The sequence below is a fragment of the Salarias fasciatus genome, chromosome 12 (genome assembly GCF_902148845.1).
Source record: "Salarias fasciatus chromosome 12, fSalaFa1.1, whole genome shotgun sequence".
NCBI classification, from domain to species: domain Eukaryota; kingdom Metazoa; phylum Chordata; class Actinopteri; order Blenniiformes; family Blenniidae; genus Salarias; species Salarias fasciatus.
In genome coordinates, this window is record NC_043756.1 from 6,948,663 (window position 1) to 7,092,841 (window position 144,179).

General features: G+C 42.8%; 2 protein-coding genes across 4 annotated transcripts; both read right to left on the minus strand.

The window, feature by feature from the left end:
- Positions 1 to 6,960: 6,960 nt before the first annotated feature.
- lmx1bb (LIM homeobox transcription factor 1, beta b) lies at positions 6,961 to 51,835 on the minus strand. Of its 3 annotated transcripts, none has more exons than XM_030105375.1 (9): positions 51,775 to 51,835; positions 51,333 to 51,455; positions 50,761 to 50,947; positions 14,153 to 14,385; positions 11,119 to 11,294; positions 10,583 to 10,660; positions 10,156 to 10,222; positions 9,374 to 9,535; positions 6,961 to 8,255 (listed from the first exon to the last, which is right to left on the minus strand). In XM_030105375.1, exons 2-9 carry the CDS (start codon positions 51,400 to 51,402, stop codon positions 8,098 to 8,100), a joined length of 1,131 nt encoding a protein of 376 aa, XP_029961235.1. In that variant the 5' UTR covers positions 51,403 to 51,455; positions 51,775 to 51,835; the 3' UTR covers positions 6,961 to 8,097. The 3 variants fall into 3 exon arrangements, with proteins under 3 accessions (XP_029961235.1, XP_029961234.1, XP_029961233.1); XM_030105374.1 differs by having other exon boundaries at positions 51,561 to 51,802; XM_030105373.1 differs by lacking the exon at positions 51,775 to 51,835 and having other exon boundaries at positions 51,333 to 51,471.
- Positions 51,836 to 68,796: 16,961 nt separating this feature from the next.
- On the minus strand, positions 68,797 to 96,369 carry mvb12bb (multivesicular body subunit 12Bb). Its single transcript, XM_030105137.1, has 8 exons — positions 96,277 to 96,369; positions 89,530 to 89,625; positions 87,535 to 87,625; positions 86,314 to 86,443; positions 86,092 to 86,202; positions 80,082 to 80,143; positions 69,514 to 69,569; positions 68,797 to 69,035 (listed from the first exon to the last, which is right to left on the minus strand). The coding sequence occupies exons 1-8, from the start codon at positions 96,367 to 96,369 to the stop codon at positions 68,898 to 68,900; spliced, it is 777 nt and encodes a 258-aa protein (XP_029960997.1). The 3' UTR covers positions 68,797 to 68,897.
- Between the last annotated feature and the right edge of the window lie 47,810 nt (positions 96,370 to 144,179).

Genomic DNA, 144,179 nt, shown 5'->3' on the forward strand with positions numbered 1-144,179 from the left:
TGGGAATTTCTCCAAATTGGATCTAATTTATATAAACAAACAAAAGACGTGCGATACAACAGACTTCATTTATAATTTGGAGGGCAGAGGACGGAGGTCGAGCTTTATTTTGAGAGCAAATGTGTGTGTTTTAAGTCACCGATGGCCTCCAGACAGCCTTTCATTGGAGTCATTAAAGGTTGCATAATAAATAGGGCATACCTAACAGGAAGCGTGCCAAATACTGGATTCCTAGCAGCGTGGCTTTGCCCTCTTTCGACCGGCTGTTGACTTTCAGATTTACTGTCCACGCTCGGCTCTGCGTGTACACTGCGAGTGATTTATCAGCCTCACAGGTGAGTTCTGTCGAAACATCCCAGGCTTGAATATACAGCTCAGGACTCACCTTGTCCTGCACTGCATCCCACATCCGGAGGAACTCTGCCCGAGACGGGAGAGACGGCCTGCTCTCTTTTTTTAAATTCATCCATGTCAGGCTTTAACAAGCCTTCACTCCTCACAGCAGTAGAATTTAACAGATTGAGTGTTCAGCAATAGAAAATGCTAAAACTAGACATGTGTGGGAGTAAGAACGATCCTCTGGCAAAGCTAAAAGACACTGCATGGACTGCAGTTGGCATTATTAATTCATTTGATTCCCCAAAGCTCATACACAAAGCAGAACTGACTTTTTGGACAACTAAGATTGTTTCCCTCAAAGTTTGGTTAATTTAAATCTTCTTCGCGCCTGAAAGTTCTTCACAGTGCATATATTTACCCTAAAACTAAATTTACTCCAAAAATCAGTGAATTATTCAGAATTGTAAAGATCAAATCATGTTGAATTCAGGTTTATCTTCAATAATATTCATTCAGTTAAAGAACCCAGTTCTGTCAGGTTAAAAGAAAATCTATGTGCATTTTAAAAGTTTAATGACAGTAAAAAGAGCTGAATCTCTTCTGTAGAACCATATCTGGTTTAAAAAAGTCCTGGAGTGGAATAAAGGTGCCAAATATTCTGTGAGAATCTCCATCTGTCTGTAAAGAGCCAGCTATGTTTGTGTGATTTAAATAGCTGGTGTCTTTTGTTAACAGTCTACTTTAAAGAGTCTCTTTCTATGCTAGAGCATTTCTATAAAGAAAATAACTTTTCCTAATTACTTTTTTTTTTTCAGAATAAATGTAAAGAGCTTAAATTGATTTTTCATCCATTTCAGATTCTCATGCAAGAAACTGCACCCTTGAAAAAGATCAAAAGTTGCACTGCAGTTGTATTTAGTGTATCTGGCTTGTTAGTGCAAATATTTGACTTGTTTATCAGATTCTTTTTTTAGTTGGAGGCTAACAGTCGTCTTCGGAGAACAAAGCGATCCCGGGCAGGAGAAGCGGTCGTACCAGTCAGGCGGCTGGATGAAAAGCAGTAGCTCACGAGGACCGGCTGCAGCCATCTTGAATTGCCCTGTGATGTGAGAGAGCTTCCAGTCATAAACATCAGACCTCTTCTCACATCCATCCCATATGACTCAAAGGTGGCAAGACTACAACCTCGCGGAGCCGCCGGCGTCGCTATAGACGCTTTGTGTTGGTATTTTATTGCTCTCACTGCTGTAAAATTGTACAATATCACATAATAGTGGCAGTGGGAGGCCCCATATAACGTCTGCTGCAACATCTCAAATAAAAGTAACTAAGCCGTAGCTTAAAGAAGAAAAGATATATAGATATTTTGTAGGAGCTTTAATACAGTAGAGGAGTTTATTTGAGGAGCGCGTTGGCACAGAAGGACAGAAGTAATTTGCATAAAATGTTGAGAGGTGTGGCAGAAAATTAACAAGCGGAACAACATTGTGTTCTTTTTTTGATCTCATTGTTAGTTGAGGTGTGTTTTGGAATCAGGAATCTACAATTTATTTAGTGACCTTTTGGATTTTGAGAGATCGGCGCTTGAAGAAATGAGCTTGATTTTTCTTTTTGGCACGCCGTGCATCGTCATGAATCCAAAACCAAATGACAAATCTGTAAAGTCGCTGGCGTCTGAGGGTGACCGGAGTGCAGGACTTCGGATTCCAAGATGAAGGGAGAGGCTCCTGGAGGTTAGCGGCGCTGGCTTGTGTTAGACCTTAAGGTCATCATTCCTTCAGCTAATGCCCCTGGCATCACCTTCCTCCCGGACTTCAAACACCCCGGCTGCATTCCTAGACCATGTACCAATAAGCACTAATAATGCAGAAAAATGAAAACCAAAACAGATGGGCCGGAGTAGTGGTGGGGATTTACGGAGCCCTATCCAGGGCTCTATCTGCACCCCTGGGCGTGGAGCAGTGAATCCCTCACCGTCTTTTTCTCAGCATAGAAACAAAGGTAGGAAACAAAAAAAAACTGTTGCAGCAATAAGTTTACATGTCCCAGAACAGAGAGGTTCAAATGGTCATTTCTTCCTCGAGAAGAGAAGAGAGACTGTAAATCTGACTGTACTTTATATGAAGAGCAGGAAACCTCAAGCGCGAGGGCCGCAGTTGGCACAACGCAGCGTAATGATTGGCACGGTGGCGAAACATCTTTCCTGCCTCGGCCTGCTTTAGATTCTGGTCTGAATCTGTCTTTAAATCGCTATTGTGGATGTTTCATGTGTAAAACCTGTTTTAGATGTAATGATCATCCTGTCTGTGTAAAAAGTTTTGAAGGAGCTCATGAAAGTGATGCTTTTTTTCATGAGATTGACATAACTTCTGCCTGAACCTGGTCGTCTCGACACATTTGATGCTTCTTGGCTCTTATTTTTTTCTCCTCTCAGCACAATACGCCTCAAAAGAGTGACGATTCGAAGTGGGATCTAAGCTTACTTTTTTTAAAATAACTGAAAAATTCCTTTAAAATGTTCTCAGATGAGGCCTTGAGAGGGCTGCTGAAAAGTTTTTTTTTTTTAGGATTAAAAATAGAAACTCATGCTCATGTTTGTAACCTGTGATGTTTGAGTGAGCTGCAGTTTCCAGGAGCCAGCGTGTTGGACCTGGAACATGAAAACGCTGCGTCCTCGCCGTCCCGCTGACTGACACTCTGAAGCCGCAGGTCTGGCTCTGACCTCTCACTCTGGTCAGGACTGCGGCGCAGTCTGTTATTTGACTATGCCCGTGCCCTCAAGGCTCAAAGAATATGTGTCAGACGCTGGTTAAAAGTCCCTCTTAACAATTAACCGCACGCTATGGAAAATGCCCAATGAAAACACCCAGACGCCCCCCCCTTATTCCCACTGGGGCTCCACAGTGAACTGCTGTGAACTCGGTGAAACCATGAGACCAAACGTAGACTGCACCGAACCCACGGGTGTCTGAGCGTCTCTCGCCTGGCAGAGGAGCAATTAATTGGGCTGGGTTTTTATAAAAATATCATATTGGTCAGCTTTAAAGGCGGCGCTGAGAAATAACAATGTTGGATGGCGATTATAATTCCGCTGAATTCAAAACAGAGGCTGTTTGAAAGGGAAAGAGTTGCATGCTGCGATCGGGTCCCTCCCTGGCTGAGTGAGCGTGATGAAGCGCGGACGGGATTCTCGTCGGGGCTTCTGTCTCGGGCCGCGCCGTCGCAGACGCTCAGACTTTTGCTTTAAATTACGGCCAAAAACAAATGGAGCTCCATATGTTTTTCATGGGAGAGGCGAACAGTGACCAGAGTAAGTGAATCACAAACCTCCAATTGTGTCTCAGGTGGAAAATTTCAGGATTTTGATTATCTAATGAAAATATTGTCACTAGGCTCATTTCCTATGTGGTGCCAGAACGGCAGAAGAGTAAATGTGTGAACAGTGTACCGAGGGCGACTCTTAACTCTCGGAGTTTGTGTGTCTCCGGCTCGGGTTTCAGGGCGACTGTTTTCATATCGAGGCCACACTTACCTCAACCTCTGACAGTCCCCTTCTCTGACCCGCTCACGTTAGAGCGCCGGCGAACAAGCAGCCGCATAGATTATTTTCAGTCTGCACCTACTCTGGCAAATTGGAGGCTTGAAGTGTGGAAAGTTAAAGGTGAAGGGAAAAAACAAAAACAGAAGTTGGATGAGGACATAGAGTGTGGAGGCAAATAAAATGCATCCGGGGCATTATGTATCGCCCTCTTTAGGTTTTGTGAATTTGTGGAGGACCGCAGTCAGGGTGCGTGCGCTCTTTCTGAAATTAAAGGAATAATTCAAACATTAGAAAACAAGACTAATTCACCTCGCCGTTTGGTTACACCTGAAAATCAATGAAGAATACAATTCACTGAAAATGAAGCTAAAAATTCTTTGAAAAGTTCCAAAACATAAAGCAGATGCTGGATTAACGTCGGCACAAGAGGAGAGTTATCAGACCATCCATCCATTCAGGACATAAGAAAGAGTTGAAGTCTAAATGAAATTCCTCACTTACTTCACTATTTTCAACTCTATCAGGGAAAACTGTATTTGAATATGAACACATTTCAGCTAATTCTGAATCCAGGAGCTCATCTGACAACCTTTTGAGTCCCGTGACAGCAGCTTTGTTTGTCTTGTGATGAACTATAGACTGACCTTGGCTGATTGGCTCCTGGAGTCCGAGACTCTGAATCTGACCAAGGAAAGGATGTCTTTCAAATAGTCACAATAGTAAATCCCAATAAAAAATGGTCTTACTGTTTCTGTAGCACATTTAAACACCTGATCAGTGATTTAATGAAACATAGAAACATACGAGGCACGTCAATCTTCGACTTGAGTCCAAGACCAAGAGTGTGTTCAGTCATTTCTTCAGAAACACTTTCAAAGATCTGTGTTCAACTTCGGGGCTCATTACACTGGAGTCCTTTCAGGTTTTTAGATTTTGTTTCTTATTTTTCTTCTTTTCTTGTTTCTAGCCTTTCTCTCGTACATTTTTAGATATATCCCTGTTCCTCCATCATTTCACTTTATTCTGCGGCATTTGTTAGTTTGAATCCTGTCAGCTTAGTTTGGCTAATCCGACTGTTGTCCTGCTCTTTAGTTTGATCATGTTTTAAGCTTTGGTTTTTATGTTATTACTGTAGTTTGGAACAGATATAAATGCAAAGATAGTTTTGCAAAACCATCATGTGGGAGAATTTATGGTTTTTGAGGATTTATGAACACGTTTCCAGGACAAAGCCAGGAGGCGAGCCCTCTGTCCTCCTCTACACCTAAACACCTCTCTGTAAGCTCACCTGGCCGACCATCAAAAGGCAGAGTTTGGACCGATTGTGCCGTCTATCCCGTGCAAACACCAAGTGTGCGCAGCAGCCTCATCCGTGTTTGCTGTAAACGGGAGCCTTTGTCGCGTCTGTTTACTCAGTCTTTCACACTTTAATCCACATATGAACCAGAAACCTGACGCAAAACGCCCCATTGTCCCTGGAAGTATCGCTTACAGATGCCCACAAAGGCAGACACACGCAGCCGCTCTCCATTCAGCTGGATCGCAGCTCCTGTAATTGGACACAAGGCGACCTCTGGTTAACAAGGCGACGGGACGAACGTATTGACCCTTTCCTCTGTTTCGCACGCTCAGACCTCCCTCATCCGATCGGTCTGAGATGAAGTCGAGGTGTAGTGCTGCAGGGAGAGTCACCCGCTGGGATGACAACCGAAGATGAATGGCATTGTAACCCTGCCAACAACTCCAACACCTGGTTGTCAGATTGAAGACCTGATAGCAGATATTTATGCATTTACCGCATACGTATACCGCGGCGCGTTCAAGTTCCTCTTCCCTCACAGAAATGACAACTATAAGATCGCAGCCAAGATCACGAAACGCGGTCATGAGTATAATATCAGGAATATATTGAGTCATCGCAGCGCCGACACCATCAAAGCGTTGTTTATCTGCGCGGTCACGTGACTCGGCAGACGCTGGGTGGAAGCCTGCCTGGCCACATTGAAGAGCTGTCAGAGAGATGAAGAAGCACCCAGATGGTACTTCCAAGGAACCGCCCGACGAGCCCCGGGGCCACGGGCGGGGCGTGCTCGCCAGTCGTGCAGCTGTATTGGTATGTCACCTGAACTTTATTCCGACCTCGCCCTCAGCGTGCGCGTTCGCCCTGCTCCGGTTGAAACGGCAAGCTATGTGGGTCAAGTCCGCGTTTCTCGCACCGGAGCTGTAATTAACAGGCTACTGTAACACCTCCGTGAATTAAACACCAGCGTTTTAAGGCGCCCCAAACATTTCACAGCACGTTTAAAGCGAGCTCTGCTAGCTACAGCCAATTAAAATAGCATTAACTTTTAATAGGGCTTCAATAAAATATTGCAAAATGGAGAACATTTTTTAATTTTAATTGCTTTTTTAAAAACTTTTTAAATATTTTAAGGTTAGCAAGAATAAACAGGGATTTATTCATAGTGTGAGCGTGTGTGAAATTTTTAAAATAATGAAAAATCTCTTTTAAGATTTAAGCAGCTTCTCACATCTCGTACAGGTCTGAGTGGTGCTGTCCTCCAAAACAGTGCTTCAGATCCTGATCTTAACTAAAAAATGACTATTAAAATCAGTGTAAGGCTATTTTTTTAGTCACAAAATGACATACGACAGTTTTTCCCCAAAAAAAATTATTGACAAAGGGACGTTTTGCTTGAGCAAAGAAGAAAAATTCAACAATTTTCATGGTTTTATAAGAGAGGTTGAAGCAGAGTTGTTGAGCAATGGGGTCATTTTCAGAAAATCCATTAATGCTACAGAAGCTACAACTGTTCTTGTTTAGCACAGCCTAAAAACACACACTGTGGCACAGTTACTAACTTGGCAAATGAAGACATGTCACAAAATATTATTAACTCTCGTCACTTGCTTTGATTTACCAAAATCCAAAACATCGGCAGATGAATTTTTGTACCACATGTGATAAGAATTGACCCAATAACTCTGATGTGATCATTGGAAAACGCTTCATCTTGAACATATCGAGCTAAAGCTGAAAGTACTATGTTCTTGAAATGTGATGTGAATGGTCACTGATGGTATTTATTTAATGGTATCAGGAGAAAGACATTGTTTATTCATCAAACCAGTCAACTTTGGTCAATTAGCAACTTTTAACATTTTGAGAATGCACATTGGACAATGACAACAAAAGGTTTATGGTCTGTACGAAATAAATAGCAACGTTGCTCATTTACAGCTTGGCTGAAGGAGAAAAAAAAACATAAAACAAAAACAAACAAACAAAAAAAAAAACCATAAGGGTTAATCTTCATATTAAAAAAGGTATACAGATGAGTCGTGATACTCATGAACTCACTAATTGCTCAACAAAAAAAAAAAAAAAAAAAAATGCTCTCCTTTTTAAATAAAGCTTTTCAGTTTTAATATGTACCTTCAAGAGCCTGTTATAGTTAAATAAATAGAATGCTTTCCATTTTTAACATGCACATCCAATTTGCCTGGGGAAAGTATTTACACTTCACTGATCCTACTTGTCCGCCCGATTTTCTCCTCGAAACACATCTTTCTCATCACAAACTCTCATACATACACAAAATGTACAGTCACTCTTGCAGACATGCTGCACCTATTTACTATTAACACGATATCTAAACCTATGGAAAGTGATCAAAATGCTAACGGTGAACATGGAAAACCATGTAGTGTGAAGAAGAAACAGTCCAAACAACACATCTTAACCAGGATGGGGGGGGGTGGGGGGACGGTCGGGGGGCTTACAAAAAGTTGTTTGTTTACAATTGATCATGCACTGTATAAATTCACTGTGTTATTTGGTTTGAGAGTGTGTAATCAGTGGCTTCGATATCTACTTGTTTTTAAGAGTAATATCTCCTGTGACAAATAAGCAATCCTACCAAATATTTTCCTAAGAATATTTAAGTCTTTTTTTTTTTTTTCTTCTTCCAGGAATCGTCACTGTCCTACAACAAGTGGTTTTTACTATCTTTGAGTAAGCGTCCGCACATGGCCAGGAGCTACTGCGGGGAGGTGTTTCTTCTGCCGTGTCCGTGTTAGAGCGCAGAACTCCAGGCCATGTGCTTTAGGTTGAGATGGGCAGTTTATTCTGTGCTGATGTTTCTCTTTTGTTTCGTTTTGTTTCTTTTTTCTCTCTCTCTCTCTCTCTCGTTCCTCGTTCGCTCTCTTCCCCCTTTTCACGACGCAAAGTAAGAGTTCTGCATGGAGTAGAGGCGATCGATGGGGTTTCCCACGCGGGCCTGCATGGAGCTGACTTCCGACGAGGCCATGAAGCAGTCGCTGAGGCTGGTTAGAGACGTGTCGCTGTCGATGTCGTGGAACGCCGAGTCGTTACCTGCGGACGGAAGAGACGCCGAGGATGTCAGCCAAAACACAACGGCAGCAACAGCAGCCGCAACAACAGCCGCAACAACAGCCGCAACACGCCCCTTTGATTGTGAAATCAGCTCAATCTTGTATCCGAGATTTATGGCAGCGCTGGGAAATTATAATTACTTATCGTCACTATGAGAAATTGCAGTTGTGTGTCATCACAATTGTGTGAACAGTTTTGTTGGATATCATCAAAGCTCACTTTTTGCTGCCCTCGCTGGGACAATTGCAGCCTATGAGGGAGCATGTAAACAAGGGGCATCCTCCTAAAAGATCTGGTTAATAGCAACTGTTTACGCCTTTCATAAAACCTCAACATGTTATTTCTCTGGAGGGAATAGTTAACTTTATTACACTCTGGATCTTAATGATAGTGTTGCACAAAATGGGGACAGTGTTTTGAGACATATCTTTTAATGCCTTGCCAATATTGTTCTTTTCCCCAAACCAAAGGAGAGTGATGAGACTGGGGATTTGGGTTCTTACTACCGAGAAGAACTAAATGGAGGCAAATTATAAGGAAGTTATGAACTTCAGGAAACGGTCCCTCTGGGACAAGTTGAGGACACCACTCAGAAATGTGTTATTCCAGCTACTTCCTGTGGACTAACAGTTGATTGACTGATTCCACCCCCCCAAGTCCTTGTTTGCATTTTAATTCTATCCCGTATCAAACAGAAATCAGAGACTTGTTATTTTCCCAATCCGATTCATTAGCTCACAGCCCGGTCCCTGTTTGGACTGCAGTTTATCTCAAGCTGTCCACACAGACCACATGTTTTTTAACCGACGTTAAGGAAGCGTCGTCAGTAACCGGGCACGTCTCACAACTGCAGGCGAGGAGTCCGGACCGTGCTAAACTGATTTGAAAATCCACTTCAAAACCAAACGGCTTATGAGAACGCTTGTGTCGTCTCATGTGGGAGGGGAAGCTGCCCGTTCTGCTCGGCAAGTGGCTTAAATCAGGAGCCTGTGGCCCGAGCACATGTCCCACGCCGGGGAGCGCCGAGGTTGATCAAGGGACAGGCATGTGCGCTCTCTCTTTCTGTGAGAAGGGGGAGGGAGTTGGTGGATGCTCACCATATGGGTTCATATGGTCCCCGGGCATCTGTGGGGGGGTGAGCCCCTGTTGGAACGGGTCTGTGCTGTAACCGTTCTGATCCATGGCGACCAGCTGCTGCTGCGGCGGAGCCAGCGGTGTGAAGGAGTTCATCATCCCCTCCATCCGATTAGACATCACCTCTGCCAGAACAAAACAGGAAGTGTATTTAAAACACAAAATGTATTATTATATATTATAACCTCCCCATTTGCTTGCTTATGTCTGGAACATTTCCACTGAAATCTGCAGTATTTCAACCAACTGGTCAGAAGAACATAAACTCTTCACCAAAACCTGAACATCCCCTCCTGAGCTGAACTGTGCAGCGGTTTGGCAAATCCAAACATCTCACTGGCTTTACAAACAGAACGATTGACTTACTCTTTAACTGGCTACGAGCCAAGTGACTACGTTTGGTCATTTCCACATTTTTCCTTGTTTCAGTGTCCAGTTAATGACAGTGATTCATGATTCAAACAGGGACATTTCTTGACATTAATATTCCTAACGTGTCATTAGTTACAGTCATTCAATACACATTGATATATTGATGCGAAAATGTTTTAAGGCCTTCCAGGAAAGCTTCAGGATATAGAGAAATGCACTGTAGTGAAGAATAAACTGTCCGATTTGATTTTCAGTCAAAAACGTTGATCTTTTGTTGAAACCCTCTGAGTTTCTAAATACCGTGTTTCTCTATATCACGCCGCCTGAGCCGCCGGCCCAGCGCTGCGTGGGCAGTGCGTACGCCGTATCGTACCTTGGCCGAGTCTCTGGGAATTCTGTTGTTCTTGTTGCTGTTGCTGTCTCCGAGCCAACTTCTTCATCTGAAACCAAGGAGTCAAAATTGTGAGGAACTCCCAAAACTAACATGCTCTCTTTAATTTAAAAAGGATGCTCCTCGCCGTTCACCCCTGAATGAACCGCGTAAAAACTGTATCGCAGTGCACTCCATCGTCAGGAATCAAAGGTTTTTCAGCAGATAGCAATCAGGAAAGGGGAGGGCGTAGACATTTAATGCAAGAGCGAGCGAGATTTGCAACTCTTTTCCCTTTTTTTCTTCATGCATTTGTTAAAGGAATGCAGTGATAAGTTTAACACACACAGTGATTTATCAGCCGGGCTCCTGAGACGGAACAAAGCTGTGTTTTTTTGTTTTGAGGACACCACATGTATCCAGCTCTCACCTTAGCTCTCTGGTTCTGGAACCACACCTGCACCACGCGCACGCTGAGCCCCGTCTCCGCAGCCAGCGTCTCCCTCACCTGAAGACATCCAGACAGAAAACAAAACATCCTGAAATACTTTTCCTCCCTAACATGTCTGCCATGTTCCCACCAGGCGCGCCGGCCTCTTTGATTTGCTTTGATTCCGCCGAGCACCGAGCGCAGGCAGCGGTCCGCTCTGGACCCGGTGGTTATTGCCTCTTCAAAGCCCCGGACCTGTTTCTGGGCGCCCGGGCTACGCCGGGCAGCTCCCCGCTCCCCAGTGTGACGGGCTGCGTTACACCGGCACTGCCTCGGTTAACACAGAACAGAAAGCCGCTCGCCACTTCAAAGCTCCGCTGTGAGGGAGGGGGGGCTTTTTTAATCTGAGAATTTTATTTGTCAAACTACCGTAGGGCGAGCGGTCGGCGTCGAAATCTGCATGACGCTTAATCCGAACCAGGAAAGATAGAAATTAGCAAACAGATAAGCGATGCCGCTGTACTTTGCTGTCTCACCTTTCTGCAGGGTTTTGAGGAGACCTCAAAGGAGGCCTTGAAGGCCCGCCTCTGTTGAGTGGTGAGGATGGTCCGTGGTCTCTTGGGCCTCCTGGGGTCCTTCCCATCGTCCCCCTTCCCCTGACTGCCGATGCCCTTCTCCGGCTTGATGTCCAGCTCCTCGTCGTCACTCTTCTCTGCGGACAGAGAGACATTTTTCCACGCTTGAACCGGCTTACACCCTTTTCAGCCGGCGACGGCCCGCAGATGAATTCATTTTCGTTCCTCGCCGTTCTCGGACATTCACACACACCACAAGTGCCTAATCAAAGGAGACACATGTGTTTTTGATACTTTGTTATCAATTTATTACAAAAGGAAAAAGGCCGCATGTACGATGAGACTTACAGGAGTCTGCGGAGAGCGCAGTGAAATATGCACATTTGTCACCGAGCTGGACACGGTGTCACCGGTAATGCATTGCTCTCAGCTTTGTCTGATTTACACTAAATCCATCTCTGATAAGGACACTACATCAAGCGCAACATGAAAAAGGCAACGCGAGTCCGTGTGGGAGATCCATCTCCTGCGTCTCAGCGAGGAAACGCTCCGTTTTACATTTTAAACCTTAAAATAATGACAGAATATATATGGGTTGCCGAACTTTCGCCATCAGCGGCAGGATATTGCAGTTTGGAGTCGCAAAGTCTCTCTGCCTTTATCCTTTAACACCAATGAGGCAAATAAAAATCTGTGATCTGTTGATAGGTTTGTTAAGATAAAAGTCTGTAATCTATTTATAGCTTTCGCAGATATTGACAGTTCGTCCTTGTAAAACTAATTCTGTTGTTTTTCTTTTTGATCTTGAAAGTATTTATGAATAATGGAGAATAGAACTAAATGGAGAAGGCTGATAGAAACACAGGCTTTACCAATTTAGTCCTGTCCTGGATTTTTTTCATCACCAGAACTCCTAGATCAATTACTTTAATCAGGAACATTCAAAAACTAACTGGAAGAAAAGGAAAATAACTTTCAGTCCTTAAACTAGTACTATGGTGGCTTCACAGTCCAATCACAGATAAGAGTCGCATATTTTTTACAGTATCAATGAAGAACTGCTTGATATATATATTTAAAGTAATCTGGGACAAACTAATAGAAGCAATCACTCATTGCACATTTTATCACAACATTACAGGAACAAAATCAAACTGAGTCCAGAAAAGGATGAACAAAAAATGTCATAGTTTTACATAAGTTTGCAGTAAACAATCCAGATTTAGCTCGAGGCTAATTTCCGACCGCTGCCCCAAAAATGAGAGCAAAAACACAGTTAGAGACAGGTAATGATGATAAAACCGACCCTAAAGTGCTGTTTTTAAGTAAAGTGCTTTCGAGACAGAGCACTAATATTTAAAGTACTTGATTTACTAAATGTTCTCAAGTTTGATCGTTACACTCTCATACCTTACACTAGCCCTTCAAACTGAAATAGGTGGTTCTAATATATAATAACAGCTCTAATAGCTATAGGTAAAATATTCCAGATGAAGCATTCTCAGAAGTGCGCAGAGGACTTTCAAAACCCTACGTCACGATCAGCCCTGGTGGCTGACCTAGTATTAGTAAATCCATTTCTCTTTTTGATAAAACGCCCCGGGGTCAGTGAGGCCAGCATGCACATACGAGATGGATGCTCATATCTTAAGCGAGCACTTTGAAATGATCTGAAATTCTCAAAGCTTAGGAATTGATATTTCACTGAGGACTGATGGCTTTTGACACCTTGATGGCGCTTTTATCAAGCTGCTCAATCAATTAAAACTGCTTGTACATCAATTAGTTTGAATCATTGTTGTTAGAGAAGTCAGTGGAATAAATCCAACATGACATTTGGTTATGGAAAATGTCACTCAATTCAACCAAAAAAAAAAAAAAAAAAAAGAGTTTTATTTTAAGCCGTCCTATGCATTTTATTACCGCCGGCCACAAAAGGCATGCAGCTATGTAAACACAACATAAAGAAATAAACGGATAAATAAGAAACATGGGTTATTATTCCACGCGAAGATGAAACAAGTGTTTGCAAATCAGAACCAGCAGTGCTGCTAACAAACCCTAATGATTCTGGGGTCTGGTGGCGGCGAGGAGAAGCACACACGATGCCTCAGTGTCTGCTGTCATCTGGTTCTGATATGTATCTACATTTCTCAGCCGAAAAACCTACATTTCATCTGCCGCATGCCGAGGTTAACCTCTGTTCATGTCAACATTTTCTCCAGCTTGAAAATTTGGAGGCACGCACCAAAAGACGAGCCTGCGCGCTACGGCGGGACGTGAGCGAACGAACAGAGGGGGGGGGTGAAGACACGGAGCAAATATTCCCACAAGTTGACAAAAGTTGACACAGGCACAGATGTATTTGACAAATTCCCCGCTTTTGTGCATGTTTAAATGTGAGCCAGATGGTAGTGAACAGTGAGGCTTGGCGAGATGCCTCATTGTGTGTGGAGGCTATAGGCGAGGAACACTAGAGCTGATAAGAGTGGAGGCACAGGATTTCTGCAGAAAGGCCCCAAATCCCTCTGTCACTCACCATGATACAGTGATTTAATTCTTTCCAGCTCCAGACCCTGCCCACGCACGGAGAGCCATTAATACAGGGTGGCTTGGCTCTGTCCTGTTTCCACTTCCTACTGTATCATAAACCTATGCTCCCTGCTCGAACAAATACAATAAAATCAGCCATTGAAAAACTGCAGATGGAGCCGCATTAGTGTTCCTTTTTTTTTTTTTTTTTTTTTTTGGGGAAATGCATAGAAACTGTAGGATGTCTGAGCAAACGATCTGGCAGCCCGAGCTGTTTGTTTCCTATGAAATTAACAACCGAGTGCTAAAACCGGTGTGATCCAGTTTATCTGCAGCACGCTCGCGCTGGCTACCGGAGCGATGGCGCGGCGCGTCCAGAATACAACACCCCGGTGCCATGTGAGGATCGCACCCCGGTGCCGTTCTCGCCGCCGTGCGAGAGGGTGCGAGAGGGGGGGCTCACCTGAGTCTGAGTCATCCGGGCTGACCGAGCTGAGTAAGTCCTTCTCCCTCTCGTAGTCGATCTTGCAGAGCAGCTGACCCTCCTTCAGGACAAACTCGTCGCCCTTCCTGAGCTGGCGGTCGCACACGCAGCAGCAGAAGCAGTTGAGGTGGTAGACGCACTCCAGGGCGCGCATCACGAACTCTGTGGGGGCGATTTTCTCCATGCAGCCGCTGCATTTGGTCGCAAACAACCTGTACAGCAAGAAATAAATATGAGAATTTGAGAAGAAAGTCTGATTTTTATTACCTTTTTAACATTTCAAACCTTTTTTTTTTTTTTTCTTTTGTGCTTCTCTGTATTTAGTCACAGAACCTCGCTTTAGCTGCCCGTCATGGATTTTTGTAATTGGCTTGCTGGAGGAGGTGGCTCCTTTGGCAGCAGCTCATCTGTTAAAATGTGGAGGGTGGGCCCATCCCAGCGTCATTCCAAGTGAGCTCAGTCATGGGCACCCAGACCTCCTCGCAAATCTACAAAAGAGGCCCGATCATTATCCAGCGCAGTGATCGCCAAACCCCGCTGATCCCAATCAAGCCTCCGCTTTCCATTTACACGTTTCTTTTAATATCCACGGCGCTCTGTATGCATCAGATACCGCGATACACGGCCAGCTACTAGGTTACCCTTTAGTTCTGTTCATATCTCATCTCACTGTCTAATACCGCGCCTTTATGGCACAACGCCACCTCTATCACCATTTCCTAGACAACACCTCCGTCTTCTTTTATGTCCTTTCAGGAAGATGTTTGCATTGTTTTATTGGCGAGTGAGAGGCATTTAATTCGTCCTCCGTTGTTCAGAAGAAGCCACATTAAATGGAGCAAGGAGGCAGGGAGTGTGGTTGATCTTGTCCAGCCGTAAAGCTGGATTTATTAGCGGCTTCTTTTGTTTGCCCTGGTCTGGAAGACAGCTGGCAACCGCCTATCTATTTGTGGTGAACGTCTATTTCATTGTGCGAGGCAGGGAGGCAGCGAGAGGAGCAATTGACATCATCTGCTGGTTCGGGACGGGGATGAGCGATAGTGATGAATATAATGTGTAAATATGAGAGGAAGGGAAACCAAAGGGTGGCTTTGTTATGGTAATGCCGTTATAGGTACTGATTGAGTGCTGATATGGTGTGTGCGCGTGTGTGTGTTCACACGTGTAAGTGCATGCGTGTGTGTGTGTGTGTGTGTGTGCAGCTGTATGCGTGATGGAAATAAGAGCAGATTTTGTTATTGTCTCTGCAGCTTTCCAACTTTACTGCTTCACTCCTGCCTGTCAAATCAGAATCAGGAGAGCTACATTTTATGCCACGTTAATTACATCACAACAATTAATTGCCAATTTTACTAGTTTCCAGATATCCATCCATTACGGTGAAATTACAACCCGTACCTGTCAGCAGAAGACAGCTAAAGAATCTTATTTCCCCTTTACCCATCATGCCGCAGCAAAACAACAGAGATGTCAGAACTGGCACTCTCAGGGTTCATAAAATCCTTTAATCTTTCATTTATTACAATAAGTTAAGAAGATTATTATTGAACTATGGAAAAACCTCAAGGATAATCCCTTGAAAAAGAAATTTTGGCATGTTTCTCAAACAAGCAGGGTTCTTGTTGAAGTGACCTGCCAACCTGGATCTATCCTCTAAACAAACCGCCGAGTCTGGCCACCGAAAAATTAAAGACAAGAGCAAACACCTCGACTCAAAAAAAAAAAAAAAAAAAAGAAAGAAAGAAAGAGAGAAGTCTGAGATTGAAAAAAGAAGGGAATATTCAGAGACTTGTTTCGAGTTTTTAGAAGGATTAGTGCGTAACATGGTGGGATCAGGAAAAAGAGGTGATGAATCTGTCAAGACAAGTTCCCAGCTCTAACTCTAATGTTTAGCTAATGATCGCTGGCTTAGGCTCAGAAAGAGGGCAAAAAGTTGAGGAAATGACTTGTTAGCGCGGTTTTGATACGTCCCGGGCTCCGCATTCACCTACGACCGCTCTCTCAAATCTTCTCATCTAGATGAAAACATTCTCATTCAGCCCTCTTTCCTTTCTTCTTTCTCCTCGCCGAGTCTAATCTTGTAAGCCATTATTTTTCTATTTCCCCTCTCTGTCACTTTGCATTATTTTTGCTGCTGTAATTCCTATTCGTCCCTTCTGGAATCTTCCTGTCCTGCTTTGTCCTCGGGTCTAATCCGGACTTTCTGCCTGTTTTCAGTCCCCGGTCCCCATTCTCAGCGGGGCTCAGATGGAATAGCCATGCATGACGCCCCTTCTATGGCAACCACACCTCCACAGGAAGGCAACGCCGACTTTTCGGATGGGCAGAGAAGGCCTTTGAGAAGCTGGCAGCAGAAGTAAATCCTTCTCTAAGGAACAAGGAGAATTAGCAGGGAGCAGTGGACTAGGGATTTAACCCTACCCCTCTCCTTTGAAAGGCACAGTCGGTCCCACTCCTGCGGCTAGCCACAATCAAACAGAGGAGGAGTGGGGAGGTGGCAGTGGGGAGAGCAGAACACAAACTCCCTGAATGACACAAGCAGTGGATTGTGGAGGAGCCTAATCCCACTTTAATACCTTTCCAAGTTCAGCTGCTAAAGAATGCTCTTTAAAACAACACCACTGTGTGAGCAGTGAAGGTTGACCAGGGGGAGGCACGCCATTCAACCTCCCCAACATTACCTGATTAGTGGTTTGAGGACCAGGCGGCTGGGCCCGCATGCCAACGGGAGACCGAGGGGAAGATGTAAATGATGATTTTATATATAGAAGAACATACCGACAGGGACCGGGGATGGCATTAGACTGGACAGCTTTCCATAGTGAACGTCTACAGGGATATTAGAGAAATCAAAGAGGCTGAAGCTGCCGCCAAAATCAAACCTAAAGCGATCTGAGTGATCATTTACCACATTCCATCCCTACTTGATCCCGGTGACCCGTCGCACCGTGGCTCGTATCCGCCGAAAATCCACTTTCAGGATGTTCAGCCTCCTTTGGTAACGCGACTCCCGCTGTTGCGGAGGCAACTTACTCCACGTATGAAAGACAAGCGCGAGGGAGGACCACCAGCACGACGTCCCGACGCTCTGCCTCCTCCCACACCTGAGCGACGAGACCCTCCCGTGTGGATCAATGGCCGCATCTCAAGCGGAGAGGACGGTCAATATTTACCCTGGCCTCCCCAGATCGGGACTCATAAATGAAAAAAAGAGCCCGTCTCAGCACATACCTCCCTCCCGGAGGAATCATCACGTCCCTCTCTTAATCCTGTGTCCGCAAACCTGTAATCCCGTGTCTGTTCTTTTTATACATTATCTCTCTCTCTGTGACAGATTATCACACTGCTGAGGCTTGTAAGGTTCGAAGCAAAATGCTCAAAAACTCCACACAGAAAAAACCCCAGGAATAGCGATATATTAAAAAAAAAAAAAAAAAAAAAAAAAAAAAAAAAAGCATTATGAAGAAGACAGCAGCTCGGGGGGCCGGGGGTTGTTTTGTCTGATGAACACTTTAGTGCAGCTGAGAGACATCGGCCTCTCTGCAGCTCTTCTTCTTCCCCCCCCTTTTTTTTTTTTTTTTCCAGGCACTTTAGAGAACTATGCACACTCCCTTTGAACAGATTATAGGCAACTTAAAGTGTGACAACATCTTAAGCTCTCACCACATGTTGCCAATGATTTCCCTTCTACAGACATTACATTTAATGCTTCTGCCGCAGTGATAAGCATCAGGAGGACTGGGTGGGATAAAAGAAACCCAGAAGAATAAGGGGGGAGGTGGGGGAGAGTATGGAGCTCCTTATGGCGCTTGATAATCATGCTACATTTAGCAACACGTGCAACAGTCTCACCTACTCCCCTTTTCGCGATTGAACAACACTCCAAGAAATACCATAACAATTTGGGGAAGAATAGCCAAGGCCTATTATGTCACCACATCGCTTCAAAGACAAGAGGGGATGAGGATTATCCAGGCGGCAGCTGTAAGCCATTACTTTGAAGATGAGCTCTCGTGTTTGGGCAGGAAACCTGCGGCCGTGCCAATCATGCAGAGGTGAGAGCCGAAGCCCGTGAGGCAGGTCAGACCGGGGCCTCCAGACGGGCCGAGAACACCATCGGTCAACAAGTCACTTCAAGATTACATCCAAAGTAAGTTCTTTTCCAAACCAGGTGACACTTTCTTCTTCTGCAAGCCAGGATGATAAAAAAATGAAATCACAAGCACACTATTATTCATGTCTCTATTAGAGGATCAGACTGGTGATGTTAGAAAGCAGGTATTGATAAGATACTGTTATGTTATAATATAACTAATATGGGTTAAGGTGGAACAACAATGAATAATGACAAAAAAAGCCTCTTCCCTTATATAGTAAATGAAAAAAAAAATGTATTGCATGCATCATGTGTGCACAAATTAAGATCTAAATTCATAATTTCCCATAATTTCAAAGGGTTGCTTCTACTCTGTAATCTTCAGGTATGATACTAAAACTAGAGAAGGATATAAATAGCGCAATATCATTACACATTTTAAGAATTACACATTTTTACATATATTTGTCCAATTAATAGTCTGGTAAATTAGCAAATTTTCACCCAAAATTAAATCTATCAACTTAGTCATTGCTAAGTAAGCTAGCTGTAGTCACAAATCTTCAAAATAGACATAAGGTGGATGTCAGCCTTTTATTGATTTCAGGACAAGAGGGTCATAATTCCAAAAATGTCCCGCTTTAGCGTTCTCACATATTCCCAGAAGATCCTTCCCACCAAACGCGTGATAAAAAGAAATCGCTCAAATCTTCTCCCAGATTCTTCAGGTGGCATCTTTCTCTGTTTGTCATCTGGAAAGACGAACCGCTGAGCAGCCACTTCTCGGCTTCTCGTGAGACACGCCTCTAGTGTGCAAAAAACCGGCTTTTAGCAGCAGTATCAAGAGCTTTGGCTACAAAGGAAAACATTTGATACCCAGATGTTTTGCTACACGCGGGTGAACGGAGGCGAACCTCTTCAACTTCGTCTCAACATCACCGAAATTACTTTGTTATGTTCGGCTCTGTTGTCCTCGACACGCAGGAGACACGAGATGCTCTCCAAACAACCTTGATTTGGCTAATGCCAGCGTTTGATTGCTTGCAGAGGGACCGATGATAAATGCGGAGTTCAGGAGGAGATTTGCACTTTGGGTTTCTGTGTGTAAATAAAAGAAGTCCAGTTGCCTCCGTCGTGTGTAAAAGGAGGTTAAAGCAAACTTCGAGGCCGGTGTGAGTAGTAAAGTGCTCTGAAACAGTGGTAGTGATGATGCTGTCTGCATAAATGATCTCAGTAGCTGACCTTGTTTCATAGTATCAGCATTTCTCTTTGGAGCATAGATTCATGGAGAGTAATGAAGCCAAATAAAAAGTGCCATCCTTCTGCTCCCAAGGGCCAGCTCCAGTCAGCTCTAAAAGCTGCTTAATCACCATCCCGTGCTTACTACATTAGCATAATAATGGCCTTTAAATTGAGGCTCTTTGTTTTTTAATTAAACTCCCAGCAGGTAAAAGTAAAACACATTAACGGGAGATGTGTACACCACTAATGGCCCAAAGGTGCCTTCTTCATCACACAGCTCTGGCCACAGGGTTCTGCCTGTTCCCCGCGCTGCAGCTCAGCACCGGCTTCCTGCGAGCTCGCCGGGGAGGAATGAGACGAGCTGATTGCACTTGGCATATCAAAGATAATAGCGGAGACGTGTCTGACGCGTTTCCAGTGTGCGCATGCACCTGCCCCACATCTCGGAGGGAACGCACTTAGTAATAGCTGCCGAACGGCGCTATACTAAAATCTGCAAAAAAAGACGCTGGTTACAGTTAGTCTGGAGTGAAGTGTTTCCAGGATTGTCTATCCCACATGTCCGCTATTGTGAAAATAAATACCGCCACTTTATTTCTATGGCAGCATGAGCTCGTATGTGCTGGAATGCACGGCTCCTAAGACCGGTCCCTCGGCCAGACGGACATCCCAGGCATATCTCTTCATAACGCCGCGCCGCACAGCTGCAAAAAGAAATCCAAACCCTTAAGTCGTTATTCAAATGATCTCATTCCAGGGGCTGTGCGTTACACAGATTAGCCAGTTCACAACGGATGTGCGGGTCATGTGTGTCCAGCCTGCGTGCAAGAGCTCGTGCAAATTTAACATTTTGTTTTTTTGTTTTGTTTTTTTAACAAATCAATCGCAGCAGGTTAAACAGTTAAAAAAAAAAAGCGTATTCAGAAAAACCTCTAAAAGCAACAGTGGGATGCAGAGAATCGGGCTTCCTGATGCTTCTCCCCTCAGATGTGTGCAGCAACGAGACGCTCGGAAAACGCCATGGAAATAATCCTCCGCAGCCACACAGGTAGAACAAAGCTCAGGGAGTCAAAAGGACAGTGTGTTGGGCAGCAGAGGAGGCTAAGTACACATCTAAATACAAGAGTAAGCAGGCAGGCACACACGATGCTGTTTGGACAGCTGGTGTTCCTGAGTATGTAAAATGAGTGTAACATTGCATTTAGGCTCAGTTTTTAGAGCTCAGAACAAACAATATGGCCACGCAATCTGAGCTGCAGCATCAGGGAAGAAACTACGACTGTAAAAAGAAATTAAAAATGCCTTTTTTTTTTTTTTGTACCTGGCTCTCAAAGTGGAGTTGATCCTTGGACAAATACAATAAATAAATTTGAATTACAAAGCTGTTATGAAGTTCTTTCCTGTTTTTTTTAAATCAGCAACAGCATCAATGTTGGAGATGTGACAATTTTAAAAAGCGTAGGCTCAAATAAAAAAGAAAAAAAAAAAATCCCTATTTGATGTGTACGTGTACATAAATCTACGAACCATCACAGCTGGCTCCTACTTCTGAGAGTGTTACAAGAGAAAGTGATGACTACACTGTAATAATGCTCTTCACATGTTAAAGAACGAGTACAACCTCCCAAAGCTGCACGTTCATATTTTCAATAAGAGATTGACTCAGGAGCTCTCTACAAGTCATAATGTTTATACAACTTTGCAGCAAAAAGGAAAAGTTATGATCTCATGTCCAGTCTAATAACATAAGACCAGATTAAATCAGGAGGAGCGACGGGCTGCATCCAGCTCTAAGATACTTTACTTTCTTTATCGGACAAAAATAAATGGACTCATCTTTCCGATGCGGCACTGGAATGGTTAAAAAACAACATTTGGATTGGAGGGTTTTATAATTACTATTGACCCAGAGGTTCTGGGTCTAAGAAATAAAACAAACAGTAATATGAGGTGTTCTAAAGCACAAGTCTGCAAATATGCAAAGACAGGGTCTGGTGGAGAGCATCACGCTTTGGCTTCTTTTCTCCGTTCCTAATCTGTGGGCCTACACAATATTAAGACGGCTTTGGAGCCACTTGTGACCCAGCTGTGCACTAATGAAAAATTCCACAGCTCTGTGCAGAGGCCAATGGAGCTTGACCCCTTTCCACCCTGAACCAAGCAATGTCCATCTTGAGGAGTTTACCAGGGCTGAAAGATACTGGATTAATAAGTAGGAAAGGAGAAAGAGAGACAATCTGGGAAAGTCTAAAAAAAGCCCTTGTGTGTTTCCCCTTCTTCTCTTCCTCCAGTCTCCAGTATATTGGTGTGAAGTAAAGTGTTTGCCCAGGTTTTAATGGGCAGAGATGATGTGGAGATCATTGTGACGGAGGACGGCTGTGTGAGGGGGCTCTGTTTACTTAGCAGAGATTCAGCCTTAAGCCCAAAATTAGTTTGGAGGGAGAGAATGTGAGGCAACCAGGAATTAGACGTTGTTCACAAGATCCGGATCCGTGTGTTTGTGATCCCGCTGCCCTTGATTCTCTGTCTTTGTGTCTTAACCAAGACAAAAGTGAGCACTATAGAAGCAGATATCAAAAGAACGCCAAACAGGAAAAAGAAAGCGCAGGCGGACTGCAGAGGCGTGTACAGTGGAGGCAACGCACATCATGTTAACCACTCAGAAATGTCAATAAGCATGGGGCAGCTTTCATACGGATGTATATGTTTGGGTCTGGCCAGCCTCTCGTTATCCCCCTGCATTTTTTTCGCGGCATTTATTTATACAAACTTAAACATAATTTAAATAACGGCCAGTTCAGACCGTTTAGCCGCACAGATGCAAAGCGACGCAGATAACATCTAGGAAAATATCCGAGAAATGCAGAGGAAAACAGACAAGAGGACACAACGTGGAGGTTCCAGGCGAGGGCAACAAACGTGCACGGCGCTACCTTTTTTCACAATATACATCCCACAGTGCTCAACGAGGAACACATATAATATAAATGATAAGTGATTGCAATAATCACAGGAAGACTTTCTGAGATGGAAATCAGAGGATGGGGGCTGTAGCAGCACGGATCAATCTGCTCTGGATCGATACCAAACACTTCGGTCCTAACGCACAGCTTACATCCCCATGAAAATGAACAACAATGCTCCGCCTTTCCAGGAGCATCCTAATCATCGGAATTGTCTCACGTGTTAAAATATGAGTCGGCCGCTCCTCCGGGTAACGGAGCGCAGAGCTAAATATGGGGTGGGAGGGTACGTGGCGGGGTTGTGCAGCAGGGGGGGGCACAGGGGTGAGAGAAAATGAAAAAGAGAAAGCAAATGAAAAATAAACATTGTTTTTGAAAGACAGGATGCTTTAAGACCCGGGGGCCAGGGATTAACATTCAGATTAGCATTCAAATAATATATTTGAATTTCTGATCAGCAATCCTCTTCAAAGAGCTAAATCCCAAGATTAGCAGGTGTTATGCTAAAAAGCTGTGTTTTTTTGTCAGGAACGTAGCTACACTAGCCAAACAAATATGTCTTTGAGTGTGAGGAGCTGGCATGGATGTATGCTGGTAACCATGGCGACTGACTGGTAGTTAGGCGCCGTGGAGAGGGGTGCAGTGTAGGAATGTGTCAAACAGACCGAGGGGCGCGCAGACGCCGCAGAGCAAACCGAGAACCTGCTGCTTCTCTAAAGACCGTCCACCACACCGCCGAGACCACCTACAAATTCCAGCCAGGTTTGGGTGAAGAGGGAAAAGAAAGGTCATCCCGCAGCATCGCTATTATTTCTTTTCACATGCACTTTTTTTTCTCCGCGATTTAAAAACGTCTGGCTTGGCAAAGGGAGTCAGATAAAAGTGATGAATTTATGCCAAACTGGTAGAGCTGTCCACATAAAAATGATTTAAAAATGTGATACTTTTTTTTTTCGTTCCAAAACATGTTTCACTCAGTCAGCCAGCCTCTGACTTAATGAGATAAAAAAGATTTTAAAATATCCTCAGACGTGGTTAAATCTGCCAGAATAAGATTTACTGTACTCGGTACATCAATGGAGCTATTAAAAGCTGCCTTATCGGCAACAGAATGGCTAATATTTATTTTCTGAAGGTATGTGAAGCGTATGCTACTCAGTTTAATGAATGCCATGTTTATATTAACACACACGCTCACAGACTGACAGGAAGTGTTTCAAAAGAAAGTTAAGGAAAAATGTGTCAGCATTAATCTCATCTTGAAGAGAAGAGCAACTGAAATTTTGTAAACACATTTAAAATGCTAACAACCAGAATTAAGAGAGAGAAATGTACTTTATTTTCAAATTTAAATACTAATTTGATCGATATGTGCATTAAAAAACTGTTAAAAGCAAGCTATAGCTCCATGATGACTAAACACAATATGATGGTTTATGGCTGTATAAGGTTGTAAAACTATTTAAATATGGCACATTTCAGACATATTGATATTAAAATAGCTTTATTAAGCATATTCTGTGGCAAAAATCAGACCCACAGCAGAATCATGATGGATGGTGCTTTAAATCCTCGCTGTGATGTTTTTCTGTCTGCTGATAGACGCAGTCAAAGAATTTTAGTCATTGTTGTCATTGTCTGGTTTTATTCTCCCCTCCGCGCGAGGTACAAATGAGCCGAAAAGAACAATAAATGAATTGTCAGTACTTGCTGCAGCTTGCATTGTGTACGTGGGTGTTTGTGTGCTTAATCTTGAAAGGGAAATTCTCTCTCCATCACAGCAGCTAATGTTACTGTGAAACTATTTTGTTCATGTCTTAAAGAATTTAAGCTTGCATTTTGCCCCAGGAGGTCTGGCAAAGGAGTCGTCTGATGCCCTTGCTGTTCTTTCTTTTTGCTTTCCCCCGCCTTTCCCACACACACACACACACACACAGAAACGTTGACACACGCACACGCACTCACTCACACATCAAACTTTTTTTTTTTTTTTTCTGTCATGCGGCTGTTGGGGTGTAAAATCTCATCTCTCCAGCTGGAAGAGAACAGGTTCGACAAAATTCCCTTTTCTCCACGTGGAGCCTCTAAGGCACAGAGGAGTGGAATGGCAAAGCATGGCACGGCACGCCTGGCCTCTCCACCAGCGAGCTGACAGTATATCTGCATGGCCCTGCGGCGCTTACCTTGAGTCAACTCGCCGGCCTTACCACAGCCCTTTAGTGACTGCATTATGACCCCTAACAGAGCACTGACACGGTTTATTTTCCCTTTGCTTTGGCTCGGGATTCAATAAATTGACATTGCTTTGTGCTGAGGTGCACCGAGATACAGATGCCTTGAGTGGGATGATTCATACATACAACGCCTGGTTAAAGAGCCTGATATGTATTCTCGGGAGAGCGTGATGCACAGCAGCTGTAGTTATGCATATTTAGCTGCGAACAAGGCCGATCCGTCCGCCGCCCCTCCCGCTCATTGTACACCCGACTGGGCCGATATGGATCCTGATTTATCCTCAGATGTGATGACAATGTCTCCTGCCACAGTGACACCCGCGGTCAGCCCTCTCAGCGAGGAAAAAGGTCCGCATTCACCCGCCAATTTTACACTCTCTTTAGGTCCATGGGCGTCTTTGTGTGGCGGGGAGCAGCCCCATTCTCCGTGCCTGTCTGAAAAAGCAGCTGTTTCTATAATGCTGTGGCAGCACTTTATGCTGCAGAATGATAAATGAAGGGGAAAAGGCAGAGCTGAGGTGCAGCTGAAGCACACACACACACACACACACACACACACACACACACACACAAACAATGGCATAGGAGGGTCCGTGCGCTACATGGATATGCTTTCTATGCTCTGTCTCTCTGTCTCCGCTCTGTGTGTGTGCAGGTTAGGCTCCCAGTGCTCACTCGTAGCCAGAGGTTATGAGAGCGTGTTGAAGCAGGGGGGGGCTAACAGACTGACACGTCCCACCAGTCCCCCGTGCACACCCAGGGGAGCGAGAGGTCGCTGTCCCCGTCCCACCGGGACCTGTCGCTGCGCTGTCCTCGGGGCAGTCATCTTCCTTTCTGCCACCAACCTAATGACAGAGCCCCGAGGCCTCATCATTCCTCCGCCGCCACCGCCCCCCCCCTCCACTCCCAGCTCCACGCTCCTCTCTCCCCGTTGTCCTACCCAGGTGCCTGTCAGAGGGGTGTCTGCTCCACGACTGGTGTAGCTGTCCACATAAAGGACGCCTCCCTCCCCCCCCCGCCCCCTCCCCCCACCGCCGCGCCGCGCCGCGCCTCCTCCTCATGGCCCGGGGCTCAGCCTTTCATTTTGAAGTGGCGCGGGCCAGCTCTGCACCAGCCTGGGCCCTCGGCCTGCAGCCTGCTCCATTGTTTGGCCTCAGAGAAAGACTATTATTTCAACTCAATTTACTGTGAGTAAACACTGAGTGATAAGGCCCCCTGTCCTATCCCTCACACACACACAGACATACACAGACACACACACACACACACTTCTCTGATCCCTCCCTCTCTGACCGAGGGCTGTAATATACGCTGCCAACAAATCACTGCTCTCAGCCCATTGCCATCACCGGCTTTAGAATGGAGCTTACTAATTCACTTTCCAACACAGATCGGAGGACAGGCCTCATGTGTTTCAGAATATGGCTCCGCCACTGAGCCACATTTAAAGGGCTTGTGGCCCTATGGTGGACTCATATAAATTTTAAGCAATAGCATTCTCACATCCTTAAGTTACTATTCACATGCTAAACCTGTGATAATCAGATGTATATATGCAAAGATAGCAACCGTGAAACAGTGCTGGGACACTTTATTAAAAAAGGAGGATTTTAATCACTTTTTCGGCATCAGTAATATCAGAGACGGGCCGTATGATGAATGGCTCATCTGCTCAGATAGATCAGTCGAGCGCCGAATAATCATGATGGTTGCTTTTTGTGCGTCCGACACAATGGACGCTGAGTGAGTCTGCAGCTGCAGGAACGGCGCGAAATGGTCAAGCGTATAGTTAATGATACTGGGACCGAGACAGAGCGCAGAAACAGAGGAAATTCCACAGATAAATGTGCGGCTGGAGTGATCTTAGAGTCTGCAGAGGCTCATTTGCTTAAAACAAAACCCTCACAAAGAAGCCTGTTTGTTCTGTTTTTCATTGTTTCATCACAGAAAAGTCCTCGGTCCCTCTTCTGTGTGAGGAACTGTACTATGTCTTAATTATACAGAATTATCAGCCAGCTTTAAATAGCAGTCGTTTGCACTGTCTCCGCCTTATGTGGCTAATATAATTATTCAGAGCCTACTTTATCTTAGGCAGAAAGAGGCTGACACAGTACCACAAACTAATGTGATAAAAGCTTAGCATATCACGACTTGATTCGAGGATTTTAAAGGTAAGTGTTTATGACAAGGTAATAATGCCTCATGCAAAAGGCTGGCCTGTAAATTGGTTAGTTAGGCCATGATGGATGAGGGCGAGCCTAACCTTATTTCCAATAGAGCCTCTTGATTTCTAGAGCTGAGGATAATGAATTTGATTTAATTAGACCATCCCTCATCTAATTAAGAGTGGGAGAAATCTGACCCTGTGTGTAGTCTTAAAACAAACACTTTTTTGAACCATATGGACATATCTCAAGAAAGATGGCAAATTAACTTTTTTTTTTTTTTTAACATAACCAATACCTTTGTGAGGAGTTAACACGATAGCAAACAATTTCTTTTCATTTTCTAATCCACTCTTCGTGAAATCAGAAAAGATAATCAATTAAAAAAAATGATTATTGTGAGAAATAAAAAGCAAACTACTCGCTTATTATGAATGGAAGTGAGAAGATGGGACTAGGGATCAGGCAACAGCTATAAAGGTCCAATTAAAGTAGTGATTCATCATCAGATTATTAATGAAGCTTGTGAGGGTCCTCTGCAGTATTGGTAATGGGCTGGTTGGCCTATCTCCTCTGAAACCCTCTGGGTAGACCTGCTCCTTACACTGCCAAGGTAATCTCTTTAAAGGCCAAGGAGATCCAGCCCACCAGCCCCCCAAAGGCACCCTTGCATCGCTCCCACCGCCTGCTATACGCTGCGCTTCACCTCACAGGCTTGACAACTCTCATTATGGCTCCAACTTTTCTAGGCTTCACCTTGGAGAAACAAACTCTCTCAACTTGATCATTCTGACAGCCCCGGGTGTTGTATTTGTCATCCTCCGACTAACTGGAAGTGCTTGCGAGAGCCGGGGATCTGAGGAGAAATAATGTAAAGTCTGCCTTGTCCAGAGCCGAGTTTCCAAAGCCAGCTCTGATTTGCCTTCATCTCTGACGATGTCTGCGGGCCAGGGCAGCTTAAAGATCTCAAATCAGCCATTACTGCAGCATATTCTGCTGGAGAGCCCTGTAATACTTATCATCGGCAGTCAATCTCGTCGTGCCCCTTGTAACCAACTGAATAGCCGGCTCACAATGCACAGCACCATAGATGCTTAGGTAGCCAACACACCGCAGATCCAATTACCTGTAATACACACTTCAGTTTATCTCACTCCCAGTCATTATCTAAATTGCAGACATATTATTAGGGTACCTGCTTGAGAAGTGTGTGTTTCGCTTTGTCTCCTAATAGGGCCCAAAGGGAGTGTTGTTTTGTGCGTAACCCTCTATAGGCTGTAAAGGAATGGGCTTTATAACCATTTTCCAAAACAGGGGCATACGGGAAGCACAGAACACTTCACCATTATGCACCAAACACAAACATATCTGTCATGACACGGTGAGTAGTAGAATCAGGAGATTAATTACGTGATTGTAGAGGAAGGAGCTCCGCCCTCACTCAGAGTGGTCCCTCATTACATTACCCCGTTCTCAAGAGGAACCCAATTGACTTCAGTGGCACACGACTCTTCAACCAAAAGATCTCCACTGATTGAGAACTGTGACAGCTATTAACACAACACCGCACGGCCTTGGTCGCAAATTCAGCCGGTCGCAGTCAAACCAACAAGGGCAAAGTCATGTGTGTGTGTGTGTGTGTGTGTGTGTGTGTGTGTGCTCTTTTATATTCCTAAAACATTCACCAGAAAGAAGACTTTTGGATTCAGCTGGCATTTGCTTTCAAAAGTTCACTTCAGAACAATCTCTCATGAATGTTACCAAGAGTCTGAGTGAGTGTGGGAGAAAGGAAATTCTTCAAAAACCATGGATAATCTTTGTGCATTTCATCTGAGTTGAAACTGCTTTTAAAAGCTCTTCCATTGTTTCTGAGCGCTCTGCTTGTGACCACCAGCATTCCTTCAGCGATCACAGATATTAATAAAATAATACTCTTTCGACAAGAGAACCTCTGACTGCAATAATGTGGCCGGAGCAGACTTTTCCCTCTGCATCCGCAGCTTGTGGAAGGACTTGTCTTTGCTTAACAGTGGCTGCGTTTTCTTCACTCTGTTGGCATTTATTTAATGAGCAGACCAGCCCTGAGACTGTCACCACCCCACAAAGGGAGAACTGAAGGCCAATCGAGCCGCGCATCATTCAAATCATGTCCATGCAAGTGAGATGTACTCTTGACACTGGACGTTCCTCTGAGAGCCATATATGCAATTGCAGAATAGCTGCGGCTGAAAATGTCTCATCCATAGGGACGTTCACAAGCAATAACGCACTATATGAGAGACAGACAGCTAGATTGAATAGAGAGACAGCTAGACAGGCAGAGATCAAGTCCAATCCTGCTCCCGTCATCTGGCTGTGCATTCACAGGTCAGGCTTAGTTAATCTAATTCCTGGGCTTTCCCACAAAAAGCCAAGTGCCACTCAGGAGAAGTGGCAGGGAGAGAGAGAAATAGAGAAAAGGGGTTGGGAAGTGGATGTGAAGAGGGCTGCTGGTGGTGGGCTTGAATAATTATGAATCAGGGAGCTTAACCTTCTGGGGAGTTAATTTGAAGAGCACTGGGGATAGGGGAGTGGGACTCTTTATTTCCCTGGGGTGCCCCTAATGCCATTGTGAGGGAATGGAGAGATCAGGACACGCAGCAATATCGTGTCTGTTAGCCGCCATATGACGAGCTGACCCCAGAGCGGCGCTCACAATCACACCTGCCGTCATCAGGGCTAATTTGTTAAACATATCAATAGTGCTCTGCTGGCCTTTTCTCCGCCACATCGGACCATTGATTCGGCCGACGGGGCTGACTGACAAGTCCCGACCCCCCGGCTTCACTCCCTTCTCCTCTTCACTGGCAGACACCTTAAATCACCTGCAATCTCTGGGCTGCACTTTTTTTTGTGTGTGTAATGACGGAAGAAGAAAAAAAACCCAGCATGATTAAAGCACAAATAAGTAAATCAATTTTACATCTATTGGCGCTCGTACAACCGTTTCGTAACAGTCTACAACTATATTACACCTACTAAAAGCCTCTTCACATCCATAACTTTCCTTTCAGCAGTGCCAGCAGGCTCCACGAGCGCAGCGAGCAGGGAGAGACACGAACTAAAGGACAAGGGAAGACAAAGAGGGAATAAAGACACAAACCGAGCGTTCGATAAATCACAGCATGGAGAAATGATACTCTGCAGCCCTTGGCTCTATGAGGGCCGTAAGCTGGAATTCTTTTATTTGGAGTGGGGGCCCTCCGTCCCAGGCTCTCACCGGGAGAGTCTCCTGTCATGTTTGCGAGCGCGGAGGTTGCGAGACTGGCTGGCTCACTGCATGCTGGCTACGGCAGAAAGACACTGTTGTGTGGCTGTGGCCAGGAGCGGCGGCGGCCTATGGCGGCACGGACCTCGACATCTGGATCCCGTTTGCAGGGAGCACACTCAGACAGGCGAGCCTCTGCCAAGAGGGAATCTTAGCCCTTTGATTTCGACTCCCCTGGCCTGCTCTAATTGTCATCCCTCATTATTTAGTCAAAGGTGGAGGGATGAATCATAAACTATTACAGAGGAGTGACACTTTCTGCTCGGAGAGAACTCCTCCTCAGCCTCGCTCCCAGTCTCCTCTCAGCTGATAAGGACGATGAATTTTACACACAAACATCTCTCATGTGTGCTCTCGCCATTAAGATTCAGACGAGAGGCCGTGTGTGTCGTCCTGAAACCACAAGTAATGCAGGAGGAGGATCTGATGACAGTCCTCAGTTAGAGAGGGGATCTTTGCCTGTCAGAACCTTCTTTACAAAACAAAGAAATCTGTATTTTCTTTCACTGGGATTCACCAGTAGCGACTGCTGGGATTAAAATAAATAAAGCGCTTATGTGGATGTTAATAGATGTTAACACTGCAGAGAGCTTAAGAAAGATAACTCTTTAGTCACTCATCACAACCGATGACAAATTAACTCAAACAGACAGACTATTGGCAGAGTTTAAGATTACTGTTTAGTTATCGAAGCAAGAAAACAGTCCAGTAGTTTAAAGCTATCAAAATATCTCTCTGTAATTCACAGTTAAAATGTTGCTTCATATCTACATGCACAGACCTTTTTGCACACTGTCAGGAACACAACTGAGTAATTGACCTTCTGATGAGTAATCACAACCCCAGTCATTTTCTCAACCAATTAACCAACAGTTTTCTTTTCATATGTGTCATTACATAAAAGCAGGATTCATTAAGAGGCACAAACATATAATAATGTAATTTGTGGTTGCTTTAATCATAGTAACTTGCAAATCTATCAGATAATCGGCCCACTAATGACAGCTATGCGTCTATACACAGCACCCAGACCAAGTGAGAACAGGTTTTGTTGATGCGAAGTAGTAGATCATCGAGGTAGAGCTGCTCCGCCTTTGATATCGGCCCTGTTTGTTTTGGAAACTCAGTCATGTGTGGAAATATCCAGCGTTTGAGTGTGCTTGAGTGTTAAACGTGCCCTGTTCATTACCCCTGAAGAGGAATGTGTCTTCAGCTTTTTCTGACACATGACAGCGTCTGACTCTCATCCAGTCACTCACCGGCGGAACAGCCGCGATGACAGATCACTCAAGGACGTTTTAACGGGTAATTTTATTTTGTATTTGAAGAGGGGAGGAAGTTGTGTGGCTGGGTGAAGCGCTTCAAAGCCACTCTGTGTCACTGCTTCCTCAACCGAGACCACATTTCGGTGTGATGCGGCGCTCACTGTACATTTGCGGGACTTCTGAATGAGAGAGATGCGTATCGGCCCTCCTCTCTCTTTACACAGCTTTGAGTCGTCTTTTTATAGTGGCCATCATTCACTCACCAGTTGCTAGATGAGCCATTTTTCCAAGTAAATGTTAAGCCTGCTATCAGATTAAGCGGGCTCTGATTTCAGCGCTAATTGTGCACGTCCACTTAAGAAGCTGACAGCCCGGCGAATGAGGAGGCTTGCAGGCCTCTGCAGCACGACACTCATCCATCACGGCCTAACCGATTGCATCCCTCTGAAGGCTCAACACGCTAACACCATTAGCTCTACTGCTGGGCACCTAACTAGCACATCACTCACACGGCTACATGCTAACAGCATTACGGCTAATGCTGCCCCTCTAACTAACACATCCGTCATAGAGCTGGAAATCCTACAGCTCTACAGAAACACGTGGAACCACAATGTCTCTCCCCGAGACAATCACCCACATTATTTTGCCCCTGTTACTTTTGTTGCTCTGCGGCTAATACCCTCATTTGTCTCTGCAGATGCTGAATGCCACCGAAATAAAGTTGTTTTGATCCCGTTCGGTTCTGCCCACCACACATCCAGGCACACGGTCGAATACGTAAGCGCCTGTGAAGGGAGCCATTGAAATCCGATTATGATTTCATATTTCACAAAGACAGTACACCACTAGGATGATTTTTAATTAGAACCAGAATCAGTAAAAAGAATGGGGCATGGAGACAATAAAATGAGGAATGCATTCATCCATGGGATGATTCTCTAGCTTTATTTAAGATCTGTGCCAATGTGCTAACAGCATTAATGAAGTTATAAAGAATTATGAGGGGAAATCAAATTTGCCTCGCCACTTGAGCGCCACTAAAATGCCAAACAATAAACTACCAGATTGCAAATTAGATCAGTAAAAATATCAAACACATTGCGGTGCAGGAAAATCCATAATTGCATTTAGTGCTTGGCCTCTCCTGGGGGAAGAGACACTAAAGATCATCAGCAGGCTACACGGGAGCCGCTATTGACAGAGCGGTAAAAATCGACAGGCTAACTAAATAAACACTCCAGGCTCCATTAAATATTCAACGGCTGAGATTTGACAGTCTACCGTGCCTGCCTCTCCCTATTGCCTCCATTGGCTTCTTTCTGCAGCACATCTTCTCCCTCTCTCCTCCTCCTCCTCCTCCTCCTCCCCCCGACTCCACTCCTCTCTCCCCCCCTCCTCTCCTCTGTGACTCCTGACAGCAATAAATGATGCGGTGCCTGAGGGCGCTGCTCCAGTGGGAGACCTGGGAGGATAGAGCAGGAGAGCAAAAGAAATAAAGGGGAGACAGCCTATGACCAATGGCCATTAACCAAGGACTGAGACAGGGCCCTATGACATCCACTGACACCCCACCCCCTCAACACACTCTCATTCTCTCAGGCAGACCCACACGTGCACGCACACCGTTACAAACCTCATACACCGCACAGCCTCCGCGCTCCATTTTGTTGTTTATGTTCTAATACCAAAAAGACAGCTGAGCCAGACAGCGCCGCGCACGCAGCGCGGCGGAGAGGTGCGTCCCTCCCCTCCTTCCGGTAACTTAATCATAATCAAACAGTTTATCCTGTGCATTTGAAACAAAACTGGCACCGGGAAGGCGGTGAGAAACCCAACCAATCACGTGCCATGGAAACTCTTGCAGCCTTTTGACAAGATCATATGCATTCATCTGCTGTGGCGAGCCGAGCGAGGTTATGCAAATGAGAGATGACAGTGTTATTGTGTGAGGAATATCAATGGAGTAATTACTGTTCCATGTCGGGCTATTGGCCCTCCGCTGCTGTGCCTCGCCAGCGCGCTTCATTTCTCAGCCGTCCTCTCAGGGGAGAGATGAGCGGCGTGCTCTGGAGAGCAGAGCTAATAATGGCAGCTCGGATACAGGCAGAGCTTAGACGAGCCCCGGGGTCCTGAGCCGCAGACTGCTAAACGTTGCGGTGGTCTCAGGAGAGCCCCCCAGCAAAGATGAAATGATTAAAAAACCACCCAACCTGACTGACAAGCTGACCAACCACCTATAACTCTTGGTGCGGGGGGTCAGAGCATCGCCTCTCGCCTCAATCATAACAGCAGGTGACCTTTCTGGACATTAGCTGACTACCTGACAATGATTCTTCTTAGACGCTTCTTCGCAGGGATGAGAAACTGTAATACTGGCATTCGAGAGTAAATGTTCCACACAGGTAAGCAGCAGAAATGCTCACATGCTGAGGCACAACAAGTTTTAAATCAAATCCAAAGGATTGAAGTGATTTGTAAATCAAAAAGTGAGAGAGATATAGGTAAACATAAAATCTTCCTCTGCTTGGCTGACAGTGTCTGTAAGATCATAATCATCTGGCCTGGCTTCTCTTTAGTGCCTTGGCAGCTCTCCAATGAGCAAGCTCCTCTGGCATGTAAAGTGTCATCAAATTTAAAGCTCAAATTTGCTGGGGTGTTTAACAAAGCGCTCTTGTCGATGGGTGAAAGCGGCGACTGCCTGTAACATGTCAGCTTTATCATCTTTTACATGTGAGGGATTGTCTAATAAATAAGAACGCTGAGAGGCCACGGGTTCACCTGATGGAGAAACGGCGAAGTGGAGAGCAACTTCAAAGAGCGACGGCTGGTACAGAGCCCCGAGCTGTGAATTAACATACCAGGCAGGAGGAATGTTTCTCCCACACACCTTCGTGAGGCAGGAACCTAATCACTTTCCCTTTAAACAACAACAACAACAACAACAAAAACAGGCAGCTCACTGGCTCTTGTAAATAATTTGATCTGCATTTATGGCACCTGAATTTCAAAACAATTATCATTGTCTCTCTTTTTAGGGTGCTTTCACTGAGGGAGCAGGCAAAGGCTACCTATAATTCTCTACACTAAATAAATAATTCATTAATATATCAATTATACATTTGATATTATTGCAAATGTTAAAAGCTCAGTTCAGATTATTCAAGTGTTACACCTTCTTCAATAGAATCAAATGGCCTCAATGCTTCTCTTGATGTAAACATTGAGAGCATCTCCAAATCAAGAGGAAGCTCCTCATGAATTATAAAAACCACCTACAGGAATCTAAACCAAAGTAAAATCCTCCACCCCAAACAAATGCATTTTTAACAATCCCTTAAAAAAAAAAAAAAAAAAAAAAAACTTACACAATAAAATTATGCTTATTTTAACCGAATCAATGCACGAGACCGCGCAGTCTCCACCCTCCAATAAACCATTTGCATCTCTTATCTGCGTGCTGATCTGGGGCGTTGCGCTTACAAGACAGAGGCCGGGTGAAAAAGGAGGTTCATGCGCTGCACTTGTACCTTCACACCATTCATTTCCAGGTCAGGTGCACCTCTCGCCGTGTCCAGACACCTCATACATCTTGCAAGCAAGGACCGGCTTATCTCCATACTTATCTCCCCAGCAATAATTCCCACTTAAAGCTGTAGCCGCAAGCAAATGACTTGGGCAGGACGGGAATGGCAGGCCTGGGTGGTACACCACTCCCATCGCTTCAGGACTGCTACAGGCTACACAGAGGTCGAAGCTACCACTAAAAACACTTTAGAATATCACGCCAAGGGATCCTCGCAGCAAATCCTCGCGAAGCAGTAAATCTCCAAACACATGCTTCAAATGCTTGAATGTGAAAACAAAGGAAAGAAATGTCAGATTAAAATGTTCTCAGGTTTTTTTTTTTGTTTTTTTTTAAGGGGTATCAATTAATTTTACCGTCGGTGCAATCTGACTCTTAAGTATGTGCTTGGCTGGGGTATGTCGGGGGCATTTCTGGACACACTCAGATAAAACAGCCAACTCTGTCGGCCATTCCCCGACACTGAGCACCGGCTAGGAACCGAAGCAGACATCGGATGCTTGTGTGTCACTAAAATATTTTTTTGTGATGGCCTCTCCTACAAAAGAAAACACTAGCTATTTGCTGAGAATTCAATGTTTTTTTGTCTTTGTGTCTTTTTAACTCACACTAACAAACAAATACTATATGATTCAACTAATGACAGCAGTTAACGCACTGTAAGGAATCTGTTTAGCACATTTAGATTTAGAATAGAATAGAAATACTTTATTAATCCCTGAGGGCAATTCTTGATCCCTATAATATATCCATGTATCACCTATACTCCCTTGCATTTTGTACATATACCTTTAAATTTAAGAAAAAAAACAAAGAAAACAGAAATGACGAAGGACAAAATGTCCTCCAGGGACCCCTTCTGGAGTGACCAGGACATTAATTTCATATTAAATAAGATGAAAAGCCTCCACAAGACAGATGTTCTGGAAATAAAAGTGAGTTTTGAGTCTAACTTTATGCCGACGGCAGACCGAAACGTGTAAATCAGGGATTTTCAAATCTAGCATTGCTAAACTGTATGTAAACATGCCAGATCTGATTATTACAGCTATGCGATTACTCTCAGTTATCAGGTTTTTATGTTGACGTGGACAGGTGTGTTGTCTCTTTCAGCAATGCGCTGGAACAAATAAAACACAACGACTCGCCAAAAATCTTGCATATCTGTGGTGTGAAATCTGAAATGCTTTCCTCCCGTCTTTACTGCCATTGTTCTTTTCACTCCACCGGTCTGTGTTTTTTGTTTTGTTTTTCAGTTTTTGTTTTAACGTGGAGGCTGTTTTTCACGGCAATAAAGAGAACAGGCTGACAGAAATCTGCCTGCTTCTCGCTGACATGGTTTCTATCTCACATAAATCTGCTCCGATGACTAACTGACTATTTTGTTTATTATTCCTGCCTCTTTGTTTAATGTCCTCTAAGCGAGGCTTTGATCATGCTAACCTTATGGATCCTCACCGTAAACACTTACCTGCCGAAGACGTTTTTATCACCCCGAGGCTCGATGCCAAGCATCTGCACGGAGACGCAGCGGCAGATAAACTTTGCCAGTTAGCGGCGAGGGCAGAGAGGACACCGGGCTCTGTGAGTGAAGCGTTTTAAAAAGTCCTGCATCGCCCACCGCTTTATGGTTATGGACCTTTTGGCATGAAAAGATCTAATCCATGGTTTCTAATCGGCTCAGTGTCGTTACTGAAATCACCACAAACCCTCATGTTTTGGGTTGCAAATTACGTCCCTGACGTCACTCCAGACCAGAAGAGCATCAAGTTATTCCAACGCAGGCTTTTTACCAATACACACCATGCCCACGTCTGACCAGATGAATATCAACATTTGTGCTATCTTTGGAAAAATAGCCATTATTTTTGATTGAGTTTTGGAAACACACAAAAAAAAAAAGCCCACATTCACACACTTAACGTCTACTTGTCTGAGCATACAAACAAACTCACGAGCCACCCGTGAACGCTGCATCCCTGCCAGCGATGTCTCTGTGAGCAGGAGACCACAGGAATTGTTTATCACTGCAGATCAGAGCGGCTAATCAGAAGCAGGCCGCTTCTCCTTGAACCTGCGCGAGGTCGAGATGTTTCCTCGTCCCACACTGAGACACGGACGCGCCACGCCGTGACCTCCGCCTCCCCCCCCCGCCGCCCCTCCATACCTGCGTCAAAGCCACAGGGGGGACACTGTGATCGTCCGCCGGGACGGTGGGACGACAAAACTCCCCGCTGAGGGGTTTCAGGACGAGGGGGAGCCGGGCCTTACTCAAGACAAATGTTCCCTTTCGTTCTGGTTTCTTTATCCCACTCCTAATCTTAATAATTAGCAGATAATGCATATTCTTTCCACTCTTTTCTCGTAGCCATGAGTTCATACTTAAGTATATCAAAGACGCAAACGAATAATTACAGTAAATGAGAAGAAGAAGAAGAAGAAGAAAGAAAAAGAGCAACCAGAGAGGAGGGAACAAAATGCGATTACTAGGCAAAGCAAGAGTTTCCATTAGCATTTGCCAAAGTACCATTAAATGTTATGGGCACATCAAGGCCCAGAGAGCCTGTTGGTCAGCACAGTGGGTGTATGACATCTTACACTGAGCAGGGCCTCCGTCTGGACCACGCAGTCGGCTTCAAAAGAACCTCACCGTCAAGAAAAACAGTCCGTGGACTTAAACCACACGCCAAAACACGGGCGCTCACATCGAGACGAATGCTGAACTGACTTCCCCTGAGGGAGAGCATATCGCCTGATGGATTAGAGTTAGTTACGCAACATTTCTTTGATATAAACAACAAGCTGATCATAATATCCAAGTGATGCCAAATGCCGTTAACAGAGAGAAACAGACCGACTTTCACCCAAAAAAAAAAATATAAAAACAATGCAGGCTGTGATAGAAGTGATGGAGCTCTGCTGCCCATGAGGGATGTTTCAAAGGCACTCGAACGCTTGTCAGTGCAGTTTATTACTTCCTTGAAATATCTGTAAAAGAGGAACCATCGAGCAAAAGAAAACTGTTTAAGAGCTGGGGGTGTAAATCTCTTTTAATGCTGCTGATCCCTGCGTTAGTGCCGCTTCCAGAAACCGCTCGCTGCTTCTTCTTCCCTACGGTTCCCTCATTACGCATCGTCTAGGAGAAATGGCTACCTTTTCACTTCGCCTTCTCAAATATTGCAAACTATAAGCGGTTTTCTAAGTTATAACTGCAGGCGCTGCGTCTGCCAAGAGTCTGTCGCTTGCACTTAGTCTCTCTCCCCCCTTCTCGCTCTGTGGCTGCTGGTCGGGAGAAGTCATGACACAAAGCCAAAGCTGTGACACACGGAGGCGCGCTGTTGTTCTATAAACTCGATATGGATATTTTCAGACCGCAGGAGCATCTTACAGCAGATTCTGAAAGCTTCTGAATGACGAGTCAACACCGCTCAAGGAATTCTCAGTTTTGATGGAGAAATAAACTTTTTTTTTTTTTTTTTCCCCTGTGCGTTTCTTTCTAGCGACGATAGATTTTGACAGGAGTCCTAAAGCCCTCCATCTCTCCCCCAGGTTGGGTTAGTTCCCGGTGGGATGTTTTTGTGAGGAGAGGCCACCTCTCTTTCTTATCTTCCTGTCATCTCTGTGGGACGGCAGGGCACGACTCCCTCTCTGGCTCCAGAACCGCAGGCTTCCCCCCGGACACCAAACCGCCGCTGCACACTGGACGCGCTCTCTGAGAGGCTGCTTGTTTAGGGCGTGTCAGAGCTTATTAGCGCCAGAATGTGTGAAAAAAACAGAGCTGGGCAAAAAAACAGTATTTGCAAAATAGTGTTTTTATGGGTAGTTTCACTCACTCTAAGTACCAGCCGAGTGGCGTTTACCACATGAGGCAGAGCAGGGTGGGAGGGAGGATTTGGACAGTCCTAAAGAGGTATGTTAAGGTAAACCTGGCCTGCTTGTGAAAGAGTATCCGAAACTGTCCAAATGTTTGAAATTCTGTGCACTTCATCCCCTAAGATGAACGACACAAAGGTGAATTCACGCGGCCATTCTCCAACCATCAGTTTTCAGTGGAAGCCGGGGCATAAATATCATGTTTCTCCTCTCTAAAGCGGAGTTTCCTCAACATTTTTGCCATGCACAGTCAGGCTGACCTGCCAGATGAACTCATGCTTCCCTCACAGACACAACCCGTCATGCTGTCAAACTTATATCATTCAGATTCGTTTGTAAAGGCCGTCTCTTCGATCGCACAACTGAGCAGTGGATTTGTGGGTCACTGCAGCTCGATCAGACTGATCACGCCTTCAAACGTCGAATGTTTCTGACTTCTGCTCATGTTCTGGCATTTATTCACGCTTTTAACAAAAAAAACAACAACATTTCCATGTATCTATTTAGGATTGTGTCCTTAGTGCACGCATGGTTTTATCTTTTATTAAGGGTTTTTGTGCAGATGCATTTGACTAAAAACCTAAAATTAATCACTATTATCACTGCTGTAGTTTTAAAATATCATCAATATGACTGGTGTGATGACTACTGTTTTTAATCCTACTTATGATATTCATTTGTCATTATTATTCATAGTCTGTGTCCAAACACATCATGAATCAATGGGTCTAATTTCAAATAAATAATCAAATCATTAGTAATATTAAGTGATCATTAAATGATTAACACATTGCATCGGCCTCTTGAGAGTAAATCACATCTATTCTGCACCAGGGCTTAATGGGTTAAAGTATTTTGACAGAGCAAACATTACCAAGAGCTGCTGTTCGCTGTGTCTTTCCTTCGAGCTTCCTGTTTCAATATCACACATTATTCAAGTTTCACTGCTGGATGAACTGATTGAACTGCATCATTTCTATGAACCAAACTGTCATTTCTATGTTCTCCATTTCTCGGTTATCCAGTGACTCGAGCCAGCCCACAACCTTCCCAGCATGCATGACTGCTGAAGTGCCGCTACTCCGCTGCACCGCTGGCTGGAAACGACAGGCTTTTAGCTCCGTGACACGACTCTTAACACTGCAATTAATGATGACCGACCCCACGATGCCCACAAGACATAATAATGATATAACACGCAAACAGAAGCATATGTTTAATTCACAGGAGACTGTAAAAGAAAGAAAAAGAGAAAATGAACCTTATTTATCCCCATGTATATATTGTGGTGTGGCTAAAACCTATAATAAAATCATGAATGGCAGCGTGTGTGTGTGTATATAGTCCCTCACATAGACATACTTGTGGGCAACAAGAAAAACATACGCGCCGTACCAAGGCAGTGAACCTGCATGGAGCTTCAAGAATGTTAATAAGGATTATGGTTAATGTACTTACAATATTCTTTGCAAAAGGCCGTGCGTGTTTCGCCACTGTCTTTGAAGAGGTCGAGGCTTCTGCCAAACAATACTAACCTCGGTGTTTATATTACGCAGGAAAAAAAGGTTTCTCTGTGTCACATCTAACTAAAAGAAAGTGCTGCTTGCAGAAGCTGGAGCCCTCAAGAGGAACAGATAGAAATTCCTCCTCCGTCAGACAGAATGAGGCTGTAAGTGCCGCAATAATTTTTCGAACATGTAAGCCATAAAGATGTGCCGGTGCCAGAGAGCGTGCTGTGACCTCTGTGACCTTGCGCCTGCTGCCTGACTTCTGGTTATTGTAAGCAGCATCCAGCTGAAGGCTACCAGAGGCCTTCATGTGTACAGATGATGTTTCCAAGGAGAGATGGACCAATTAATCTGATTATAGTCGCAAATCCTCCGACATGTGTAGGCCTGTCTACCAACATATGCGGTACAGATGTGTGTCCATGTGTGCGTGAGTATGTATGTACCTGTGTGTGTGTGTGTGTGTGTGTGTGCATCACATAATGTGATCCACAGACAGAGTCAAGGTACGTCTCCATGTATGTGCACAGAATCTAAATCTTGGCACAAAAATATATGAGTGACATGATTGATGTAAAACCCAGTGTGACATTTTGTAAACATATATCAATCTGATAAATGGGATAACAAGGGGGGGGGGAAGTGGTTGCAAGGGAGCTGTAACTGTATGCAAATACACGCTGTGGGTGAGTGGTCGGTCTTCGGAAGTCAGAAAGCACCTGAAATGAAATACTGGGTGAAATAGTAAACCGTCTGTCAAAGCTTTCGCGGTCTGTTTAAAAACACAACACCCGAGCACTTAAACGGCCCCTTTTCATTGGCACGGCTATGAATATGCCTATTCTGAGGGCGATCCCTTCATTTTCCAGCCAGAGATCTGAGTCGGTCGCGGCTTTAACGTGCGCTTGTGCCACTGACGGCGGGCCGCGCCGAGGGGGCGGGAGGAAGTGGAACGAGGAGCTGACAGACAGGGCCTGATACTGCACTTCCACCGCGGGCCAATCCCCAGCTAACCCCTGTGCTGACAGCCAGGATGTAGCACTCATCCACAGGCCACAGCCCAGATTCGGGGGCCCAGGAAAAGGAGAGCACGGAAAGCAGGGAGAGGGGTTTGCTTGGCTGATGATGGAGGAGGAGGGGGAGGGGGGGTGTGTGTGGGGGGGGGGGGTGGGGGGGGGGGGGGGGGGCGATTGGCTGGTGGTTTGGGTGGCACGCACCGGTTTCTGCCTCCAGAGCAGCACGACCCAGAGGAGAATCCACAGACTGTGTCGCCTGCCAACAGTATGTCCAACGCTTGGCTGAGTGACAGACCCTCGACACACATGCAAGCAGGCACACTGCGCACACACATACACACACGCAAGCACATTCACATTGGAATGCAAATCAGCACGATTAAATGCACAGCGGAGCTGGAAGCTATCAGATACCATGAGATACTGTAAACATGTGTGAAGAAAAACACAGACCTGAGGACACGTTTCACACCACACACACTCCAAGTGGCAGTTTTGATGAGGGGGAAAAAAAATGGCTTCTTTACAGTTTAAACTTTAAGAATGAAGCCATTTAAGTTAAAAATAACATGATGTTAACCGATGACGGGAAAATTTTTGACGTTAGAAGTCATGTGAAACATTCGTCTCAAGACTTTCAGATGATTTTACTTCTCAAGCTAGATGTAACTAATATCGTGACCCCAACAAAACGTCAGCTCTCTGATATTTGTTGCCGGACAGGAGAAGCTCAGAAGAGCTGAAGGCTGCTGCTCAGTGAATAATAAGGTCCAAGCCGGCGCTGCGCCGGAGTGCAGTGGAGCGATGAACGCTGGGGGCCGGGAGGCCACCGGTGACCCCGGCGGCACGCTGAGAGAGGGCCCTGCACAGAGCCAGAGCTGTCTCTCCAGCTGGGATCACAACACAAGCGCGCAGCTCTGGTTTCAGGGCACGACTCCGGCCTCAGGCTGGAGCGGCGCTCCCCTGTGACGCCGAACCTACGGGGCCGGTGTAAAGGCAGACGCACGCACGGGGGGGGTCAGCCAACCCACCCGCTCTCGGGAGGAGGCAGCGACGAGCGGAGAGGCCAGAAAACTGATCGGGAATGCCTCCAACCACACATTTGTTATTGCTGAGTTTGAGTTTGCGTCGAACCTCAGTCTACTGCAGCTATTTCTGTTCAATGGGGTTTCCAGTGAGCGGCTCCCAGAGGCAAATTCTGTGCATAAATAATGTGCTAAGAGGCCAAGAGGTTGAATCAAACAATACTACACACCAGAGGAGGAAATTTAGATGAATGGAGCAAACAACGCAGCCTTTATCGGGGGTAATACATTTTTCTTATTGAGACAACCGTCATCACGCAGACACACATATGCAGAGAAAAAAAACAAGAACCTTTGAATTTTTTTTAAGCTGTATCCCCTTATCCATCCCTTTCATAGACACCAGATCATTTTGCGGCGTTTGAGAGATGTGGAATTTCCCAAGAAGATGTATTATAGGAGCTTTCTGGGAAATATTAATATCCAGCCAGCAGAGGAAAGGTAAAGGGAGAGGAGAAGGGGGCGTGCAGCAGGGGGGGGTGGGGTACAACCCATCAGTATCTAATGATAAAATGCTTCTTGTGTAGTAACTCTTTCCAACCAACCTGCAGCGCACAGTGACCGCTTGACACCTTTCCTCGCAGAGCGTGGCGTCCGTCCCCTCGGGGACGCCGAGGGTGGTGCTGGACGCGTAGGTGGGAGCTCTGAGAGCCAAGAACGGGCAGTCATCGTTTCCACACCCACCTCCCTGTCATCGCGGCTGCACTGCAGATTCTCCACATCTGCCTCGCCTTCCAGCGCTCGGGCCCCGTTCCTACCGAGCCCCCGTCGTCCCGGCCTCCCTCCCACGTCTCCACTCCCCCATCAGGATCATCCAAATATTTCCCCTCGCTGCTTTTTGAAGCTTCCATGGGTCACGGGACCCCATGCACAAATCATGCTGGCTTGCCGTGGGGGGGCCGGTCAAAGAGGACCGGAGTGAGTCAGACGTGTAGAAATTCAATCTGCACTGTTTTCATACGGGGTTATTTTTCCTGCCAAGACAGCCATCACCAATCAGCGACTGGTTTTAAAGAGCGAGTTTAGGGAGCTCTCCATGTAGATACTCGTCCTGGCAGCTGATCGCAACCGAATTCCCCAGCCACGCCAAGGGGAAGAGATGGAGAGTAAATTCAGAGAGCCTGACAGCCTGCAGTGGTTTAACATGGGGGTTAGCCCCAAATACATGGCTCTGGGTTAATGTTGATGGATGGATAACCAAATCCATTTCATTGTTTGCAATAAAACATAGATGTTAGTTTTTACACTGTGACACCACATTCACTGTGGCGCTCAATTATGATGCACTGAGAAAGAAAGAGAGAGAGAGAGAGAGAGAGAGAGGCCAAACAAATGCAAAAAATTCAGGAGGCCGCCAGTTTTAAGATTTTTGACATTGAAAAGAAGAAGAAGGAAAAAAAATGCAAACTCAGAAACACAAGAATAATAAAGGAATTATCAGCTCAGCAGTGTGTGGGCGCAGGAAACCCAAGACCTAATGCAGAATTTTCATAAGAGAGAATATTGGCCTGGCCCCTCTAAAACCATGCTGGTAAACAGGACAGACAGAGAAGGATGAGCTGGTGAGGGTCTTCCTTCCCTCCCACCTGCAGAGCACACCGGCTCAGGGTGATACGAGGTGCCGGGCAGGAATCTGCAAGTGCTGGTTGAAGTAATCACATTGGTCTCACCGCATCTGATCTGCAGTCTAACAGACTTCCAAACAGTTGAATGAGTAAATAAAGTGCCTCGGGGGACTCCCGCTGGAGATGGATTACCACAAGGGTGCACACACAAAAGGAGCCGAAGCCCCACAACCCGATGTGAGCGGCGGACAAAAGCTTTGCGTTGGACCTCGACCAGGGAACCGGCAAACTTTATTAATCTCATCCTAGACTGAGCCTCCCGCCATGACAGTCCGGGTACTCGGAGATGGAGGCGTTGCTGTGGTGTGGCTGTGAGCAGGTACACACTCGGGAGTGATCGTGCACGTCTGTATGTCTGCATCGATGTTTGTTTACACACACAAAAAAAAAGCAACGAAAACACAATATGCAGTTTTTTTTTGTGATCGAGTTAGGGTCATTCTAACATTTAGAACATGCTGTCCTGTTCTGTGTGTGTGTGTGTGTGTGAGTGTGTGTGTGCGTGTGTGTCTGCTCGAGTGCATAGACCACATAAGATGAGTCTCATGCTCACTTGGCTGTGGAGGCCGGGTCTGGAGGGGACTAAGGGCCACGGCATTCTGCAGCCCCATCCCGGCCTGGCCCCATTCTTCCCTCTTTCTGGGCCTGACACAAATAAAAGGATTAGGAGCCCCCGTTTCCGTCAGACCCTCCATTCAAGACAAAGCTCTGACCAGCTTAGTGTCACACTTAATGATAAAAGTGCAAATCTCTGTCAGTCACTTTGGGCAGGAATACCGGTATTTGGGAGCTAATCTCATTTGATGAAGATTAAAAGAGCAAAAAAAAAAAAAAAAAGAAAAGAAAAGAAAAGAAAGAAACGTGTTTTGATGCATATGTGCAAAAATCTACACTGCTGGACACGTCTCTCTACAATACATGGAGTCAATGCAACGCGGTGGAGAGAGCTTAGTTTAGAAACAAAGAAAGAAAGGAGCAGGGAGAGGAAGCAAGTGTACATACACATGCGCCCACACCCTCACAAAACCTGGGGTGTATGTAGACAAACACACTGCTCTGCCCATTCCCATGTAGAGCTAGAATGTGTGATGTGAGTGTGAGAGTAAGCCTTGGGCACACAACAGTCTGAATGCAGCACTTGCCACTATGATGCCAGTCCTCTCTAGTGTATCTGCGAAAAGCCTACGTGTTGGAAAAACATTCCAGAGTGGGATCACATATACACAGTTGGGGCCAGCAGCGATACTGCGAGCCAGAAGCAGGGGCCATGTCTCAATTTCTCATGCACGTTCAACCGGGCCACCTAAAGAAACAGGGACGGGCTGTTTGCGAGCTATAGATGAAACAAACTGATCTGAAATGCAATTACAAACACTGCAAATATTCAGGGGGAAAGAAAAAAAAAAAAGAAGGAAGAGTTACGCCTTTACAAACACACCGTAAATGTTATTCGAAATGAATAATTTGAGAGAAATCCAGCCACTGATCATTTTCACTATCTTGATTTAAACATGTAATCTGGCAAATCAAAACTGAAAACATTTGCTGAGTGCGCGTGTTTCTCGGCCGGCTACTTTAAGGAGACTATTACAGTATTTCACAGATTTAGCCAGAATCTAATTTGTAAATTGCATTTAATGGTTTGTGGTCGCCTTGCTTTTTTTGTTATGAAGAGTTGTCATGCTGTGAAAATAAACCTGAAGGCCCGAGGACTCCAAGCCGGCAATGAAAGCCGCCGCCATGCCAAGCCGAGAGCCTCCTCTCCACCGTCACTGATTAGCGTTCCCGATTGACTGACATGTCCCACTGGCTGCCTAACAGCCGGCTTTAGGAGATGAGGTTAAATTGTGGCTACCAACAAATTGCATGCTTGAGTTCCTCTGCACCCCTCCGCTATCATCCAGTGTAATGTGAGCACACCAGGCAGATCCCTCTGCAGATCCTCCTCCTCCTCCTCCTCCTCCTGCACAACAGCTCCCCCACACAAAGCCACAGAGACCTCGCTCCACATCCCTCGCCACCAGTCTGGCCTCTAAAGTGGTGATGGGCATTACTGAGGCTGAGCCTCTGTGGCTTCCCATAGCGTCCTGCAAAGTGCTTTGTGCTCCGACTGCTGCCACACACACACACACACACACACACACACACCCTACACACACACACACACACACACACACGCCACTCTTTTCCACTGAAACGCACGACGGAAATACTTTGATGAGCGCAAACCTTAATGAAATCACCTGATTTAATAACAATCTGGACACTTGGGATTTACTGACTTACATCACAAAAATATTAGGTAGACAGACAAAAATAGATCTCTGGCAAAAAAAAAAAAAAATGTATTTATTAGGGTTTGTGTAAAAATGTAATGATTTTGCAAACCAGATAATTTAAAAATAAAAAAGGAAAAATCATCCGATGCAGTAAAAGTAATATAGAACTGGTCTTTTGATGGGTCTGGATGTGTTGGCAATGCAGGGGCGGTGGGTCGCAGTCAGCAAACCATGGGATGACAGATGATGCATCCGAGTGTGCTGCTGGGACAGGCCGGGCCATGTTGACATAAAACCCAATACTTCCTTACAGAGGAACGAGGCCAGCTCCAGCCAGCTCCTCGCCGAGCACGAAAAATCCCAGCAAGCTGAAGCAATATTATCCAGCTTTGCGCTTCTAACATTAGATTTGTCTCTCTCCAGAAGTCCGCTTTTATTTACCCGAGATCAGCGGCTAAAGACACATTTTTATCCTTTTTAGGGAGAATTAAAAAAATAAAGTATAGCTGGAAGTTTAAAAGTCCTCCACAGAGCAACGTGCACCCGCAGATCTGCCTGCAGAGCTGCCTCTGAAATACTTCAGCAGGATTGAGGACAGTCTTTAATTAACTGCAAAACTACCCAGCTGGGTTGACAACACAAAGTACATCCTGGTGTTTTCTTTTTTTTTTTTTTTTTTCCCCTTCCCCTTCTTGGTGAGTGTATGAGTGCTCACAAAGTGCCAGGCCACGCGGGAGTGTCCTAGTGTGAGTAAAACACACACACTGGGCGAGCTAACACAGAAAGCCAGCCGTCAGCATCTATCCGGCACACACTGCTGCAGCGTCCCGAGCACAGCTAATTAAAAAACAACAATTTCACAGGAGGGCACTCCAAACTGTTCTAAAAAGCAGCTCTCAGCACACCGGGGGATCGTCCAGCGTACATGGGAGGTGAGACAGGTTGTGGGAGCTCTGCTTTTATGGCTTCATCACCGCTGTGTTTTTCTACTACTCATACTACCGTGACCTGAATTAAAAAAAAAAAAAAAAAAAAAAAATTCTGCTTACAGCACGTGAGTTAAAAGATCTGGAGTAAAAGAAAAAAGAAAATCTGCATGCTGGTGTGTTTGGATGAGTTACAAATGTAACAATCTAGAATAACATTTTGCTCGACAGTAAAACTTTATGGGTCATGGAAAAAAAAAAAAAAAACAACAAAAAAACATCCCCCGCTGGAACGCAACGTTTTTATGCATCGGTGCAACCCAAAAGTGGGCAGCGCGGTGTATAATATAGTTAGTTAATGTTATGCTTTGTAGATGGAGCCCATGGCAGTTTCTAACAAGGCAGTCTATTACAGGGGTGTTGTCCAACACTTCGGTCAAGTGATAGGCCTTATTACACGGCTCCTTTCAAAGCCTGGTTAGAGGAAGTGTCCCTCTGGGGAAAAGATCTCTCTCTTTCTAATGATGTATAATTGACCTCTGAACACCAGGGCACAACAAACTCCCTTGGAATGGTGTAATTCCACTCTACCTTTTACATACCGCCCGTCCCGTTCGAGCTTGTTCCTCCTCTACGGCGGCGGCTCTCGTCCAACTGACAGCCCTGCCTGTTCGCCTTCACTGGGATCAGACTGAAGCGCTGCGCTGCTGCTGCCTGTGTACCTCTGCTTTTCTCATATATATTCCATTTTATTTCCCGACTCCAGAAAACATCTCTGACATCTGTGCGTCTTGAGATATTTCGGGCGGGCTAAGCACGCCTCATTCACAAAATAACACCATATTATCAACACGGATCCACTTCACGACAGTAAAACAAAAAAAAAAAACAAAAAAAAATGCAAACATATGGGGAAAAGGCTAATAAAATCCAATCTTGTTACTATATAATTGCACTATATGGAGCAAGGTGTGTTGAACTGTGTTGGTGGGAGCTTTAATAACACTGTACACAATTGTTTTCCCCCGTCTGCACTTAAACCTGTTCCAAAGGTGCGAAAAAAGACTGCTTGCCAATTCCTTGATTTATTATAGCTAGTGAGAGCTGATTACGGGGCATGAATCAGTTGCTGTAGGAATGTAATTAGGCACGTAGACCTCTGTAAGGCTAGAAGCTCTCCTCACAGCCCAAAGCAGTTTGTGGGCTGACAAATGCATCTTAAATGGGTGTCATAAAAGTCAAAAAGGTGCCAATTACATCTTTAAGTATCCCATCAATGCAAATGGAATAAACAACAAAAAAAAAGGGTTACTTATGCTGGTGTGATAAAGGGAGCAACCAGCTAGCTCAACCTGGGAGGGGTTAAGCAGAAAAAAAAAAGGTGGGAGACGAGTTAAAAGATGTGATAAATAATAGTGTGTGAGAGCAGGACGGCGCCCAGCAGGTTGTTGCATTTGGCTGGAGGGATCAGGCTTTGCCACACAAGCTCCCAGCACCAAGAGAAAAGGGGGAAAAAAAAAAAACCCAGGGTGGAAATGGTCAGTCCTGCCCCAAATACGGCTCTTCCAGAAGCATATCAGAAACAAAATGCCAGGAAGGAGAATTATTTGAAAGCCAGATAGATCCTGGCTGTCTCTGTGCGTCTGCCTCTTAATGCCGTCTTCTTCTCTTTAGACACGCCAAACAAACAGAGAGGAGAAATTGCGCCGGTGCTAAAGCAGGCAGGAGAAAGAGATCCTTGCCTCTGTCGGACCGTCTCAACTTCCAGCCACCTCTCAGCCGTGACGCCGGGACTCCGGTTTCCCCTAGTTACTGCTATGAATTTTCCATTGTTATCAGGCGACTGCACTGCTGTCACAAAGCTGGATGAATGGCACGCATGGCAATAGATGTAACTCTTTGTTGCTTTGCAAGGTATCTAGCAGAGAGCCATAATGTCCCGGTAATCGAAGTAGAATTGTTAAAAAGCCCGGACACAAAAAGCCGAAAATTTAGTGACAAGCATGAAAAGCGCTCATGCGAGGAGAAACACAGGGCACCCCGGGGTCCTCGCAGGCCAAACGGCAGCCCTCAGCATTGTTCCACACCGGTGTCACTGGGCCTCAGCGTTTTGCTCCACCATATCTGCCATCTTTGCTTCTTTTATGTGATAATTTACTAATTCAATTTACTCATTTATCCTGCTCCACTGTGAATATCTGCCATGCCAGGAATGTTTTCATGGGAAGATCCACCAGGTGCCATTCAATTTACATTTATAAAATGCTTTCTCTCTTTTTTTCCTCCAAAATTGGAACATTTAAACTATGATCATTTTTTTTTATTAAAGAAATAAAAAAAAGGCTTGTTCAGCTAAATTATTATTTATTTACAATTTATAAAATTATCATGAGCACCTTTAATATTAATTCTGCTGAATTTTAATCTGCAGAGCAAATGACCAAATTAACAATCTGCATTTCATCACATTAATATGCCTTTATTATTTAAGCCCAAACTTTCCAATACGTTTGTAAATCTTTCAATAAAAATGTTGTGCTATTTATGAGAAAAAAAAATCCGGAGAGTAATTTACGTGCGCAAACAGTTCATCGTTAGTGCCACTAAATTCGTCCACGCATTATGCGCAGAAAATGCGCAAACTAATATTTATTAAAACGCGAAATTGCGCGCAAGATGCAACACGTTTTATAGTGTAAAACTGGCGAGAGAGAATAAAAGCCGTTTGTTTTCTTTAAATATGGAACTTAACATTTAAAACTGGGAAATGTGTTTTTTTGGGGAAAAAACGAACAAACAAAATGTGGGAATTTTTTGGTTTAGTTTTTTTTTTTTTTAGCGTGTGTTCTTCTGAGAAAATGACATAAAGCCTGACTGTAAAATAAATGCAAACTGCGTGTAGTGCGATTTAAGTGTTGGTTGGAGTTTTCAGGAATAAAGTTTTTTGCGTGATGGGAAAAGGAGAAATAAAAACATCCCAGCACACTGTCGCTTCTGAGGGATAAAATCATTTTGTGTGCGTGTGTGTGTGTGTGTGTGTGTGTGTGTGGAAGATGCAGCGGCAGTGCAGAGACAAATGTGCAAATATGGAGACAATAATAAAGCTAAAGCACTGAGAAAATCGCATATGAGGAAATGATTTTTCCCAGTAAAGAAAAAAAAATCTGATTAATACGCACGTTTTCTTTGCGTATTAAATAAATGACGCCCACTGGCAGATCGGATTTCCACTGCTTTGAGTCCATTTTAGAAACTGCAATGCACTTTCATTTTTTTGAAATGTAATTTTTTTTGCACAGTGGAGCGCAGAGAAGGCCTTCAAGTCAACCTGACAACCCCAGCATGGAGCATTTAGAGGAGAAACAAACCCCTGCTCGCCGAGCAGAGAAATGTTCAAGAAGAGAAATGTGCGCTTACTGTTGGTAGTCGTGTTTGCAGTAAAGTTTCCTTTCTCTGAAGTAGCAGCTGGTGGTGAGAGGCTGTTGACACACGGTGCACTGCAAACACTCCTCGTGCCACGAGGAGTCGTTGACTCTCATCAGGAAGCGGTCGGAGATGGGGCGCTGGCATCCCTCACACACCGACCTGTGGTGACACTCGGTCCCTGGAAGGAAAAGAAAGGACGCGGACACAGGAGAGGAGGCCCCGTCAGGAAACCGGGGGGAAGCGGGGCCTGCCACGCGCACCGGAGAGCCACGCGCTGTCACCGATAACACGCTGGAATCTATTCTCCCATTGAAATATCACAGCTGCCTTGTTTTATCTAATGCACGATAAACCCCAACAAAAACCACAATATTACACCTACATTTTTTTTAAAAAAAATTCTCTATTTACAATCTGTAATCCAAAAATATCGACCGCATGCAAGAATAATAGAATCCACAGTCTGTTGTTGGGAATAACCTGATACTTATGACTGACAGCAGATTTGTTATTTAAAAAAAAAAAAAAAAAAGTTTATTTGAGAGGATAAACGGAGAACTCACCGAGCATAACTCCGAGCGTGGCTTGTCCCGATCGAAGGGGATGATCTTCGATTTTAATGCCGTCCAGCATGATGCACGTCTCGGGCTGTTCTCCCGCGGAGAGGCGCTCCACTGACACCAGACCTGTTGCAATATCCATAAGAATACGGTCAGGACTTGAGAGGAAAATCCCAGCCACACACGCGCACAAAAAGAAAAAAAAAGCTGTCTGGAGGAAGAGCTGGAAACCTGTTGGAAGCGTCTGAGCTCCGTGTGACACTCAGCCTGCAGCTCGGAGGACAAAAAAAAAAAAAGCAAAATTAACTTGGATGAAACGCGGAGGAAACTCGACTTCGGTGCGCAATAGTTCAGAAGCAAGAGGCAGCCTCAAATCCCTGATGTGTCAGAGAAAAAACGTGAAGACAGCAGACAATAAAGGTGGAAAAACTCTCTGAACAGTCACCTGTTATGATTAGAGGAGCGAGGAAAGCTTTATCTTGTCCCCGAGCCGACGGCTCTGCGCTGGGAAACTGGCTTCACGGGGAAAGCGCGTCTCGCCAGGGAAGCAGGGAAGAAAAAAAAAACACACCAAGAAGTCAAAGTTGAAAACAAATCCAAAGATGGGAGAGTGTCTATGTAGATGTCCCGGCAGTAACTCTTTGGAAGTAACGCAGACGGGTGGTTGGTTGTGCCCCTGTCGCTGCAAAAGTCTGAGATCGAGATTGAAGCGAGTGGATCCTCCCACTCCTGCATGCATGGCTACTCTTCTTTTTTTTCTTCTTCTCCTTTCCTCATTCCGCCATTCACTGCCATCGGGATGCAACTGGAGCAGGATACAGTGCGCAACACGGTCCAATAACAACACGCACGGAGAGGAAGAGTGGGGAAAAGTGAGATTTTACAGGCCCGGCTCCCTACTGCAACAATAACAACAAACAACAACAACAATAATGATCCATTTGTGCATTTTTTAAAAAAAAATTGCAAGTCACTATTTTCTAAATGGACATATTTATTCAGGCCATGCTTTTAGAAAAAATGCTGCATTTGAAGGTCATTATTTTTGCAGAATTCCTTATTGTGCACAATATATATAAAAAAGAGTATTTATTTCTTTAATCAGTATTCTAAAAATTATATTTCATACAGAGCTGGGTTTGAAGGTACGCTGCGTGTGTGTTTGTTTCTTGGAGCATTTCTTTTGTGTATTGTCTCCTTTCAGCTGAAGCACCTGGCGATCAGTGGCGATAAGAGCGGCACGAGGTGACCTCTGCAGCCATGTGCGCCCCAGACCACCGCCCTGCTTTAATAATAAGAATAGGAATAATAATACTCATAATAATCAATAAGCAAGGAGTGTTTGGATGCATTTTAATTCTTTTTAAGAGGGATAAATTACTGATAGACTCGACTCGGATTTAAATGTTTTGACGTCTTAAAAATACAAAATAAACGTTTTTTTTTTTAAAGGATTAAAGAAATATATCCAGGCGTGATCCGTCAGTTTCTGCGTGTCCCTGTGTGATGGAGAGGTGTGCAGGAACATGGCACACTGAGGCCTGTGTGAAATTACTGGGCTGCTAATGGGATTGTCCACTGCGTCCAGTGTCGCGCTGCATGAGAAGCTGATGGTTATCAGCGTCCAGAAAGCGACAGCAGCCCCCCCCCCCCCCCCAAAAAAAAAAAAAAAAAAAGAAATAAAAAATGAAAAGAAAAGAAAAGAAAAGAACAGGAAAAAAAGTGGGACAAGAAATATTTTTTTGTGTTAAATATGTGTGCCCTTTATTTCAAATAGTAACTGAAAGAAACACATAAAAAATAATAATCAATACTACGAAAATGTGTGTGAATGACATCATACAATATTACAAACATAACAATAACAATAACAATAATAATAATAATAATAATAATAATAATAATAATAATAATAATAATTTTGAGTGAAATGTATTTTTACAGGTGTAAACTCGTTGTGCAGGCTGCATCCTCTACCTTCCGTCCAGAGGCTCGCGCTGCTCCTGGCTTCCATCGAGGAGCATCAAGGCGATGACCTGTAGCCCAGTTTGTGGAGCGGAGCAGAAACTGGAGGCGTTGCCCTCTGCTGTTCAGCTGCAGAATTGCTGCACGAGCAACTGACACACACACACACACACACACACACACACACACACACACACACACACACACACACACACACACACACACACACACACATACACACAGTAATCCAACACGAATATTGAAATCATTACATTTTTTTGGTGTGAGGACGAAATGAGCCCAGAGCTACCCCCCCCCCCCCCCCAAAAAAAAAAAAAAGCGTCTTCTTTCCTTCTGTTTCCATCAGCATGGGGTCATTACCTCCACCTCACTCCATATTGGATTATCTGACCACTAAGCAGCATTATGAGCTGAGCGCCATCAATACAATATAATCAATAGATTTTCAGAAACATATGAAGCCTGTCCCCCCCCCCCCCCCCCCCCCCCCCCCCCCCCCCCCCCCCCACCCCACCCCCCAACCAGGACCCCTCAGCCCCTTCCTCCTCCTCCTCCTCCTCCTCTGTTCATTCAGCAGTTACCGGGCAGGTCACCGGCGTGAATGAGGACATCAAACATTCATTCAATAAATCAATCGGCCAACTTCCAGCCTGTGGTGTTTTAATGAGCCTGTCCGCCATGACAGGCCCTCCCAGGGCAGGGAGGCTGCAGCAGGTGTGACACACACACACACACACACACACACACACACACACACACACACACACACACACACACACACACACACACACACACACCACATCGGCCCCAAACTTAGGCAATTTACTTTAAAGTAAGCAGAACTGTTGCTTCCATCGGAAAGGTAAGAGACCTCATAGAACAATGAGGAAAACTCACATTTATGCAGTTTCATTTCTTTCAGTTTTTGACATTTGTGTTGATTTTGAATCGAAATAATTTCAGTCTGACAAAATTAAAGTGTCTCAGAGTTTGAGTAATTGAAGTAAAAGTTTGAAATGCGCAGACTTTGGGGAGGAGTCTTTAAAGTTTCAGTTTGGCGCAAAGTACAACAATTTTACTGAAATGTCTCGATTTTGCATTTAAATCAACGTGACTTTTTGAAAGTATTTCAGGGTGATTAAAAAAACAAAAACAAAAACAGAGAGCTTCTACTAAACAAGCAGTCAACAAATCAATCAAAAATATTCGTTTGATTTCAATACGAGCCAAACAAACGCATCAATCACACAGAAACATAAATTCACTCACAATTATTCCACTTTAATTACATTTACGTGTCTAAGTTTATAACCCACGCAGGATCCATTTATTTCCCAACTCTGAGTAACTCATCTGACTCTCCAGCAGAGTCTGGCCTGCAGGCTGCAATCAAGGCAAAAAAAAAATCTCACTATAAACTACCACACTCAGCTGGATCTGTGGCCCAAAAATAACCACCTTCATGTCATCATTTTTATATATATCACTATCAACACAGGTTTGCTTAAGATGCGCAATAAAATCAATAAGTATGTTTTAAATAAAATACCTGGTAAAAGGGGAGAATTCACATCCTCACAGCAGAGACTCGGCAAAGCAAAGACACGAGGCGCTGCAGGACTCTGATATTCAGCTGACTTTGATCTTTTAATGAGAGTTTCTACGCTGTTTTAAAGCCTGGATGAAAAAAAAAACTTAGTTCATTTGTTTGCTGCCGAATTGCGCTCGAATGTCTTAGAATAGAGGAGCCGCAGCTCGTTTCTGACTCCAGAAAAAACTTTTTATTGAGTCATTTTCGTTTTTTTAATCACGCACGCGAGGTTTTTTTTTTTCTTTTTTTTTTTTTTTTTTTTTCGTGATCACGGCCGCTCCGGTGAAATCATGACTGAGAGCAGGAGGGCTGCACGAGGCGCCGGGACCACCGACCGACCCGCTGCAGCTCGTTCAAGGTTTGCTCCAGATTCACTCTGATTCCGTCTGTTCGATCCTCCACATCCATTTATTCCTGTGACGCGCGCGTGAAAAGGTGCGACCATTCATTTAAAATCATTATTGATGATTAACGCGGCCAGACTATGATTTCACACAGTAAATAAACTGAGATTTCTCTGTAATAACACAGAAAAAAAACCATTCGCCTCGAGCCACAACCGGCCTCAGGGCCCTTCATTATAGACAATTAAATTAAAAAGTAGAAAAATATTATGAGGCGCGTCGTGCTTACTCCTTTTTTTAAAACTTATTTACATGGTGTCTTGTAATTTAATCTAACTAAAATTCACACATGAAAGATAAACACTTGATTTTTTTTTCATTTACACAAATTCTCCTTCGTCCCACTCACAAGTTTCAGCCTTTTCTTTTTCTTTTCCTTTTTTTTTTTTTTCCAGCCACACAGCCCTTCTTATCTTACTGAGGCAGCCAAAAATGATACTGCAGGATAATCCCATCTCCCCGGGGATTAGGCCGGAGTATAATACCGCACTGTCAACTCAGGGCCAGATTTGTTTATGTTATGATTTATTGGATTCAGCTTTTCTTCTTCTTCTTCTTCTTTCTTTTCCACTGACAAATTTATTGACTTCCTGACAAATGGCCTGACAGGCCCCAGTGTGACAGCGAGCTGACACACACACACACACACACACACACACACACACACACACACACAAACACAAACACACACACAGGATTGAAATGTGTTTACCTGCATGGCCACGGCTTGTTTGGGCGTGGAGCAAAGCACAGCTGGAATCTAGTTAACATTAATTTTATTATACAGTACTTATTCTAATTGCTGTTTACACACAAAATAGGTACAGAAACGTGCACGTGCTGCAGCCTATTAATAATATGCATTTATTCAAACTCACTAAAACCTTCAAAATAATGTAAATGGTTCATATTGATAACTTTTTTTCACTTTTAAAACTTAAATCATTGCTGTTGACATAAACGCACTGTGTTGTGCTGTAAATGATAAATATCAACCAAATTTTCATAATTTAAAGAGCTCCCTCTTCGGTTTCTTCACTCCAAAGAAGCACAAGTTCAACAAATCTGTTTTTAATCGTCAAAAATAATAACACAATAAGTATCAGACTCCACTAAATCTAATTCGGGTGTCAGTGCGCTGATGTCCAGGAGGGGGAATTGTCCTTCAAATGGACTTGTTTGTCTTGTTTTTAATAAATTATCATAATTTAAAGCCAAAAAGAGAAAGAAAAAGACCCAAATCAAAGCAGCGGCTCATCTGGTGACAGTGATCCATGGCGCAGTTAGATTTACGCACCGGGTCCCCCCGACCCACCCCGGACCCTGATCCCTTCACAGGGAGCTGGGAAAGCCCTCGATAGGAATTACAACAGTGCCCCCTGCTGGAAAGGCTCAGGAAGTACAACTCCTGCTGGTTTCACTGCAAAACTTTCACCTTCCTTTAAAATATGAAATTAACTCTATCAGATCGATTGATTACAGTCATTATGAAGACTTTTAACAAATAAAACTGTATTTTAATTAAAAAGAAATAAAGTGTGAAACTTTCATGGAAACGTGCAGCATTTATTCTACTTTCTAAAATCACTTTCATGTGTGATTAAAATAAAATTTCACGTCGTTTCAGCAAAACTGCAACATTTTTCTGTAGCAGAATAAATTAAATTATTAATTAGAAAAATATTGGTGGAAGTTTCTGCTTCATTATTGCTCCAAAAATAGACCTTTTTTTTTTTTGTAAAAAGAAGCATTTGTAGTTTGTATAATGAAAGTTTGTTGCGTTTCATAAAGAAAATATTATTACGTTTGTTGAAGTCACTATTAAAGTGTTATTTTCAATTGAATAGGAATTAGCTTAAGATAACAGTTTCAACAAAAAAAAGTTAACAATGAGAGTTTTGCTCTATTGAGAACTGTTTCTTTTGTGACACTTTAATGAAAGATTTAAAAACTAAGTCAGAATAAGTTGATATTACTTACATTTCCTTTCATAATTATTATTCAGAGGTAAATACTTTATGCCATTTTGTTATTTTACTTTATTTAGTCTTTTTTGTTCCTCATTAGAGATTTTCATTCATTATTCATTACATCTGTTTAAATTCAAATTTTCTTTGTTGTTTTTTCTTTGTTTTCCTTTCCTTTTTGACATTTGAATGAATTAAAGTAAAACCTACAGTAAAGAGCACACGAAAAAGTTAAAAAAAAAACTTTTTTCCTCTGAAAAGTTTGTGAAAAAAAGTTTTTAAGTTTTCATTTTCAATTACTAAAAAAAATCTACAGAAACTTAAAATCGAATGCATTGAAAGAAAGTTGAACCAAAATTAATATCAAATACCTAAATATTTAATTCATTTAAAAGCTGTAATTTTTCTCTCAGAATGCATCATTTCGTCAAAGTCAGTATTATAGTCAGGTTGGTTTTACGTTCTATTTCTAACAATGTGATTACAATAGAAAAAACTTGATTGCTCTCAACATATTTGCTTTGATTTGCGGCATTTCTTTATTTAAAGCCACAAAAGCTAAAATGTAAATGAAATAAAGCCTTTTTTTTCCATCGTGTCATGCAATAATAATAAAAAACAAATATAAAATCATTCGAGAATGCCTAATGATTGCTTTTCTTTTTCCAGGGGATTATCTCAAAAACATTTTGTAAAGCTGGTCAAAGTGGGATCACAGATGGCGGCAGATGAACATTATGAAACCCAGCAACAACAAAAAAAAAAAAAAAATCTTCCTCCTCTGTGATGTGGGGATCTCCCCTTCCCTTCTGCTTCACTTCACACACAGGCCAGGGCCAAACACGTCTTCATGTGAGCCTAAGCTGCTCAGACACATGAGGAACAACTTACTGCATGGCAATTTTGAACTAAATTAAAGCACGGTTTCCAAATGTCTCCATCTGACACACACCCACATGTATTTGTGACTTTCTGTGTTGATGAGCTCCTAAAGCATCTCCGACCAGGAGCCTTTAACTTCCCACACGGAGGTGCAGACTGGAGGAGTGACGCAAGGACGCAACGATGGTTTGCCCTTTAAGAAAAAACTGCTTTTCAACAAAACTTCGTCTCATGTGCTCATAAAAAAAAACCAGAAAAAAACAGAAACCTTGATGAAATCCCGTCATGCCAGCGTCGGATGGACGCCATTGTTGCTTCATGCTTGTTTTTTATCATTAGCAAAAGTGTCTGGGCTCAAGTAGGATTTGCAGCCCCTCTCATCAAACGATCATGTTATTCAGCGGATTTGTCTCCGCAAAAATAATGTTTCCTCTGTGGAGAGAAAAAAAAAAAAAAAAAAGAAGAAAGTTGAAGCTCCGGGAGGCCGGGGGCATGATTTTAGGATGGGTGCCATTAACAACAAGCGGAGGCCTTCATGTGGAATGTAGAAATTTCTGTGTCTGCTGAATAAATTGCATGCGCTGGCGGGGCTTGTGGCCGGAGTAATGAAAGATATTCTAAACACATCTACATTTAAACTGCGATACGCAGCGGCTGCTGTGTTTTCGCGGCAGAAATAACCCCGGAGTGGCTCAGACCTTAAATCAGCGTCCGTCCATGTGTTGCAAAGTCAAATACGAACGCTGGCAAACAAAATATGCAGAAAATGTGCTCGGCCAGCAGCCGCTCGGCCCCCCCACCATCACACATCTGCATACGTGTGACTCTTTTTCGCTCCGTCTCGGTCAAAACATGGCCGACGTGTCCCGAACGCGAGCCCGCTTTGCACGTATGCACGATGGCGAGCGTGTCATTAACAGGCCGCACTTCAGAGGGAAAGGTAGGAATCCGCCAGATGTTTTGCAGCTGGGTGGATCTGGTGGTGAAGATCTAGACAGCGTCTGTCACGGGCGAACATTTCTAATCTGTCCTGAACATTAGGCAGAGAGCACTAAAAACCCATCGCCGGTTCACATTGCGCTCTCCACAGGGTCTGCAGTTTGGCCCCGAGAAAGTTCAAAATTAAACGAGGGGAAGGGGGGAGAAAAAAAAGTTAATATTTATCACACTGAGCAGTAAAAAAGCAATTTTAACTATACTATTCCTCTATGATTTCTGCTAAACTCTCTCCCCTAATGCAGAATACGGTGAATAATAAAAGTTTTCAGGGGGGGAAAAAAAAAAAAAAAAGGTCAAACTTGAAGTTATTAGGATGGAGTGCCTCAGGCGAAGGAGCAGGGCTTTGAACTACAGGTCCAGCAGAGCTTAGGGGGGGTCAAGATGTGTCAAACGGCGAGCCGGAGTAACTTTCTTGAAAGGATTTCAGTTGCGTCCTGCAAAACAGACAAATAGCATGCTAACATTTGCATTTTGTGTTTCCAGCCGTCTCCGGTGTGAAGACTGACCACAGATGAACGCATTCCAAAACCCCCGTTTTCCATATTTTTACTGCCGTTGCTGGGAATTGAAGTTATTAAGTTCCAACGGTGGTCGTGGAGCTGGACTCCAGGGTTGACCGGGATGCTTTTAGCTGACACACTTGTTTTCTTTTTTTCTCGAAACTGTGGGAATCAGTCCAAGCTGACCTTGATGGTCTGGAGATATTTCCCTTCCTGGGTTCATGCGCCTGGTTACCAGTTGGTCAACCTCGCGCCCCGTGAACTGACCCCGTCCTCCCTCCGAGGTTTGAAAGGAAAAGAAACTCAATTCTCCGGGGAGCGCTCCGACTAACAAGAAAACTGCTGGCCCGAATCTCTCAGAAGTGCTGTGTTTTCCCACTGGACCACTTTCAGCTTAATAAACATCTTAACTAGCCAGAGGTCCCCCGGGAGCCGCCGGGAAATCCTCCGGGCAGCCAGAGCTCAGGAGCCGGCCCTTTATTGCATCCAGGTGGCTGTTAAAAAACGCTGGCCGGCCATAAATGTCCAATAAAATGCAAGTGGCACCTCGGCGGGCGGACGGGGTCAGTGCACCTGTCTGTGGACGAGAGCGCCGTCCGCTCCCCGGCGTCTGATCAGATTGATGTGGCGCTCGCCGCCGTGCCACCGCCAGGCGCACGGGGGCACAGGCCCCGGAGGTTTAACATTCGGAGGTGGAAAAATCAACTCGGCGACCGCGAAACAGACACGCACGAGAGATTTTCTAACAGAAAGCCACAAAAGACAAAACTACTACAGAGACACAATAAAGGATCACAGGAGAAAGTAATTGTGAAGACATGCAAACGGATTACGAGGCAGACCTTAAACTAACATCAAGAGACGTGAAATGACTGCGAGGAGAGGTAACACAACAACAGAGGCAAACAAAATGACCACAAACAATGTTTGTAGACTGAAATCCACAAATAAAACACACACACACACACACACACACACACACACACACACACACACTTGGTTTGTCTGCACTGGGAAGGTGGTTTGAGTGAAATGAGTGTGTAGCGTGGCAGATGGAAGAAATGCTGAGCTGCAGGCAAGGAAAGCCTTCGAAGAAGTAACACACACACACACACACACACACACACACACGGACACATACACAATAATTATAATATTAAATCGGGTTAACAAATACTGACATAGAGGAACTTTCAATTGAATATTTTCAAGTTTGAAAACTGCAATTTTAGTGGAAACAAAATAAAATAACAGCTTGATTTATTTTGAAAGTGATACAAGCATGAATTGAACACCTTTCATAGTAAATCTGTCTTTCTAAGGCAGTTGCACTGCTGGTGGAGGAATACTGGATCTAGTTGTGAGTTGTCTTCTTAGTTAAGAACTGGTCAAGCACACAAATCCTTTCGGTTTGTGCGTCCATCATGCCTGCATCACAACTTGAGCTAAACCAAACCGTCACGTTCTTTAATGAAGCTGCTTTGCTGACATGTTGAGACGACCCCTGCACGGCTCTGTCCCGGCGGCCTTCACGCCCTCAGCCACACAGAAACAACACAACCATTGTCCTTACATGTTTTGCAAATGATGCCATTGACGGACGGACTGAAATCTCACTCTGTAGCGTTAAATCGTGTCTGCACGGCGAGTTTTGGGCGGAATACTCTGCCGGACGACTTCCTGTTTGTTTACGACTTGTTCACATGCGAGTGAACAGTGGCAGCAGCCTCCCTTCATGTGTCCAGCCCGCTTGATGTCCAGAGGGAGGGCTAATTGTCCTGCAGGTTTTTCGGAGGGACCTGGACGGTGTATCCAGCCTTTGATCTGACTTGAAAGGAGTTAATTGATTTCTGTGTTGCAGGCCGTGTCGGAGGGAAGAGAGAGCAAGAGAGAGAAGAAAGATGCTTGCTGGTCATTTCACAACATGTGCTGAAATATCTGAGAGAGGGAGAGAGAGAGCAGGAGAGAGAGGGAGGGAGGGGTTGAAGAGAGAGATCAGCTCACACCCGACTCCATCCCTGCTCAATTATAATAATTTGACTCACATGGGCCGGCCGCCATGGAAGAGAGAGAGAGAGAGAGAGAGAGAGAGAAGGGGGGAAAAGGGGATCCCTGCTCTGGGCGATCACTCATCGTGCCTCTAGCTGAGGTCTGGGAAGACAGATTTGAGGTGCGGATCCCCTCAGAGTGCAGTCCGGGGGCTTGTTAAGGTGGCAGTGCGGAGAAGACCACACGTCTAACCTCTGGTTTTCGCTCTCTGAGGGTCTCAGCGCTTCATGACGTCAACGTGGAACAAAGAGGTGAAAACCACTGGAGGTAGGAGGTGGAGCACAAGACAAATAATTCACTGCTCACAGTGTGAGCGTGTGACTCTTTCTTTGCACTTGATTTTCTCCTCTATCCCAGCATGCACCGGGCTTGGGGAATGTTTCCCATTTGTTCCTGTTATGAAGAGTCTGAATGCGGCTTTACATCTCCTGGCAGCTTGATTTGCTGCATCACCTGCCCGGGAGTGTGTTGAGCGCGGGTCCGGCTCTGGCCCGGACCCGCCCTGACAGGCCTCCTGCCTTCACTCCTTCACCTCGGCCCGTCTCTGGCCGGCCCGGCTCGGGGGGGAAACGGGGCTGTCAGAGGGAGAGTGGCAGGATAAGCCCGTCTTAACACAGCACCTCAAACCACCTCATAAATACAGGCTTCCTCTTCCAATTTCCAAGCGGCCTATCTACCTCTGTCTACATGCTTACACACTGCTCCGTGTCATGCGCCGGGGTGTGAGTTTAAAAATGACCGGGAGACATCTGGCGGACCCGCAGAGGGTGGAGCTTTGATGTTCAGTTCAGCTTCAGCTGCGGCCTGAAGAAGACCTGGCCGGCTGGAGATAGGAAGGGGAGTTTACATGCCTCAGAATCAATCCGCCATATGTGGAAAGCTCAGAGACAGCGGCTGAGTAACTAGGCCTGAAGAAAAAAAAAAAACGCTGTTGCTGCATTAACTTAAAACCGTGGCCTCTGAAAATGATCATTATTTTCCATATCATGAAGGAGAGTGAAAGGAAAAGTGAAACCATGTGAGAGCGCTGTGTGACGGGCAGGGTTCACGCCGGAGCGAACGCAGCTCCGGCGCCCATCTGGACGGTCTGGCTGCACTCCTTCTCCAACCACGAGAGCAAAACTGGCGATTAGTTTCATCCAAACGCTTCTGACCCACACCGCCGGCCCGCTGTGCTTCTCCGACAGCAGCAGACGGAGAACAACACTTCTGTTGACACATTTAACTCACAGAAATTGTGTTCTAGTGATTATCAGATTAAACCAACCGTCCTTATCGTCACACTTCCTCTCGTCTTTTTGCAACCGCACGTTAATGTAGTTAGGAAGAGTCCAACTTTGTGCCTGGGAATCCGGATACATATGGCGCCGTGCTCCACGCAGCGGGGAGGAGGGCTGTCGGAGCCTGTCACCGCGCTCCAGGGCATCACTGACATGAGTGTCACCTTCATGAAAGCTGTTCCCTCTGCAGAGGATTCCTCAGACCGTCGCTCTGATTCCAGCAGCAGAACAGAAGAGTCAACGCAAACACTGGTGGAGGGTTGTCATCTGCTCCACGCTTCATTTAACATCAAAAGACAGTAGAAATTTTGGTCAGAGGAAGGAAAAAACATACCTGCACTGTTAGCAGAATTTATAAGTTCACAAACTTAGCAGGAGGGGAGTCTAATTAACAACGGGGACATTAATCTGTTCATGAGTGTCTAATACTAACTGCTCCTGCAAATGGTTTCTCACAATTTAATTAGCCGCAAATGGCACACGAGCAGTGATAAGACGGTGAAGTTTTAGTCATAAAATGTGAGTTTCGGTCTTGAATGTTTGGCGGCAAATAGGCAGCGGGGTGCTGTTTACTAAAACGAGAGAGAGAGAAGAGGAAGAATGTTAGATATTTAAAAAATACATTCCCAAATCTCACTTGAACTATGAAAACTAAAGACAAAATGATCTTTTTTTAGAATTTTTTTTAAAACGATTTTCCTGAAAGAGATGCAGCACACAGCTGAAAGCGTACAGTATGTTTGTTGTGCGTTTGTGTGCCGGAGCCGGCGGGTGTCTGGGGTAAAAGCTCCAGCGTCTCTCGGTGCTGTTCGCTCGTGCTGCTCGATGCTCATGGTGAACCTTTTGACGGAAAACATCACCGGGGCCTGTTTGTGTGCGACGAGACCGACTCTCTGCTCCCTAAATGCTTCACACTGACAGCACGGAGCCAAATCCAAGATCCTGCAACCAGATATCTATAAAATAACCCGCTTTGAAAAATATCCCAATCAGATTTATTCCAGGCATCAATACATTAAAATCTATCTAAAAAAGAAGCAGACTCAGACAAATAAGTTTGAATATAATTAAGTTGAAATTTTTGTAAAATTTAATATGCATAATTGTATATTATTAAACACATTTAGGTTCTGGATTAAATAAATACAGTCCACAAGGATAAATAGTTTGTCTGCCTAAAAATGTGGAATAAAAGTTATCAATGCTGCAAGCAATCCCCTTCTGATCCTGTAATCTAAGTTGATGCTGGGGCATCACCGGCGGACGCTCCACTCTGTGCTGAAGTTGTACTGAAACTGTGAAGAGAAGACAAAGAAATGCATGAATAAAGCAGGATTCAGAGTCAAAACTGGACAAAAATAACAAAATGAAACACTTCAAAACATACAATTCCACATTCAGAATAATTGTTGCTTTGAAAGCATTCTGACTGATTTGAAGTTTTTCAACTTATGGAATGTCACATGCACAATAAAGAGGAGCCAAAAAAGGAGAGAAAGTCCAAAGAATCACTGCCCTCTTGTGGCGAGGCATGCACATGACTGCAGAGTGAGAAATCCCCATGTTCCGTCCAGAGAGGCAAAACAGCACTTGACTGTTTATTCTGTTAACTTATAAATTAAACTATTATTTTAACCATCTTATGAATCAAAGATCAACTACCAAATTATTCAAATCTGATACTTGAAATGTATTTTTTTTCTGTTTTGATTCCATTTTAAAATCAAGATGAAACTATTAATTAATAAAAAATAAATCTTTCTTTTCGGCTTGGTGAATATGCTGTTAGTGTCCATCATGATGATGTTCAGTGCTCCCACAATCACTTCTATTCATCCTGTTTGTAAGTGTCACATTAACTTCTAATTTACTGGCCAGGAAATTTATCCCTGCATTCTTTGCAGTGAACTACATTCGTGTTGTGAAATACTTTTAATTAATAATCCAAACTGACACTGGAATGCAGAAGCTGCGTCAGTGGATCATTCCCTGAGTCCATTCGCTTCTGCAAATCCATTAATGGAATAAAATCATGAAGAATTTATTTTTTGAGGATATTTTTCTGCTTCTGTTGAGTGCTGAAGTCAAGAGGCAACAAGCTGTGCTGCCTTTCACCAAGCTGAACAGTTGTATTTCTGCAGCGCAGCACTAGGTGATGCTGTATGATCACTGAAACAAGTTTCCAGAAGGAGCCGCTGGCGGCCAAAACCGGGTTCCCTCCATCAAAATCACACCTTCCACCATTTTTATCAACTTGAGGAGAAGCTGCAAGTTACCCCAAACCTGTCACGTATCACAAGCCTGTTATTGGTGAAAGAATTCAGCCCCCCGCCACACAAAAATTCTGTCTCAACATCTGGCACAGTAAATAAATATTCCTCAGTGTGTGTGTGTGTGTGTGTGTGTGTGTGTGAGAGAGAGAGTGCGTATGATGGATGGGGGAATGGGGTGTTATCAGGGAGAGCATGTATCAATGTCTGCCAGTTTTACACACAGGCTGACAGGACAGTGACACACTGGAACATGGGCGGCAGTCACCCAGACGAGCCCGGCTTCATTTCCTGTCCCTGCTCCACTGCCAAAAATATGTGACATGTTGTCTTCATTAATTCCACCTCTATTTGGAGCTCTCCCTCTCGCATACCCCTGTACACTACTGTCCTGCCATACGTTCACATGGAAACACACACACACACACACACACACACACACACACACACAAGGATGCACATCTACAGAAACACACATCCGCAACAACACACACAACCACAGACAACTCCCCACAAGCACTAAAAACCAATCATACATAGGTGTTAATGAAAATCTTGTCATGTGTGTGCGCACACACACACACACACACACACACACACAGACACACACACACACACACACACACACACACACACACTTCTCTCCACCCTAGAATACTCCCTCTGAAAATCATTAGCCAGCCGCCAACAACATTTTTCAGCAGAGCAAACTACATAAAGACGTCACTTTAAATCGCTTACTAATTAACACTTAAAAAGACACAAATTAGATATGCGTGGCTAAAAGCAATTATAATATCCGCAAGTTTTGCGAGTCATTTGGGAAATGAAAAGAATGCCTAATTGCTGGAACCAGCATCATCTGAGACGTGGCTTAAGTGATGCCTGTTAGGAAATGGTCTTATCTACAACTGTGGCTGTGATTACAACAGTTTTCCTCAATTACATGTGCATATGTGGAATTCTGGAGAGTACATCTCTTTCATGAATCTATATTTTTTTAATGGGTTTCAAAATGAGGCAATTAGATAGTGTGTATGTGTGTGTGTGTGTGTGTATGTGTGTGTGTGGAAAGTGCCTCAAGTGTCAAATTTGAGCGTGGACAGTGACCTCTTCTGGACAACACAAGGAGGAATTGAGCTGGACAAAAACTAAGTAAAGAAGAGTTTTCTCCTCAGATTTAGAGATTTATCTCTTTATTTTTATGCTATCTAAGAAGAGGGGGCATTTTGGCGATTAAAAATAACAGATAAAAGACGAAAAAAAAGAAAGAAAATGAGATTGTTTCCAGCTTGAGAGAACCGGTGACTGAATTTTCCTCCTTGTTCCGCAGATATCAATGTGGAGAGAAGTAAAAATAACACAATGGTGAGGGATGTTTCCACTTGGAAACTAATTATCAAGCTAAGCTGTGACTTCATCCTCATCAGCCTGGCCCCACCATTAATCTTGTGCTGTCGTCCACTTCACTAAATCCTGTGTGTTACACTATCTCACATTTACTTCATCAGCTCCAGCGCGGCTGTAATTAATGATTTCTCATGCCCTTCCCTTCTCTTCTCCCGCTCAGCTCGCCATGTGTCCTCCTGCTAATCACACTCTCCGAGAAGAAAGAGAGAAGGGAGGAGGAGGAGGAGTGGAAGGAAAGAGAGAGGAAGGGGGAAAAAACACGAGACAAGAACATATAGGATGAGCAGTCAGCTTGTCTCCACCTTGGACACACACACACACACACACACAGACACACACACACGTACACGCCATTAATACCTGCGCTGACAATGAGCTTCATTCAGATGACCACATGACAAGATGGCGACTGTGTGTGTGTGTGTGATTGGGATAGTATGTGACAGAAGACAGAGGCAGAGTGCAGAACAGACACCCGGTTTGATGAGGGAGTGTTTGCTCTGTAACACATCTCAAACCCAACAGCACCTGTTCTTTTACAGTGGTCTGTCACTTCCTGGCAGTTCTGATACCGAGATACCGTGCTAATGAGAGAGAAGGGGGGTTGTCACTCTCTTTAAAGCACACACACACACACTCACGTTTTTACAGCATCACTTGCGAGGCCCGTTCATTATTAGAACGCTCTCCTGATCTCATTACATCGATCGTCACCATCGTGATCAACGGTCCAACTTTAACCTAATTCTAACCTCAGCGAAGACCTCCTGAAAAAAGGAAACAACGCTGTGTTTCGGTCCCCAGAACGCGAGTCAGACGCCACAAGTGTGGCGTCTCCTCAGATTTTGGACCCCACAACGGGAGTAAAACAGAGGGAGGGCACCCACACATACAAGCCTGCACACATAAATAGTGTCTTCCTTATCTTTTGGGGACATTATATTGACTCACATTCATTTCCTGTAGACTTACTTTAACCTTATCTATTACTTTCAAAAGTCGAACTTCTACCCTGACCTTCACCTTGCTGGACACGACCTGTTGAGGACACTGCACTGACTTACATGTATTTCCTGTCGTCTTATTGACCTCAGATGTTACGCCGACCTGATCCTAACCCCAATTCTTAGTCTAAATGTAAAAAATGTGGCTATAAAAAGAGTACCGATCTTCCAGAAAAACACAGGCACTCAAATGATTTTTACTGAGGAAAACCTACAAGTACAGCATATCATATTATTGCTCAAATATTAAAGCTAAAAATATGCTTGAATTGTAGATGAAAAAAAAACTATGATAATTGTGGGCAGCCAAATAAAACCAGTGTGGGCTGCAGCTGGTCTGCGGGCCACAGTTTGAACACCTTCACAGTAAATCAAAGAGAAGAGTATTTTGCATTAATTGCATTTAGACAATTGGTCACACTTGGCAACGCAGCATTTGGGAGTGTTTAGTGAAAGATGCTGCATATCTGCATACAGAAATACCATGAAAGAACTTTTGCATTGTTTTCAGCTATAAATGGTGAAGTGTGTATAATTCTAGACTGTATGACACTTTAAAATGGATTCATGAATATAGAAATGGCAAAGAAAGATGTTCGATTAGCATCTCAGAACTAGAAAGAGACTGAATAGTATTCCGTTGATTGCTTTATAGGGTTAATCCCAATTAATCTCACTAGATACATCTGTCGAATCTCACATAAAATCATTCTATTCTTTATGAGGACATTTAAATAATACGAGTGTATGAGCAGATTTAGGTCCAGATAACAGTAGTGAATACCTTTCCAAACACACACACACTCACACAGACACACTTTCCCTTTATCCTCCGGCTCTGACAAACACGTGATTCCAGAAGCAGGAGCTGCATGCAGATGCTTTTCTTCCGGCGAATGCCTGTAGGCTACAGTGTTTCATCAGAAATGGAGAGCGCTTCTCAGCGCGCCACATGATCTTTTAACTTTTTCACTACGAAGGGATGGCAAACTTATAAAAACAAAAAGTTGAAGATAGAGAGTCTGACCAGAACGGCTCCTTCAGATGTGCGATACTGTGCGAGATGCGAGATTGAGCTGTTTGAGAGAAGAATTGGGGAATAAAAGTCAAGTGTTTTGGAACAGGAGACGAAGCTTTTAAGAGAGAAAGGCTGCCTAGCTTGGCCATGCTTTTATTCAATTGGGGCTTAGTGGAGCCAAGAGGGCCTCGCTGTCTCAGACACTTAATTACAACCCCAAGACCGTTTGCTTTGCATTCTGGGCCAGCGGCGTCAGCGGCAGCCGAGCGTTGCAGCCTCTACTCACTTCCTCCTCGATCTCTGCCGGGGATTTGATCGTAATGCCCATTAAATTGACTTGCTGCATCTGAAATCAAAAGCAGAGGAGAGGGGGTGGGGGTGGTGGGGTGGGTGTAGTAGCAGAAGAAGAAGAAGAGGAAGAAGAAGAAAAAAAACACACACAAGAAACATGGCGGTTAGGCTCATGGGTAAGTAAGCATGCTTAAAATCTTTAATCCTCTCCCTCTCTGTGTCAATACAAACGGGGCTATAGTGACAACCAGCGCCAGCCAGCCAAATGGACTGCATTGAGCCAGCTCTGCCTGACTGCACGCATTCATCACTCAGTCTGGAGGAAAGGAAAAGATAGAAGAGGAAAGGAGAGCGGGGAGGAGAAAAAAAAAGTTAAGAAAAAAAAAGGAAAGTGAGGAAGAAAAGTTAAGAAGAAAAGGAAAGAGGTGTTCACCCGAGAAGAGGTTGTAGTGGGATTTGCTGCAAACCACTCTTTCTTTTTTTACTTTTGCACTTTGCCATTATAGATCTTCAAAGATTTTTTTTTTTTTTACCTCTTTGGGTTTTTCATGAAATCTCTCGGAGATCACAAAGGGCACATCATCCAAAGCTGCAAGAAAGACAGAAAGAATAGCAAAGTTTAAACACAAACATACTACTCCCCTATTCTTGATGTTGAGTATTTCCACAAGACTAAATGTGGGATTATAAAACAGCAAAGCTATCAACATCCCGAGTTGCCCCGACGCCTCCCCTCCTTCCGTCTACTGAGAGAAGATGAAAGACTTTTTTTTATTCTCCGCTGTATTTGAGCACCTCCACTCTCTCCTCCAGCCCAGCCCTTTCCCAGCCCTCTTCCAGTTTAATTACTCTTGATTATTCCCGATTCAGTCTTGTCTGGGAGATGTTCACCTCTGAAACAAAGACACACTCACACTAGGCACAGAAAAGCGGAAAGAAGAGAGACAAAACATTCACCAGATATCAAATTTGCATGAAAATACGCCACACTGTTCAGCCGGCAAAAAGTGGATTGAAATGAGGACTTGCCAAGAGCGTGGTGGTATAATTAGCATTTGACCAAACAAACGAGCTTCAACAGAGCTATAATTAAGCAGGCCTGTAATTAAGTGTATGCCCTTTATCATAATGATCGTGGTTAAAATGGTGTGATGGCTGCCAGTTGATTATTAATGGTGTAACCCCGTCCTGCATGCATCCTGCACTGGAATCAAGGTGTCACGACTGTCAGGCTAGAGAGCAGCCCTTTGTTTATAAAATACATTAGGGCCCAAATTAACACAGGGTGACAAGAGACACAAAGCCTCTCGTTTCCAGACTGAAGGGAAAACTGCAGCTGCTCGGCTTCATTATAAAACTCCCAAATCTTCAGGCGCGCAACTTGCCGCAGTCGGCTTTCGACGGGAGAGAGCCCAAGATCGAGAGGCCGAGCTTCCAGCCGAGCTCCCTTACCCACAGTGCACCAGGCCGCTGGCACGGGAACAGGAACTCATAAATGTAAGTTGTTCATGAGTCATCGTTCCAGAGCTGACACTCCTCTTGGCCTTTTCCGTTCGCAGCAATATTTTGCAGGTACGATATTCTAAAATATCCCTCACTCTGACACTTATGTGACTTGCTTTCCTCTCTCGGTTATTACACAGATCCGCGCTTTGGCACTTTCCACATAATAGTAGCACAATGTGATCTTTGTAATCAAAGTATGACCCTCACCCTCCTGACCACAGGAAAACCTAATTCACTTTCTTGGCTTGTCGTCATCTTCCACAGTGAAAACTCAGGAGTGAGACTCTGCGGCCATTGGAGTTGCCCTGTAAGTTTGTACTTCACACTGTAGCGCCTGTAGCACAGTGGTACAAGCGAATTCTCTTCCAATTGGAAAAAAAAAAATGCATTAAAGGTAAACCGTTGGCTAAAAGATGTTCAAATCTGTTGAAAAATGAAATCGGTATACCGCCAACCACCAGAAATTGCCATGCCACGAGCGTAGCTGAGGAAGTACACTGCTCAGTGCCACTTTCCTTTCCGTTCATCTGAAAGAGCCATGGCCGCCACCTCACTGCAGCAGCTCTCGATGTGCAGCTTTTTGAAGCAGCCAGCAGAAAAGGGCCACTGGGTAGGCATGATGACTTGTTTAAGCTCATAACTACAAGTGAATAAACATGCGGTCCCGTGTCGCTGGGAGCACCAACACCAGGCAGAGGTAGGCAAGGAGAATACATTTGAATCAATAGCTAGCAATGGGAAGCAGAGATTGTAGCTGCTGATGGATCTCTGTGGCACGGACAGATAAATGCGCGGAGCTGAAGGCCACAGAGTTTCTTTATTGCTCAAGGATTACATTTAAAACCAGATCTCACTTTGTATTCCCCCACCATCTATACTAGAGGGGCTATCTCACACCGAGACAAATGGAAAGGCACAGGAGATGACTCGGTGGGAAGGAATGGATGCTGTACTGTGGAGAAACCTGAAGGAGCAAAGGGCAGAAATAATGTAAATCCAATCTTGTGACCGGGAATCCCACTATGAAGCATGTTGTAGCTGCTCAAATGGTCAGGCTACAGTCCATTAACTCATGAGCGGAGTGCTGTGTGGGGAATTGGGTACTTATTTGGCATTTGGAGTGTGTGAGTACAGTCGGTATGGAAACATCTGGCAGGAATTTTGGTACAGTGGCTACGATGATGATGATGATGGTGATGATGATGATGATAATGGTGATGATGATGACGACGGCGTGCACAGAGGTGGCGTTAAGTAAGGAGGACCCTGTGGCTTGAGTGATTGTAGTGTAAAGAACGAAGTCAGCACAGGCCCCGTGTGGATCATTGCCTTATTAATGGCTCCGTCAGGTGCGATGAGCAATGGCTGCATTGTCATCTGCAGCCCCTGGGCACAGATGAATGGCTGTTTCAGGGCGGGAAGGGCTCCCTCGTACGCCGGGCTGAGCACTAATCCCTCACTCTTCCATTGTTGGATGCACTGTCACCCAGGACTTCAGCAGCACCATACATTGCACACTGCATTTCCAGGGCTCTCACAGACGTGGCCATGCACAACACAGGCGTCCACACACAGACACACACACACACCCCGAGTTGTGCTCCGACACTGACTGATGGAAAAATATGCGTGGGTGATCGACCATACCCCATATTACCTGAACCACAACTCAAGAGTAGCACTTTAGGAATGTTGATGAACTTTTATTTTACACTTCACTAATCCAGCAGAATTGCATTGATCTCTGTCTGGTATGATTATGCGGGTGAATCTGTCTCGCACCTGAATTAAGTGAGAAAGTCACAGTCGGGGCAATAATGTGCCAGTGCATCCATTACAACTTTTTCCTCATGATTGAGCGGACATGTATTGTTTTGTAACACCGAATAATGAGACACTAATGAGTAAAACGGGTCAAAAGCCGGTGAGAGCTATATCTGGAGCCGGCTGTATTTCACACCCCCAAAACAATTGGATGTTACCTTTTCTCCATGTGTAGCCAAGGCAGACATGGCAATGCCTTCCCTGTCGTCGTGACTCTCAATTTGAGCCGGATTCTTTATGCAGACCACGGGAGTGCTATTCTAGTTGCAGACCCCGCTCTCTGTCACCTCTGCAGATAATGGTGAGCCGCTGAACAGAGAGCTGGAGGAGGACCCCCTATGCCCACTCACAGCCCTTAGCCCCGCTCTGACATGAGAAATAGTGCCCAGGCCTGACAGCATCTCGGAGACATATTGTAGTTTATTTTGTCGCCCGGGCATGCCATCTGTGCCATTCCAATAGAGGGTGTGTGTTCAGGCTGCTGCAAGAGAGAGGGCGCGGGGCTCAGGGTCCCTCAGTAGCTCCGCAGCCGCGGCAGGTCATTAGTCAAATTGCCTAATGAGAGAGAATACAAATGGCCCCCTACCCTGACAGGAGGAATTTTGGAGGTGTCAGAGCTCCTGACCCGTGCTATGAGAACAGATGATAGTGAGTTGCTATTTTCAGATTCTTTTAATGACTATGGCTCTATGAAACCCATTCTTTTTCTTTTATCTTTCCCCCACTTTTTCACATCCTCGAGACAGACGAGTGGAATGGGGAAAAAAAAAAAAAAAGAAACTTTTCAACGTATTAAATATCTTGTTCGCAAAAGTGGAAGTGTAGCTTGTGCATTATTTAAATGTTTACTGGAGAATCAATTAACATTCCATAAAGCGTATAAGATTCATGCTGAAACAGATCATGTGCTGAAGTGATGTTGAGGGTTTGTGATAATCTATTTTTATTTGTTACTGCCGACCGTGCGCCGCTCGGCTCCCCGGTCTCACTGTACGCGTCTGCAGGCTCGTGCTGCAATTCTCTCGACAGCGAGTCAGTTCATTCACACTGAAATATTAATTTTATTTCACCCCAAGTCTTGAAAAAAGTCAATAAGTAAGTTTTAAAATGTTTCCACATGCTGAAAGAAAAAAAAAATAGTGTGAAGAGACCCAGTGGATGAATGTGTTTACAGTAACGTTCTGGAAACTGCAGATTTATGGAGAGAAACTGAAACGCTTCAAACAAGCTCAGTCTGTGTCCATGCATGATGATGACTTTTTTTTTTCCAATCAATAAATTATTTTAACAAATACCTAAATGACAAAACTATCTTTATGGCTCATTTGAAATTGCTTTTATAAGTTTTTTGAGACTTGAGACTCCACAGTTTTATTCACTAATTCAACTTTTTTTTTTTTTTTTTTTGTTAGCAGTGGGACACAAAAGGCATGCTTATGCAGAATGACCCACTTATTTTTCCATCTGTGACAAGCAGTCCTTGAAATCTGGTTATGGGTGGAGAGCCAGAAGACAGTCCCAGTCAGGCGCTGGTCCATCAGTCTTCCAGAAAGTGGGCAGAGCCAGCGGCACTTACGGTGAGTTGGCCACAAACACTGCAGCAGAGCATGGGATGCTCTGATGGACTGTGCACGCACAGGAGAGCTTCTCCAAAAAGCCTTTATTTGAATTTATTCAAATAGGACCTATATGTAGATGAATCAATTTAACTTTTTTTCTTTTTTTAGCTTCTTTTAATAATTGTTCAAAGCGGTGGGTACGAGCTAAATATAAGGATAGTCCTTTTTTTTTTTTATGGCTGGCGATTGAGCGCTCTCATGAAACTAAATGGACAATCAGGCTTTAATCAGCAGCACAGTGTCTTTTAAGACACTGCCATGGCACTGGCATTGATCCCCAGCTGTGGCTGCTGGTAAATGTGCAGCAGAATGTGTGTATAAATGGGGTACGCCTCTCTGGACAAGTGTAAAAGCTGGCAGAGGGCTGACAGTAAATTGCATGTGCCGGATGGGACACAGCAGAAGGCACAATTACACAAATCCCCTCTTAATTAGCGGTTCTGTGGGCAAACTAACCCGTAATGATGCGAGGGATGTGGCGAGCCCCAGAAATCCTAACAAGAAACACTCACCAGCACTGGAGACTGGGTCATATGGCCCCGGCTCCCCCGAAGTCGTGACTGACGCGTGATCTGTTTTGATCAGTGCAGCTGCAGGAGGCGATTCCCATGAAGCCCCGCTCCCCGCAACCCCGAGCCCCCCTGCCGAGCTACTTGCCCTCTGGACTGTGGGTAAAGCAGCAGGCCCTATGTGGCTGTGCGTGGCATTATTAAGTTCTCCATGCTCACAGTACCAGGCAATGTAAAGTGGCATCTCACACGGTGAGTAATGAACTGTGCCAAAGCGGAAGCAGGAGGGATGACAGCCAAAGAGGCCTCCTTGGCAGCCACTAACCTGGGCATCCACCAATTTATCATCCCCTAGAACCAATCCACCAATGCTGCACTGCCATTTGTCATTAATTATGCTAATAAGGACACCATTACTCTCCTGATGAAACAGGAGACTGTTATTAGAACAATGCATTTACAGTTTGATATGTCCACATTTACATATTAGCAGCCCTGTTGGACTTTGAGAGGAGAAATTTTGCCTCATATGGAAAAAACTGTCATATCACGCACTTTTTAAGTATAACAGAAAATACCAGGACTTCACTGTGCACACTAATTGACTATTAGAAATGACAAACCAATAGTTCCACAGTCCCGCGTTGTTCCCTGCAGCCTCGCAGGAGAACAGCCTCGTCGTTGCAGAGACACTGATGCGTTTGAACCTTTTCACAGCAGACTTCACGGTTCTACGCAAACCAGTCTGAGCAGAACTATTTAATATAGCTTCTGGGAGCCCCAGATGCCCTTTTCCAAAACGACTTCATTCCCAGAATCTCATTGTGCTTTCTAAATCACACCACAGTATGTATTAGAAGATCATTAATAACAAACTTAACAAGTCAGCAGAGCCATTAAAAGATCTTTAAGGCATATTTGACCATAAATCTCCTTAAACTATATTTAATGACTGGATTTTTGTGAAATATTTTTTATCAAGTTCTAATTAGATGTGTGATAACAAACCCTGCCGTACATGGGGCAAATGAGGGAGCCGTGACAGGCCCATCCATTGAGCCTGTCCACGTCTGGACACTGAAACTAATGGAGCACTGCTTCTATCTCAGGGATGGATAGAAAGCAATGAGGGATGAGACTCCAGAGTCCAGTCTGGCCTGCAAATGCAAAGCCATTTAAAGTCTCTTATTTGACTGTAATAAAGGTCCAAAAATGCCCGAGGGCCTCGAGGCTCCAGTCAAAAATTCCATTAGGATTTCTCCGGGATTGATCCGGAGATACTTAATGGCACCATCACACTGAGATGGATCACGCTCTGTTGCCAAACCTGCATGGTGCAACAGCGTTTCTGACATGTCAATTGTATAAAAGTCAACAGGATTTCCTTCAGAGCTCCGACAGCCAGAACCATCAAAATGTGCCTTTAGACACCGAGATAGACGTTATACTACTTAACAACAAAATATCATTTAATGTATAATTTCATACAAGTTCAAGACAACACTTTGGACAATCAGCCTATAAAGATGATTCTGGTAAAGTTCAGTGAACAAATCCTGCTCAGGCTCACAGGGCAGGAGACGGATGAAGTATTTACATAGAGAAGGTGAAGCGCAGTGTGTTTCAGAGGAGAGAGAGTTTATAGTCCAGTGAACTGTTTGTCACAGCGACAGCCTGGAGACAGAAAGTGTCTCTCTGAGTCCGCGGGTCTCAGCGAACAGAGCGCAGCAGGGAGGAGGGGTTTCAACAGTTTGGGTCCTGGATGTGAGGGGGCGCCTGCAGAGATGCCTGTTTTTCTGATCCAGGATAAAAAAAAGTGAAGATCAGCTGCGATAATCCTCTCTGCTGCAATTATTAACTTTTGTCACACTAATTTTTTGGACTGTTTTCAAGTAAATTAGGATGCATTTCTGTCATTATCATATTTTGTGGCTTTTAAGTAACATTTTAATTCAGGTCAAGTGCTTTTCTTTGTTGTCACTGTGGTAAAACAACACAATTATGTGTCGTCCCATTCAGAGCAAAATAAAAAGACAAGCTTTATTCACTGAAAATGCTTAAGAAAAAAAAAATACAATGAGCTAAAAATTGAAAATGCTTAATTAGCTGAAACCTAACAGGGAATTTAAAGTAATTGCACAGACTGTGCGTTTGTTATTACTGAAATCCCTTTTTATTCTGTGTGTGTGTTTGAGGTGTAAATACTGCTCTCCTCCTGAACCTTGATTTCTCTCCCCCTCTTGCTCCCTCTCCATTTCGCCTTTTGCTGACCAGGGGAATTAAGAAGCAAAACGTGGGTTTTAAGAGCGCTCCTTTCATGTCTTGATGTAAGCTTTGGCATTACTTCAGACATCAAGATCGGTTTCATAGAAATCCCATTCCATCTAAAGTAAAAGCGCGGCAGTAAATCTGCCCATACCTCCCCCATAACACTTCCATAAATGATTCATTCAGCTCAGTTTAGCTGATGCAAAACAGAATGTTAGTGAGTTGTGGACGGAGCTGCAAGTGGAGGACAAACGCTTCTGTTTAGTGATTTCATCAGTCGGCGAGAGGGAAAGAGAGAGAGAGGGAGGGAAAGAAGAAGGAGAGAGTAGCGCACACTAATAATAACTTTAGTGTCACTTTCCAGTGGTTGTGTATTTTAATCCCTCAGCCTAAAGAATTGTGTTATTCTAAAATATAACCCCAGCGGTGCAGAAGCGGTTGAGATCCATCACGGTTTGAGATAAGAGCCGGCTGATCTCCTCCTTCTGCGCAGCCTTGCCCACAACTACGCAGAGATAAGATGGAACTTTTGTTTGAAACCTGATGAGAACCCTCTTAATGAAAGTGCTGCGCCAAAAATAATCTTTTTTCTCCATGTTAGTCAATCAAGAAATGGTGTAGTTGGGGGAAAAAGAGGAGAAAGAAAGTAATTTTGCATAATCAGTGAGCACCATCTGGAACAATTAACCAAATTCCACAGAACTCAGAGGATCAGTCATATTGGCTTATTAAAGATCCAGAATTATACAAGTAATAAATCCTTGGAAAAACGAAGCGTACCCCTGCCTGTCACGACTATTTTAACTTCAAATACAGTGGAATACTTGATAAGGCTGAAAAGAGGAGATTAATATATGCAAATTATGTCGAGCATTTAAAAGCCCCCCAACAACTGTCTCGTTTTTTTTTTTTTTTTCCCTGTCTCTTATTACAGGGCTTTATGTTTTATTCATACACCAACTCACCTGTCATTTCATAAGCTATAATATTATGAGGGTATTATTAAACAGCATAAAGTGGAGCTTTAATTGGAAAGCTCCATTGCATTTTCCAATTATTTGCAGCAAATTAAAAGCAGATGCACATAGTTTAATAAGAATTCTAATATTGTTTCCTGAAAATCAAAAATCACTGTCATCCTGCCAAGATATTTTGCAAACCCAAGTTAATTTTGAGCCTCCTTTTTTTTTTCCGCTCCTCCTCTGAAGGATGAACTGTCTGGTGTCTGTTAATTGAAGTTCCTCTAATGGATAGGGAAATAATTGCTCTCCATATTATGTTAGATCAGGGCCAGTGTCAGGATGTATTTTTGATTAATGCTATAGATATGTAAATGCATTACTTTTTATTACATTTCCTTTTTTTTTTTTTTTTTTATCAGGTGGATGTCTCCTGAATACTATATGCTGTTGTGCAGGTTATAAAGAGGGATTGTGATGCAAAAGATGTCACATAGTTTTTGACATTTAAAAAAAAAAAAACGCATTTACATTCATCTATTTATAGTTTTATCAAACATACGCGTTCAGACAGATTTTGTGAATGCACGCATAATTACCTTTAAAATATCTAGATTTCCTGTCAATGCATGAATAAAAGACCTAATTGGCAAAGGGACTTGGCATGGATCAAAGCAATGCTGGTGAAGAGAAGCAAAAGGTTGGAGCCGCTGTGAAAACTTGATAACTTTTCAAATGAGCTTGAACTGTCAAGTGAAAGAGGGCTGCAAAATAAACGTGAATTAGTTTTTAATATTCTGGTAATAAATGTCAAAGTCTCTGCACATCACATCCGTACATGATGTGACTGCTGATGACAGATTTCCCAGACATGCTACCTCTCCTCCCCTCAAGTCACGCATTTTTTTTTGTGTGTGTGTGTGTGTGTGTTTTGTGTGTGTATGTGTGTGTGTGTGTTGGGGTTTTTGTTTTGTTGGGAAGTGACGGAGGGTTTAATCAAGAAAGCAGGCAATTCATCAATCCTAAAGAAGGCGCCTGTACAACCCTGACAGAGCGCACATGGTTTTAGACCAACTCGAACCTGGCCAGCTGTCAGCCCACACACACTCACACACACACACACACACACATGCACAGGCAGGGACCAACACACACACACACACACACACACGCATGTGCGCGCACGCACACACACACACCATGCTAACAATTAACACAAATAGGCTGTCGGCTACGACCTCACACTTGGTCCGCAGGCGATCACATTGTTAATGAAGGAAGTTGCGTTCCTTCACATTCACGGCGTGACGCCGGGAGGATGAGGAGAACACACTCTCAAGCAATAAAGGAAGAGCGCTGTCCGGCTAATCCAACTTCCTTTATTTAAAATACCAGTGTCTCATGAAAACGGGAGGAGAGGGCAGTCCGTGCACGGGCGGAGGACTGCTTGGTGGAGATAATTGATGACTGCTGGCGGCGGCCGGTTCGGGATGTGCGTGCTCTTCACTGTCAGTCAGAGCCCGTCCCGGTGGAGGAATCCCCCACCAAACGCCACAAACCGTTCAGCTGTGTGTTAATGTCCACTCCTTCGGGACCTCACTTGTCTTTAATAACTTAAAATGCAACTGTCAAACTACCATTTTTTTTTTGTTATCTTAGGTTTTTAGAGGCTGTCAATTTTAAATTCACAAGTTCAAAAAAAAAAAAAAAAGAGTGTGATATCCGATACTGTGCATGTAATTTATGTGATAGCTTAATGCTTCAGCGGTGTTAAACAGGGTGGGCGTAGCATGGCTGGAGCCTGGGTGTGCCTCTGCTGTAGCAGCAGGAGGAATCCTCACCACATGGTGTCTCTCTCCAGCTGGATAAAAACCTGCCCGCCTCGTTCACCTCATGTGGCTCACACACACTCTTCAAGGCGAGAGCGCCTCAGACTCGGCGGCGCTCAGGCTGTCATAGCTAAGCTGTGCTTCCAAACGAATTAGCCTTTTTTCCTCCCGTTTTAGTCATGGGGCATTGTGCTGTTGTTGAGTTTCTCCTTGACAAAGAGAAAGGAATTCGTCCAGTGCATGCAAGGTACATGTGTAAGTATGGCATGTGATGGATCATCTCAGACAGCTGTTAAATGTTCTCCTGAGTGTAATGCCGAGCTCCTCTGGGAAGTCACGTTCGGCGTGATAAGCAGAGCTCTGCACGGCATCCATCAGTGAGAACATCTAGCATTTGTAGATCAAGTACCAGGCGAGCTCCTTTTATGTGTGTGTGTGTGTGTGTGTGTGTGTGTACAGGTGGAGATGAAACCATTTTGTACGGACATGAAGTGCAATATGAATGCAACACATTCATTTCACCAAAGTGAGAGATCGGATAACCGAGTGTGCTTGTAACTTTACTGATTTGACCATCATTATTTTACCTGTCATGGTGTAGATCCCACTGCCCTGTTGCTCGTACTCCGGCCTGCTGACATGCCTTACTCTGGCAACAACAAAAAAAGAAGAAGAAAAACAAAAACAATATTTATGTAATTAATCAATCCTGTTGTGTTGCAATCATGTCAAACACAAACGAAAGGCTTGTAAACTTTGGGATTAACATGAATGCTTATATGTGCCAAGAGATGGAGACTATACCAGAATTAAAATGATTGACCCCCCCCCCCCACCTCCTTACACAAAGGATTTCTGATATGTCTGAAGGCAAAACACAGGACTGAAATAACAGGCAGAATGTGAAGAGGAGAAATATGGTTGGAGTTAAACTGTGCCTGAGCTGCCCAGGGGCTTGAACAGACCTTTAACAGGGGGTTTGGAGCAGGATCTTGTTAATTCTGGAGGAACTGAGAGATTCCATTATTCAAGGGAAGTCTGTTTTTTCTTTTCTTTCTTTTTTTCTTCCTTCCCCCGTTTCATGGCCTTGTATTACAGAAAACAGCACAGAATGCACTTTGTGGGCAGTTGAAGTTAACAAACCATATAAGATTGAAATCCTCATCAATCAAGCTTTCATGAATTACACCCTGTGACTCACCCCTACGGATCGATAAATCCACAGCAAGCAGGGAGGGAAAAAAAAATTCACAGCTTCAGGAGAGAGCTGCATAACATGACACGCTTTAAAGGTAAAGTGAGCTTTGGGGATGACATTATAAAACAAATGATCTTATAATGATAATGCAAAGCAGATATCATTAAAATGGGGAACGGTTTTCATTAGACGACACGTCGACAAAAGAGTTTGCTGTTAAAAAAAACATGATGAGTAGCTGAGCCAGTGGGAAGCGAGAACTGAATTATGACAGAGACGCAGCAGATTTTGGGAGTGAGCAGGTGCAAAGTTGCAAATAAAGTGTGTTTTGTGCGTCATGCTCTGTATTTAGTGTGTTTATGGATAAACATAATCAATCTCCACATGGTGCAAAAATCAGAAAATCCTCGAAATTTAAGACGAAGGGAAGATCTGCGCATTCTCGAGGTGCCGCACGTGAGTTGTGACTTTCAGAGCCTTATCTCTTCGGATGAGATAAATAAATGCAATAATTTCCATCAAGAGCAATAAAACAAGACTTGTGACAGGCTGTGGTATTTATGAGCTGAAGCCTGCAACTCAGATTTATTTGCAATGAAAGGGTCGACTTTTCTCCTCCTCATTTACATCAGCATTTGGCCATGTTAAATCCAGGCCAATGGTGAATTTTTAAAAGGTTGGCATCAATCTTGCGGGAACGATTGCCATATTCAGTGCGGACTTCTTTTACCTCGCAAAGGTTGATTCCACTGCTGAGGGAAGGAAGGTACACATCTTTCAAAGCGCGGAGACAATCCATGGACTGATAAAGTGGAAGCAAATGGTTTTAAATGCCCTTTAAGGCCTTTGTGTTTATGTTTTTTCAAAAAAAAAAAAAAAATAAAAAAAAAAAAGAAGAGAAGAAGGTCTGAGCCTGGCTATTTTATCTGTGAATTTAAAAAAAACAAATAAATAAATAAAACGTAAAAACAACACTCGAAATTCCCCAAAAAGTGGGTGTGAAACCAGTGAAAATGTTCTTGTGAAATGCTTTTCTGCAGCCAACCTCCAGGGTCGCTTTTCCCATCTGTTTGAAAAACACAAAACTGTCTCAATCCAAATTGGTGATTTGTAAATACAATTTTAGGTGCAATGGAGAGGGTAACATATGGCAAATCAATTAGACAACTAATTCTTAAAACAAAAAAACATGGCAAGTGCATTCGCTAATCAACAGCAGTGTTGGGGCTCGTATTATGTTGGCCACTGGAGTTTTGACAACAATTAATCCTCATTTCAGGCAAGGAGAGCCATATTGACACATATTCCTAATTTGAATATTCAATTATAGTGTAGTTTCTCATCAAATTATAGTAAAACTGGGAACGCGGCCTGAAAGATTTACGCAATTACAACGCGGATCAAGAGTATTATGTTCCCCTGAAATCTGCTGAAGTTAAAATCACATTAGTGCAGCAAAGCCAACCACAACTGTACTGAACATAAAGAATCGCAGCTCGACAGATTCTCTAGATTGAGTTTGTTTTCGTGTGTGTTCCACACAGAATAAGGAAAAGAGTTGTCTACTTTTTAAAAAAAAAAAAAAAAAAAAAAAGGGGGGGGGGGAGGTGGAGAGAAAGTGAGAGAGACAGTAAGGACAGACAGGCAGTGGAGAGGTAAGATGGGAATGAGAGTAATATCACTGACTGAAGAGCCGCGGCGCGATACAGAGAGCTCCAAGCTCTTGTTTTGACACACATCCAGCCTTCCCCGTGACAACATCTCCACACCTTCCTCTATGTGCCAACAGCGCTGCTTTGTGGGAGCTGCTTTCTCACCCATCATTATCCTCCTTTAAGCTCAGTGTCAGGTGTTGAAAAGAGGATCTCTCTGAATTTGGTGGCAAATACCTGAACAGTCTGCACCCATCAGATCTTTGCTGATCACTCGATCATTCCTGGCACCGCTCTGCATCCCCTCGCTTGATCTCCGCTACTTTTTGTGCCGCAACTTTTCTGAGCGGAGCAAAGTAAATGAGTGAGATTGAGGCGGGGAGGCATTGTTCTTCGGCACTTCAGACAGGAGATCTGTCACGCCGCGCGGTGACAGTCACGGTGTCTCGCTCTCTCCGGAGTCGCGTGCAGTGGGAAGTCTTGGTTAACCAGCATGCAATGAAAGCCGATACAATACTCCTGCAGAGCTGCAACAATGTGCGGCGTGTCACAGGTAGAACACCGTGCAATCCAAAAACGTATTGATATGCATGCCAATTCTGACACTGATGGCTCTCTATTCTTCACGTGTTCAAAGGAAAGCCGGCGATGACGAAAGAAAAAGGAAAAAAAAAAAAAACCCACACAGACACACTCGGCCTTGACATTTTTATCACTGTGCACTTTGATTTAAAAAGTGTCCGTGTGTACAATTTCAAAGAGAAATGTCAGAAACCTTGATTCTGAGTGAGGAGAAAGAAATTGCAATATTAGAACAGGGCTAATTTATGCCAGCAGTCACAGCAGAGGTCAGATATCAGCTTCAGCAATGACAGTTTTATCAGGAGAACAAATGGCAGCGTTGGTCAGGAGGAGGAAGGAGGGGGATACTTTACTGGACACATTAAAGGGCTGACCGGATGCTGCAGGTTTTATACATTATGAAGTCGAGAGAGGCTGATACGGTCTGTCTTGACAGGGAACAAGCCAAAGCGGTTGACATCGAGATGCAGCTATGAATCAAAAGAGAACGCCGTCCCTGGCTGCGACGCCTCAGCCAAACATGATAAAGAGACATTAAACACACAAGGCTTGAAGGAATCTGCATGGCAGACAGCTCCAAATGTCTGTACAGCACTTTCACCGCAAGAGCCTGAGCAAGATGAAAAAAAAGATCTTTTTTAAACTTGATCTTTCTTTGTTTTGTTTTTCCTTTTCTTTTTTTTTTAACAGTGTTTCTGCTCAATTGACCAATTAACTGTGAGCTTATGTTTCTCTTTAATCCTTAAAAACATGTTCAGAAGCCAAAACCTAAAATTTTAAAGAAACTTAATTTTGCTACTCCCACTAAAATCATTAGGAAATAAAAAATAGTTTGAGCAGTTGCATCACAGTGAGAATATTCTCGGTTCGAGTCCAGGCTTGAGGAGACCTTCCCCTGTGGAGTCTGCATGTTCTTCCTGTGCATGCATGGCGCTGCGATTTCCTCTTACGATTCAAAAACATGTTTGTGTTGAACTGGTGGCTGAAATTATGCTTATATGTGGATGAGTGGGAAAGAATTCTTCGCCAACTTTTAGGGCCAAAAATGATTATTTATGTACGAATAAATTCATAAAATTCTTATCCAAAAAAAATCTTTTTTTATGTAGACTGTGTCAAGTTCTCATATTCTTTTTATCTGAAACTCTGATGAAACTTTGACAAAAAAAAATTGTTAATTGCAACAATAATATTAACGAAGGCAGTGCTTAATCACAAAGCACTGCATAACACTGCAAAAGGATCTGTCTGCCGTTGCCTCAGTCCTCAGAGTGTAAAGTGTCCATAAAAACAATTAAATACATAAACAAATGACATCAAGTATCATTACTAGGAGACAGAAGAAAGTCTTTAAAACTGTTGCACGGCATGAGCGGTTTAAAAACTTTCTGAAGTCTGCGGTTCGCTAACAAAACAATGCAAAACCATTCAAATAAAACACCTTGATGCAACGACTGTGTGCATCCCATAATGATGCAACCCCACTGCAGCTGCTGTGCGCTGCAGCTCTCTGCCGCCGCCGCCGAAAAACCTGATTTGCGGTTTACGTCCGTACACAACTCTAACAAGCTCTCGCTGCCTGAGGCAACTTAACATTTGAGAGGGATCACTGCAGCTTTCAAAATTATAAGGGTCATTAAAAATTTACACATTATTGACTGTATTTAAAACATCTTTTCCACTGACTGTAAAGAGCACTTAAATTTAAGAGGTGCTATTCTCCAAAGGCCATAAAGTTGTTATAGATAGCCCGAAGGAGGCATGGAGGAGAGAATTTTCTCTTGCAGAATATGAATAAAGTATAGTGGTTTGATACTGCGCAGACAGTTACACCGCGGCTCTGGAGTTATTTAAAGAATCGGTGAGCGTTGAGCAACTGTTTGTGAATCACCGCGTCAAACCATCTAATCTGTGACTTTAAAGGAAATTATAGAGCTATTCATTGATATATATGCATGTCTGCTTGAGGAGCATGTAGCTACACAGAAATAAATAGTCAAAGAAGTGCCACAGTGTAAATTGCCCACAGTTCCGTCCTTATGTGTCAGTGCATTACAGATGAAAATACTCTCAAAAGAAGACTCTCCGACTGTGGAATGAATTTTAATGTTAATACAAAAACAGCAGCCTGTGATCTCAGCAGGCATCGGGAGGGGGGGTGCGAGTCGCTTCGAGGTGCAATTTATTCCAACCTCTGAGCCTCACTAACTTGAAAGTGGGCTTCAAAAGAACTGAGGATTACCGGCAAGAGTGGTGAAGGCGCACATGGGCCTGGGCTCTCGCCATAACTCCAACACATCAAAGATTATTGACCATCCACATCCAAAATGCGAGCGATTCACAAAAAAACGGTTTGAACTCAGGTTTTTCAACCCTCAGCTGTCCGTTTTTTTTGTTCTTATCCCGCCGTGCGCCCATGTGAACAAAAGCTCTGTTTTGAATATGCCTGCTGGCATCCACTGCTTTGGCCTGTTGTGGCTTTTAAGTGGCTTTTGCTCCGCCCGGCGCAGGATGGTAGAGCATAGCACTTCAAGCTGGCAAAGACGCCCGAACCTTGTGCCAAGCGTCCCTCTCCACAGCGCCGCCACGCCGAAGGAGTCTCGATTGTTTATTTACAATTTGCTGTGGAAATCCCCAGCTCTTCATTGTGATAAATAATTGAGCTGTTTGATCTGGACGCAGTACAAAGGTTCGCTCCGTTCACTGGGAGGCCCGAGGCGGAGGAAGCTGGAGCAGCATGAGCAGAGGAGGGCGTGCACTCACACACACACACACACACACACATTCCAGCATGGCGGAGATCTTGGAGCTCTCCTCCCTTCCTCTGCAGCTGTCGCTCCCTCTCCGGGCTACATCTCCTCCTCTTTGTCTGCACGGCGCACCACTCCTGTCACCGCAGTCGGAGGAGCGACCTGCCTCGGCCTCCTGGGACACGCCGCAAATAGCAGGAGTTTAGCCCTCATTGAACTCCTGTTCTTGTTCGGGGGATCCTGTCTAGTTAGCCCGTCTCTCCAGTTCGCCCTCGCTACCTCGTTGTCCAGCTACAACCTTTACGACAGACTGTCCGGGAGTGATCAATTGCTGGTGTCTTCATTGTCGTACATATGCTACAGACGCACAACAGAAGCACATTCAGGAGGAGGAGAGCCGGACGGCTGATCATACCTCGCGGCGCTGGGTTGGGGGTTACTTTGCGGTGTGTCGGGTATTGCTGGAGTCAACTTAGGCCGGCGAACTTCTCCCATCCGATACCAAATCCCCATGTTGTTTATTTCACTGTGAAAATATGGGCGAGAAACAGATAGATTAGTTATACAAAAAAAATGGAGACTGAGACTCGATCCAAAACGTCACGGTTTCATTCACTTCCACTGTCAAATATCTCACCCCAAACAGGTGTAGTTAACAAGCTGGTACTTGGTCTTTGCAATGATCTGGATGTCATATACAGCTGTCTCTGCAGCCCAGCGAGGGCTCATTTTCACACAGAGCCTCCTCTTCCTCGTGGCAGCTTCGTCTGATGAGTCAAGTACATATGAGCATGTCAGAAAAAGAATCGGCGGTTGCATATTCACTTCTGTCTCCTGAGTTTGAGGCATAAAAAAAAAAAAAAAAAAAATCTATAGACATTTTCAACCCTCTACGAGAAACATACATTTTCGCAAATCCCACAGATGCTTTGCTATTAAGTCATTACCCGCCTCAGAATAAGAGATGAGCTCATATCAGCTTCTGGGTGACTTGCTGTGCTCAAAGGGAAATGACTGGACACTGGGAAGCCACAAAATTCACATGCATTATTATCATTTTTATCATTTTAGTAGGTAAAATGACAGAAGCAAGTGAATCCTCCATCAGCTTTAGTGCACTATGGGGATTTAAACTCGATATTCTCCAAAGCAACTCATACATAATGTCACATGTATACATTAAACATGGATTCACATAAAGCAATAAAACATTAAATTACAACATGGCCAAACAAAACATAATCTCTTTTCTTCATTCTGGAAAAAAAAAGAAAAAGAAAAAAAAAACAGGCCATGCTTTCTTATATTGCATCTGTGCCACGCTCATTTATTTCCCCAGCAACACTAGAAAGTGCAGTGTAAATGCAATGATAATAAAAATAATAAACAAGCTGTCCTCACTCCCCACACCAAAATATTATTACATTTCCAAGGCATGGATAGTGAGGGGGAAATACGTAGCACTCAAAAAGCACTAAAGCATTGGGGAATGCATTTCATTAATATTAGATAACCCCCATCGACTCGTCCTCTTCCCAAATAAATACATAAATAAATAAGCCCCTCATAAAGAAAAGCACAGCTCCAGCTGAGATAAACAATGACTCATGATTCTCTTCTCTTGTACCTCCAGGGCAAAATGTTTATTTTATTCCCACAGTCTGCCATAAATTAAGCTAACCTGCACCCATAAAACATTCACTATCTCGAGCAAAGCTGCCCCTGAGGACCTCCTCATAAGCTGGTCGGAGTGTGAAAACACAAGAAGAAGAAGAAGAAGAAGAAGAAGAAGAAGAAGAAGAAGAAGAAGAAGAAAGAGGAGGGAGGCAGCTCTGCTCGGTATTGACTGTTTACTTACTTGTGTCCATTGTTTCTTGCAGAGGTGTGAAGGATTCTGGCAACGCGTCCTTCATGTCAATCAGCTTCAAGCCCACGACGACGTCAGGGCCCTGAAAGAGGCGGCGCAGCGGACGCAGGGGATTTTAAATCATGCACGCAAAACTCATTCTTTCCAAAAGGACAAATATTTGTCTTTTTTGAAGGGCCGAGGAAGAAAAATGTGGAGAAAATAGAGTCAATGATTTACTAAAAGCTCTAAAGGGTTGACAAAACAGCTCCAGTAATCACTGCCCCCCCCCCCCCCCCCCCCCCCCCCCCCTTCCCCCCTCCACACACTTCCTAATAGTTTTTTTGTGGAATGAGAGAACGAGTCTGTGAACTTGTAATCATTCTCAACCTTTTGGCGCCAAGCGGCGGGATGATGGGAGACGGCACAGGCAGTCTGATCAACAGAATGGGACTAGTTAAAAATAATCAGGGACTGTATAGTTGACATTTTCAAGCATGACTCTTCCCAGCCTCCCATTACATTTCCATTTTTTGCCATAATAAATTGCAATAATACACAGCGGCGGCAGAGAGTGGGGCGACCCAGGCGTGACTTGATGCGTCCGAAAAGCCCGGATCCCACTGCTACAGTTGCTCGACAGTCATTACCATTAGATACATTTTTTATTCATAGTTTTTATACTGACGTAAGGAGGAATATGGATGAATGCTATTACTATGCATGAAACCTTTTTCAGTGTTTTCCCCTTTTTTCTGGAGAGATTTTTCCATCAGGACCTGACAAAACGGGACTATCTACCTCCAACCTAGAGTATGATAAATCACAAACTATTTACTTCCCCCCCGCATAATTCAGGGGCTAATTTTACAGAATCTGTTTTTGTCATAGACAATTACAGTGGGAGCTCCATTGACTGGCAGACAGAATAGCCTTTGTTGATGGCTCTGTCATGTTTTATTTGTGTCAAAGTCTTTAAAACAATGCGGACACACATTTTAAGATAACATACAGGAACTAGGGAAAGGCGATTTGTATGCTATATACTAAACCCAGGGCCAGATTGAGCTCAGGCACAAGCCAGCCGTTGCCAAGTTGCCTGGCTTTTAGAGGACATGATGCAAAAAAAAAAAAAAAAAAAAAAAAGAAAAAAATGACTTGATTAAGTCCTGAAATTGAGCTGATGCAAAGTAATAACAAAAATGCAGGTTTTGTTTACAATACTGTCTGCATTATCCACCTGCAGCCCGGGGAAACTTAATTAATAGACAGCCAACAGCAAGCTGTATGAGCCGCGGTTGGACAGGTTGATAATCCTGGCGATGTAAGCAGGTGTATTTATGGCCACAGAGCAGCTGACAGCCAGCAGAAACACATCAACGGTCGGCTGCAGGCAGCAGATGAGTCCAAAAATGACCCAACAACATGATGAGAAATATAATGCAAAGATCATTTCAGCCACAGAGGCTTCATGGCGCCTCAAATTGGGATTTCTATATATATATGTGAACATATCCATAGTGAAAGTGGAATTTGAGGAGTATTTTTTTTTCCATAAAGAATGAGTATTTTTTTCTTCTTGTTAAAAAGTTATAGTCCTAGCATTGGGGTTTGGTAACCGGGGATGCTGTTGATTGAATAAATCAGAATAGTTAAAATACAGCTCATTGTTATTTCATGAATAAACATAAATAATATCCTCAGGAGGGAGTACAACATGAAAAATATCTCTCTGAGGTATTATTCATCTGGAATATGCATGCAAATCCATTACATGTGAAAACCTCAAAACTTCACAACCATTGCCGGCCTTTATTTTATTTATTTATTTATTTATTTATTTTGTTGCATGAAGCACTTTCACTGATCAAAGTGCAAAGTATGTGAAGATATTCCGGCAGCAGGAAACTGAGCTAATAACAACTGGCAAACAGAAAAATAGGTGCTGCAGCTGAGGTGTTAGTGTTGAATGCATGGGAGAAGGGAGAAGTTTACATTCACGCTTACAGTTTTTCTGGAGAAACAGAGGTAGCGGGTGACCTTGGATTTGAATAAGCCGTCCTTCCACAGGTCGGCGTCACAGCCATCTGTTGTTTGTGCAACCTACGTGAAAAAAAAGAGAAAAACAAGGAGAGAAAATAACATGCAGGAGGTGGGATAAAGTTAATGTATGTATGCCATGAGCATGCTGCTTTTGCCTCTTCCTTTGCATACTAGCCTTAATTAACGCTTGCCTACACTGGTGCTCCATCTCATTAGTGCTCTGCGTGGGTAAAGGAGTCTTAGCCTCCAAAAAGGTGGCTAAAAATATCATCTCTTGGGACCGGGCTGATTAAAGATACCCTGACAAGGAACTGCCCTAATAAGGAAATCAAACTTGCTTCAGTATAAGAAAGCTGCGATTGTATTTGTGGTAAATGCTCAATGTGTGTTTTTATTTCTTTAAATAAAGCTCCTAATGTATTCTGTGAGCAGAACATGATAAAATGAAAATATTAAACATCCTGAACAGGTTTACTTTCATGACTTGAGGAGATGAATTAAAGAAAAGACAAAAAAAAAAAAAAAACCCACTACAGACAATTTGGTGTAATTTAATAGGTTTAGAGCAAAAGATCTGAGCAGCTTTATCTTGTACAATAGGCTCATTCAGTTGTAAATGAGCAGCAGAAGCAGTAAGAAAAATAGATTGCATCATATTGACAGCATGTGGGCAACGCAAGTCAAGCTCAAGGTCCTGCACTGCATTGCTATGTAAATGTAGGTACGCAGGGCAGAATGATAAAGCAAAATATAACCTGCAGACTGCATCGCAGAGACTGCTCCATCGTTCGTGCAAATATGCTTGGCTGAAACGTCATGTTCCATTGGCTATCATGTGAGAATCACCTAAATAACTGCCAGAGCTATTTTCTAAAAGGATCCTTTACAAAGAGGAGTCAATCTAATGAGGTTCATTCAAATGAAGAAGTCATAGATCTCTGCACCCACCCACACACATTACCCCCTTGACAATAATGATGAATGACCCTGTGACTGGGTGGGGGGAAACATGGCATGGGGAGATTCATGCAAAACCACCACTGACTAGATGGGATGAGGGCTGAGACTGGAGAGGGGAACAGAGACAGATCGTCGGATGAGAGAAAGAGAGAGGGAGGGAAAAAGAGAGAGAGAGAGAGAGAGAAGGGAGAAGATGAGCAGAGAGAGGGATTGCAGGGCGTCTCCAACAGCAGTTCCATGAAAGGTCCCAGAAGGAGCCTATACATCACCTTTCCTTACAAGACAACCCGTCTTGGCCACTTTTTCCAGGTCAGTAGCCAGCGCATCCTGTCAGCGTAAACAAAGGGCTCGCTTTGTGAAACCCAAAGTCAAGTTGAGGAGTAACGAGGGCACGGTCCTCCTCCGAGGCACCTCAGGCATCATCCTGCCACAGCCGCCGGCAGCAAGGATGCGACGCAGCCTGAATGCCAAACGCCCAACCGCTGAGCCACAGCAGAGAAAACATGTGTAAAGTTGCAGTGGCTCTCCTCGAACACTTTAAAGCGCGCTGCGCCGTCGTTAACACAGACTTCAAGGAGAAGAATGTCACATGTCGGATAAGAGATCGCACGGCTCTGATATTGAAATGCGGCTGCAACATTTGATTTAAAACGAAATGACAGATTCAACTGCCACTTCCTGAAATCCCCAGCACGCGGTGATCTAAAAGCCCACCTATGAGACGTGTCTTTAGGGGGTGCTGCGTATTCCTGTGAAGCCTCTCTGGAGACAGACACCACCAGAAAGTTGCTGTGAAGCACTGCGAGGCACAGCTGTGAATACAAAGGTATAAAAGGCGTACAATCAAAAAATCTCTGGAGAGTGAATCCAGGTGAGGAAGAAATATGAGAGGTACGGGGAATCAGAAAGTCTTCTCCAAGAATAGAATAGAAAACGATGCTTTTATACAACAAAATTGAAAGAAAGTACACAACCAAATATATAAAGTGTTGGACTTTTATCATCATTACTGTTAAAATTGTTTATATTTTAGGCGAATCATTTTTTTTCTTTCACAGGTTTGGATCCGGAGGTTTATGTAACTCATGGCGTGCAGTCTGGTACCGTGCACGCACCAGGGTGAGGGGGCAATTAGTTAAGCTGAAAGCAGAGGGAAACAGCTAGCAGGCACATCCCCGATGCAGCCCTGGCACGGAACATGAGTGTGCGAGAGTCTACTGGCGGCGTTTGATGTTGGGTGGCTGCTGGTGCTTCAGCAGAGCTGCTGATCCCAGCGGAGCGGCGTTTGATCTGGGCCTGTGCTCTCTTGTGTTGGAACAACCTGCTCAAGTTCAGAGATGTGAGCGCGCCGTATCAGAGAGCAAAAGAGTTAATCAGCCTTTTGATCTGCTTCATAAAATGTATGGTAAGTATGGAGAGGAGTCGGCATTAAGGAGGAATTTGAAAAGATCTTCCGAGTATGAAAGGAAAAGAAAAATCAATACAGAGTAATATCTTGAGACTTCCCCTCCTCTGAGCTGCATTAAGCGCACCATAACCGAGTGTTGATATTTTTGTTTGTATTTCAAGCGAGCAGATGAAAGACCACTGAGCGATGTTCAGAAGATGTTCCTGGAGGTGGGACAAGCGCATCTGAAATAAAGCTTGAAATGCCCTGAGTTCTCATCTCGGAGGCAGACTTTTTATTCTTGAGCTGCTGTTACCTTGAAAGTTATATCTAATTTAACTTCATGAATAAAAACTGATGCAGGATAAAATATCTCACTAAAAATTCTGAGCGAATTGTAGTGTAACCCTGAACCCGGACTAAAATACAGTACCTCCTTTAAAGCATCGTGCGATTAATGGGGAAGGATGGATGGACTGCAATAAAGTGTAAGGTACCAAATAAAAGAGAAATAAGTAGATGGAGGGTCAATTTCATGATCAATTTCATTACAACCAAAATTATAATGATGTAATGCAGGTAAAATAAAACATAAGACAGCAAGTGTTTTAGATTTGGCAACAACTCAGACAGAATAATCCCATCATTTATTGCTTAAGCCGTTAAAAATAATATATTTCATTACAAGTACTTAAGAAGAAATTAATTTCTCTGTGGTTCTGATTCTTCCTGCATGCATTTCCATGGGTTCATGCAGCAGCAGCAGCAAGCCTCTTCTCTGAACTGGAGGAACTGTCCGTGTTGATGGTTCGGCGGAAACCATCTGGGTCCCCGCAGTGCACTGCAAGCTGGTGCCTGTGACGGTGTGAACCCACTTCTGCACTTAGAATAGAAAGTGTGGACGTGGACATGATTTGAGACGCAGCGTAAAAGCCTGCAGCCACTCTGCTGCGGCACGCCATCGTATGTGCTAAATGCTAATGTCAGCATGCTAACACACTCACAGTAACAACGTTAAATTGATGATATTAAGCAGGCTGTGGTATCCATCTCACTTCACTGTGTTAACAAGCTAACATGTTCATAATTAGCACAAAGAACAAGCTCAGGTTGATGAGACAACTTTTTGTAGCTTGTTGACGGACTGAGCACCAATAAACTCAGAATTTTACAAAAATAATTTAACAGAAAGTTGTCAAGATACTTACTTTTCAGATCAATAAATTAATTGCAAATTTTTCAATATAATTGCTATTACTAATTTTCTCCACTCTGGATCTGCTTGTTTCAGTAAAGATAGTCCACAAAACACAGATCTAGAAATGAAAATCAGTCTGAGCACAACAGAGAAAGTTGCATAGAATCTGAACTGTTTCTGAGTTTGTGACAACATGAACCCCGAGGGATGCAGAAATCTGGAAAGCAACAGCAGACGCTGTTAAGAAAATTTGAGACTTCAATTTAGACTTTGTGCAGAAAAAACACATAAAAAAATATTTTTACATTAAAATAATTAGATTTGATGGATTTGCGTTGTCGTTTCTCAGAGGTTTTTTATAATCTGACTTGTGTAAAGTGCATGTACTTGAAGTAAAGTTCAATACTCTGCAACATTCACACACCTTTAGCACCTTTTCAGCCACTGGCTGACTCGTTGTCTATTGGTGTATTTATTATTTATGCAACAGTCATTTGTTTCTGTTGGTTTTTTTAAGTGCCACCAAAATTCTTCCCCAGAAAAACATTGACAAATACTCTTTTTTTAATTCTATTATCTCTAGGATATCAGGTTAGAATCCCACACAGTGAATTGTTTTGAGGCACTTGGCAATGGCTTGATATTCATCAGGTTGCGTGTGTGTGCAACAATAAAATAAAAAAACTTAAAAAAGAAAATTCATATCATATCACAAAAAGACATTTTAAACAGCTTTCGTCTTCTTGGATGCAGGTTCACGGTTCTTATTGAAATCATGAACTACTTTCAAAGTATTTGCACATGAGCTACAGTGCATTGGTGCGCTGGAGCAGCCAGGGAGGAAGTCTGATGGGGTTTCTCTGTGTTTGTCACTGCCGTGTGGCGTGTTCGCTGCTTCCCTGCCAGTGGCTCCGTTCTGATGCCAACCCAACATCCTCTGCCAGGGATTACAGCGAGCTGGGTGTGTAGGGTGGAGCAGGAAGAGAGAAAAACTGCAGGGGGAAGGGGGAGGAGGGTTCAGAGGGCGCAGGGTGAAAACACAAGAGGTCTGCCGAGGAAGGGAAAAGAGGAAGACACTTCTCCCCTTGAGCGCGTCTAGTGTTTTATTAAACTTACACTCTCTTCTTTTTCACCCCCTCCAACTCATTTACAACTAAGTAAAGTTCTCATTATCCAACTCCCCGTGCAGCGCTTCACATCCTGACACATCCCTGTTAATGGCGGAGCTGTTGTGAGACTTGAGGAAAACACAAGGACAAATTTAAACGATATGAGCATCAACCCAACATCATTAAGCGCCTGGTGTGTCTGTGAAGATGATGGCAGCCAGAAAAGGGAATATTCTAATAATCAGAGTAAAAATAGGTCATCAGATATTCCTCACAGAAACACCTGCCACCGTCCTGACTGTTCCACGTGCAAGCAGCGGCAGAGAGCCAGAACAGAGCAGTTATTAGAGGTTTGATTTGACCCTGCAGACCCAGACGTTAGAACTGTTGGTTTACAGCAGCGAATAGAGGAAACAGAGCAAATAGAGCATGTCTGTGTGGAGTTTGCATGAACTCCCTGTGGACTTTCCTGCTTGAAGCTTCTCCAGGTACTCAGGTTTTGATATTTTAAAGGAAAACCCCAAGCTCTTCAATTTAAATCGAGCTTTGATTTAATCTTCTGAAGATTCATGTTGTTATTTTTAATGGAGTCTTCATTTAGTTTTGATGCTTTTATACTCTTCATTTAGGAACGTATTAATTAAATAAATGTATTTAAATATTCATATAGCTTAATTATAAGCTTCCTGTGACTTGTTTTTCTCTGTTAAAGTTTATTTTAAGTATTCTGCATGTTATTTATTTACAATGATTTAGATTTTTTTTCTATCTTTAGCTTCTATCCTTGTACTGAAACATTGCATACATTTTATTTCCTATTTTAAATGTCACTGATTATTTATTCCTGTTTAGATATTTTTTGTACATCCAGCATTTCCTGTAACACACAGGGTTAAGATAGAACTTCCTCTGTGTGTTTGTTGTCTCGTTGGTGGAGGTTTCATTCTGGAGCTTATTGAGGGCGGCTCTGGCTCTGCCGGTAAAGCAGTCGACTGTCATTCGGACGGCTGCTGGTTTGATTCCCCATCTTATCAACATGTGGACGTGTCCTTGAGCCAGAAACTGAACCCCAAATTACTCCCAGTGGGTGGATTGAGCACCTTGCATGGCAGCCGTCTCGACTGGTGAATGGGAAAGTGGGTAAAAGTGTAAAGCGCTTTGAGACTGCTCAAGCGGTGGAAAAACACTACATAAATTGAATCATTTTACCATTATTTTTTTAGCACTTTTTGTGTTACATTCTTGTTTCATAAGAAAAGTCCTTTGCAACTCAAGTTTGAAATAGTGATTGAAAAATCCAAAGATTTGTTCATTAGTTGACAGCTGACTGTAAAGTGGCCTGAGGTGAGAGTAAGTATGTGATTGCCTCTCTCTGTGTTTGCATTGTGACTGACTGGTGAACTGCTGGTTCAGCTCCCTGCCCTTCACATTGTATTGGGTATTTACATTTTAAACCTTGAATGCTTCTAAATTTAAAGTGTGCTGATTTGTATATGAGTCATGCTGGATGTGAAGGAAATCAGAAGTAAACATTTCCAGCAATGTTAAAACAGACGAGCTCCTAGATGAATATTTCTGATGCTAAGCGATGAGAATCTGACCAGATTTGATAAACAGCTTATCAAATTGTGAAAAGTTGGATATGAGAGCCGAGCCAATCACTTACAGCATGACGATTAATTTTTCAAAATCAAAATGAAATTTAAACAGGTGTTTATTGAGTAGTTGGAGCTGAAAAGACACAACATACAAAGCACTCTTGTCTTAAAGTAAGAAAACCTTTAGTTCTATTCTTTCTGTGAAATTGCCTTCATGTTCTCCCTATGTATGCACAATCTGGACAAAACAGCATGCTCAGTTCATTTATGGCCCTAAACTGTCCTAAGGTGTGTGTGTGTGTGTGTGTGTGTGTGTGTGTGTGTGTGTGTGTGTGTGTGTGTGTGTGTGTGTGTGTGTGTGTGTGTGTGCTCCTGCTCTCTGCAACCCCAACATGATCTGAACAGGTAAGGAGGATCAATGGGAACAAAAAAAAAGAATTAATCAACGCCAGTACTCACAGTATAATAGTCAGCAGGGACATTGCTGATTGATGCAACAATTCCCACTGCAGTGATGGGGTTTTCAGGCAGCTGCTCGGGTACTTTAGACATGTTGAGGATCTATAAGGCAGAGAAACATTACGCTAGACTAATATTCAAAACACCAATAAACAGTTCTTCGGTTTTAAAACTCAACTGAAGACAGGTCAAATCCACATATTTATTATGAGTATTGTAAACTATTCTAGCTCGATGGGAAAAAAATTATTTTATATCTGAAAATATTGAAAAAAAAATGCATATAAAGTGAAAGAAAATGGGCATTGCACCCTCTCTAGTCATTACGTGGAGAATGGACAGGGTCATTCTTGGCTAAAATGGCCACATTATTGACTTCTTGATGAGGCTTATTAGGATCCAGAAGAAAAAGTGTTCGCCTAATCCAGGATCAAATGACAAGTGAGACCATTGACAAAACAGCATTTGGAGACCACACAATGACTTCACCAAATCACAAATTAGGACGGCTGGCCACATATTTTCAAGGAAGTCCCAATCAATTGCTATCTATTCCTGTCCAAGGGAATTTTTGCCTAATGGGTATGCAAGCCTTTTACAGCGTAAGTGGCTTCGCAAAGGTTCCCTTATGCAATTTTATTAGATTAGCTTTAAAGCGTTCTTGTACTAACTGACAAAGTTGCTGCGTTCAATCTTGATATTTGCAAAATCTATCGCAATTAGGTTGATCAAATTAGGGGATTTGGTCCAGAAACAGCTGTCTCTTTAACAAATGTTAGATAGCTGTACTTATTCAAATGAAACAGGATAGCAAATTAGCTAATAGAATGAGGGATTTCTTTGGAACATTAATTTTTTCTTCAAGATGAGCTTTTGTTTACAGCACAACATCCAGCAGAGCAAAGGAAAAACATTCAAACTATTTCAATCTCGAGACAGAAACATCATGGATCCTCAGCATAGTGGGGAAAAACTTTGTACAATATTATAAAGGTCAGAAAAATCAAATAAAATGGCAAATTTGATTTTGCAATGCATCTTAGCATGTTGTCTATATTAAAAGATTTCCAAACTGTCAGCACTTGTTTTATTAAAAACTACTTTTAGGAGTGTTTTCCTATATTTAGTGCTTAACTGGAGGGATAAACATTGGGTTCCATCAATACATGAACACTGGTGCAGATTCGATCCATTGACAGAGGTGCTTTCTGGTTTATTTATGGCTTTATAGTTGTTTAAGTTGAAATGATTCAAATCAAATCATACACCTGTTCATTTCCACTTTTTGAAAACTTTAATTTCTGTTTTCATAAACAAAACAACTGGAAACTTAAATTGCAATAGGAGCATTTTTATGCTTTATCTAACTGATGACACTTATCAGTTAGTCATTCAATTTTCTAAGCATTTTATAGAATATTTTGTTTTGTCGCTTTATATGAAAAAGACCAGTTTCTCCATCATGATAAATCTCTTACACAATAGACAACTACTCTTCTTGTTTTGAGCCATTTGTATTAAGCCAATTCCTGGTGATGGTTTTCTTGCTTGCTGAAAGAAACGTTTTAAGTAAATTATTTCTAAACTTTTTCCAAGGTACATTACAGGGAATGTGTTTGAAATTTCATATCCTAATCTAGTTTTTCTTTTTAAATTAATAATATTATTTATATTTTTTCCAAAATTGTGCCACCTTTGTACAGGTCCACACTTCAGAGAACATCCTTGTTTATTTTGTTAACTCGCCAGAATCCAAACACCATCATTATTCCAAAACTATCATTCTGTAACTGTCACGAATTCTAAATTAAACATTCTATAATGTCACACATTCTTTATACAGCTCGATCCACACAAAGCTCCTACTGTTTAAAACGGTTTTAAGGTGTGGTAAATTAACACTACAACCTGACGTTCACCTTACGTAAAAACAAACAAAACAAAAAAAAAAAAAACAACAACAAAAAAAAAAACGTCAAGCTGTAAGAGTTCACTGCCAGCTGGATAAAATACCCGGATGAGTGGAGACCTCACATGGACGCATAGTCTTTAAACAGACAGAATTTTAGCTAAAATATTAATCTGTTGTTTTTATTTTTACCTGTTTGAGAGCTTCCTCCTGCCGAGCAGCTCCACCGCTTCAACCTTCGGACTCCACGCGGTCCTCGTGCAGGTAGGAAGGACTTCCGGGAGTGTTAACGATTAACTTCACCCAGATATGTCAATACACTACAGATAAATTCCTCTCCGGCGGTTGAATCCATTTAATACTGTAAAACTGATAAATGTTGGTTTGAAGAACCCGGAGCAGCGGCGGAACTGCCATTCACTGCTTTATTCAGCCTGGTTTTTCCTCCTGCGAAGTCCACCTGAGCTGATATGAAGTTTGTGCAAAGAAAGAAGGAACCTTATTGGTGCTGAATTGAAATGAATGGTGGGTTGTGTTATACATATTACAGTGTCAAAAAGATTTAAATGAAAGTGCTTATTGTGAAATAATGTTAATATTTACACTAAATGCTTAATGATTAAATTAAATATGATGCACTTTATTGTGTTTTGCAAAAAACTAAATACCTTAAAAACTGATACATTATTGCCAACTCCTCACTTAGTAGCGTTCTAGATGACGTCATCTTCTAATTTTTATAGAGGCTCATTTGCATATCTAGGTCAAATTAGATGATGACGTCATTCAAAGCGGTACATTGTTGCAAACTCCTCAGTCAGGAAGGTTCTAAATGACATCTTCATACAGAAAGAAGGAACCATATTGGTGCAAAGTGAGTCACGTGAAGTGGCAGAGCTACAGCCATAGAGTCCTGATCATTCAAAGGCAGCTTTTAAATGGAAGTACAGATATCTATTTTCATACATCTATTTTGTTTTATTATTCTTTTGCAAATGTAAAAATGCTATCTACAGTTACAAATCAGATTTGATTGGTGCCTTGTCTCATGTCATCACACAGCAACATTTGAATACTTTAGATTGATTTGAATTGATTGAAAGTCATTTATTTGTCCCACAGGGGGGAAATGCAGTGTTCCAGCAGCACAGAGAAAAGAAATTTTCTTCATCATAATTCTGGGCCTGAGAGGCCCCATAGTCCCTCTTGCCTAGGGCCCCCAGGGGGTCTACAAACACCCCTGTGTGTGTGAGAGAGATAGAGCTTCCTGACTTTCATAATCTCTTCATTTATTGAATTATCTCAGACATTGGGTGGATTTGTGTGAGCCCTCAGATTGACACAAGCTTGAACCACTTGCTAAACCACATTTGTCATCTCAGTCAAGTACAGCGGAACTCTGCTTTCATACTACCTTCAATAATTTCACATAATTAATCATAATTATAATTAATTTGAACATATCTCTCACACGTATTATATTTAGTAGTAGATAGTAGAATTCTTTTTTAAGGAGTTTAAATTGGTTTTATTGTTTGTTCATTTTAACAATTGGCTTCAGACTGTAATTAGTCATTTTTGAGACAGTTTGCAGACATTTCAATCCACAAATGAGAACATCTCATGAAATCAGAGAGTTGCCAAATATGCCATTTTTTTCTTGTCTGTATAGAAAATAAAGGCCTGAGCTCACAAACCCACACTGACATGTGGGTGTATTCCTTTGCAATAACTTCAGTGATCCAATTTGGCTTTAACTAAATTAGGCTTCACTAAATGATGATCATGGCATGAATATATCTGCGGGTCATGCGTCTGACAGTTGGCCGTCTCTCTGATCATCACTGTCGTTACGATAATCAGATAAAACTAAGACAAAGAGCAGTGTATTAGCTTAGCTGTAACATTAGGATGTACATCTCCCTCAGTGCAAAACTTGAAAGCCTCTTTGTAGACTGTCCAAAACACCAGCAGGCGACAGATGCTTTGCCATCATGAAGTTTATTATTTCTACCCCCACCATAGCAATCAAATAAATTATTTCATTGTGCAACTATTATCCTAATTTATTCAAATCAAAGACGTGTTGCTCTGTTCTTTGACATGGTGCCATATGCCGGTAGGGCGTCTTCACTGGGGCCAGACACACTCAGATGTATTTATTGGCTTACACGGCTCAACATGATGTGATCAGTTTTCCCTCTTTAAAATTCACTACGCCTCCGGTATTAGAGAGGAGACATGCAGGAGAAAAGTGTGACCTCGTGTGGGCTCAAATGTCCACCTTCACCTTACAGAAGGAGGCATAATACAGGTTAGTGAAAGTGTGTGGCATATTATATAATAAAATTGAACTTTTCAGTCTCTTTCACAATTAAGCATGAACACACGAGTGAGCTGATGGCACAGAAAGGTTAGGATAAATGTCCATCGGGCGAAGGGTATTGAGAAGTTTCATCTTTTTCCAGAGGATTTTGTTTTAAATGGGATAAGTTAATGAATGGTTTCTGCACACTGGAAACCTGTGGAATTTGGTTCATGCTGCAAAACAATGCAACTTCAAACACAGAAAATAAACCTGCCAGAATCAGATAAAGAAAGAAATACTACTGAAAAAGAGAGACTAAACTTTAACATTTTGACTTGATTTAAGCCTGAACCAAACAACGATGCTGTGAACTCAGCAGTTTATTTAATACAATTGGAAAAAAAAAATGTCAAAGCTGAAGCAGTTTTGTAATGTAGAGCAATCCCAAATCCTTCTTGAATGTTCTGCTAGTTTGATCTGGACCCACGTAGTTGAAGTAACTGTTATCCACGGATGTTTGATAAGTCGTAAAGTCCAGGGATCACTTCCCTTTTCCAGCAGTACTGTGACTGATGTCTTCACAAAGACATCAAGTATTCTAATTGTTTGTGTGGGATTGGTTGAAATGTCTTGTAATTGATTGAACTCGTGATTTAAATGCAGATATAGTGCAGATCACACATCCAGCTGGAAATTAATATGTCACTTGAGGAAACTATATGGTTTTAAACTATATAGGAAAAGCTGCGAGTATTTTTTTTTCCACAAAAGATATACTTCAAATAAAGATTTAGTCAAGCTATAAAACGCTATGGATCAAATATCCAGCAGCTTTCACAGTGACCCACTCTGAGGCTGAAAGTTAGAGAAATTCAGAGTTTTTTCACTCCTTTGCAACTGATGTAGTATATGATAGCTTACTGTTTGAATTATGAGGATGAGTTGACTGTTTTATGAGAATATAAAGTGAGGGGGAGGCCCTTCAAAGTGATATACAGGTTGCATCAAAAATAAGCGTTGAGAGGTTTTTCTGTTTTATACCGCACGCCCTGATAATGCTAATGACTGATGGATCTTAGTGTGTGGAGATGTTTGAATAGCAACGACAACAGGAGCGTCAAGCTTAAGGCAAAACTCCCCTCGTCTCGAGTGAAAGTTACAATTAATTGATGTAATAGATATTCTGTAGTACTATCAGCTCTTCAACATTCTTATCGCATGCTAATTCGTAGGGGAAAATGTGATATGATTGACTGAATTGAATGAATTGATGGATGAAATTTTGGAAAAGTATTAAAGAAAGAACAACAGTGAAGATCCTGACAGTCATTATTGGCCCATATGGCACAGAATGCTCATCAAAGACTGAATATTGTTGGACATTACCGGCAAATAGTGACAACAGAGACATTTACTTGGAGGGATGGTTTGTTTTACAGTAATCTGACATCCACAGCCACTGTGACAGCCCTCATCATCACCACCACCCACCCCTGACACACACAACCCCACCAACACATGCTGCCGCAACGAGGTGTTGACGACCCACTGAATCAGACGTGTTCGTTTCCATGTAGATTTTTGTGGCAGTGCTGAAGTTGATAAAATAAAATCTCAGGTGTCAATGGGAAGAGAAAAAAAAAAAAAAAAAAGCAGAGGAAAAAAAAATTAACACATGCTCTGGCTGAGAAGAGGTGCACCTGCTAAAGTAATGGTCTAATTATGGAATAGGTGATGAAACACTCGTTGAGAGCAGGGAGATATCAGCAACACATGCTAACTGTGAAAACCATCAGCTTTTACAGTGTTTTAATGTGCGGCACATTGCATGCTGAGGATTGTGGGGTGAGATGAATGATGGCCGTGGCAGGTTTCTGTGGGGGAGCAGTCAGTGTAGGATGCATAGCATTACAGCTGGCATTTTGAAAAGGTTCATTAAAACTGTGATTTCTTTGTTCACGCTTTGTTTCATGTATACTTTATGACACATCTCGGTTAAAGTCGACCTCATAAATACTGGATCGTCTTTATCATGTGCAGAATATCACACACATATTGTGGTACGTCTGAACGGCGTTGCAGTCGTGACTGGTCATCAGTGGATGACGGAGGGGTTACCCCCACAAAATTATACCTTTCTGAATGACTTTGCACCTAAATGATAAAAAAAAGAGAGAGAGAGAGAGGAAAAAGCAAAGGTTTTCTTTTTCACGTGTAAAGGTCATTCCTTGTGTTTTGTAATTTGCTGACACTAGTCTAGGGACTAAAGATGGAAATTTCTGTGTAGCCACCCCGAGAGTAATAATATCCCTATCTCAACTTGGGAAATCTACTGTGCCCCAATGTCCCCGTCACCCGCGTGAACCCATTATAGGCTGTGCAGAAACCTGCAGGTCTCATTTCATATATAACCCTCAACCCCCTCCTATACACTCTTGTGTCTACACAGAAAAAAAAAAATAAAAAAACCTCTGTGTCTTCTGAATAGCTTATAATAACAAGCCTTAAGAAGGCTGCCCTTACTACCCCCATAGGACACAGCCATGTGAGGCGCCATAATATCATGCTTTTTTTCTAATTAAAGGTCAGTTTGGTTGAGTCTCATTGTTGCCCCGGCTGTAATCTTTTGAAACATGACAGCTTTTCCGAGTGTGATTTAATTTTCCATTTTGGGCCATCTGTTTTCTTGGCCAAAGCACCAAATTGCACAAGTTGAAAATCTATAAACTGTCAAGATTCATTTACTGATTCTTCACATTTGTTGTTTGAAATAATTCACATCTAAAGAAAAAACAAAAGGGAGCATTTCTTGAAGTGCTCATTGAAAGTGGCCAGCGTGACTTTTTCGGATCAAATGGTGAATCTTTCTTTTGGGCACATCGGAGCTTTTTACATTCATCTAATACATTTAGGAAGTGGCTTGCTGTGAGTAATTTTTTGCATAGTATTTCACTTTACTCATCTATTTCAGCTTACACTTTGTCGCTTAACTTATCATCAAAAATACACCATTACGCACACACACACACACACAGACACACACACCCGCGCGCTCTCCTCCGTCTGGTGGGGAGTCTGGACTGCTCCGACTGACTGCGCCTCACTGCCCTTGTGCAGTGGTGTGCCAGTTGTGCCTTCCCCCATCGCTGTGAATGCCACCATCTGGTGTGCCACGTGGACATCATAATCTCCCCTTAATTACATTAGCAGTGCAATCAGTTACTGCATTACAAGGCCGGGCGAAGAGCTTTTAAATCTTGGAGGAAATCATAAATAATTGCACTAAGTACCCAGCGCCAGATGTGCGTGCCAACTTGGCTGGCATGAGATAAATAGTAACCTCAACAACGGTGTTCAGTATCCAGTCTGCAAACACTTTTTGGGCAGTATGATGCCCTCGTCCTTTGCTCTCCTCCCCGTCCTCGTCCTCCCTCTTTGCGTCGGCTCTCTTGGCGTGTCGAGGCACACAGAGAGGCTGGGCTCTTTCCACTCTGCACTCGCAGCTACCTGTTGCTGCGGTGTTTCCCCGCCGCAGAGTGACGGATGGCGTCCGCGAAACAGTTTGTAACAAGGTGTTTCACCGCGTCACCATTCAGTCCATTACTACATCCTTCAATCACGAGCCGCCTGTGTAATTAGATGTTTCTCTGGCGTCTCGCGTCGGAAATTGAAATTCTTTATGGCTGCTGAAAGGTGGGGCTAGGTGTGGGAATGTGTGTGCAGCATAACAAGGCATTACGCATTATGAGCCGCTATCATGTCTCTCTCCTCCCAGGGCATGTTTCGTTGTGTTGCATGGCACTTTTCACTCATCTTCCTGTCACGCTCGGAGTTCCCGGGGCCGCTCACGCTGACACACAACTCATTCAATTCATTTTCAGCTCTGACATATTCTCCCTTGCTAAATTCTCCACAGGTTAACTTGACCAGTGCAGAAACCAACATTTTGAATTTGAGCTCCTATGAATAAATTGATGGCGAGACATATTGTTAACCCTGCGCCGGGCAAGTCAGTATATTTGGTAACTTTTTTTTTTTTTCTGTTTCTGGATTCTGAATTCTGAATTGTAAGTGATAAATGATGGACTTTATTGCATATATGCACAGTGTTTCCAAGGATAGAAGAAGTGAGTCAAGCCTGTGCTTTTCCTGATATGAAACGTCAAAATATCGGCTCTATAAAGGTATGTTTGTTGCACACAGGGCAGAATTTAGAGGCACTACAAACTGCTGCTCATTGTCTCGTAAAACCCTAACATCTTAAAGTTAATGTGCTAATTTGACTATTGCTTTTTAGGGAAAGTAGGGTACAAAAAGTGAGATTGTATTTCGCAGGAATATTTATGGTGCACATAAAAATGCAATTCAGGAATGCTAATATAAAACCTGAAGTTGGTTCTGAAAGGACTGGATGTGGCTTTACTGCTGCAGAGCTCCGGATTTTGGGACGTCTGCCAGAAGTGAAGAAACTCCAGTATATTCCAAACACTGCTGCTATTATCCTAATGACAGTGTGGAGCCATCACCATATTACCCCCATCCTTTACAAGCTTCTTTGGCTAACGGGCTCCGCCATGAGAGGGTTTTAAATTCCTCTATCGTATAGTATTCCTGTAGTACTATATAAGGCGTCTTTACATTTAAAGAACCCAAAATGTTGTTTTTTTTCCAACTACAAGTAATGTAATCTTATATATAAAATATAAAGAAATCATGCGATTGTCTTACTTTCAAGCTATAATTGATTGAAAACACAACACACACTGGGTTTAAGCCTGTTTTTTTGTCCTGTAGGTAAAAGCACAGAGTGAAGTCATTTGATATTTATACTTTGAATTTCTTGGATTTGGACGACTAAATGAAGTGATTCTTAAACTACTCCATAACAAAGACACATAATAGCTACACCTACTATGAGTCAAATTGACATTTTCTAAAATTTAGTCATTTTCCTTCATTCTGTCATCTTTTCTACTGGCGAAAGGTTTTATGCAAATTCGAGTAGTGAAAGTGCTCACACTATCACTCATCTGATACAATGAATTCTCTTTAATGAATGCCAAAAAAAATCATTGCTGGAGTCCTGAAAATGAGGGAAAACATTGTGTTTTTTTTTAGTGAATGCATTCTGGAGAAACTTTGGCTTCAAGTTTCATATATTATCAATAAGAAACCAGCATAAATAAAACCCCCGATTAAAAGGTCTTCGGGGGCTCAGACCAACTGGAGTGTGGAATGGACCGTTCATTAACGATAGAGCTCGTAGCTGTCGATTCATTTCAATTTTTATTTATATGGTGCCAAATACAACATAGTCATCAAGAAAAACACTCCTTTTTAACAGGAAGAAACCTTGACAGAACCAGGCCCAGAGGAGCTGGATTTCTGCTCTTCCAGTTGAGGTTAGTGAAGAAAAAAGAGAGAAAAGGGAAAGACAGACAAATTACAGAGAGGGATTCAAACCCGGGTTCAGGAAGATGAGTTTGGTGACATAATATGGTTACCGTTTGAGAGAGCAGTGATAAAGGATGTAAATGTGAATTCATCTTCTGAGGTGGGATCTCATGTGTGGGGTGAAAAAATGTGATCAATTTGTCTTAAATTCCCTCTCTTTTCTGCCAAATTCTAAATTCAGTTCACTCAATAGCCTCACCAAGTTTTCTTTTTTTTTAAACAGCAAATGTTTGTGGGATTATTTCTCTGCATTCTTTCCTCTTGGTGTTTGTGGCATTCTTGTCTTTATGCAAATGCACCTCTTGCTCTCCTCTCTGTTAAATTGGCTAATGGATGTGCGGTATTGGTTCCCTTTAAAGTGGATTGACTGAAAGAGATTTTCTCTGGGAGTCTTGTTCCCATGCAGCGGCTTCCTGATACGCCTCCCCCGCAGTGTAAATAAGATATAAATTCATAACAAGTCGCCTTGACAATCTATCTCCTAGATGGAGATATTGATATTAACATGTACAATGTCCATATCAATTTGATCACAATCTGGCCTTCAAAGTGCAATTTCAATGAATGGGTGTCTTTTCAACTAAACAACGCGAGGATAAAAACACAGCAGAGTGAAGAAAGAGAATTACAGATATTGACTAAGTATGTCTTATCATTTATCATAATTTCTCCATCCACTTTGTCACGGCTTCAGCATTTAAGGAAGATAGATGATCCAAGATGTTGTCCTCTCTTTCATAGTTTCCGTGCTCTGGGAAGTGTGTCCAATATGGACTTATTTTGCCTTTTTTGCAATTCAGTTAGCATACGTTTGTCACCATCGAGGCTCGTGCGCATTTCTTGCATGTTTTTTTTCTACCTGCTGTGAACATCTGGCATTTGGACCTTTAATCTCTAGAAAAGTCGACGGGTTTTCTAACAGAAGCTGCAATATAAAGTGTGTGCTTATGAAAAATACTTAGAGGCCGCTGTGTCAAATTAGTACACGGGTGTTTTAGTGGACGAAGCGGTAGATGTGTTATTCAGGGTGTCTTTGAAGGCACCACAATGTCAGAGGGATGTCATTAAGGAGCAAGGCTCCCAAAAGTGTGGCATTTGCTCGGCTGCGTCCCGGCGGGCTTTATGCTGAGGCGGTGGCCTCGGCAAGGGCGCCCATTAATATCTGCGAGGGAATATTCCCATGGCGAGGTGACCGGAGGAAGAAGGTCCTGCTCCGGCGCCGACACCTACAACATGGAAGTTCAGGGAAAAGTGCTGACTTCCTTGTGAGCTGAGCTCGCCGCCGCCATCTGCTCCCCTGCTAACTAATGGGGAAACATCCAGCCTGAACAAATCTACAGGAGAGACGTGATCTCCCGCCCAATTCTTCTCGCAAGCCGGCGAATGTGCCGTCTGAAAATTAATCAAATCACACATATCATAACACATCAGCTGCAGAAATGGGGGAAACCGCAAAGAGTTATTAGTTTAATAAGGTGTCAGGATGGGCTTCAGCATTCACAACACTAAGTTTTTATTTCATGTTCGCACAATGATCTCCACATCTATTACACACACAGGACTTTGTCACTCAACTCTCCCATGGATCTGAATGTGTTGTTTGCCCTGGTGTGGTGATTTAGAGGGAACATTTTATCAGAGCCGGGCCGGTCCACCGGGGAGCCAGGCATTTTATAAGGGTATAAATAATCAATGACACTGCATCTGTAATGGCCTGTAATGCAGTTTGTTAACTCCTCCGCCGCGCCCCTCCCCCATCAGCAACGGCGCGTTTGTTGTTCAAACAATAGAAAGGGATTGCTGCGGCTAATTGACAAGGCAGGGGGATCTCTCTTTAGCTGGCTCAGTTGATTTCTCTCCTTCTTTTATAGCCTATGACCTTTTATTGCTAATGTGTGTTTTTGTGTGTGTGTCCATAACGTTGAGCTTTCCATTGCGTGCGTGCGTTTGTTGTCTGTTGCCATGTGGACAAAAGCCCAGCAAAATAAAACTTAAGTGTAGATTACACAAAGATTTTCTTTTCAGTCAGATAATTTAAGTCATTTCAGCTGTTTTTTTATATCACGACGATCAATTTCAAATGAATTTCTGACGATCGCCTGAATGCCGAAACCCACAAGAGGCCCGATACCAGCCAGAAAACTTTGCTTGTGTGCGACGATATAATGAAACGTGGAGGTTTGAAATAATTGCGGTCAGTGAGACGTCTCTAATAGATTTTAAAAGGGGCATTAACATTACGAGTACCAGCAGTCGTGCTCACGTAAGATGGTCTTCAACGTCATTCAGAGTCCTATTTCCCATATATAAAGGGGAAAAAAGGAAAAAAAAAAAAACACCCACTAAAACACTGAGTATGCCCACTTTCCACCCCCCCACCACACACACACACACACACACACACACACACACACGAATACACCCACATCCAAACATGATCCATATTTTGAGCGTCACCCCTCCCCCCGTTCTCACCCGTGAGCCTCTGATTTCCATTATTATTAATATCTGCCTGTTTAATTTTCAGCTCTGTCATAATGTGTCGGCCTAAACTACAAGAGACAATCCCTTATTGATTACTTTCCCAGCAGCCCCGGCGCATGCCCCAGCTGATCACGCCTCTCATGCACAGACATCTCATGCATTTCAGATAATAAGCTGCTGCTCTGGAGTTGAAACAAATTGGATGTGCAGTCAGTCACTGTCCAAGTGAATCATGTTGCAGTCTGTCAGTGGACTAGGCTTGGATTATCATCTTACCCAAGCGAGGCAAAAAAAAAAAAAAAGGTAGAGGGGGGAAAAAAAAAAACGCCACGAGCACCTGCTGTGATGGCAGCGCGGTGTGTGTGAGCACGATTCTCACATTGTTGCACAGTTGTATTTTGGGACAAGTGAACGAGGCAAAAGAGGATACGATACAGCTCACACAGGAGACAGTCTCAGACCGGCTGTTTAGAAAAGATGCATTTGCAGGCCATTAAAATCAAAGGAAACTGCTGTTTTTATTTATTTTGACAACGCTTGAAACCAAAAAGAAACACAATTTCCCTCAGGTTTCATGGTTGATGTGTTTTGAGGATGTTGTAAAAGCCAAACGCTCGCCTTAAGCATAGCTGGTGGCATTTCATTAGTGCCTTTAATTATTGAGAATTAAAACTTATTGGATGGAAAGTTTTGTCTACATGACAATTTAGAATAATCCAGAGAAAATGAGAAGGATTAGCCATGGCATTTCTTGTTTGTGCAGACATCTCGCAGCGCGTCCCAGCCTCCTCTCTTGCATGACAGCAGCAGTAAACTTTGAATCGTCGGTGCTGGAACACATCATGCTCCGTGCACGTGTTCCGCTGTACACGGACAAGGCGTAATGCTGGAAACTACTTCCACAAACAATGCTGCCGTTGTATTTACTCGCTTTAAATTCTGTAACTGGAGAAAAATAAAGCATCCTGTCACCCCGGACCTGGCTCTGTTTCAGATTCAGTGCACTTTCACGTGGAAAAAAAAAAATCAAAAAAGGGAAGTTTTTGGAGTTGTACGGGAAGACATGATTAATAATACATCAGGATTATAGAGCACAGACTGTGCTGCGCTGACTTTAATAAGTCCATGGAGGGAAAACAAACCCGACTATGAAAACAACCACACTCACAGCCTGAAAAACATCTGCATTTAAACTCTAATAAATCTGCATTTCCCACCCATTTTAGGCATTCGTTAGCTGCATGCCATGTGATTAAAATGCACCTCAATGTAAATCATGACATTCATATTATTTACATATTTCCAGTGTTTCAGACACAATACACAATAATGGTTTTATCTGGGATGTACACCTGGGCTACTGAGGTTTGCTGCAAAAACCCTGAGAAGTAGAATAATTGGCACCCTAGTGTAAGACTCCCTCTGTTTGGTGCCAGCTGTTTAAAATATGGATGATATTGTTTTCATTGCTGGGCTTTTATTGAGTTCTGCTTGGGCCATGCAGCATAATCCTCTGACTCTGACCTTTTCTGGCATGTGGAAAAAGTTAATAAACAAGGCACTGATGTATTCCCTGCGTTACCAGAGGAGCTGAGCAGCAGATTTTCTGTTGATCATATTCAGGTGTCTGGATACAGAGAGCTGTCTGTGGCTGCCTAAGCAAGAGTGGCGAGATGCCTTTTTTCCGTACAACAGGCAGAGAATAATGGATGACGGGGAGGAAGAGAAAATTTATTGACATCTGTGATCAGTGGAAGGCATCTTCTCTCTATTGGCAGATTTCCCCTGCTAGCAAAACTAAAGGTTGTTGACCGTGAGATGTTTTACTCTGAGCAAACGCAGCTCCTTGTGGAAGCAGCAGCAAAAATGCACAGCGGCCGCGGATTTGTATGTATCAGTTCAAGTGCTGATTTGAATGCATATTTTTCACAGTAAAGATGATTACATGCAGTAATTTTCAAGCTGGGAAGAAAGTCATTGCTCACAGAGAAAAACCCATATATATCACAAGTTATATCAAACACTGAATTCCTGCACAGAATCACAAGACAATCACATGTATGATACATAACAGCACATTTATTCTCTATTTTCATTTTACCAGCAGGTACAGCTGGTGATGCCTTGTCTACACTGAGCTATCGATAGACATTATGGTAAATTATCTCAGAGAAACGAGGTGTCCTTCTCAGTGCAGGGAGGAAAAGTGTTAAAAAGACAGAAAAAAACAATAGATCAGGTTTCTGTCCACTTGTGAATTTCACACTGATCTCAGCCGCAGTGTGCTGCTCAACTCATGGCCATGTGTTAACTTTGCATAAATGCATGGATGAAAAAAAAAAAAAAAGAGAGAGATTAAATTTAAGTCAAGTCTTTCTTGTTATACACTGTCGCCTTAAATCATGCATAAATGTGATAATTACCCACACTGGGCCAAAAGGGCCCATCACTGCCACTTTAAATCCAATAAACGCCATGACCTGATCACTATAATTGACCATCTATCAGGGTCATTGAGGAGTTCAGTGTTGTTAACTGCCGCTTATAATTCCTCTTGATCATTGCTAATTACAGAAAGTGGGAGAAACCAATATTGTAGATACCCGGAGAGCAGCTGCCAACCACGTCAGGGAGGTAGGACCGAATGTTTTAGAGTCACTTTGTTTGAAGCATTGTGATTAAGATGCGTGGATTTACATCCTGCAGGGGCACGACGAGATGTTTTTTCATTCATATTCTCAAAAAAAGAAAGGGGAAAATTATGGTTTAATTTTTTGGGTAGAATTAAATGTGATTAACCCACATCTACACACTCATGATTAGAAGCCTGTTAATTTTCTCCCCCTTGTTTTCAGCTTAATGAGTAATGATCATGTCACTTTGTAGAGTTTTGGGGACTGTTTAGCAGTAATACGACGTATCTGCACCATTGTTTCAAACATATTTGATTGAATTAGCTGTGTTTAAGTTCCTGAGGTAAATGGCAAAGTTTAAGCGAAAAACTTAATAAATTGTAATGTAGTTTAACTCGGTGTTAAATGTAAAGTCATGATAAATGAGGAATTAATTTACACTGGGGAGAATGGCAGCCTGCTCATGAATTTGATTTAGCTCTCTAATATGAGGTGCACTTAGCAGTCACTTTCTACACAGATGTCACGTTACAGGCGACCTCCAACGACATTTTAAACAAGCCCAAATATGCAAATATTCTAAAAGAATATCGCTACCATTTTAACAGTTAACATTTCAAAATGAAATTCCCTTTGCCAACATTTACACCCCATTTTATCCCCCCCAGTCATATGGTCCTATTGTATACGGTTCACTGGGGCAACAAGTCATTGAGAAAATGCACAATTTATTGAAATTTTATGGAAAGACCCTTACCCCCTTTCACCACCACACAATTACGTAAAAAGCCATCCAGCCCCCGAGTAACCCTTTTTATAGTAATTCCTTTATGACTTTGGTCGCAGCAGAGATGCCTCTCCCGCCACAAACACCCTAAAACATGTGTGGATGGCATGGGGATGAAATCCACAATGCACTGAAGGGCACCGCTTTCATCAAGACATTCTTTTCTCTTCATAAGCACGTCATAAAATATTTCATTCCGCTTTTACAATCGACTTGTTTCATTACAAAGTTGTACATTTTTATTCCCTTGAGTCGCAGTGACATAACCAAGGCTCATTTGGGTCTTTCAAAACGCGTCTCCCTGATAGAAAACACGCCGCTCAGATGGTTCCTTGGTTCAGTGATGGAGAACACCGAGAGATGGACGGACTAGAAAGGAGCAAGGAAATGATGCTACAGACATAGAAATAAAAGGAAAATGAGACAAAGAGACTGAGTGAGTGGTTGAGAGGCTGCTATAGTCTCTCCTGAGATGAGTATGATGATTGCACCCACATTCCTCTGCAGTGCTAAAACCCTTGGAGGCTTTTTGGAATGTGAAAACCTACTTCTTCTCTCTTTATAGTACAACACTTAGGCAGCGCACCACTCTTTTTTTTTTTCTTCTTCTTTTTTTTTTTTTTTTTTCTTTTCCCCCACCCTGAACATTGCTCACATCGCTGTTCCCTGAAGCTTGAAAGCACAACATTTCTCAGCCAGCAACTCCCACTGGGACTAAAGCCCAGAGATGGAAATGCAAAGGATATGTTTTATTGGACAGTTGCAGACAAATAAATCTAAATATGTATTTTGGTCATGTTTGTGTGCCGACTGCATCCTGAGGGAGTTGGAATGATTATATGACATAAATAACAGCGCTGTAGCATGATATTAGGTCACATGTTTACATACACGGACCTAAGGTCAGGGAGGAAAATAATTCAAACACTATTTCTCTTCTTTGAAAGTGCACATTGTTTGGTGGCTCACGTGCGCAGCGCTAGGAGCCATGTCGTCCGATGTGTGCGCCGACTATTAATGAGAGATGAAACCATACAGTCAGGTAAAATATACATACTTAAGTGGATAAAAGTCATAGCTCTGCTGAAGCCTGCCAGCGAGGCACAAATCAACCTGTCCGGCGTGGGGGGGAGGGGGGGGGGGGGGGGGGGGGTACGGTGGGTCACCCTGATTGAAATGGTTTAGGCTCACTGATCTGCGTGAAGGAAAGTCAATGGGAGGTGTCAATGAGAGGGCAGGCGGGGACTCCTGCAATCACATGTCCCGTGATTGACACGGCCTAACCTCCGGGGCTGTGTGAGGCGTCAGCGCCGCGCAGCCCCCTGATATGGCCTCGGCCGACGCTCGCCGTGAGTTATGAACGGAGGCTGCGGGTTACATGAACCGCAGTGCATCCCTTTTTACTGCGTGGCGTTACTGTCACAGCATTTAATTCAATTTTAGCTGGTTTATTTTTGTAATTGTCAAAAAAAGAGAGAGGAATTGTGGTATCAGCATTTTAACATCCGTATTTGTCTGTACTGACATGTGCATGGTTATTGATCTGCTTTTTTAAAACAGTTTTTGAGATAAATATGTTTGATTATAGTGCGAACGCTTACAAGAAAAGCTCGACCTTGTTCATTTTTTTCTCTGTAATGATCACAATTCTGCCTAGCATAATAATTTGTAGGGTGTGAAAGATTGTGGACTTGTTTAATAGACACAGAGCTTCTACATTCCTCTCATCATTAGTTTGTTTTACATATATTAGCTTCTGTAAGCTCTCCAGAAGCTGAAGTCATGTTGAATCGGATTGCTCAGTAATGTATATAATTTTCAAATAAAATGCTAATATTTGCAAAAATCCTCCTCATTTTCCCAAGACTCTGCCAGAATAACAAAAGAAGAAAAAGCCCCGGCGCTCTAACTTCCCAGCTCTCCTCGCTGCTTTGAAGGTAGAGCAAACTTGGGAAATAAAAGTGGCGGCCTATGGCAAACTGCACTTCAGAGAATTCAGCCCCTTTTTCTTTCTGCCAAATATGACAAGTGAGCCACGCAGCTTTGCCGAATTATATATCAGTGTGTCTAATTATTTCTTTTCAAGTCCATACAATAAAAGACTGCATGCTTTTTTTTTCTTCTTCTTCTTCTTCTTTCTGGGGCCGGGACCGCACGAGCAGTGCCCTCCAAAATATTCCCTCTCATGCCTCTGACACGCACATCTGTCTGCACGTCAGCGCAGCAACTTTTCCAGACGTCTTTTGTTTTAATGAAAGAGATCCACAGATGCAATAGGTGCCGTGATGACACGTCTCACTTCTTACCGTGCCAATAGAAATTCTTAGACTTTCTTTTAATCTTTATTATTCACTGCCTCGTAGTTCGAACTACAATGAAGACATCAGACGATCGCCCTTCAAAACAAAGCATACACACACACACACACACACACACACACACACACACACACTCGGTACTGTAGTAAAGGTGCATTGGATATAAATACAATGCAATGTAACGGGTGATCTTGAAACAGAAGTCGAGTTAATACTGTTTAGGTGTTTTTTGATATTGGCTGCAGTCTAAAACGCCGCGCATTGATTGTTTTCATGCTTTTGAAGTGGACTGTTTTTCCTGCAGTGGAAGGCGGCTGCAGAGAAAATGCTCCTGCTGCAGTGCGGTCACAAGGGGGTAGCATTGACACAGTTGTTCAAGCCCTTCAGCAGGCAGTCCAGCAGCAGGACAAACTGCCTTTGATGTAATTGAGGTCTTGGACCTCTTAGAAAAGCATATATTGGTTCGTATGTGGAAATGTTCAAGGAACAATGGATTTCCATAAGTGGATGTAAAATCGTATTTGGAGCATCCCCGGCATGCTAACCACTCTCTAAACAATAACAAAAAGGACTCCTCCAGGATGGGACGGGTAATTCCAAGGCACTTACAGGCTGGAAATGTAATGGAATGTAACGTTAGGATTAAATGTGTGACTAAAAGATACAGACTTGACTAGTTTCAGGCACTTTGGTGGGTGATTCATTCATATAAATTTGTGGATATTCTCAGCCTCCACAGCAGTGCTATACATCCTAATGGAAGTCAGTAAGTAGCATGAAAACACATCTTTTTTTTTGTCTGTCTTTGAAAGGATTAAAAGTAGAATAAAAAAAAAAAATAAAGATTTTTTTTTTTTTCTCCCTTTGAAAAACAAAAACCGGCAGCATGAAAGCAGATGAATCACGACCTGCAGCCTGCATGGATTAACCTGTTAATTATCAATCATCCCACAGCCACACAAATATTCCCCTAACTAACATTTTTGTCGATCCATCTTATCATCCAAAGTAATACTTAAGAGTACGACTGCGGCGGGGACTCATAAATAAAGGTTACCTATTTACATATTCAGTTTATCATGGATATTGCATACTCTGTACATAAAAATTCAAATGCAGTGTTTATGAAATATGATCATGCTGCAAATGTGAGAAGACACAGAGCACAGCCCATTCATACAGCGGGGAGATTTAGTGCAAGTGATTAATAAAGAATGAAACAGACATTAGACCTGCAGAAATTAATTCTTGCTCAAACACATTTTGTTTTCATTTCATCTTATTTGCAAAAAAACATATCCGGTGTAAGTTTGAGTATTTAATTTCTCTCAGAGCCCTGACTGAATTCGTTATTTGACCCTCTTTATATTTGAGAAGCACATGAATTTATTCCGCATTAAGTCAGTAACATATTCAAACTTGCACCTGCTAATGTTATTTTAGTGGAAGACAGCATTTAATATACAATATGCTGTACTGATCAGTGCCTCAGTGGTCATCTTCTCCACTCAGTATGAAGGCTTTAATGCAAAATTATGCATAATATTTTCAGTATTTTGCTGCGTTTCATCAGTGAAACACAGCAGTGAATGAATGATCAGGTTCATATAGCCTTCTGCGTCTAATGCTGAAAGACTACACTGAAGCTTTTAACCGTGCACGCTACATGCAAGAAAGAAAAAAAAAAAAAGAAAAAAGAAAGCTGTTTGGGTTTGTCTTTAAAACGGCCGAGAAGAATAACACCATAAAGAAGCAAACGCCGTGCAGCAAGTGTCTCATCTCTTCTCATGAACTAGTTAACCTGAAAGAATACGATCTACAAATGTGTTTCAGCAAAAGCAAATTACCTGGGTTTTGTGGAGGGGAACTAATCTCTCCAAGCATGACACTGGACAGGAAAGGCCTCTTACTGTTATTATGATGTGTCGGCTTGTGTTAGATGGAGGGCCTTGATGGCCGCATCAGGAAGGAGCATCGGAGCCCCACTGCCATGACAGCTCTCTGATGGATGTACGGGTGGTGGAGGGGCAGAGGGAAGATGGAGGTTAGAGAGCTGGAGATGAGGGGAAGAAAGAGGGTGATATGAAACGCAGCGGGGGGGTTACGTACAATAGTAAATACCTCCACATGCAGCGCATTAGCAGTAGGCGCAGGACGCGAGATAACATTAGCATGCACGATAAGGCGTTCCGTCGGACAGGTCATCTCCGAAACAAAATAACGGTCCTGCGCCGAGAATTTTCAAAATCTCTCTGGCGTGACCTGCGATGATTTGTTTTCCTGTATGGAACTTAACTAGACTAATGATCGCAGCCTCTTTTTAAAAGTCATTTAGGAAATCAAAATATTTCATCATGTGACATATTATTCAATACCGTGCGTCGTGGCGCACGTGACAATGCATTGTGAGTCGCATTATGTGAAGTGATTTTATGAAAGGGAGTGGTGTTAGAAATTATTCAACAGTTTCTCTGTGAATGTGAAGTGTGTAATGACAGTTTTTTTTCCCCCCGTCTGAGTTTCTAACAGCAGGATTTCATGCTTTCTAGCTGTCAATATGTGGTTTGTCACCCATAGTTAGCACAATAAACAGCGTGTGAGATTGTGTTTCTGCCCTGTTAAATTCATGTTTCACTAAAACTCATTGTGAGCTAAAAAAGCATCCTCACTTTTACAACACTGTGCAGAATGTTCTCTTCAACTGCTGAGTGCCTGCAACACACACACTTTAATGCTTCCGTCATTAAAATACCTGGAAATTGAAAATGTGGACCTTAAGGTGCTATTGAAGAAGTCTTTTAAAGATAGTGGAAAAATAAGCACTGCTATAATCCATTAAAGAATAAAAATGACCAAAATCAATCAATATTATGTTAGAATTTATTTGCCGGTGTTAAATTTGCACTGAATTCTTGTGAAATAGTTTATAATCCTCTTTCCACTTTCAAAAAAAAAAAAACAAAAAAACTGCTGAGCACCAATCTCCTGCAATCCAATCTGCAAAAAACAAACAAACCTTGACTTACTGTGACTATTGAGGCAACCTATGAAAATGTAACCTGCTGTTAATTGTAGTAGTGTTATGCGCATACTACAGGGTGAGAATAATCGGATTTCTAAAACAGAAGAGACTTGAGGTCACCCCCAAGATACTGAAGGGATACTTGAAGATTGGACAAAAAAATGTAATATATTCAAAATATGTTTCCTCTGTATGAGTAGAAATATGTCATTTTTACCAAACACATAAGTTCAGATTGACTTCTCAAAGGCAGAATAATGATAAAAAAAAAGTTTAAAAAAGACAGAATGAAATAATTCCAATATATATGTTTATATAGTAGCTCTTTCTTTTGTAAAAATGCCAACTTTAACAATGTGTATTTTCGTGAGATTTTTACAGTGTCCTAATGTAAATGATAAGACAGTAGCTTCATAAAGACACGACTTTAACAAGCATGTTGATGAGTTCGGTGGTGGATTGAGAGCAGTGCTGCTCTGACGTCGGCTCCCTGTGAGGCAGCAGAGCAGACTACGTCACATGAAGTGGTTTACTGTAGTATTCCGTGCAAAGCGCCCGGCAATTTAAATACGTGCATGAATATCTGTTAAGACAGGATATTTTCAAAGAATGCATCAAGAAAAGTTGAAACATTTGAGGAAAACTGTATTTTTTCTTCCCTCTTGCCTAGGTGGATTTCGATATTTCTTCACGTATTTTGACAGCCATTAACTTAACATGGTCAATTTGGAATAAATTTGTCATTGTAGATGTTTAAAAACAAAGCTTTTACTAAGTCAACCTTTTGTAATCCTCAGAAAATAATAAATTGTGATTCTGTAACTTATACTAACAATTCATTCTCCATTTTTTAAAAAAACTAATTCTGTCACCATATTATTTTGTGTCAGTTGCCACAGTTGTTTTAATCAGGACCACCTTTTTTGCATGATGGATTAAATTAGTTGGTCAGTTTCACGAGATGCAGCCTGGACAGATTTAGCGGAGCAGCATCCGACCGCACCAGTGTGGCTACAAACACTCCAGACCGGGGGACTTGTTGGTGCAACACAATATTTGTTGTGTTTCATTTGCAAAAACTCACAGCGGGGGGTGTCTTACACACAGTGTCCATGCTAAAATATTAATGGGCAGTTTTTCCTCCAAGTCAGCAGCTTGTAATTTGATTTTTTTTTTTTTTTTTTTTCCTGGTATGAAATTCAGTTTTGGGTGGCTGATCTCTCGGCGAACGCCGGGCCCCCGAAGTTCCCCCTTGTCTCCGCTCCTCCGGGGTCCCGCGAGGAAGCGCTGCGGAGAGACGGTGCTCCTCCTTGGCCTGGCGGAGGCTGGGGATGCCAGCCGCACAGCGGGACAGGTGTTCCGAGCTGCACACAGGGGAGCCTCACCGGGCTGCCGGGCCTGGCCTACATCCATCTCTGTACCTGGGGAGATAAATGGAAAAATGTGACCCAAACAGTCCAACATCACAGCCGTGGCAGGAGCGTGTTCTAACAATGGGGAGCGGGGAGGGTTCCCCATATCATTACTAAAAATGAGGCACATACTGCAATTAATTCCCCACCTAAATGAATGTCTGCCGCTTGCAGCATACCTCTCCGCGGCAAGAGAAATAGATTAATAGTGCAGAATAGAGAGAATAATCTTATCCGGTACTGTGGTGCACTGATATAAAATGGGCTTCAATGCTTGGCTCATTTCTTGATCAACATTTTTTGTCATCTTGCAAACCCCACTTTTTCCAGCCTTTATTGTATAAAATGGTGTGATCTTTCCACTGCCCTTTGTCTTGGAAGAAAAATTAATTCTCATTTGCATTACCATGTCTAAATGTCAGCCACCGATATTTTGTTAGACATTAGTAAAGCTGGCAGCGAGAGGCGCTGGATAATTGCACTCAGCCTAGCAGAGGGATTTACATAATTTCAGATAGCAATTAAAGAATCCTTGGGAATTTTCTTCCTGGCCTCTCTCTGCAGCTCACTTCTACAACAGTACAAAAGAAGCATTCGTTTACATTAAGCTCCATGCTCCTCGCTGTTCATTTGCATGAAATTAGAGGTTTTCATGATCTTGAACAGCAGGGTAACATTTAAAATGCTGTTTTAAAGCCTTCACCTTGGAATAATGAAACGCTCCTATTTTTTTTTTTTTTCCTTTTTAGAAAGCAGTGGGAGTTCATTGACTGCCTGTCCACAGCAAAAACTTTCTCATTTTCTATTCACTCATACAATATAGCTCAATAGTGATTTCAATTAATTAAAAGTCCACTTTTTTTTTTGTCCTCCCTTACATAGGTCTCTCTCTCTTTCTCTCTTTTTAGAATCTGAATGTACAGCATATTAATCATCCCACCTTATCCCTCATAGACTCATTCGGATCTAATCAAAGAAGAAATGTTCAAAAAGCAATGTATCATTCAATTCCTGCTCCCACAGATGAAATAACAACATATACTTTTGCCAGTGCTGCAGAGATAAACGTCTCATGTACAGTATCTTTAATTAGGTCCCTGTGGGTCCCTGTGTTATCTGCCATGCTGATTAGAATGAACATTAACTTGCTTTAGCCCTGAGTCTGATAATATTCATCGGTGTGCGGTGACGGGGCTGCAAAATCCAATCGGACGTCTTTTCACAGACAACATATTCCACTTCTCCTGAGCATGCGATATTTTCTGAGCTATTACTGTACATCACTTCCGCGGTGGCACAAGGCGAAGCCACACTGCTTTAAATCCTTCATGCCTTATTGCTGGAGCCCGGATGACACATTTGATACGGGTATGGATCATCAGGATTAACTAAACCAAACTCATCTCTGGGGAGGTCTGCGGCTCCCTGCATAATATTACTGTAGTTAACAACATTGTGAGTTTGCCAACTCTCACTTTTGTGTTTAATCAGAATACTCTCCAATAAAACAGAAATGCTGTCACGATAGTCTAAGAGAGAGAGAGAGAGAGAGAGGGAGAAAGCATCCTGATGAATAGTAGAGCTTTGTTAAGACAATAAAGCTTTGTCACAGAGCTTAGAAATAAATACAATGCCTCATCAGAACAATACCCTTCACACTTCTTCCTTGATTCCCCTTCCATCCTTAAAGGCATCACAGAACATTTTCACACTAGTCGTCCCACCGCTGTGAAATAAATTGTGACAGTAACTCAATATGAAGTGAAATAGCTGAGAAAGCCTTGAGTTCACTTGCGCTGACAGTGCTGTTTAATTCCATCTTGTGCCAGCCTGACATTTCTGCTGCCACTAAATATTAAACATGTGTACCCGTTTCATTTGCATCTGGTAATGAGGTGGGAGACAGCGCCCAACTGGTCAAGCCTCTCTCTCTCTCTCTCTCTCTCTCTCTCTCTCTCTCTCTCTCTCTCTCTCTCTCTCTCTCTCTCTCTCTCTCTCTCTCTCTCTCTCTCGCGGTAGTGCGTCTCCACTACCTCCAACACAGTCACATGGACAAGGGTAAACCAACAGAAATATTTAGAGGAAGAGAGCTGAGACAGAATGGAATAGGAAAAAAAAAGGGTGGGTGGGGGGCGTGTGAAGGATAGAGCACCCTTGTGTGTGTGTGTGTGTGTGTGTGTGTGTGTGTGTGTGTGTGTGTGTGTGTGTGTGTGTGCGCGCTCTCCAGAATTCAGAAACCAGTCTGAAATGACCCCGGCTCTCAAACACTGTCTGCTCCGGCTGACATTTCTCCCTGAATCTTTTAAGATGCATTCCTTGCTGCAAAATGCATTAGTGGAGAGGGGAGAAACAGAGAGGCACGAGAGGAGAGGGTTAAATGTGATTGCTCTAAATGTCATCACATCTTCATAATGCAATATATATTCATGATCTGGCAGTCCAGGAGGGCAGACATCACAGTTGTGTTCTGTAATTCAAATGTTTTATCCCAATTTTGATTCACAATACAATCTCGGGCAGACATTTGAAACTAAGATGAGCATCAGGTTTTTTTTTTTTTTTTTTTTTTTTTAAGGCATTATCCATTTGGAGAGACTGGCGACATCTGAGGTGGCTGCTGTGCAATGCAAGTGTTCTTGAAAAAGCATCTGGATGCTCCCAGAAGCAAGTGAGCCCCACCATCAGCCGTACAGGCTAAAGGTAGCGATGATACAGTCAGACCCTAAACAAGGCTTCGGGTTGAATAAGAAGTCTCAGGTATTCATCTCAGTATGCTAATGCACAGCATCTTATCATGTTTATTCTAACCATTTCATTCAGTTGCTAGTTTTGAATTTGCGGCTTTCAGTCATACCAGGCAGCTAATTTCACCTGGATAGCAAAACAACGTGATTGTTGGCTCTGTGGTAAGTTCCAGATGGTACAAAGGAACCGTTATGTCCACGCCAGTCCTCGGTACTGAGAGTTTAGCTGAATATCTTCCACATAAAAACTAAAAAAAAAAAATACCTGCTGGAGTACCAAGAAGTATTTGTCCTTTATTATTGTATTAGGTAGACTTCTTCAGGTATCTCTACATTACATGAGTATTTATTCTTCGGATGAGTTTTGAACAAAAATCTGTACTTTGTTGCTGCCTGTATTAATCTCTGTAGTTTAGATTACATTGAAAAGATAAGCTGATAAAACATTTATCCCCACTGAAGCTGCAGAAGTTGGTGAATTCAAGAGTCATCAAATCATATCCATGGTGTTTGAAGGCAGAAACCTTATGCTTTAAATTTGATAAACAAAAGTGAAATGCATAATCCTAATAATAGGTAGTCTTATGTTTTTGTACTTTAAAATTATCCTTATGTGACAGCGATACAGTATATAGTTTCACTGTCACCAGATAATTACTTATTCATTGTGCTGGTATGGCCTCAAATGCACCAGAATCTGAAATAATGCTCAAACCGGCTTGGATCTTTAAAGAAGGTGCCTCTTATGTTGAACCTCTTGGGATGTAGCATTATCGGTTTTTTTTTAATATGTTAATGTGAGGGTGAAGTAAATCACAGTATTTGGAGAGTTTTGTAGTTTTCATGTCTTGCTACATTTTCATTGTAATTTGAAGCTTTTCTATACTGTGAAGAATGCCAATTTCCAACCATACAGCCGGTTTCCGTTGCTGTCAAGACAACATGTGGCACAGTCAGTGTGCTGAGGACCATGTCTATTGTTTGCATACTCATTAATGAAATAAACACCTGGTCCCCGTAACCCTCTGAAGGATAGCAGCGTAAAGCTAATGGCACACTGTGTTATTGTTAATGGTATTTTTTCAGTATTTTATATCAGTGTGTGGTATTAAATACACTATTGGTTCGACATCTATGGAATCCTGATGCTGCATTGTTCTTTACAGTGTTTTAAAGGTCAGTTTTGTTTTTTTTTTTATGTTCCTAAAATGAAAGCACAATATTCCCTTTTCTCTGTCAGACGCTCCTGCCAGCATACAACCACAGCCTCTTTTGAAAAGAAATCAACACCAGTACGAGAAAACTTTGTTCATTCATTTCACTTGCGTGACTTCTCAGGCATGAATTTACCTTTTTTTCTGCAGGTTCTGTAGATGTATTTCTGTCAGTGCCCTTGCTCGGCAACAGTTAAAATTTAGAGGCACCGCGCCGCTCTGTGAGGCCTTGTATTGCTTTTATTATATGTATCAGATATGTCACAAGAAATCAAACCCTGATCAAAACCAAAGCTGACTGTCACGGAGAAACAGGGAAACATCAAAGAGCTTACAGTAGAAAGACAGAAGTGGTTGAAGTTGGATGCGTACGTGTGTGTGTGTGTGTGTGTGTTTGTGTGTGTGTGTGGTGGGTAAAGTGGGGGGTGGGGCTTCCCACTTCTTATTAATTCTCTTCATAAGAGCTGTTAAGCACATTCAGCAGTCATGGAGAATTGTGTCCAGTGGCGGGCCTCCGGTGGGACTGCGTGTCCTGAGGTTTACTGTTGCTTGCTTGTCATGTCCACGTCAACAGCACTTATCGCCTTCTGTCTGAGCGCCGAGACATTTCCCAGGCATTTAGCTGCCTGTTTGTCTTCTCTTGATTTTCCCCTCCAAATCTGTCACATATAGTCTTCACCTGACACCTCACAGAGTGTTCTTCTCTCGAACACTGTCAAAACAGGGAGATCCAACAGGAAGAGATAGCAGCAGGGAACCACAGATTGCCAAATGTTATACACTGATCAGGCTCTGCAAATAATGACCTGTGTAGGCAAAACGGTCTGGGATCGTTTGCTTCATCAACACGCTAAGTGCTATCCAAATGAGAGGGAAAAAAAAGAACAGTTTGCGTTCACAGTTTTGGACTCTGAATTATCAAGCGCTCCTTTATGCCGCTCTCACATTGTCCTCTACATCAATAGCGCCGAGTCCAGAGTTTTTCACATCACTGAGACTTTCTCTGTCCTTTTTATTTCTTGGAGTAAAATCACTGGCATGAAAACAATGCACTTCACAAAGGCCTGGCGCAGAATCAAACACTTCTCTTTGGTGCATTTTTCTTTCCTTGCCTTTCTTCCCTGGCGAAAACTCTTCTATTATTTCAATAAGCTCTCGGTTTTAATACATTATTGATCTTAAGGTTGAAGTACGGGCCACTGCATTACCAAGATTCTAAAGCCCATCATGGCATGACACTCATGTACTCGTGAAAAATTATACCAATTATGAAATCAACCAACAACTACCTCAAAAAGCAATCAATTGTCACATTGGAAAGCATTTTGTCCCACAATGCTATTGGCTTTGTGGTTACACAGAAGGAGTGGGCGTTGGATGTTTAATGACTTCCAAATACTGATTTCTCTCTCTTTTTTTTTTTTTCCCCCCAAACACTTATTACTATTCAGTCTGAGACGGCTTTGCTCCAAAGCGAGTCTTCGATTATGTTTGATGCTCTATGCTGAGAGGCTGCTTGCCAATAAGACAATAGCATTTGCCATTGATTAGCCTTTATGAGCACCGAAGGCTCAACACCACCGTGTGCACTTAAAAGCCTGCATTAAGGCAATGAATTATGATTAGTATACTACATACCAGTGCATTAAGAAAGGATAGATTCATTTTAATTCTGCAAATGCCACCAAGCCAGCTTAGGAAAAAAAAAAAAGCCATTTGTGCAGGCTCTAAAGTGGTGGGGGCCAGGCTCTGAGTGCTGGCGGGGTCAAGTGCAAGCCGTGTCTTTGACAGTGGCTGCCTGCCTGTGTTTCCATATCACAACATTCAATCATGCAGCGCCCTCATGCAGAAACCTTTAACTCAATGCTCATAAATGCAGGGAAGCAAAGCTTACTGTCTGCTCCAGCACCAGCAACCTCTGTGCTTCTATTTGCTGTGGTCACTCACTCTATTTACTGCTTGTTTTTGTGCTTAATGCAAGAAGATAGTGGATTTTTTTTGTTTGTTTTTTTTAATATATTCACTGATAAAAGGAGCATGTTAAGAAGAATCAGCCGAGCATTGCCACTCGCGGAGTACTAGATGTGGGTTTGAAAAGCTACAATTAAAGTCACCTTTATTGTTTCCAATTTAAATCATCGGTGTGACATCTAAATGACATTTTAATGAAAAATGTAGACAGGTTATTTTGAATAGTTTCCTAAAAGATGCAGAAGGTTGAGCAGTGGTGAATTGCAAGTGTCTTCGGAGGGGGGTGTGACGGGTGGCTTGACGGCCGTACAAAATCTGAGCCAAATAAATGAAGTGGAGATGGTAATACAGTGTGTTATATCGGAGAGTGACAAGCCCGTTCCTCCCATGAAGCAGCTGAGCTGGCATTAAACAGACAAGACATCCCGTTCAGTCAGTTATCAGCCCAGGAATAATGAAGGAACAGGCCGGCGGACCAGGACGAGCCACCCTAGTCAGCCAAGTGGAGAATTTAATTTCGTGCAGGTTTCTCTGCAGCCAAGCATTTCCCCCATCGGAGGTCCACTGGCGCTCGGGCGAGCATGGACAACTCAGTGCACCCGACTCCCGAGTCTCCGCGGCACTGACAGAGATGTGTGGTGATGGATTTTAGAGTGGCTGAGCGAAGAGGGTGGACTTAAGTTTGGGTAGAGCTGTTAAAGAGGAGAGAGAGAGAGAGCGATGACAAGCTAACTTCAGAGAAAAGTAAAAAAGCGATCACTCGTGTTCCTCATTTTCCAGAGTATGGCTGTATTATTAAATCAAAGACAGTGAAATGAGAAATGGGTCCTGTCTGACCCAAAGATATGTAGGAAAGAAATAATATTGGCGGTGCTTAATGTTACCTCTGCTCCACCTGCAGCCACATCGCCTGCTGCGGCCGCTTCATTTAAGTACCATGGCCGATCTTTTAAAAAAGTGAAATATTGTTTTGCATGTGCAGTGTGTATATTTGATAAATGTGTTGGAGAGATTGTACGCTGCTGCCTTTAAGATCTTAACCCTTGCTCGTTGTTAGTAATTTCCTCACTTCTTACGTCTTTCAAAAGTATAGGCAATTTCTTAGCATATTTATTTACAATACCTGTAAATACAGAAAAAACATAAAGTTCCACTAATGATATAAAATGAATTTTTCCCCACTTAGCACACAGAATCAAACCGATTGATCTTTTTACCTTTAAATCTGATTAACTGTCAGCATGTTCAGTGACATTATCCATAAAACAAGTGACAATAGAGACATCGATGACTTGCTTGATAACCTTTATCTGCATTTACACATTATTACCGTAGTACTGAACAGTGCATGAGATATATCAATAACATTTTCTGACATCTGTCTCATATCCAGTGAGAAATTTTTCTCATTCAGACGAAACTTTTAAGATCCTGATTTCTTTCTCTCAGTTACAATTTCCACACAGATTTTAAATAACGAATAAACGGCACATAATGCTGTTAACTTTTTATTTTTGACACTTTAAAAATGTCTCGGGTGATAATTGGCCAATGGAAAACCATTCAGAAAGTCTCAGAGGGGTTGAAATTTCCCTCTTTCAAGTACTTTAGTGAGCGCTGTGTAAAGGGTTAATCATTATGAGACTTTTTTAAACATATCGGCTGAAAACGCCCTCGGCCCACCACCATCGGACTGGCGCGCCTTACAGGCTTGATATTCTATATGTTATCTATGTGCAGTCCTACAGATATATAAGATGTGTGCGTCACAGTGGCCTCACAGGCGTGTAATACGTTACATATTAACCTGTCAATGCTGTGAAAATATACAGTTCTGTTGCTCTCATATTGTTAGATTTTTTTTCTTTTTTTTTTTTTTAGTCTGTTTTGACCAATATCCTCATGATTTACTTCAAGAATTTGTGCAGCATTGAATTGTTCTGTTAATATAAAAATACTGTGGTGTATAAGCTCTTTGCTTATCAAAACTCTGCAACAAAAGGTCCCTTTATTCTCACTATTCGCTGCTGTGGCCAATCAACTTTTGTTTGAGTCTTGGGAAAACTAGCAGTTTTTTCTTTCTTTCTTTTTTTTTTTTTTTTTTTTTGGAGGGTGTGATCACTTTGATGTGACGCTGTGAAAAGTGAAATATGACTTTGGCCGTTAGGATTTACATTTTGCCAACTTAGATTGTGCAAGCTGTCTCCTGGAAGTAAATCTGCTCAAAGCTTTGTAACCTGTGAGGGAGACGTTACATGAATGAAGGAACTGTTCTGCAGAAAGGAAGTTTGGGCCAAACAAACAGCGAGGCTTTAGGCCCACTCAGAGTGACTTATGGCCCAGTTCTGTGTGAGCCCAGCCAAACCCGAGCAAAAAGAAAGAAAAACGTGTTATTAGGTGACAGTGTGAACAATTGCAGAACTGCGCAGACATTTTCTCTTTTAAAAAACTTGATTTTAACAGATTATCTGGAGTGGTTGTAAGGGGGATGTGACGGTTCAGAGGGATGGAGTAGGAGTGGAGCTTTCTTTTGAGACAAATGACGAATTTGAAATCGTCACCATCGGACTGTCAGAGAAAGGTCATTTAGAAAGTGGTGTTATTGTTGGTGTCAGGAGAGTCGACCTCGGTCAAGTTTAGAAACTGTCGATATGCTAATTTTCATGAACAACAATCTCTTGGTCTGACAGAAAGAGTTCCAGGTGAAGAGAAAAAAAGCCCAGTGAACAGCAGGTTTCTGGGGAAAGACAACCCGAGGTCAGAGCAGCATGGTCATTCTGGGTCAGGATGACAGAAAAGCCACAGCAACCCAATTAAGCAAACAGGAAAAGCATGCAGATAACCAAGTCTGAATGCACGACATGCCCAACCTCCTGCACAAGGTCGTAGACGCCACTGCGGTGCTCGTAGCCTCGGTGTGGTTCTCAAACTGACAAGAGCTCATCAGAATCAGGCAGTCAATGAAGGCATCAGTGTTTTCAGTGAAATGAACACATTTTGAGTGTCACTGAAAGACTTGGAACCTATCAACTCACCTCACTGCTGTCTCCGCTGACCACAGTGGACTAATAACAACTGATATCTGCTTCATCATGAATCATCTGAAGGCGGTTTCTTCAACGCCATGAGAAACTCACAGATGGTAATTTAATAAGGCGCCTCATGGATGTGGTGGAAAAAGAGTCTGACATTGTAACTGTGCAGCCAAATAATCTAATCTCTGAGAAGTGTCTTCACTCTGTTTGATTATATTCCATGAAGAATGAAGGAAGGCATTAAGGGGTTCAAACTAATTCTATGAGCACAAGGTATAACTACTTCGTTCAGATAGGTCGTATGCAAAATACTGATGCATACAAAAAAAAATCTTAATTTATTTATTAATACAAACACACATTAAATACATAACAATAGTAGCGCAGATGTGTTTCAGTCCTATTGTAGTCAGCCAGCAGTGGTAGGAAAATACCTTGTGTAGCCCTTTATCTCACTCCTGTTTTACTCTTTTTTTCCGTATTGTTGATCATTTCTGTATTTGCACTGTGCAGTTTTTGATTCAGTCTCCTCAGATGGCAGAACTGCAGCATTTGCATGCCTTTTTTATGTGAAGTTTTTGAATTTATGTCTGGGTTTGTTTTTTTATGTGCAGGTAGCAGTCAAAATGAAGAGAAATTCTGCGCTGATTCTCCCCTTGTGACATTTGCAACACTGTAAGAGGCTTTCTTTCTTATGTTTGATCATGTGGGCTTTCCATCTTCCTGATGTCAGGGAAAATATCTCCTCAGACAACAGCAGAATCTTTCATAAATGATCCCATAATCTGGGATCGTGCTTGGCTTTAGAAAAAGACTATGACTAACATTATCACCTCTTTCATACATTCAGTATTTCATCACACTGTGTGGATAAGGGAATCGTCCTGGCAAATATTGATCCTATCAGGGACAAATATCACAGGATTAAGGAAGTTACCCAGATCTGTTCTATTAGTAGTTATTAGACTCCTTTTTTTAAACTTGCAAAGCGGCCTTGAAAGAGCCTTCTGTGCTGTGAACGCGCTGCTGCCAGCCTCCGCTCGCAGCCAAACATTTGTGGACGAACTGCGTTTATGAATCGCCGTCTGCATTGTGCGCGCGTTATAAATCTTCACTGTAATGTGTTTGTACATTAGCCGGGTCCTACTGTACATCTCCACTGCAGGTGAAAGGTTGAATTCTCACCAACGGCGGCCGCTCACTTGGAAGCGAACCAAACGCCCGTGGCTGTAAAGACCTGCCCAGGGTTCAAGTTCTTAAAGCGGAAATAATTGCAGAGGTACACGCTCCATTAAAAGCAACTATTTAATACAATAATCATTCAATTAAAAATCCCTTGTAGCTGCTGCCATAGTTGATTAGGATCAAAGAAACATGTTATTTGTGGTATGAGGCAAACTAACCAGACCGAGGGAGGGCCACGAAACAGTCTTTCTGCAGAGATCTAGAGAAGCACCTGCAGATTCAGAAAGATCATGAAGAGGATTCCTTTTGTCACCTTTTCACCATTATTATTGTGTTTTTGCTACATGAGCTGTTTACTGCTTTGGATTTTAAGATGGCATCATTGATGGAATGATGTGCATCCCACAAATGCATGCTACTTGCAATTTTTTTTTAAAGGGAAATACGATTCATAGCCCAGAAATGTCACCAGAGCAAAGCAGTAGTTGAATGTCTTTTTTTTGCTAAAACTGAATCATGTTCTTCTAGTAGGATTCTCCCATCATGAACATACATTTTTCATGAATCCTTTAACCAAAAACCTCAGTGTCTGTAGCTGACCGACTGTTAGCTCCTCAGGAATGTGTCAGGAAATAAACAGGTACAAACAAATCTTGCATCCGGCCTCGCCTCTTCCTTTCTGTTTAATGTGTACAGTGTTAGCTGTAATGTGCGGCTGAATTGATTTAGTCCTGCAACACAAATTACTGCATTATTCTTAGGAGGGATGAATATACAACAGCAACAACAAAAAAGGTGGGGAAAAGAAAATGATCCGTTTACAGTTACTAACCAAATGGCCTTTCAAATTGGATACATCAGACATTACCCAGCTGGTTCGCATGCAGGCCCATTCTTCATTATGGAGAGATGGCTTTGTGTTTTTATCTTGTTGGGTGCCTTTTGAGCAAAAGAGCACATTACGTCGAGTCTTTGTTTTATTGTGTTCAGCAAATTAATAAATGGGGAGCACAGTGGGAAAAATAGATATGAAAATGTGTACTTTGCATTATTGAAAAGCCCATCCACTAAAGGTTACCAGCAGCTATTGTAGTACAATCTGTGAAATGTAATTAGAGTGTGTGAGAGAGCAGCACAGATAAAGCTGCCTCTGCCATTATGGACTCCCTCATAACATTTTGCTTCCCTCTGAAACTTATTCTCTCTGAACTAATTTTGCATGACATATTGCATTTCTGCTTCAGCTATCATGAGGCTACCTGTGAATTAAATTGGGTTTGCAATGCAGCAAATTTTCAGATTACATTTCGGACATGCAGATATCTCATATTTATTCACACCAGACAAAACGCGCAACATCACTGACTGCTGGCACCGGCGGATCCCTGTGCACATACAGTAGGAGATATGAGATGGATCTGAAGGAGGTGGGAGCCTGATGAATACACAAACTGCTTTATGATCTGAAAACAATACACATTTTAAAAAAAAAATCTCATTTTGCAGAGAGATTTAATGAAAATCAATTACACTGAAGCAAACTTTAGGAAGTGAAATCCTGTTTTATCAGCAGAAAATGACTAAGACATGATATTATTTGTCATGCTTCATCAGTCGTCGTCTTTCTGTTTTACATTTGGTGCAATTGAAAGTTGTATTGATACAGTTCATCCATACAATCATTTTTTTTTATTTTTGTATATCTTTTTGATACATAATCTATTGGATTATTATGCTTACTTTAGGTAATGCTTGGTCAGAGTTGGTAAATGTTGCTTTATATTCTGTTAAAAATTAATTTAATATGAACATTTTTATGTAATCATAAGATTTACATGAAAAATAAGACAAAAACACAGATTTGTTCGGATTGACAGGCTGTTATGTTATCGGCTCGGCTCAGTGTAGATATCCATGTGATCACTGAATTAAAATGAGCATTAGGGCATGGCCGCGGTTCAGCTGACGGGTCAGGTCATCCTCCAGTCCCAGTGTGAGCACGATGCATGGCAGGCGTCACTGTGGTGTGCAGATGTGTGTGTGAAAGAATGAATGTCTCACACACACTATGTTTGTGAAGCTGCTAGAAGCATATATCTAAACCTCTGTAAATTCCATGGTAACCAAGCACAGTGACTCTTGGCTTCAGGTGATTTCACTTAAAAATAACATGCTTTTAGATTGTTTATTCCATCTCTGCTGATACTGAAGTTTCCCCCTTGTCTTAATCAAGTGAGCGCTCTGATCACATGTTTTGGCTGACACAAGGATAATGTGTTATTGTTGGAGGCATTAAAAACAACAGAACAAAGGAAATAGGATGTACATGCACTCACACACACACACACACACACTCACACACACACACACACACACACACACACAAACATATCTGTCTCAATTATCTGATATGAAACAAACCCATGCAGGTTATTCGTAATTAAAATACAGCCATATTCAAAACATACCGTCTAGAAGTGATTGTTAAGATTTATTTACTTTCTGACTTTTCAGCAACATATTTTTGAAGTGACATGAGGCAAAATAAAGCTTTACTGTAATGTTTTAATTGCTTTTTTGTTTGTTCCTTTTGCTCGTTTGACAACATATTCACATATGTATTTTATAGTAATGGTGAAATTTTGTTTAAGATAATCTGCATTTACTGTATTTCAAGGATTCGGATCAATTTTTTACTCATAATATTTGAACCAACGCAGTGGAAAAGCAATCGTGGTCCTATTCACACCTGGATTATAGAAGGACACATGCAATTTCTATCCCATAATGACCCAATGAATTTCTTCTTCATGCTCTCTGTTCTGAGATAAGCCAGCTCTTCTTTTAATGGTGCCTCTCCATGAAAAGAGTGATAATAGAAGCCAACCAGGCCAAAAGTTGAGCAAAAAAAGGGAGAAATGATTAAGGAACCTTATTAAAAGCAACCTTGTAGATTCAGACGCGTGATGGAGAGCACATTATGAGGCCTGATCCTTTTCAAATGACACCACGGTTTCCCGAACACGCCGAAAAACCTGATTAGGGTGACAAGCACTGAGTGATACTGCAAACCTGTTAATAACATGAAAATTAGAAGGGGCTCATGCAAAGAAAGGAGATTAATTTAGCTGGAGTCCATCTTGTGCAAATTGCGAAGTTGTGAATATGTTTTCAGATAATGAGCCTTCCTACTTGTCAGCTCACTTGTCATTTTCTGTAATTAATGTTAAGGAAGACTCCTTCCTGATGGTTCATATTACTCATGTACCAGGAAAATTTCTCCCCAGAAATAATTTACATTTATTATCATCAGTCTGTTTGTGTGGTTTATTTCACAGTGGAGTAATTTATTGCAGCACCATTTCGCTCGCCTTGATTAGTCACTCGTCAGACTGAGATGTAATTTTTTTTCTTCATATGTCTGGTCCATGGAAATTGAAAGTGTTTTGGCTCAGCGTGGTACCTTCACAGCTCTACCTTTCACTCCTTTTTTTTTTTCTTTCTTCCCGTCTTTCTCTTTTTGTCTGTGGGTTTGCTCCTTTATTCTTCCACAAACACGTTTCCTTTTCATCCTTCTTAAAATGTAAAAGCAAATCAAACGCTAACTATTGCAAGTGCTGAATAAAAACTGTTCCCTTACAGTATAGGAAGTTTAAGACAGAATTTGGTTTCTGAAATGAGTTAAACACTGTGGATTTTCATCAGTGTGACTTGAGCGATCTCTATGATTACATCCCCAAATGCTTTTTTTTGTTTTTTTTTTTTAAGTTCATCATCCATCCATATGCAGTGCTGAGAATAATTAAGTAACACATTTGATTTCTTCACACAGTAAACTTTATTCCCCCGAGTTCCCACAGACACCAGCCGAACAGATTTACCCCTCTGTGGTGTAACCATAGCTCAAAGAAATATTCATTTAAGACAGATATTTAAATCAGCCCTGCTTAGCTACTAAGCTTTGCTTTTCTTTGTGCCAGTAAATTTATAAGCCCACTTCTTAAATGTATTATTCATCCAAGCATGTAAATAATGCATGCCTGCTTCCACAGTAAATTAACCCTTTACCTTACCAGGGATACAGGAGTCATTGTTTTGAAAGGCAATTATGTCATTTAATTAATGTTGTAATTAATACTGTAATTAGCTTAAACACCCTGCAACCGGGTGCCACTACTAAGCTGTCTTAATTAAATAGATTGAACGGTTTCATATCTTTTTGCACTGTCATGTTGCGGGGCGCCGAGAAATATGCCATCTTATTTGCACATTTCAACTTTTCAAGACAAACAAGGTGAGAGGAGGCTTTCTGCCGTTAAAGGCAGAGAAAACCCCGACTTCTGGACGATCACTCTGAAACCACCGGCGTAAATCTGGGCATCTCTAACCTGCTTGGGCACGATTTGATATTCGATCACAGCGGGAGTCATTGTCTGCTGAAATTATGAAACAAAATAAATCCGATTCCCAATTCAGCTTTCAAACTAAAGGTAAGGGAGCTGTGCGAGCCGGTGTTTTATTGCTGCAGTACAGCGGTGAGAGCAGGCAGACAGCTAATCCGCTAGTAGAGAGTTTTTATCCTTGCCCAACCTGACAGTGATAGAAAGTGTTTTCCCCAAACTAGAAAAATAGTTGAGAGAGGATGAAATAGCAAAGAGGTCAGTGAATACTGAAGTATTTCCAGTCCACTCAGCTCCGCCGGCTGCAGGTCTGGCTTTGTATTCATGGACTGTGAGCATCCGTACAGCTCATCTATTGTGCATGTGTATGTCAGGATCATTTTTGAAGCCAGACGCCTCGGCACTAGCAGGAAGCAATAAGGAGGAACTCCCTGCTTGTAAAATTAATTCCCCTTAGTATGTCAGAGTGTGGCTGAAGACCCTGGGAGTTAGCGGGGGAAATATAAGCTGCTTTAATGCGCGGGATTTCTCCTTCAGTGGGGGGTTTGTTCACGGTATATTCTCCAAACGTGTAAATATTGCATCAAATTCTCCAAAGTATGAATAACTGCAAACATTTTAAGTGAATTTGTCCTGTGTAGCACGCGTGCATTAGTGGAACATACTGGCTTTGTATTTGGTTGCAAGTGATTTTATCAATGTCATTAGACCATTCATTGAACTAAGTGAGGAATCCATCAAAGGCTGACAGGAAGCTGCAGACTAATGGCCGTTAGACTGTAATATTCTTTAATATGATTTTTATTTGCCTTAATTTCATCTTCTTCCATACAGGTCCCAGATCGGTGGAGAGCCGCTGAACACCTGAGCACCGAGTGCAGTCTGCAAGGCTCACAACTACGTGGATTTATTCCGAGAAAAAAGAGAGCGACTAAACCGGAGACGCACATCGTGTGACAATTGCGTTTCACTGCAGGGACGCATGAAGCAAATTAGGGTGAGTGTGTAGTATGTCTGCGGTAAGAAGCGGGACGGCAATTTGTGCTCAAGCGGAGCCTCCGCACCCTGTTTTTATCTGCTCGTTCTCCCCTGCATTCCGAGCCACCTTCATCATACACTTCAGCACTCTAAATTAAAAATAGCTCAGCGGGTTTCAATTTTGTGCTGACACAAACCTAATTTTACACCTCCTTTCAGTAGTTTCCCCTGTTCTTACACTTCATATCCTCCGAAACAATCAAGCGCAGCCCTGAAATTGCCTCAAACATAACAAAACAAATGAAATGGAAATTAATTTTTTGCAACAGGATTATCTACCCGTGTGACTATTATCTTTCCCTGCTGTTTATCTGGAGCAAAAGAAGGAGATAATATTACAATTAATGGCAAAGGATTCAGAACCCTACTGTAATCATTAGATGACACATCTTGAAGAAATGGCCCTTCATATTGCCTTACCCTGGGCTTCAATAATCTTGACCCTGGGTATTAATGGATGAGTTAATGGCCTGCAGAAATCCTTTAATTTATGCCAGGGTGAATTAAGAATAAGTAATGGATTCTGCTTTTCAAAATGTCCAGACAAGGCATTTCCGTTCAGCCTATCTGAGAAATCAAATTATCATATTATCTCTTTGAATGGGTCTTCTGAACGCATATTTCACAATATCTGATGGAAATAGTTTTGACATTCATTACATGACTCTTGCTTTATTGTGACTTGCTAGTACAAGCTATGACAAAAGGAGGATAATGATTTTTCAGCTGGCAATGAGGAGAATGGGCAGTGAGAGTGGAAAAGGGGGGGATCAGAGATGACAAATCAAACTTTGAGTGTCCTAATGTAAATACAAACGCAATTACAGGAGTGTAAATTGGTTTGACTCCCTCTGGAGAGGCCACCACCTTTTACTGCCCTTTTTTCACAATAAATTCACTCAACATGTGACACTTATCAGGAACAATATTTATTTAACAGACACTTGGACTTTTTGCTGGTTTTGTTACTTTTCATGTAAGTCTGTAACGTTTTGGAATTAATCAGTAATCTATGCATTAAGCTATATTTTGAGGATGATTACAGTGGTTTTAGCTTCAGGAACCTTCACGTCTTTTATTGATATGAAAGATTGAAGGAACATCTTTGAGGTTGGAGTTGTCACCAGTTCTTACACAATGTTTCACCTGAGTGTAAACAAACACACAAAAAACCCTCATAGTCATGTCATTATTTAACTTTTTTACATTTTTTCAGTACAACCAAATATATTGGTCCTATATATATTGGTACTTTTGAGGACTTGTGAACAGCTGGTTGCGTTACTTGTGTGACTTGTTTCTTCTTCTCCTTTGGCTCAAAACACCATCTAGTGGCACAAACCTGTACTGCAAGAACAGTTTGTGTAGCAATCTGGAAAACCTGCCAAATTTGGTAAATATACATTAGTTGCTTTGTCTCTTTTTGTTGATTATTTTATGTTATGATGATTTCAAATTGAACATGTTGCACAATACAGCTTTTAATGAGTTGCAAAAGAAGTTTGGTGTAGCTTAGGTTCATCTATCCCGTTTATAAGATTTCACAATGTTGGTGTGTGTGGAGTTTTCATGTTCTCCCTGCGTGTTTGGGTTTCCTCCCACAGTCTAACATAACTGCCGACTCTAAATTGCTCCCGGTGTGAATGAGTGTGTCTTGTCTTTTCTGCCTTGTCTTTTCGCTTCTTTCAACCAAATGCGAACAAAAACACTTGTTAAATGTTATACAACATGCACGACTGAGTCTCTTCACATGACAGCGAAGAAAATCAGCATCAGTATTTACTGTTAAACTTCACATCTGTGCGGTGGGATTTATTGCCGGGCACTTGTAATGGATTGCATTACCGAGCAGATAGCTCAGCGTACATTAATATACTTGAACTTTTACAGGCGCATCTCCTCGCGTCCCCTCCATTACTGCTCCGCCTGCTGCGTCTCGTGGATTGAAGACACTCTTGGGGGCCAGGCTTGCATTTTTATTGGATGAAGTCATGCATGTGTCAGAAGTTTGATGCAAAGCGCAACACTGTCGCTGGGAGTTGTCCCGCCACGGTGAAGTCATCCATACGCTCGGGTGACACACACATCACTTGGCTCCTCAGGTTGTGCAACATCCTGCGTGTGAACCCGAGCCTCCTCGACCCCCGGACGCCTCCAAACACACACGCGCACACACACGCTCGCCTCAAACTCACACATACTCTCCTGTCAAACAGCGACACAACACTGGCAGTTATTTGGGGTTTGTTTGTAATCTTTTCGGGCGCTTTGTCAGGCAGGCGCAGTGATATTAGTGTGAGTGCACAAAAGCCCCCGAGTGGTGTCACGCACAATTAATGTCCCCAGGTAGCAACTCCATTAGTCTTATGAACTCAAGTCGCAGTGGGGAATGCTAATGGTGGAGGTGCCGTAGGGCATTAGGAAGGAGTGCAGCCAAAGCTACCACTTTACCCTTCGATTTGACCAGCGTGCACCTCCGTCTCACTTTAGAGCCCCGCGACCGGCGCCCCCAACCTCGACGCTTTAGTGAGACACACTGTCAAGTAAGCGAGCAGCCTCCAAAGAGTCCACTGGCAATGTGTGCCACTCAGTCACACAGCTGTGCTGCGCTGTTCCTTTTTTAATGATCATTTAAATGTTCCAGGCATCTTATCCAAATGTCTGCGGTTACATAAGAGCGCTGTGTACCGTGTCACTCCGGCAGACCCCCCCTTTGAAAGTCCATATTTCCAGTTTTTCGTGTGAAAACATCCCGGCGTGGTTAATCATTGTCAGCTTTCATAAATGTTGACTTCCATCTCGGCAGCCTCAAATCCCACGCGCTCACGTGACCTCCTCCACTACAGATCCCCAGCCTGACCTTGGCGGCGTAGAAGCATTGAGCGGTTCATTTGATCTAACAGGCCTACAGCTGAGCAAAACCCAGCGGTGAGGCCTGCCTGCCCGCTCCTCTGCTCCATGCCCGCTCTACCAGAGACGCATTTAGGAAGCCTGGTAGCTACCTTTACATCACAGCTCAATAGCATCGCGTTGCCTCTGAACCTACATGTCAATTCCATGTCACACAGTCCACCGAGCGAAAAAAGAGGTGGAGGTGGTCTGTGATAAAGAGTGAGCTGACAGAGAGCGGGAGAGATAGAGACGGGAACCGCCGGTAATTTTGCCAGGATGAGCCCACGTGAGAACAGAAGCCCGCCGTGACGACGTCCGCAAACGGAGAAAAGTCGCTCCGCGCCTATTCACGGCCCTTATTACATTATCAATTACAGATTATAAATGTACTCCACCCGGTCTGGTTCTCCGTGCCTTACTCCATCATGTTGCGCCGTCATCACTCAAACGGAGGCCCACACGGGAAGGCCGGCGACGCTCTCAGGTTCCTAGGCGCCCTCTCACCGATGCGGTGGAATGCAGTGGCTGCTTTATTGCTTGTGGCAGTAATTGCACTTACATTTGACGGTCTTTTGTTGAGATAAACCCCACCGCTGGCACTCCGTCAGACCCCCGCTACAAGCCAATACAGTCACAATGGTCTTAAGCATGTGACAACTTCCTGACCTCAAGCCAGATTCACATCTTTTCCTTTTTTTTTTTTTTTTTTTTTTTTTTTTTTTGTAACGTGCATAGAACGAGGGTAATGGTTTCCCGAAGTGTGTGTTTATCATATGAGGCCAGAGTAGAATGATTGTTTTTACTCAACTGCACAAGCCTTTAACAACTACATTAAAGCACCCGTTCTGGTCATTTGCTGGTAAAATCAGAAAGTGTCCACAGCTGTTTGAAGTCCACACCTTTGATTTTATGGCCTTTCCATGAATGAGCCAAGCAAGTGTTCATATTGATTTACACATTAAATATATTAGTAATAAAACAACATCCTGCTGCAAACCAATTGTAAAATCAATAGTAATTGGAACCAAAATATTATGAGTTCTTGGTCTGCAGTCTTATTGTCTCTGTAGCTGACTAGTGAAATCCTGTACGTTTGCAGGATAAATGTGATAAATATTGATACCATTGTCAAATGAATGTATGGCTGTAATTCTGAGAGCCTAAATATAAATTGAATAAACCTGGTAAAGATGGTCTGTGATGGAAAAACTGAAGGTTAACTCGCCAAAGCTTGGCTGAACTTGATGAACTTGTACAGAAAGTACTATTGATCTTTGTTTTTTACCTCCGAAAAACAAAATAGAGTTTGGAAGTCATGGCGCGTTATAGCACAAATACAATCCCATGCCATCGAGTGTAAACCTCACCGAGCATCATATGAAATGAAACCATGCATGTTGGTTTTCACATTGGGCTTCAACCTGCAATAATAATTTCTGTTAGCTAAAAAAAAAAAAAACAACAACATATTTTCAGTCTGCTACAGCCAAGTTATCCACATTCCTATGAGATCAAACTTTACAAACTAAACAGCCCACAGAAAGTGGTTAACACCAGAAACTTGAAAAACTTGCAGTAAGTGTATTACTAACCAAATTAAAGCTGCTGCATACATGTTTCAAGGCAAATCTTCTGTAATTAATTAATTTATGACTGAAAGGTATGTTTTCAAAGTCGCTTAAAACTAAGGTTAATTGTGTTTTCTGTTATTTTTAAATGAGCCCTTTACATTTATAGAGGCCTTGTCTTCTTCTAATGAGCCTATTACATTGCACTGCCTTGTCTCTACTGTAGGATAACATGGATAACCAGAACTCTGGTCTTTATGGGTTATTCATTGTTTTTAAGGCCTTGAAAAGACGATGGAGCCAACAATTGGTTTTAATCTGCAGCCTTGTAGGTCTGTGGCATTAAAGTTTAAATATGTTCAATTAATTCCAGTTTCCCACTGAAATGCTGGTCTCCTGGTTAAATAGTTTGTTGCTGAATCTGATAAAATGGAATCAAAATTAATCCATTTTAAATTCACTTTACATTGCATAATCTACGAAGAACTTAGCCTTCACTGATTCCTGCTACCTTGTTTTTAATGATCTTTTTCAGTAACTGTAAAGCTCAGATTGGCACAAAAACACTTGTGATCTTCAAATGTATGTGAGCTAGCCGAGAAGCTGAATACCACTTTCACGTGGGTCAGCCGGCATTATTATCTTTTTCATAATTATCTTTGTCTTTATGTTGACAGAATTTCTGGTCATGTAAAAGTAAACACATGTTTTCTTATCACATATAGGGCATGAAAAGAAAAAGAAACTTAAAAAAAAAAAAAAAAAAACCTCAGAAGAGATGTGAGCATAGGCATACTTTTAATAGCGAGAACTGAGACACGGCTTCTTTTCTACTCTGCTTCTCCGGTGTGGGATCCCGTGGAGTAAGAAAACAAAGCATGAGGTGTGTCTTATTCTCCACAGAGTGCCCTGGGGCCAAGGAGTGAGCTTGCTGCCATCCTGGAGGCTTTGAGTGCTTTATAACAGCGTACACCAAGGACCAGCTTCCCACAGCCCAGTCATTAACAAGTGGGCAGCGGCGAAGGCGAAGCCGGAGAGGGGCTTTCCACTGTCCTGCCACCACACCTGCTTCCACATGCACAGAGCCAGGCCGGGCCGGCATGAAGGATGACTGTAGTGCACTGAACTCCAGGGATAGGGAGCCAGCGCTCTTGTCTTGTTTGTTTGATAATTCAAGAGTTTCTGACAACAGTCCACAGCTCAGGAGCACAAAAACAGCTGAATTCTGCAGCTTTGTCATCATTAGTTCCATCAGCAAAGAAAACACGGGCTTTAACAAGCGGCGTTGGTGGACTGCAACACAATTACTATTTAGTTTGCGGTTTGTTCTGTCGCCTTCGTCAGTAGAAGACTGTCCGCGTCGGATTTCTCTGACTCAAAACCTCACATCCTGAAAGATGCACAACAAGGTGTGCTTATAGTACGGTGTGCAGTCAGTTATTAGAAAGCAGCATGAACCTTTCAGTCTACAGGCCAGAGAAGTGCAGCAGATGTTGGGTAGTAGATGCAAAAATCTTATTTCACTGAAAGTTAACCAGCGAAACATGTTAAATGCAAACTCTGTGAAGCTCCCTTTGTTGAACATTTTGCCGATCTTGTTTCATAGGTGTACTGCAAGAACCATGACTCACAGATAAACCTCCATGATGCACTCTGTACACTTTTCTGTCAATGACTTTTTGACAATTTCGCATTATATTTTGGCAATTGTTAAAAAAAACTTAATCTGCAACTTAACATGGATGTGGATTCTGTAGCTTTCAGTCATGTTTCCTCTTGTTGAAGGAAGGCCGGCAGGTCTGCACAAGTGCGGAGGTAATGCCTGTCAAGAAAATGTCTTTTTTGTTGACTTGTGTCACTTCTAGTCAAAACAATATCTTATTTGCGCCCATGTATGCATATTTAAAGAGACAGGCAGAGAGCGGCTCAGCCTGACATCTGTTACTGTACGTTTAATAAGTCACATCACATGGTTTGCCTTGTATTCTTTCTGTCTGAATGACACTGTCACACATACATGAAAACAGCAAAATAAACTATTTATCTTCTCCCCTCCATCTGCACAGCCGAGATGAATCGAAGTGGTCCGAGTTACTTCTCAGATTGACAGATGAGTGGAGCCATTTAATTTTGACCACTCCGGATCAAATACCAGACCTGCTATTTACCCAGCATACATTGTCAGCAGACACAGACACATCACAGGCCGGACCAAAGCCGGATTTTGATGGATGTCAGTTGGGACTGCTCGACTTTAAACGAGAGCAGGTATGTGACATTTACTCAAAGACACAGGCTGCGCCACGGCAAGTCGCGGCGTTATGTAAATAGCACACCTGTCTGCGCGTTGATGCGCCTGGCTTATGGGTAAAAAAAACTGTCTCTTCGGGTCAAAATCTCGCGCAAGCATTGCATTTTATACTGTTTGTGTGAAGAGGAAGAGAGCAGAGCAGCAGTGATGAGGTGTATGCCTGGAAGTTTGTTTTACTTTAAAAACTCAGTCGTAACAAAATATCAGTCTCTAAACAGAATATTGTCCTGATCCCAGGTTTTCTGAACATTGACAGTGTTGACTAATAAGCACAGAGGGCGTGTTTATAAATGAAGATACTGCAATTCCCACAGGAAACCTATACATGCAAGGGAGAACATGCAAACTCCAGAAAGGCTCCCAAACCTGGACACGAATCAAGGTTACTTTGGCTGGAAACACACGCCTGCAGTGCAGCTAACAGTAATGATAATAACTAAAAACAAAGATAACAATAAATTCCGACCCTCTCCTTCTCATTTGTAATTTTCCAACACTGCATTTGTCACTTCAGTTTAAAGAATTTCACACATTTTCTCCTCCTCAAATAACCTTTGCGAAATAGATGATTTTTTCCCCCTTATTGTCTTGCGTTTGACAGTATTTAATCTTCACCGTTCCATCAGATAGTCGGGCCTCGTTGTACCACTTGTGATTAACGTATAATGACCTCCAACCTCTTGTGGCGCCGCTGGATTTCACCCCGGCTCTGTATAGCTGTAATAATGTCTACTAGCATTCCACTGAGGTATTAACAAAGACAAATGCTGTCATTGTCTATCATAGTCAGGTTTGAATACTGATGTACAATCATTCACTTTTTCCAGGTCCGTTCTCTCTTTGAGGAATAATGAAATATGAACGAAAAAGCTGACAGGATGAGATGAATCACCGCACCATCAATTTCATGATGACTCCCTTCACAAGCAAGCCACTCAGAGACACTCACATTGTTAATATTGTGTAATAATCTGCGGCCCGGGCGCAGATAAAACAAGAATGGACTTTTTGCTTTTCTAACAAGTGCGGCACTATTGGCTTCACTCCGTAAACAATGAGCTCTCGTCGCTGTAATGGCTCTTAGGTGCCCCACTTGTGTCTCTCTAATTACTTTGGTTTCATCGGGTCCTACAGAAATCTGGCGAAGAGGAAAATCCATACTCGATAACAATGAAAAATTCATATTGTTGTCTTTTTTTTTTCCCTCCACCATCCCTCTCTGTCTTTCTTCCTCCCCTTCTTTCACTCACTCACTCACACCCTGCTCTCTCTTATTCTGTGATATATTTAAATGTTAATAACCATTCATTCCTGACACCCTATCTACCAAGCCCCAAGTTTAACAGGAAATCTATTTAATCTGAAGAATCTCATTACATGATCATGGCAGCAGCTAAAGCCCCGACTATTGTCGATAGATGGAGGTGGGAGGGTGGGGGGGGGGGGGGGGGGGGGGGGGGGGGGGGGGGGGGGGGGGGGGGGGGGGGGGGGGGGGGAGCGAGAGAAAGAAAAGCAGGGCTTGCAGAGAAAGAAGATGATGCACGGGGAAAAAAAAATGAATTCAGGAATGGATATTTAATTTAATCATTGTGCATGAAGCAACATAAAGGAGGCATAAAGACTCTTGCTTCTTCCCTCATTTGAGGAGATCGTGATTAAATGTTTTCTATTGTGCTGTACAGCTGAAAGGTTTAATCATTTCCAGAGCCAAAGAAAAGAGGCTGGAAAAGCAAAAACATCACACCCTTTAGTGCGTTTGACAGCATTCTAAATATGAACTTCTTTTAAGGCCATTAAAAGATTATCAGTGATTTAACCGAATGCCTGTTCAGAGCATTAGCCACAGACGGTTCCCCCAAACCCCTCAGAACACCATTCTCCCAGCTTCTATTATCTCATCCACCCAGCACTATTTAATTTCATTTCCATGAATATGCAATGAATTTAATTTTGAACACTATTTTCATCTGCTCCTGTAATCACAAAAAATGCCAGTGTAATTAGTTTCTAATTACTTGGTGTAATTGTTGTAGTAATCATTTTAATTACCCAAATGCACAGACATTAGATGCTAAAAGGAAAATAATCTGCTTGTACCTCCTACTGTGTCTCTCATTCTCCAGAGTTTGATATCTAGATTTTTTTTGACATGGGCTGCTTCACAGTCAAAGACGGAGGCAACACAGGGCAGCTGTGTGTGAGCGCGTGTGTGTGTGTGTGTGTGTTTTATAGCACTTGATAGGGGAATCGTGTACTGTATAGGAGGGAACGTGGGGAAGCGAGGGAGGGAGAGGCAGCGGCAGACAGACGGGACCAGACTTACATTGTAGCATCTCTGCAATCTGCTCTGTGGAAATTTGCATGCCCCGAAAAGCCATTAAGTTAAAATATACAGTTATTGTACCTTTCTGGGACCGGCGCCATACAAATGCTTATTGCATGTGCTTATAGCTCAGTCTACCAGATGGTAAATCATGAAATTTTATGAAATTATTGCACCAGTGAGGTGTTTTGAAAAGGAGCAGCTGTGAGGGAGATGGGACATTATAAACACTCACAGGTGTTCTGTCTTTCCCCACCGCCAGCCACAACATAAAAAATTAAATTATAAACAAACCAGCAAATGTTGTAATCTCCTTCACAGATACACTACTTACAAGAGAAATTGCTTCAACTAAGCAAAGAATTTAATTTTAATTTGCATAAAATATTTATTGTGGCTAAGAAATTTCATAGCGGGGCCGGCTCATCTGCCAAGTTCGGAAATTGCCGAAATGTACATTCCACGAGCATCTCGGTGCCATGGATGAAGATCCATTAGGGAAGGCTCTAATGGGCACTTCACCCAAGCACATATGGGCAAGTACACCTAATAAGAGGGAGCTGGTCAGTGCCAAACACCACAACAAGCTTGTGTTTCTCATTAAGATTTTATTCCTTCCTTAGTATTTAATTAGCCAGTCTAGCGCAGGGACCAAGGAAGATAGCTTCACATCCACCATGTTGCCACCTTCCAAGTCTGCAAGATGTAAACTGGAGGTCTCCCGCTCCCTGGCTTACAAGCACTGTGTTCATACTTGTTGCTTGGAACGGAGTCATATTCTTTGCAGAAAAAAGTAAAGCTCGGAGGAACAATCTGCAGACTTTGGCTTCCCTCACAACCGGCTCGCTGCTAACATGCAGATCCATCTTTGCTTAGTGTTCAAGTGGGACTTGAG

Bases quoted from the DNA above. Each gene is read 5' to 3' on its own strand.
- lmx1bb (XM_030105373.1), bottom strand. From the start codon at position 51,471: ATGGATATTGCAACAGGTCTGGTGTCAGTGGAGCGCCTCTCCGCGGGA. The intron at 14,386-50,760 runs GTAAGCGCACAT...CTTGCTGTACAG, and splicing joins TGCAAACACGACTACCAACA to GTTGTTTGCGACCAAATGCA. The intron at 11,295-14,152 runs GTGAGCCCCCCC...CTCTGTCCGCAG, and splicing joins CCCGGATGACTCAGACTCAG to AGAAGAGTGACGACGAGGAG.
- mvb12bb (XM_030105137.1), bottom strand. From the start codon at position 96,369: ATGTCTAAAGTACCCGAGCAGCTGCCTGAAAACCCCATCACTGCAGTG. The intron at 89,626-96,276 runs GTGAGTACTGGC...TTTTTCACGTAG, and splicing joins TCCCTGCTGACTATTATACT to GTTGCACAAACAACAGATGG. The intron at 86,444-87,534 runs GTAAGTAAACAG...TTGACTCATCAG, and splicing joins GCAAGAAACAATGGACACAA to ACGAAGCTGCCACGAGGAAG.